Consider the following 101,468-nt stretch of genomic DNA (forward strand, 5'->3'; position numbering starts at 1 on the left):
GCCCTGTAAAAGAGTATGAAAGACCGCCTCTGAGGTGCGTTAAGTGCCAAAGATATGGGCATGTGGCAGCTGTGTGTAATAGAAAGAGAAGATGTAGACTATGTAGCAAGGATCACGACGGAAAAGAATGCAATGAACCTGTGAAATGTTGTAACTGTGGGGAGGAACTTCCTTTTTTCAGGGGCTGTCAAAGTTATATCAAAGCAGGAAATGTGGAGAGAATAAAAAAGGAAAGAAAAATATCTTATGCAGAGGCAGTAAAAAGGGTGGAGGATAACAGTGGGGTCAGTCAAGGTCAAAGTGAGGTCATTGCAAGAGATTTAGAGAAGGGGCATACTTTAAATGACGACTCAGTCGTGATTAGCAAGAAAGGTCTACTGGCATTCATGGTTGAAGCAATGTGGAGAGTTAAATTAGTGGCAAACAAAAAATCAGATGTGGCACGAGAAATTGCCTTTGCTGCAGAAAAGCTTCTAGGTTTTAAGAGCATTAACCCAAAGGAAATATGGGAATTTACTTACACTCAGGACAGTGCAGATCAAAGATCAAATGGAAGTAAACATATAGAGTTGGATGACAATGAAGAAGAAATGGACAGCAGAAAACAGAGACTATGAAGGTGATTAGTGTCTTTTGTATTATGTTTTACATAATGCAATGGAATGCTAGGAGTCTTACTGCGAATGGGCAAGAATTTAAACACTTAATAGATGGTCTTAGAGAAAAACCAGAAATAATTTGCTTTGAGGAAACTTGGTTGAAACCGAGACTAGATTTTATAATACCAGGGTACAATTGTGAAAGGAAAGATAGAGAGAATACATAAGGAGGGGGATTTGCAACCTTTATTAAAAATGGAATTCAGTATAGAAGAATAGAAGTATGAGTGTGTCATTACAGAAGTTAGGACTATTCGAGGGAAAATCTCTATTATAAATTTGTATAATCCATGCATCAAGCTAGAAGAAAGTTATTTTCAGGAAAGTGTAGATAAGGTTAGTGTACCGGTGATTTGGGTTGGGGATTTTAATGTGCATAATGAACTGTGGGGAAGTAAGAAGAAAGACAGAAATTGTCAAATTGTGGAGGATTTTATGGACAAAAACAATCTAGTTGTGTTAAACGATGGTTGTCCTGCTTGGTTTAGTACAAGTCGATCCAAGTCATCTTTTATAGATATTACAATTGTATCAGCAGATTTAGCATAAATCAGTAGGTGGGAGACAATGGACCTTTATACAGTGGGAAGTGATCATGTACCAATAATATGTAGATTTGGTAGGTGTCTAATTAAGGAGCCAGCTAATTGCCCTCTGAGGCTTAATTATAAAAGAGCTAATTGGATAAAGTTTGAGGATCAAGTAAATATAGGATGATAGTGATAGGGTAACAAGAATAGATAGTGAAAAAGGAGTAAATGAGTGGAATAGTTCTTTAAGCAAAGTAATGTGGTCAGCTGCAGTTAAGAGTATTCCAAGGAAAAAAATACCAGTAAGAGGAACAATGGTACCATGGTGGACTGAAGAATGTAATTCTGCAGTCCAAGCTAGGAATAGGGCTTATAAAAATTTAAAGCAACACCTATTAGAGAACTATACTTTGGAGTATAAGAGTCTTAGAGCTAAGGCTTGACGTGTAATTAAGGAAGCAAAGAAACAAAGTTGGAAGAATTTTTGTAGTAAATTAGGACCAGATACACCTTTAAAAAAGATTTGGAATCTAGTACATAGCATGACAGGAGTTTTTAGGCAGACAGCAATCACAGTCCTCCACTGTGATGGAGATGAAGCTGTAAATAATAAAGTAAAAGCAAATTTGTTTGTCAAGCAATTTCAAAAAGTTCATAGTTCCCACAATGTAGGCGAAGAAAACAGTAGAAGGATATGTCAAATAACAAGAAGTAATATGACTAAATTACAAATAAATTGTAACAATTATGATGATACTAATGTGTTTTTCTCAATAAAAGTTAAAAAAGGAGGAAAGATACCTCACCAGGCAGGGATGGACTGGGATATAAATTATTTAAAAATTCTGGAGAAATGATAGAAGAAGTTCTTGCCCTAATTAATCATATATGGGATAGTGGATGTCTTCCTAAAGATTGGAAACATGCTGTAATCATTCCAATTGTGTAACCTGGAAAACAGCCAGATAATCCTAGTTCTTATAGACCAATTGCATTAACCTCTGTTTTATGCAAAATTATGGAGCGCATGATAACAGATAGACTTGTGGATAAACTGGAGAAAAGCGGGTTTTTTGTGGAATGTCAGAGTGGATTTAGACAAGAACGATCAACAATGGATGCTGTTTTAGACTTGGATATTGACATTAAAAAAGCCATTACAAATAAAGAAGCAGTTGTAGAAGTGTTTCTGGATATTGAAAAAGCCTATGACATGCTTTGGAAGGAGGGGTTGCTAATTGCACTTTATGATGCTGGAATCAGAGGAAGAATGTTCAACTGGATTAAGAATTTTTTATGTAACAGAACAATTCAGGTAAGGGTAGGAAGTGAATTAACAGAGGAGCTTGAGGTAGAGAATGGAACTCCTCAAGGTAGTGTAGTAAGTCCAGTTATTTTTAATATACTAGTCAATGGTATGTTTAGAAGAGTGGGGAAAGAATTTAGGTTTTCATTGTTTGCAGATGATGGGGCCATCTGGAAGCGAGGGAGGAACCTCTCTTATATTTTTGGCCAAATACAAGCTGCATTGGAGAAAGTAACTGAATGGGCTATTGATTGAGGCTTTAAAATATCTACAGAAAAAACGAAATACATGATATTTGGACATAAGAAGAAAATGCCAACACAGATGTTACAAATATATAATAGGACTATTGAAAGAGTGAAAAACTAAAAATTTTTAGGAATGTGGTTAGATGAAAGGATGACATGGAAAAAGCATATTAAGATGGTTTCTTTGAAGTGTAATTAGGTGTGTGGCTGGGTCTGATTGGGGCGCTGATAGTGAATCTATGATGATGATATACAGAGCAATGATAAGATCAATTATTGATTATGGTTGTGTGGTATATGGGTCAGCAGCCCCTTCAGTGTCAACTTGAAAGAGTCCAAGCAAAAGCCCTTAGAGTATGTAGTGGGGCGTTTTGTACAACTCCAACACCAGCACTATTAATAGAAACAGGGGAGATGCCATTAGAAATAAGAAGACGTAAACTTGGTTTGAAGTGTTTAATGAAACTAAAAGGGCAGAATGGAAAACTACCAACAAAAAGCCTGTTGAGTCAGCATTGGGAGTTTATGGGAACAGCAAGAAGGGTCAAAACAAACTTTACAGAAAAACTCAAATCTATGGCAAAGGAAATTGGTATTATAAATTTGAATGTATGTCCACCAATATGTCGTTCGGATATACATTCATGGTTGATTCCAGATCCCATTGTTGACCTATATTTTATGAAAACAAGCTAAAGAAATATGTCAGAGGCTGTAGTGAAGGAGATAAAAGTCCGGATGTATCAATTATGGGGAGGCTACTTACAAATCTATACTGATGGGTCAATGGATCCTGAGAGCAGCAAAGTGGCTTTTGGTGTTAGCATACCAGAAATAGGTTATAAAAAAGGGTGTAGGATTCCAGACCACATGTCAGTCTTCACAGCAGAGATGGTCGCAGTTCTCTGAGCATTCAGTCATATGTAGTGTCTCAGCAGCAAATTAAGTTACAATTAAAGATACTAAAACGAAATCCAGACCTGATTTACTTGTGGAAATTATGCAGGAGTTATATAGAATTCACAAAGCAGGGTATGAGGTGGGGTTTCTGTGGGTTCTGGCACACATGGGTGTGGAGGGTAATGAGGAGGCAGATGAGGTGGCAAAGAAGGTGGTGCAGGAGAAAAGAGTTCAAATCAATTTACAGTATGGGTCACCAGATTACACAGAAATAATAAATAGGTCAGTAAAAGAAATGTGGCAAAAATCATGGGAAAATTAAAGGAAGGGGAGGGCATAATATTCGGTACAAAGAATTGTAGAGAAAGGAAAATGTGCATTTAGAAGTAAGAGAAGAGATGCAGTAGTCTTATCCAGATTGAGGTTTGGGCATTGTGGGCTGAGGAGTGGGCTGGCTCTGATTGGTAAACATCCTGATGGAACATGTGAATGTGGAGACAAGGAAACAGAGAAGCGTGTATTAGTTCATTATAGAAAGTTCTTTCGTCAAAGGAGAAAATTGTTCAGAGACCTGGGAGCAATTGGAGAAACTATATTTAGCCTACGCACTCTACTTAATTTGCATAGTTGGAACAAAATGAAGAAACTGATCGAGTAGCTACATGAAACTAGATTATACAAAAGGATATAGGCAATCACCATTAATATGTGAATAACGAACAGAGGAGGGCAGCAATACGCCATAGATGCGTCTAGTCTGCTGGAAACAAGAAGAGGAAGAAGAATGTCTTCTGTTCCTATGGTGACTGAATGTAGTCACAAGTGTAAAGTTGATGAGGATAGATTAGTAGTGAAGAAAGTGAAGTTTGTGGCCTTCATTTGTCACATCATTATTGTTACCTCACAAATTAAAAAGAAAAGTGGTAGAATAAAAGTCAGGTAGCAGGTGGCAGGTAGATTTCTTGACATGAGAGAAATTAAAGCAGATCATATACATGCATTGTTAACAGTAACTGAAGGTGGAGAAAATGCTCATGCTGAGGTTTGAGATTCTGATCATGGTTCTGCATTTACTTCAGTGGAACGTGAGAAACCTTATAGCTAATGGTCAAGAATTTAAAAAGTATATTTATGATTTGGTAGCAGTTCCAGAAATAGTATGTGTTCAAGAAACATTGTTAAAACCTCACCTGGATTTTAGAATTCCAGGATATAGTGCAATAAGACATGATAGAGGTAACAATCAAAGTGGTGGAAGGTGTAGATGTGAATAGGGGGTCAGTTTCATGTTTGGACGTTACTCTTGTATCAGTTAAGTTAGTTAATAAGTGTGAATGGTATGTCAAGAAAGACTCAACTGTAGGAAGTGATCATTTCCCAGTTTTCACTATAATAAATACAAATGTATCAATGCAAGTTAACAGATGCCTCCAGATAGCCTTATTGAAAACAACTTTTTGTTATGTCGAGATCACGAAAAAAATTAAGTCATGATCATGAGAAAACAACTTTTTGTTATGCCGAGATCACGAGAAAACAACCTTTGTTATGTCGAGATCACGAGAAAACGAGACAAAAAAATTAGGCCTCGTTGAGCTTCCGTACTACTGCGAAACATATCACAGTTCTATTGCAACCGAACTCAGACCACGTCCTACATGCAGTCTCAGATTTGGTACCAAGGTCCGCTCCCCAGTCTGCAAAAAAGCTTTTATATAACAAATTTTTCTCAAAGCCCAGTCAAAGTATTTTGTTCTAACTATTCCATAGTTGTGGATGAAAGTATATTCAGTGTCTCTGTGTGGTTCATATTCCAACTGTAAAAATGTAATGGGAGCTTTCAATTGCTCGTGTTTGGATAGATTCACTGCAACAAACTCAGACCAAAAATACTATTTAAACACAGCTGTTTATTGGTAAAAAGTCCTCTTTTTTCTGGTCTTGTGTGTTTAAAAATATTGAGGTTTTGCTTATGTTCTGTTGTCCATTTTTTATGTATGAATGTTGTGAGTTACCATATGTCTTTCATGTGTTTTGGTGTTTGCATTAATTAAAACTGTTTTTAATTGATCACTTTTTTATTGTCTATATAATTTTGTTTATTTTTCCATAGATGCAGATGAATGTATTTTCAGTACCTTTGTGTGTGGTCCAAATTCATACTGCACAAATGTAATTGGAAGTTACAATTGCTCATGTTTGAATGGATTCGCTGCAACAAACTCAGAACTCCCAATCAGCATCAATAGCACATGTAGAGTTACGGTACATACAATATTCATCTCTGTATATATTCTAATATATTTTTATTTTTAATTTGTACTTTTTTGCTCTCTGCAACACACAACACTTATGTTCCTATTTCTGATTTCTCTTTTTTCATAAAGATTTTATAGGCGCACAAAATTAACAGCCTTTTTTGCATTTCATATAAGTGGTTTTAAATCATTGTTTTATATGTGCGGTCTCAAATGGTGAAGTTGAGCAACTTTGTAAAATTTCAGTGTTTTATATTGTAGATATTATTTTGTAAATAAAAGATTGTATTGTAAAAATTGTAAGTAATATTTACAATAACTTCCATAACTTCCTTTATTGAAGATGTGGATGAATGTGTTGAGTGGCTATCTAGCACATCCTATTTGAGGTACAGTCACCAAACTTTGTACACATATAGATCTCATCAAGCCGGACAACTTTTGCGCTCACAGTCATAGGCTCTGCCCAAAAGGAAGTTGGCCATTTTGGATTGTTTGAAAAAGGCATGTTGAGGAATTTGAAATACTCCTCTCAGGGATTTAATGTTACAGGTACCATATGTGGGCGACATCATGCCAAGATATTGACGATGCTAAATTGCGGAGGGTTTTCTGATATATCGAACATTGTTGCCATGGCGAAGCGACAAAAACGTCAAAAAAATGGAAAAAGGAAAAGTCTCGTATCTTCTGTGTGCAGAAAATTAAAAACATCAATACTGAGCCAAATGTTTGACGAATTAATCCTTAGAAGAACAATAAGGCTCCACTCTTTCAGTGCTTGGGCCCTAACAATAATCCTTAGAAGAACAATACGGCTTTGCACTTTCAGTGCTTGGGCCCTAATAATAATAATCTTTAGAAGAACAATATGGCTTTGCACTTTCAGTGCTTGGGCCCTAATAAGAATAATCCTTAGAAGAACAATACGGCTTTTCACTTTCAGTGCTTGGGCCCTAACAATAATTATAATAATCCTTAGAAGAAAAATAGGGCTTTGCACTTTCAGTGCTTGGGCCCTAATAATAATAATAATCCTTAGAAGAACAATAGGACTTTGCACTTTCAGTGCTTGGGCCCTAATAATAATAATACTAATCCTTAGAAGAACAATAGGGCTTCACACTTTCTGTGCTTAGGCCCTAATAATAATTCTGTAGTACATGTTCAATGTGTATTATGAATATAGGGGAGTAAACACCTATTATGTCATTTGTGAGAAAGTCCTACTTAGTTAGTATACTTCTATATTTTTTTTTAATTGAACTTTTACTTGAGTACAGTTTTTGGCTACTCTACCCACCTTTGTTCATCACCAACTGACTGTAAATAACAGAAAGGATATTAAAAGAGACATGAAATTAAAATGGTGTATGTGAATCTATTCTTTGCACAAAATACATGAAACAATTAGTATTTGCAACATAAATGATAATATTTGACTTCAGAACTGTTCAATCTGTAGAAGAAGCAGGTGTTTAGAATAAAGTTTAAGACAAAAACCATCAGTGTTTCTCACTTCGTGCTCATAGTTTTAAATTAATACATCACATTAATTTGGGAGGCCACGTGTGCTTTAGTCGAACAAATATTTAAACCTATCCGAAGCTCAAATTGGTTCCGAAATTCTGCCTCTGCAGATGGAGATGCATAACTCCTCACAGCTGCTCTGCGACACTCAGAAATGATTAGCCTCTGGTCTGTTTGTTATCTGTCGTTTGTCAGATGCAGTGAAAAGTCAGCTTCAATCCAGTAAGATGAAAGAAAATTATCTGCAAAAATGTTATGTGTACTTTTCAAGTTTAAATAAAATAATGAGAAAAAAGTCAAACAAATTATTTGGAGATGTAATTAAGTTCAAGTATAAGTATTCAGTTTAAATTGCACTTGAGTATATTACTGTGGCGTGGGGACGTGGTCATGTATCGGTCTGCGGTAGAGAGAGACAGCGGTAATTAACCCTAACACCTGTGTCAAGTTATAGTGATGCGGAGCGAGACATAAGAGGAGCGCTGAGTGCCCAGAGAGAAAGAGAGAACCCTGAAGCCTTATGTTGTTTATGTGTCTTATTTTGAGTTATTGACGGTTACCGTCGTCTGTATGCGAATAAAAAGTACAACTGACCTCAATCCTGCTTCGCTGTCTCCTGACTCCTCCATTGCCCGAACGAAGGGTGTTACAAGTACAAATCAACCCCCCAAAAAATTTACTTATGTAAGTATAATACTGAAGTATTTTTACTAAATTACTTTACACTCCTGGTTACATTTACATTGCATTTAACGACATCAGTTCTAATTTTGCTTAAACTTTTCCACAGATTTTCTGTTTTCTCAACATTCTTTTTCGTTTTACAGCATGAATACAGACCAGTAATGCCCTGTTGGATGTCTGTTAGTAGGTAAAAGCATAGCATAACTAGAGAGCTTGTGGATTTGAATTTGAGAACTTGTACAATAAATACAGTGTGTACAAGCAAGTCAATATATATTATGCAAGTAAATGTTTCCTTTTGGCTTGTTCCAAGTATTATGTGTCAAAAGACTAGATCCACACACTCCATTTTCATTACATGTCTCTTTTAATATCCTTTCTATTATTTACAGTCAGTTGATGATGAAAAAGTCAAAAATAAACATTAATTCCAACCATATTGCACTGAAGAGGAAAAAACAACCGTGCAACTTCTTAATGTGCACTGCTTTCATTCAAATGTAAACATTTGCTTTTGGAGCTGCCTGTTCTCTTAAAAATACTTAGTGCTTGTTGTACATATCAATGTACACGCAATGTAAATCGTACAAGTGCATATAAACAAAATGTAACAAACTGTAGTAATGCAGTAAGTGTAATACATCTGTAAATATAAATATTTAAAGGGACGGTCATTCATTGTAAATATAGAAGAATTTGGCAAATAGGCTCTTGCTGGTGATTTTACAAAACCTAGTGTTTTACATGGTACTTTTGATAAAGTAGCACTTAAATTTGAATTTTTATAAATACAATTACTATTTATTTATTTTTTGGCAAAAATGTGTATGAAACAGCTTGTATCATTACTAGAAATGCAATTTCATTACATCATATAAATTGATAGAATCTGACATTCCCCGTCTGTCACTCACTTCGAAGTTGTGTCGAAGAAGCGACACTAGGGGTCTCTCTTGAGTACTGAATATGCCTCTGATCTATGAAAAAAGGCCAATGGGAATTAGGCAGACAGTATTTGCATACCCCGCCCCGGACATATGGGTATAAAAGCGTAGAAATATTATGAGTTCATTCAGAAATTTTAAAAGAGTTTTTATAAAAGAGTGATTTCTCTGGAGGCCAAAGCCTCCAGCGCCACCGGACACGCCGCTTCCACCCTGTATGCCATGGCCCTCCTGCAAGTCCACCAGGCCAAGGCACTCAAAGATCTGCACGGGGGTAGCCCTGATCCCAACGTGCTGCAGGAACTGCGCTCAGTGACCGACCTCGCCCTCAGAGCCACGAAGGTCACAGCGCAGTCACTCGGGCAGGCGATGGCCACACTCGTGGTCCAGGAATGTCATCTGTGGCTGAACTTGGTCGAGATGCATGAAACCGACAAAGTGTGCTTCCTCAACGCCCCTGTTTCCCAGTTCGGCCTCTTCGGCGACACCGTCGAGGACTTTGCCCAGCAGTTCTCCGCAGTGAAGAAACAGACGGAGGCCATCTCGCATATCCTGTCCCGCCACAAGCCTGTGCCGGGTATGTCAAAAATAATCGGCCCTTTTGTGCCCCTAGCACGGAGCTTGGATGCGTGGCTTTCTCTTCCCAACCCATCACGCTGGCTGGTCCGGACCATTCGACTCGGTTACGCAATTCAATTTGCCAGGCCCCCGCCCCCCCCTTCGCGGGCTTCCGCTTCTCTGCAGTACACGGCGAACATGCCAAATCCCTGCACGCGGAAATCTCTTTTACTCAAAGATGCGATAGAGCCTGTCCCTCCAACCGAGGTGAAGAAGGGTTTCTACAGCCCTTACTTCAGGGGGGCTGTATAAACCGCCATACCCAAGAAAGGCGGTGGCTTATGACCTTGGACTTGCAAGTTTTCAACCAGGCCTTGCACAAACTCCCGTTCAAAATGCTCATGCAAAAACACATCTTAACTTGCGTCCAGCATCTAGATTGGTTCGCAGCGGTAGACCTGAAGAACGCATGCTTTCATGTCTCAATTCTGCCTCGACACTGACCCTTCCTACGGTTCGCGTTCGCTGGCCAGGCGTATCAGTACAAAGTCCTCCCCTTCGGCATGTCTCTGTCCCCTCGCGTCTTCACGAAGGTCGCAGAGACAGCTCTTGCCCCGCTCCGAGAAGCCGCCATCCACATACTCAATTAACTCAACGACTGACTCACACTGGCCCACTCCCGAGAGTTACTATGCACTCACAGAGACCAGGTGCACAGGCATCTCAGCCGTTTGGGGCTTCAGGTCAACCGAGAAAAGAGCAAACTCAGCCCAGTTCAGAGTATATCTTTTCTCGGCATGGAGTTAGACTCAGTCTCAATGTTAGCACGTCTCTCCAACAAGCATGCGCAGTCATTGCTGGACTGCCTCGCCACCTTCAGGCCAGGCACAAAGGTCCCTTTAAACATTTTCCAGAGGCTCCTGGGGCATATGGCATCCTCCGCGGCTGTCGCGCCGCTGGGGTTGATGCATATGAGACCGCTTCAGCACTGGCTTCAGACTCGAGTTCCGAGATGAGCATGGCGCCACTGCACGCACCGGGTAACAATCACCCAAGCCTGCCACCAAACATTCAAACCCTGGACAGACCTCTGCTTTTTACGGGCAGGAGTGCCCCTGCAGCAGGTCTCCCGACGCGTCCTGGTCACGACTGAAGCCTCCAGATCGGGTTGGGGCACTGTGGGCAACGGGCATGCAGCCGCAGGCCATTGGAAAGGGGCACCGCTGCGCTTGCACATCAATTACCTAGAGTTGCTGACAGTTTTCTTTGCCCTGCGGAAGTTTCTCCCGTTATTTTGAGACAAACATGTCCTAGTCAGGTCAGACAGCACCACCGCGGTAGCGTACATAAATCGTCAAGGCACCATACGCTCCTTGAGGCTGAAGCTACCGCCGCGCCATGTTTCCACATGTGACCTGAATGGCCCATGTGATGTATTCGCCACTTTACCTCCCGTCCCTGGGCAGGTGTGTTCTCCGCAGGGTCTTTTCCACCTGAAAGAATAGGAAACTGGGTAAGACCCCTTTCCCATGATGCATGTAAGGGCCCCAGCCGTTTGGCTCTATGTGAGAAATATAGAGAGAAAAGAGGCTCAGCTAGGCTCGGCCCATTCCCAGGTTGGCAAGCGTCTCCTTGTTCCCCTGCTTAGGGTAACCAAAAGGATTCCAACGACTTTTTATGGGGCATTGGGGAAGGGTACATGCAGTCTGACACAACTGGTCGCCTTTGCACGTAAAATACCTGCCCGTTCTTGTATCAGCATTACACGTACACGGCTCAGCGCATGGCGTGATTTGAATTGGACACCTAGTGACGCTTCTTCGACACAATGTCGTAGTGAGCGACAGATGGGGAATGTCTAGGTTATGGATGTAACCTCCGTTCCCTGATGGAGGGAACGAGACGTTGTGTCCTCCCGGCCACGTCGCTGAGTCACTGTAGTGGCTGGACCATTTCCGGCTCCTCAGAATATTCCTGAATGAACTCGACGTATTTCTCCACTTTTATATGCGATTTATTATTAATGATACCTATAAAACTAATTATTGTGATTTATATTTTTTTATAAAATTGTGTTCATTACACACTAGGTTAGAACCCAACTGGTATGTTTATTTACAGAACCTTGCAAGGTTTAACACCAGCTTATCTTCAAGCTGTTACAATGTCATGTTACAATATATTCAACCAGATCATCCAACTGTATCCTTCTGAATTTCCCCCAAAAGAAAAAGTGTTTGTCCGTTTTGCTTTTAATTTTGCTGCTACAAGTGACTGAAACAACTTGAAGAAATTAATGCAAATGAATACCTTTATCTGTCTCAGTTTTTAAGCAATTATAACCAAGCATTTTGGATAATATTTTTACATTTGGATAGTCTTTCCTATAGATCAATTTTATGTTAGCAAGTGTCCCTTTTGGATATTTTAATGATATAATTTTGTGTCTTAGTGTGTATTTATGTATTGTATGTATGTTGAGTGTGTTCAAGAGTTCCCTATCGAGAGGTCTCTCCTATTGCGTACTCGTTCCCTCCTCTCAGGGAACCGAGGTTAAGTTAGGAACCGAGTTGATTTTTGTCCTCCTGCCAGGATTTGTGTACTTAAGAACCTTGTGTGGTTAAATAAAGGTAAAATAAAAAAGAAGCAAATATACAACTTAAAAATTGCTTCATCCAGCATCAAAAAAGTTCTGAAGGGGTTAATAAAATAATTAAGGAGTAGTTACAGGTACAATGAGAATTTTAGGTGAACTATTCCTTTAAAGGTTTTCCATGTCTACTTATTCAACAAGTTATTTATTGAAATGGTCCTATATTCAAGTATAAATGGTTTGGAAATAAAAGTTTAAAGAAAATGGAAGATATGGAAGATAAATGCATCGAAAATGTAAGCTGTTTAAGAATTTAATCATTACTGTTTAATACTTTTTAATGGCTTTATTTAGGTGGTTTATTTATTTATTTTTTTTGTAAGGCTTTTAGTTTTTATATTATTGGTAGAATGAACCCCTTTTATGTAAGCTGTTCACGTGTCAGATGTAACTAATTTGGGTCAGTTTCCATGATTTTATTGTGGAGATTTATTTTTTCATATTTATTTTAAAGGCATAAAAATGGCAAAAAATAATAATAAAAAAAAGCTGTGCTGCAAAAGGAAACAAGTATAAAAAAAAAAAACATTGTTAGACTGGAACAACTGGATTACCATGATTCCTCTGAATTATCTGTCTTCTTTTATCATCACACACCATACATGCGAAACACATGTCTGTGGCCTTGACTTTATCTTATATATGTGAAAGAATGTTGCTGTGGTGCTGCATATTTTTATGTAAATGCACTTAAAGTGGTTTACAGAGTAGCAGAAACACCATCACATAAATAGTGTACTCACTGTTCTCTGCCTATTAAACTGGGTTTAGGGAAATTTATCTCAAAATTAATTTGGGAAATATTGAAAGAATGAATGATTTGGACTGATCAAACTATCTGACTAGTGACAAGTAGAGTGCAACATATCTATTTATTCTAGAGGGGATATTACACTCGTTGGCAACTGACAATAATATATTTAATATAGTAAAAACACTATTTATTAGCAAAGTAGCAAGGATAAAGCAGTTTAATGTCATTAAATAATGAGCATGAATCACAATACATCACAATCTCTTTGAATTGAAAGGGTGGGTTCACCCCTGTCTCTTTGACCTGATGATGAATTGAATACATGCACTATCAATTGTTATAATCAAAAGGTAATCAAAGTGTTCTTACCACGTGCAGGTTCAGGCTATGTGTATAATTATGAATGTTACAGGTAATTTCTGCATTTTGTCTCTGATGGGTCTCTGATGACTGTGGGAATGTCCACTTTGAAAGTCCTTTATAGAGTAGCATAAACAGCGTCATATGAATAGCTTACTCATTGTAGTATCTGTATATTATACTTGAAAAGAAGAATTGTAGAAAATAACAAGGCAGAATCATGGATAAAAGATACAACGAAAGTGAAAGGTGACCAGGGCCATTTCTTGACTTATTGGGGCCCTCTGGCTACCGATTGCCAGGGCCGCTTGTTGGCCCTAGGGGGCTGCTTATACCGTTTCAAGTGAGAAATGGTCCTGTTAACTAAGGCTTTCGGTCCATAACATTCAGCTTAACATCTTTTTTTGTTCACAGACTTAGGAAAATTATATATTGTATTTTTGAAATTAGATCTGGGGTGCATTTCCCAAAAGCATCGTTAGCAAACTATGGACACAAGTTTCATCGTAACGACCATAGTTCAACGATTTCAAAGACTTCACCAAAGTTTGAAACGATCTTCCAGCATGACTGTCACAATTGTTCTCCCTTCAAATTGTCCTCCGAAGGCATTATATATGACATTTGAAACACAGGATTTGCTTAGTTTTTGAGTAGAAAAGGTGAGTTATTTTACAGGTTCAGGTGCCCCACTCGCTTCGAGTATGGCACAGTGGTTCCTCTAAAACAATTCTAGAGGCTCCCGGGGCATATGGCTTCCTCAGCTGCGGTCGCGCCGCTCGGGTTAATGCATATGAGACCGCTACAGCACTGGCTACAGACTTCAGTCCCGAGATGGGCATGGCGCCATGGCACACACCGTGTGACAATCACCCAAGCCTGCCATCAGACTTTCAACCCTTGGACAGACCTCTGCTTTCTACGGACCGGAGTCCCCCTGCAGCAGGTGTCTAGTCGTGTCGTGGTAACCACAGATGCCTCTCGACAGGGTTGGGGCGCCGTGTGCCCCAGCTGCCGCTGGCCCCTGGACAGGACCCCGGCAGAGTTGGCACATCAATTGCCTAGAGTTGATTGCAGTAATTCTTGCCCTACAGAAGTTTCTTCCACTAATCCGAGGCAAGCACATCTTGATCCATTCAGAGAGCACCGCGACGGTAGCGTACATAAATTGCCAGGGCGGCGTATGCTCTCGTCATATGTCACAACTCGCCCGCCATCTCCTCCTTTGGAGCCAGCTGCAACTCAAGTCGCTGCTCGCCACTCACATCCCTGGCAACCGCAACACGACGGCGGATGCCCTGTCATGACAGGTTTCGCCCAGCGGAGAGTGGAGACTCCACCCCCAGGTGATCCAGCTCATATGGGACCGATTCGGCAAGGCACAGATAGATCTCTTTGCCTCCCAAGACAACTCCCACTATCCGCTCTGGTACTCCCTGCCAGGAGCCCCACTTTGTACAGATGCGCTGGCACACAGCTGGCCCCGGGGGCTGCACAAGTACTCATTTCCCCCAGGAAGCCTTCTTGCTTCGGTGCTGTGCAAGATCAGGGAGGACGAGGAACAGGTCATTCTGGTGGCCCCTTACTGGCCCACCAGCACCTGGTTCACAGATCTCACGCTCCTCGCGACAGCCCCTCCCTGGAAAATTCCCCTGAGGAAGGACCTTCTTTCTCAGGGACGGGGCACCCTCTGGCATCCGCACCCAGACCTCTGGAACCTCCACGTCTGGCCCCTGGACGGGATGCGGAAGATCTAGTGTGTCTACCACCTGCTGTCGTAGACATGATCAACCAAGCCAGAGCTCCCTCCACCAGGCAACTCTACACCCTAAAGTGGCGCTTGTTTGTGAATTGATGTTCTTCCCGAGCCGAAGACCCGCAGAGATGCACAGTTCGGTCAGTGCTTGTATTCCTGCCTGAGAGGCTGGAGGGGAGGTTGTCCCCCTCCACCTTGAAGGTGTATGTAGCTGCTACCGCAGCCCACCATGACGCAGTAGATAGCAAGTCCCTTGGTATGCAAGACTTGATTATCAGGTTCCTGAAAGGCACCGGAGACTGAATCCTCCCTGGCCTAGCCTTTTCCCCTCTTGGGATCTCTCAGTGGTCCACTCGGGCCTTTAGAGACCCCCCTTCGAGCCGCTTTATTCAGTCGAGCTCAAGGCTCTCTCCTTGAAGACGGCCCTCCTAATCGCGTTAGCCTCCATCAAGAGGGTTGGAGACCTGCAAGTGTTCTCTGTCAGCGACACCTGCCTGTAGTTCGGTCCGGCACTTTCTCACGTTATCCTGAGACCCTGACCGTGCTACGTGCCCAAGGTTCCTACGACACCTTTCAGGGACCATTTCGTAAACCTGCAAGCGCTGCCTCAGAAGAAGGCAAACCCAGCCCTTTCTTTGCTGTGTCCAGTGCGTGCTTTGCATACCTATTTGGACCTTACGCAGAGCTTTGGATGTTCTGAGCAGCTCTTTGTCTGCTTTGGCGGACGGCGGAGTGGGAACGCCGTCTCCAAACAGAGGTTACCCCACTAAGTCGTTGATGCTATTGCCTTAGCCTATCACACCCAGGCCATGCCTGCAACCCCTTGCGGGTTCGAGCATACTCTACTAGAAGTGTGGCATCCTCGTGGGCTGGAATTAATATAACAGAGATGTGGTCTGAGTAGCTGAGATGGGGGCTGGGCTCCGCCCAGTACGCACCTAGGATGTTTGTGTAAACAAGATCAAGCACATTCGCCCCTCTCGTTGCAAAGTCCACATACTGATGGAATTTAGGGAGCACTGTCTCGAGATTCACATGGTTAAAATCTCTGGCGACAATAAACAGTCCGTCAGGTTGAGCATTCTGCAGTTTGCTCATAGCCCCATACAGTTCACAGAGCGCTTCCTTAGCGTTAGCGCCAGGGGAATGTAAACTCTGGTTATGATAACAGTAGTGAAATCCCATGGTAAATAAAAGGTCTGCATCTAACAGTCAAAAGCTCCACCAGCGATGAGCAGTAGCTAGAGACTAGCATAGAGTTCTTGCACCATTCCTTGTTGATGTAAACACACAAGCCACCACCGCGAATCTTACCGCACAGAGCTGCATTTCTGTCGGCACGAGGCGAGCCTGTCTAGCTGAATGGCGGGATCTGTAACTCTGTCGCTGATCCACGTCTCCATGAAAACAAAGATGCAGCAGTCTCTAAACTCACGTTGCGTAGCCTGCTTGAGTCGGATGTAGTCCAGTTTATTGTCCAGGGAGCAAACATTTGAGAGCAGGTTAGATGGGAGAGCCGACCGGCTAGGATTTGTTTTTAGCCTAGCATGGACCCCCGTCCTCTTGCTGCGCTTCCGCTTCATTGCACACCGCTTACGAAGTCCTCTCCCCCGGCCACCGGCATCAGGCGACGCCGAGGACTGGAGGCCTGGTCTCCGCAGCAAGCCGAGTTTGCGTAGCACCTCCTACAGGTCATCAAAAAATAGCACCATTTTGGATTCGGAGTGGCCGCTCTGTGCTACCGCTACGCCATCTTGGATCTTTGTGAAAAACGAAGATCCAAGATCCTATATTCAAGTAAAAATGGTGTGGAAACAAAAGTTTAAAGAAAATGGAAGATGTAGAAGATAAATGCATCGAAAATATAAGCTGTATAAGAATTTAATCATTACTGTTTAATACTTTTTAATGGTTTTATTTAGGTGGTTTATTTTTTCTAAGGATTTTAGTTTTTGTATTATTGGTAGAATGAACCCCTTTTATGTAAGCTGATCATGTGTCAGATGTAACTAATTTGGGTCAGTTTCCATGATTTTATTGTGGAGATTTATTTTTTCATATTTATTGTAAAGGCATAAAAATGGCAACCAAAAAAAACAATTTGAAAAATTATAATAATTTCTTGGTCATTTTGTTTTATAAACTAAGGGAATAAGCCAAATCTTCTGTGGTAATCAACAGTATGCTACAGATTCCGTCAATAAGGTTGAGGTTGTATTTTTAGAATGTTAATTTAATTATTGTAGAATGTATACAAAAACAATTAATAATAGGCTACTTAATTATTTTAAATTGTGTGGTCATTATAATTTTTTTACCCATTTGTACTGCTACAAGCTGTGCGGCAAAAGGAAACAAGTTGAGTATAAAAAAAAAACATTGTTAGACTGGAACAACTGGATTACCATGATTCCTCTGAATTATCTGTCTTCTTTTATCATCACATACCATAAATGGGCAACTCATGTCAGTAGCCTTGACTTTATCTTATATATGTGAAAGAATGTTGCTGTGGTGCTGCATATTTTTATGTAGATGCACTGAAAGTGGTTTACAGTGTAGCAGAAACACCATCACATAAATAGCGTACTTACTGGTCTCTGCCTATTAAACTGGGTTTAGGGAAATTTATCTCAAAGTTAATTTGGGAAATATTGAAAGAATGAATGTTTTGGACAGATCAAACTATCTGACTAGTGACAAGTAGAGTGCAACATATCTATTTATTCTAGAGGGGATATTACACTCGTTGGCAACTGACAATAATATATTTAATATAGTAAAAACACTATTTATTAGCAAAGTAGCAAGGATAAAGCAGTTTAATGTCATTAAATAATGAGCATGAATCACAATACATCACAATCTCTTTGAATTGAAAGGGTGGGTTCACCCCTGTCTCTTTGACCTGATGATGAATTGAATACATTCACTATCAATTGTTATAATCAAAAGGTAATCAAAGTGTTCTTACCACGTGTAGGTTCAGGCTATGTGTATAATTATGAATGTTAAAGGTAATTTCTGCATTCTGTCTCTGATGGGTGACTGTGGGAATGTCCACTTTGAAAGTCCTTTATAGAGTAGCATAAACAGCGTCATATGAATAGCTTACTCGTTGTAGTATCTGCATATTATACTTGAAAAGAAGAATTGTAGAAAATAACAAGGCAGAATGACACACTCAATCATGGAAAAAAGATACAATGAAAGTGAAAGGTGACCAGGGCCATTTCTTGACTTATTGGGGCCCTCTGGCTACCGATTGCCAGGGCCACTTGTTGGCCCTAGGGGGCTGCTTATACCGCTTTAAGTTAGAAATGGTCCTGTTAACTAAGGCTTTCGGTCCATAACATTCAGCTTAACATCTTTTTTGTTCACAGACTTAAGAAAATTATACTGTAGGTTTGAAATTAAATCTGGGGTGCATTTCCCAAAAGCATCATTAGCGAACTATGTTCACAAGTTTCATCGTAACAACCATAGATCAACGATTTGGCTTTTTCAAAGACTTCACCATCCAGTCTGAGAGCTTTGAAAGTCTTTAAGTTGTGGTGCTTAAAGTAATTTTTATTGGAAATTCAGTTTGAAACGATCTTCCAGCATGACTGTCACAATTGTTCTCCCTTCAAATTGTCTTCCGAAGGCATTATTTATGACATTTGGAACAAAGGATTTGCTTTATTTTACAACATTTTCCAAAGAGAAATTTCACATATGGCTATATATATATAAAACACAATATGTATGTTAATGGTTTTCACTGATATAAAAATGTATCCGTACTGTACATACAGTATTTGCAACATATCTGCAGTACTTTGAGTATAGTGTCAGAAAAGCGCTAAGTGTAAAATTCATTAATTAAAATTTCCCTTCTGTCACTCACTCGACGTTGTGTCGAATGAAGTGACACAAGGGGTCTTCCTTGGATGCCGAATCATACCTCTGAACCTGAGAAAAGGCCAATGTCAAGTTGGCAGACAGAATTTGCATGCCCCACCCCGGACATACAGGTATAAATGGAAGCGGGGCTGCGAATGCCAGTCAGAATATTTCTTCGGAGCCGAATGGTTGTGCAGCAAGCAGCTGAGTTCATTCATGTTCTATTCACCTCTACCAGCGAGAAGCATTGCTGTTGGATCCGCATGGCGCATTTCCAGCTGGCGTCTCTTTTTCTCTGCACGCTGTGCAGTTCACGCCCCTGTGCGATTCGACAGTGCTTTCTTTCTGGTTAACAGAGTGTCTCCTCCTAAAAGAGTATATTTTCTCTAAAAAAGTCTAAGTTTCAACTCACAAAAAGAGCAATACACAGCAGCGTTGAACGTCCTTCAACGACGGCCACAGACACTGCCTCGTGTGCCTGTGTACCGATCACACTGAGGCGGCGTTCATGGATGGTTCATGTTCTCACTGCGAGAACATGACCATGGCAACATTGCGGTCACGGATCTCCTTGTGAATGCCACTTCAGCCCCCCTACAATCTGAGGGTTGAGTCGGTCTCGTCCCGTGTTTTGTCAGGTCCGAGCCGGAAGAACTCGTTAACTCGCCACAACCGACCGGGTGTTCCACTTGCACCTTGCGCCCTTCACAAAGTTGATCCAAGCTGATTCAAGCTACATACACCTGGCACGCCAGTGCTGATGAGTCTGAAGACGCCCTCTTAGGACTCTTCCTCAGTCTCTAAATCCGCCCCCTACCGGGTGCGCATAGCAGGGTAAGGGCTTAGAGTCTTCTCTCAGCACCCTGGCCTCGGGACGTCCCCCTGCTCCCGACATGCTATCCCCCCCGGGAAAGACTGCCTTCCCCATATGTCCTATGTGAGAGACATAGTGAGAGAGAAGGCCGCGGCTGCTGGGCTTGCTCCCATGCTAGGCATGTAACACCTTTTTCCCCCCTCAGGGGTGCGGCAAACCTAAGGTTTGTATGCAAAAATAAAAGAAAGTGTTGGGGGCGTTGGAGAGGGCTTCGTGCAGTCGGCACAGGCGCCTCTAGCACGCAATAGCCTGCTATGCACCTGTTTCGACAGTCACGTAACACGGTCAGTGCGTGGTGCTTTTCTATGGACCCCTTGTGTCACTTCATTCGACACAACTTCGAGTGAGTGACAGAAGGGGAACATCATGGTTACTGTCGTAACCTCCGTTCCCCGAGGGGGGGCAGACCAATATAGGAAATTACACAAAATGTTTATTAACACAAGTTATGTCAGTTAGATGAAATAATAGAAATACAGTAACCAAATTGTATTTAAAATTTAAAAATGTTCCATGACTTTTGCTCCTGCAGGATTAATTCTGCCTTGATGTGGGTTCAGTGGATCATCATCATCAGTAGCAGCAGCAGAATAATTCAGCGCCAGCATGACCCCTTCCTCCTCCTCAGGAAATTGAACACATTTCCATAACTGCAATGCTGTGATTGGATTTTTTGAGGAGTTTTGGGGAAAGTCAGCATGGTGTTCATAAGCTGTATCAGCAAAGGTGTTACTTCTTTCACAGCCTTGCTGACCTAAGACTTGCTGAGCCACAGCCATCACCAACAATCTTATTTTGCTTGCCTTTGCATTTGGGTGGCATTTCTACAGATTATGTTACCAAATAAGTACTTTTGAAATTGTGGCACAAATATTTTTATCTTGACATTATCAAATAGTTTGATCATGCAAGTGGTTACTTAACTAGGACCGAGACACACGCTGATATTTAACATAACATTTATATTCCTATGTAAATACTCTTAAAGTGCTCTTCATAGATGCAGAAGCAGTATAACAGGTTATCCAGTAACTTTCCTTTTGAAAAAGATTTCAGTGTTAGATATAGCATCACAACAGTCCTTACCACACCTTAATTATGAACATAATGAATGTGCACCATCTTATGCTACAACTAATAGTCAAACCATACTATATCAGAACCGGCAAAAATCTTTACATAAAGGAATAGTTCACCCAAAAATGAAAATATGCTGATAATTTATTCACCATCAGGCCATCCAAGATGTATCTGAGTTTTTTCTTCAACAAAAGAGACTTTAAGATTTTTAGGATTTAATTTCAGGCCTCCTCCTTCAAACAAAGCTAGTGAATGGTCCAAAATGCATATTTACGGTGCATCAAAATAATCCACACAACTCCAGTCGACAAATTAAGTTCTTCTGAACCCAAACGATTGATTATTTTTAGAAACAAAGCAATACTTAAATAATTTTTAACTATAAATGTTTGCTTTCGTACATCTTTGATGCACGCTCATGAAAGAGATGATGTAAGTTTGTTTGTAAGGTCACGTGTCACGTGGAGGAGGAGTCAGGAAGCACGTCATTGTTTACAAGGGAAGGAGAGCTGTACAAAAGTTTAATTGTCTTTGCTGTAGATTTGTATTTGTATAAGTGTAGTTCAAAATGGTCATTTGGCATGTGTGTCCTGGATGCTCCAACCTTCAGAAACCCCAAAGAAAAGGGGGTACATTTTCCCTTTAAGATATTGCCATTCTATGGCAATGTTGTATAAGTATTATCAGTACAAGTCACAGAAACTATTTGCATGAGATATGGTTGTGTGGTGATTCATCACAGATTACATTACAATGAAGAAACCAAAAGATTGGAGGAAATGATAGAGAGTAAGGTTAATGTTTGTGATGTATTGTAAGATAAATTATCTCAGATTTTTTTCAGTGGTTCGTTTAACTAGAAAAAAAATATTGTTCCCTATGAAACTAGCTGCTAGATTACTAGTGTCACCACAATACAGTTTTTCAGGGACAAGGTAAGACTGACAAATCTATTTGTTCTTTCTCTGAATTGTGAAAATGCATATGTTGTAAACTGCTTTTGAAGCATTTTCAAATAAATATAGAAATGTACCATTACACTCAGTTGGTATGCAATGTACTGAATATTTTAATAACTTTGGCTAAAATAGTGATGCATATCCTGAAACTTCTAATGCTTCTAATGCTTGAACCTGTCCCAATATAGTGTGTTAATTATTTAATGAGAAAACACCCTCTACATGCTGTATTTCTTTTATTATGGCTGTCTTTTGTATGCATGACAACAATTGTATTTTGATTGATCATTTATGTTAGAATTTCATTTTTCGCAAACCTGGTGGCACATCATTGTCTCATGAGCTGAAGAAATCTGCTGAATTAGTTTTAACTTCATTCTTGAAAGAGAAACATGGCCAGAGGAGGTACGATAAATTGTAGATTATGTTTTATTTAATTTTTTGCTAGAATTGTTTTTATTACTTTTGTATGGTATTTAAAAGAAGGTTTTAAAGATATTTTATATTTATGTTATGTCACTTGCTTTAAGATACAGTGTATACTGTACATCCTAGTGCACTTTATCACAGTCAAAAGGAGCAAGATTCAGTATGCATGTTGTTTAGCATGCCTTGAATCATGTGAATTATATTTGTAAACCACTAAACAAGGTAATTTAGATATCTTAGAACATCAAATCAGTTTCTCAGATATGTTTAGTTTGTCTGAAAATTATATTTTCAAAAATGTCTTAAATCGTAATCTTCATTTTTCAGATGCACGGACATTATTAAAATACCTGTTGGGATTCCTTCTTATTTACGTAAGATTTAAATAATATAACTTTCATTATTAAGACACACTAATGATGTGCAAACAGAACCAATAAACAATGTCAACTCACATGCTAAACGTTTTTTGCAAAAACATAAAATTTAATTTTTTATTTTTGTTTCCCTTATTGCCAAAAAGACACAAGAAGCCTGTGTTGAAAGCCACTTAAACTTATTTGCATTTGTGTTTTATTCCAGTTTAACTGCAAAAATGGAGAACTGCAGCTTACAACACGTGCAGGTTTGATTCATTCTCTACCCATACACATTATCCCAGTTATAAAGTACTTCAAGGTTATTTAGATTAAAAGATGAATCCTTTCATTTAACAAAATGTTAACAATTATTCAAAATGATATTTGATTTGATTTTTAGAAAGCAATATTTATGCACATTTGCTCTTCCCTCCAGATGAACGTAGATGTACATTTTATTCAACAGACACTGACTAATTATCTGATTGAAATTTAGATCAAACCCACAAATAGTATCATCACTGATCAGATATGTAGACTTCTGATGTTTTTATTGTGTAATCAACATTGAAACCGGCATTGAGACTATGGCAAAATAGTGCATCAAGAACAAACAATCTTATTTTGCTTGCCTTGGCTTATGGGTGGCATTTCTACAGATCATGTTACCAAAGAACTACTTTTGAAATAGTGCCACAAATATTCTTACCTTGACATTATCAAACAGTTTGATTATACAAGGGGTTGCTAAACAGGGACTGAGATACACACTGATATTTAACATACATTTGCAAATAGTTTGCAAGGAACAATATAACATAAATGTGAAAACCCATCTGAAGCCTGGACTTTATCTTGTGAAAGAATGTTCATGTACTGCTAACATATTTCTATGTAAATGCTCTTAAAGTGCTCTTCATAGATGCAGAAGCAGTATAACAGGTTATAAAGTAACTTTGCTTTTGAAAAAGCTTTTAGTGTTAGATATAGCATCACAGCAGACCTTAATTATGAACATAATGAATGTGCACTACCTTAGTTAGCATTGGATCTCATGGTACAACAAATAGTGAAACCGTACTATGTCAAAACCGGCAAAAAAAAATTAATTAAAGACAAAGAATTACATATCAGTCAGCCAAACAAATAGAGCCTCACATTTACACTGATATTCTGTATTATTAAAAACAGAATGACAAATATACAAAGAGTCAAGTCAAGTCATTTTTATTTGTATAGCACTTTTAATAACACACATCATTTCAAAGCAGCTTTACAGGAAATCATGCATTAAAAAAAAAATAAAATGTCTTGGTTACTGTCGTAACCTCTGTTCTCTGATGGAGGGAATGAGATGTTGTGTTGATGTAGTTAGGGGTCGCTCTTGGGAGCCCCAAACACCTCAGATCTTTGAGAAAAGGCCAATGAGAATTGATGAGTGGAATTTGCATGCCACTCTTCTGGGTCGCTCTTGGGAGCCCCAAACACATCTCCCGGACATACTCTTACTCTTTTTATACCAGTATGTCCGGGGGATGTGTTTGGGGCTCCCAAGAGCGACCCCTAGTGTCACTACATCGACACAACGTCGAGTGAGTGACATATAGGGAACTGTATCTTTAAAGTCTTGATAATTGGTTAGTTTCATTAAATATGATTATAAATTGTGTATAAAAATAAATAATTAAATAATAATTGTATTTAGAACCCCTGTGAGCATGTTGAAGGTGACTGTGGCAAGGAACACAAAACTCCATAAGATGTTGATTAATGGAGAAAAATAGCCTTAGGAGAAACCAGGCTCACTGTTTGGGCCAGTTTCCCTATGGCTAAATAACATGAATAAAATGCCAATATTAGTTATTTGTGTGCAGTGCAATTCATCATTTAAAATTTGTAAATTAAGTAGGTCCAATGTTTAAAAAAAAATATTTATGAATTTTAAGATTAATGACTAATGTCTTTTAAATCCATCCTGGATTAATTTCAGAAGTTCACATGGATGCATTGTCCTTTGTTAGTTGGCTGATGAAAGCTTTTGTTGGCAATTCAAGTCTATGTATTCCATTTCAAGTTTGTAGTCTATCAATAGAAAAAGGTGATGTAGGCAGAGATCAATGAGGTGCATCACAGTTCAACCTGCAGGTAATTTCGGTGAGGTTGGGAGTCCATCCTAATTCCAAGGTTCAGGCAGTGGCATATGAAGTATCTTACAGATCGATGTTTTACAGTTGGAGTTGGCATCAGTTGATCCTCTGAAGTCAAACGACTGAAGTGATACTAGGCAAGGCAAGGCAAGGCAAGTTTATTTATATAGCACATTTCATACACAATGGTAATTCAAAGTGCTTTACATAGAAGAGATTAAAATAAAGAATAAAAAATAAGAATAATTGAAACAGTTTAGAATATAAAATAAAATAAAATCCAGTACAAACAGTCGGACACACAGTGGCACAGTGCTCATTCAGTAAATGCACAGCTAAACAGATGTGTTTTGAGTCTGGATTTGAATGTGACTACTGTAGGAGCACATCTGATCTCTTCTGGAAGCTGGTTCCAGCTGTGGCTGGCACTAGTTTGTCGTCATCATTCAGCGACATGTAGCAGTGGTGTCCGTAACAACCTATATGGTAACAAACTCCACTTATGCACCTGGTGGCTAACGCTCTTAAGAGTAGATATGTTTTACAAATCTGTTCTTTACTGTTCAAACAGGAAGAACTGGGCGAACATCTCTCATCTCATAAACTGGAGTGCTACGAAGTGGCTAATCCAGACAGATACAGTGTTGAGTTTTGACTAATTTGCAACTCTATAGCAGACAGCAGAGGCAGGGGAACCATAATTTCGAATAAGAGAGGTTATTAACAAAGTGGCCAATGCTTTGGATATCCCTGTATCTGATAAACTTAGCGATCCCCTCTTGAGATTTGAAGAGGACAAGGAGGCTTGCCCTACCCTGTTAGGGTACCCCTCCTCACAGACTTTGAGGCTGTGGTACAAAAGCAGTTTGCCGCTCCCACAACCTTTCACCAGTGGTCTGGTTCCAGCAGAAGGCTGACCAATATGTTGGGGGCAAGAAAAATTGTTGTGGGCCATTGCCCTGAGCACATCAACAATTGGTGGCCTTTGTGTCCCCCTCATCAAAATCAGTTCTGGGTGGTGCAGGCTGTCCCAGCAAGAATTGCAGAGTCATGGATGTTTGCTATCAAAAATACATAAAGCCAAGGCTGTTCAGACAAAAAGTTGGCAAACACAGGTGCCATTCTCTGATTATGCCTGCGTGAACTGTGCCAGAAGGCTCATGAGGACCAGGAGGCACTTAGTTTGCTGGATGATCTTAGAGAAGTTTCCTCCTTGCTTCCAACTATAATGAAGGAGCAAGGAGAGGCAGCAGGAAAGGCCATGGCATCCCTCTGGGTGGTGAGACATCACTTGTGGCAGGATGACCGTCTCTCTAGGCAGCCGGTTGAGCCTTCTGCTATGTTTGGGCCAGCTGTACACCATTTAGTACAGCAGGCCCAGGAGGCCCATCGGTATGCTGGTGAACTCTCAGGCATGCTTGGTCTGTGTAGAGGTAGCTATAGACCAAGACAGACTCTGCCTCAGGTTTTCCCAGGCCAGTTCCAGTGGGGTTCCGGAAACCTTATAACCCAGCTTGAGTCAGCCCGCAGGCATAAGGCTTAGTGGCAGGGTAAGAAGAATGGCAGGTAGGAGCCAAGGGCTCTTGCTCCCACTGTCTTGCTCCTGATGGTGCATGGGATTCAGGCTGCCTTCGCTCCACCTCAACATGTGTTGCAGCATGGACAGCGCTGAGACCAAACCTCAGGGTCCTTTCTACTATGACTTAGGGGTACTGGTTGCTGTTCTTTTGTGTACATCCTCTAACAACGGTTCCTCCACAGTCTACAGCAATAAATCCACAGCACAAGAAAATACTGAGGGCAGAGCTAATTTCACTCCTCGAAAAAGGGGCCATCAGAGAGATGGAGAAGGGTGACCAGCAGGCCAGATTCTTCTCTCACTACTTTATTCCCAAACTAGATGGTGGCCTACACCCAATATTGGACCTCAGGGGGTTAAACAAATAACTTCAGCCTCTGAAATGCAAGATGCTGTCAGTTCCAAGGTTACGGCGGGTGACTAGTTTACCACCATCCACCTAAAAGATGCCTATTTCCAGATACCTATATGGCAAGCCAAATGGTGATTTCTGAAGTTGGTTTTCAAGGGCAGGAAATTCAGAGTCCTCCCCTTTGGTATTGCCCTGGCTCCTCGGACATTCACAAGATGCATGGATGCATCTTGTGTCTGTGCTACTGGAGCATATCCAACATTTGGGTCTACATTTGAATATGAAAAAGAGCGGGTTGGAGCCTTCCCAAGTCACTAAATTTCTGGGCTTTATTCTAGATTCCAGGAAGGCTATGGTGATTTTGACATCAGTGAGATAGCAGGCAATCAAGCCATGCCTCTCTCACTTTCGAGTGGGGTCGAGAGTCAGCTGGGGGTTGTGTCTCTTCCTTATAGGTCTCAGGGCAGCCGCAGTGCAGGTTGTGCCACTAGCCCTTTTAGACATGTGACCAGTTCAGCGATGTCTCCTCTGTCTAGGGTTACATCCTCAGGCAGCTCTGTCAACTCAGGTGCTATTCACACTGAGACTTTGGATCATACTTTGTTGATGGGGAGAACCTTGCAAGAGGCAAGAGGCAGTGTGCTGGGCCCAGTATGCCTTCAACAATTGGTGTCAACACATGCTTCTCTGACCGGCTGGGGAGCAGTCCATGCAGGCTGGGGCATCAAAGGATGTTGGACAAGCCGATGGGCAGGTCAGCACATCAATGTGTTGAGTTGAGTTGAAAGCAGACAATCTTGCACTTCAACACTTCCTGTCACGGCTTCAGGGTTATCATGTGTTGGAAAAATGGACAGCACAGTATCCGCAGCTTATATCAACAGACATGGAGGCCTTTGTTCTATTTTTTTATGTCAGCTAGCAAACAAACTATTTACATTGGCTCAAGTGCAGTTCCTGTCCCTAAGGCAGAGATCTGGCACGGTTCAAGCCAGCAGTGGCAGATCTGTTTGCCTCCAGGGAGTCAACGCACTGTCCACTAGTCTTCTCCATAAAGAGGAACAACCCCCCTCTCGGGAAAGATGCCTTGCCACACCAGTGGCCTCGGGGACAGCTATATGCTTTCCCCCATTCAGCCTTCTTCAAGCTCTTCTTCAGAGAATGAATGTGGAAAAGGAGAGACTAATCTTGGTGGCCCCAAATTGGCCCCACATGGTCTGGTTCTCAGACATTCCGCTCTATTACAAAGGACACCCTGGGAACTCCCAGTCAGGAGGTACCTACTGTCTCAGCCACAAGGCCTGCTGTTTCATCCCTTGCCTTATGGCCTCAATCTATGGGCCTGGACCTTGAAAGTGCCGGGTTCACAGCTAAGGGAAGACCTGAATGGGTAGTTAAGACTCTGGAGGATGCGCAAGCACCTTTAACAAGAGCAGCATATTCTTTTAGATGGAGGGTTTTTCAGACCTGGTGTAAAACACATAAGATGAATGCCCTCATATCTATAGCTGTGGTATACTGTAATTTTTGCAGGAGCAATTGGATATAGGAAAATCTCCCAACACCCTCACAGGCATGGTGGCTGCAATTAAAGCTATTCAATTGGGGTCCATAGGCTGTCGGAGCACTGTTGTGGCCTGATTTCGCAATTCCTCAAGGGTGTGGAGTGATGACAAAGGAGAGACTAAAGGCTTTAGTGTTTGCAAAGGCAAACTTGCGTTAATATCGATACCTCCCAGCTGACAAACCAGGTTTTCTTTTAAATATATCTGGGCTATGTTTAATGGTCTAAGCTCATCCCTTGGAGCCGCATTAATATGTTGCCATTCCTTAAACAATTTGAAACTATTGACGACGGCTATGTCTATGAAGTGGAAAAAAACAGTCTTCCACCACTTCTGGGTTTTTTGTAGGACGTCGTAAGATTGTATCATTTGGTCTGACCTATCAACACCGGCCATTTTTTTGTTATAATCGCTGATTACAGTGAGCTGGAGGGCTACTTCTTTTGCCCAGTCGCCATAATTTTTTACAAATCTAATAATTTCGGTTGAGCCATTCGCATTGTGGAAATTGGAGAGGCATGTTACTGCTTGTGTGTCCTTCCACTGAATTACAAGTATATTCCCCTCAATACTACACCACCTCATATCCCCAAGGGCTGTCTTGCATTCCCATCTTTTGATGTCTTTAAATTCTGCAGGAAACTGTTTATGACTCACCATGCATGTCCCACAGGCATTAGTTCCCATTTCTAACCATAAGAGCTGGGGATGTGTAAAAGTTGTCAAACCAAACTGCTACAGTAATGAACTACTTTGGTGGTCAAGTCATTGACACGCCCATCATGACTACCAGTGTAAACATTAAAGTCGAGAGTATACCCCAAGTCTGATTTTGCAATTACCCATAATTTAAAACCCCACCGAATAGGCTTGCCCTTCATGTATTGTTTAAATCCTGACCGAGATTTAGACTTGACCATACGTTCATTTATGGCAAGATTTTGGTTAGGCTGAAAGAGCTGCTAGCATTTTTGTTTGAGGTGGTCCGAAAGATAATGCATCTTCCTAAGGCAATCCTGATTATCCTCTGTGGTAGTTTCTACAACATGTAGAGCTGCTAAAAGAGCCTTGTAGCGGTCACGTGACATAAATCCCCTCGCCCTCGAGACCTGAAGTGACTTGGTTCCCCAATGACAATGGGAATCAGGGAGAATTGAAAACCCCATGTAAATGAGCAACCCAAGATATTTGTTGGTAGCTGTTTCTCCTTGGTAGCTAGAAAATGACGGACGTTACCTAAGTCAATGCCGAATGGACGGCTAGGCTTAAATGGGAGAGGTTTTGGTGCCTGTGAATCGATGTCAGAGTACGAGGGATAAGAAACAGAGTCAGGGAAGCGTTTATGCTTTCTAGCTGAATTGGGACCTGTGTGAGAATGGCTAGCCATACCCAAAATAATAAGATTAACAGTGTTTGTGTTACTGTGAGAATCCGTCATATGAGAAATATAAACAAAAATACCCAGACCATCAACTGGGTATACATACACATTCATGCATACCCAGTTGATGGTCTTGGCTGGGGATCAGGTTCCATCTCATCCTCCATATCCTCATGGTCTGGATGTTCCTGCAGTAGTTCCTGGTCCAGCAGATCCTGTTTGCTCATGCCCTCATGAGCCTTGTCCTCCTCTGCTATGAACCTAAGCTCATCAGAAGTCAGCTGCCTCCTCCTCTTGAAGGTGCTGAGCAGGGAGCCATAGTCACTATCCATCTCTACAACAGAAAAAAGTAAAAAAATTGGTAGCCAGCAGTGTGTTCTTCATAAATCCATACACTGAATAGTCACCAAAGGCTTGCAGACTAACCAGAATGTCCAACTACAGACAGCCCTCTCACACTTTCCTTGTGAACAGGAAGCTACACATAATCGCTGCAGTCGCTGCAATGTGTGGAGTTCTTAATTCGGATATGTTTAAAACAGAGAGTGAAAGGTTTTTGCAGGCAATTCTGAATAAATCAAAGTCAAAGAAATCTACTAAACAAAAGGTATTTCTATGTAGAATGGGTGATTCTTACTAAACCTGTCAAAGATATGTCATATTTAACTCCAAATAAATACATACATTATATATATATATATATATATATATATATATATATATATATATATATATATATATATTGGATATAGAAAATAAAGCCTACTTTTAGGACAATTATTACCATTATTTTCTGGACACTGTAGCACATTTTACCCCCAAATTCTCAGTAGCATAACTTGGCAGCTGAAAGTTTATTTATTTACTTTCTTTATTTATTTTATACTGTGTGGTGGATGGGTAAGGCTATCTGCTACATTATAGAAAGATATCTACCATTTTTTATTACATGGGGAAATCAACAAGCTAGATAATTTATCTAACTAGCCGGCCAGTTAAAAAAAAAAAAATAATAAAGTCTGAACAGCGTTTGCTCTCTGCCTCACATTACTTCAGGTGGATTTTTCACAAGCGAAAATTATTGATATTTAGTTAAAAATGTGTTATTTTTTGCACACTGCTGATGTTTAGCTGTGAAAAACAATGTCATAAAATATCATATCCAGTGACCCTCACTATTATTGATTCTAGAAGTGTAAAAGAAAAAAAAAAACAATAATCAAACCTGAAAGACAATAGTTTAAAAAAACTATTCTTAACAGTTAATCTCTTTGAAACAACAAAAATATGAAGCACATACATTGTGCATCTCTCACTTCCTTCATCACAAAGTTTATTTAGCAAGTTTCACATAAACTGCCAAACTGTTGTTAACAAACTGCTATTAAAACTAGCGTTACTCCTACAAATGAATGCTTCGTAACTAAAACGTTTTGACTTTCAATAGACAATATTGACAAAACATGTGAAATAAATTGTCTTACCTTGAAATATCGCCTCAGTTTTCAATTTGAAGCAATAAATCCAACACTGGAGGTAATCACCCGTGACAAACTCTCAGGCTCCGCTCAGGCAAATGGAGGATGACGCTGATGACGATACATTTACTAATCAAGATATTGAGACAGGAACCATGGGAATAATTGTTCCCAAATTTGAACCCTCCTTACTATTCAAAAAAAATAAAAACTCCTCTGTCAACTTGGCAGTACACTTTTTTATAAAAAAAAAATTGCTTGCAGTGTTCCCCTTGTTGCTTTGGATCTTAAATGTAAATGTGGTTAATCTTGTGGTTACTCTTGTATACCATGGAATTTGTAGTAAAATCAAAATAACCACAAATGTATGTTTATATTAACATAGTTTATGTTTTCCTATATTAGTACTAAGGTTCTATTACAAATATCAAGGATGAAATATGGTTATTTTTATAAAACCATGATACGTTTATTGCGAAGGACTGCAAAACTATTGCGAGGGCACACAAAACATATTTTGAGGGAACACAAACATATTGCGAGGGCATGCATGACATCTCCCCTGTATAGATTAGTATGCACAGAAAAGCGCAGGTACGGCCTAAATGGGGCCCTTCTGTTTTTAAGCTAACACTGATGCATGTTGCTATTGTAGCATAATAAGGCAGATTTCTTTCTGTTAAAAAGGTCTTCATCGAGCTACAAATCCATTCTGGTAATAATGTTGGAAATGTCAGTAGGGCTGGGCTCAGGGAATGAAGTATGGAGGCATTCATCCAAGAAAGGTTCACAGCCACTGCTGTAGAGAAAGAGAAAAGGAAACATTCAGTAATTATGACTATGCCTTTAACCTGCAACCAAGGTCCTAAATTGACATACGTCAAGTGCCAACATTTTTGGCCAGTGAATTTCACAATGTCACAAACCATTCTGATGGTTGCATTAAATTTGACATTAAAAACATTTTAAGTTAATGCTTTTTATCAATTTTATTTAATGGTATAAAGGCAAAATACATTAAATCAGACTGAACATTTGAATTCTGTCAACTGTAATATTTTTATTTGATCAATTATTTTAATTCAGTTAACAACGAGTGTCTCAACTCATCGTTGGTGTGTGGGCCAAACGCTGACTGTTACAATAACAGTGGAAACTACACATGCTCTTGTTGGATTGGTTATAATGTGACAAATATGAATGAAACAATTAGTAGCAGTAACCCATGCACTGGTAAGCTTTGGATTCCTTGATTTTTTTACTGTTTAAAGAGACTGTTAATTGGACCATTAATGCCAAACATTTGCTGTTACCATAAAGGAAGCTACTCATGCTTAAAAAAATATTTAATCTTTAGGTTGTTGCAAAGTGTGTTAAATAATTTCTGTTCATACATTTTATTTAATATTTCTTTCTTTTTTCCAAGATGTGGATGAATGCCAGGTCAGTTCATCTTTATGTGGTCCAAATTCAATCTGCAGAAATATAATGGGAGGTTTCAGTTGCTCATGTTTGGATGGATTCACTGCAACAAACACAAATCTCACTATCAGCAACAATAACACATGTAGAGGTACAGAAACTGTTGTATTCTCAAATCTGATTTGTTCATTCATGCCAATCAATTTGATTGATCTTGCTTTAGAAACAACACTGCATAAGATATTTAGGTTTTTCAGAGAATGTATTTTTAACATTTCTGTTATGTCTTGCTGTACTGGCAGTTTTTATAGTCAAAACAAATGAAAAGAAAATCTGTCAGTGATGAAGTAATCCAAAGTATTTAGAATAAGTTACTGTGTTACAAATGACATTTTAGAGCATGTATTCTGTAATCTGTAGTGGAATACATTTCAAAAGTAACCCTCCCAACCCTGGCAATATGACAAAATGTCCTTAGATTTGAATGCTGATCAACAAAGAATTCAGTTTTCAGGATTCAGGCAGGGAGGTGTCCCCTTCAGGAAAACACATTTGTCTTTCATAGAAAGCAATTTTTAGCCAAATCTCCACTTTGATGACAAGTTTCAATGGGAAAAATTAGATATTCAATACATTAACATCTTTTATTACTTCAAAGAAAATACAAATGTTTAAGTTTGCAAGGCATAAAAAATAGGGCCGATGATTTTTTTCCAGCCCTAATTCTGCTTTGTTTTCCCAAATTCTGTTTTCCATTCAATTTTTTCTGAATTCAATGTTTAAAATATACAGAAGAATGTAATCAAAAATATGACTAATCAAATGAATTCATAAGGAGTTCATGGTCAGTTGGCCATACTTACAGTTGAACAATGTTAATAAATATATACTTAGGCATATATAGTTCTCACTTATATTAGGTTAAAATGCTCAGCTAGTCATTAATTAGTAAGTGCTTTATTATGACATTTATTAAGCATTCATTGATTTAATAGTAAGTGTTCCTAAAACATTAATATGCACATACAGTTGTCACGATTGAGGGTGGAGGCAGACACAGGATGAGGATCTAGTCGCAGCGGAGGTTTATTTAGACAATGAGGGTAATACAGAACATGAACAAAAGTAAACATCCACGATGGGAAAAAGATAAACAAAACACGAAAGGCAAACAAAGGGTTAACGGGAGGCATAAACGGGTATAACAACGGAGAAGTAACAATGATGGAAGCATGGGAAACAGGCATCAACTTACAACAAAGACCGACCAGGGAAAGGAGAAACAGACACGGTTAAATACACAAACACAATCAAGACTCAACGAGACACAGGTGGAAACACTGATGAGTGCAGGCAGTGACGTGGGCCGGGAATTGTGGGAAATGTAGTTTTACGCTCGGACAGTGAGACTACAGGCGGACAACAGGGAAAACGTGACATAGAGCAGGAGCAGTGACAGGTGAGACGGAAAACACGGAGCAGACCAGGAAACATGACATAAACGTGATGGGTGAAAACAGAGAACATAGGACAGACAACACCGGAACGTTACAACAGTACTTATGCAGAAATGTGTATCCAATTCATTACATATTTAAAATATTTATTAACTATGGATTTATACTTCCTTAGTGTTCTCATAAACACTTCTTTACTACTGTTTTGAATCAACTAAATTACATCAGTTGGGTATGACTGACAAGTTATTTACTAAGGATAAAAATTAATAATAATAATTAAAAAAAAACATTATCACCCTGCCTATATATGAAATTATTAAAATAAGTTATTTATAAAATAACATCCTATTTAATTGTGGCTTATTAATGTATTAATAATGTAGGAACAATCATTTATAAATGATCAATTAACTACAAACTAATGCTTTACAAATACTTTATACCGTGTAGTTATTATAAAGTGTTAGCAATCTATATTAGCCTATTTACAAACACAAATAATCAAACAATCAGTATTGGATTAACTATATACCACTGACAAGTGCAAAAAGCGGGTACATTAGCTATTTAGTTGGTGAATTTCACAGTGTTATAAAGCACTCTGGCTGTTGCATTAAATTTGTCAAATATTTTAGGTTATTGCTTTTTATTTTTTTTTTTTTAATTTTCATTAATGGTAAAAAGGCAAAACAAATGAACTGAACATTTGAATTCTGTCAACTGTAATATTTTTATTTGATCAATTATTTTAATTCAGTTAACAACGAGTGTCTCAACTCATCGTTGGTGTGTGGGCCAAACGCTGACTGTTACAATAACAGTGGAAACTACACATGCTCTTGTTGGATTGGTTATAATGTGACAAATATGAATGAAACAATTAGTAGCAGTAACCCATGTACTGGTAAGCTTTGGATTCATTGCTTTTTTTACTGTTTAAAGAGATTGTTAATTGGACCATTAATGCCAAACATTTGCTGTTACCATAAAGGAAGCTACTCATGCTTAAAAAAATATTTAATCTTTAGGTTGTTGCAAAGTGTGTTAAATAATTTCTGTTCATACATTTTATTTAATATTTCTTTCTTTTTTCCAAGATGTGGATGAATGCCAGGTCAGTTCATCTTTATGTGGTCCAAATTCAACCTGCAGAAATATAATGGGAGGTTTCAGTTGCTCATGTTTGGATGGATTCACTGCAACAAACACAAATCTCACTATCAGCAACAATAACACATGTAGAGGTACAGAAACTGTTGTATTCTCAAATCTGATTTGTTCATTCATGCCAATCAATTTGATTGATCTTGTTTTAGAAACAACACTGCATAAGATATTTAGGTTTTTCAGAGAATGTATTTTTAACATTTGTGTTTTGTCTTGCTGTACTGGCAGTTTTTATAGTCAAAACAAATGAAAAGAAAATCTGTCAGTGATGAAGTAATCCAAAGTATTTAGAATAAGTTACTGTGTTACAAATGACATTTTAGAGCATGTATTCTGTAATCTGTAGTGGAATACATTTCAAAAGTAACCCTTCCAACCCTGGCAATATGACAAAATGTCCTTAGATTTGAATGCTGATCAACAAAGAATTCAGTTTTCAGGATTCAGGCAGTGTCCCCTTCAGGAAAACACATTTGTCTTTCATAGAAAGCAATTTTTAGCCAAATCTCCACTTTGATGACAAGTTTCAATGGGAAAAATTAGATATTCAATACATTAACATCTTTTATTACTTCAAAGAAAATACAAATGTTTATGTTTGCAAGGCATAAAAAATAGGGCCAATGATTTTTTTCCAGCCCTAATTCTGCTTTGTTTTCCCAAATTCTGTTTTCCATTCATTTTTTCTGAATTCAATGTTTAAAATATACAGAAGAATGTAATCAAAAATATGACTAATCAAATGAATTCATAAAGAGTTCATGGTCAGTTGGCCATACTTACAGTTGAACAATGTTAATAAAGATATACTTAGGCATATATAGTTCTCACTTATATTAGGTTAAAATGCTTAGCTAGTCATTAATTAGTAAGTGCTTTATTATGACATTTATTAAGCATTCATTTATTTAATAATAAGTGTTCCTAAAACATTAATATGCACATACATTACTTATGCAGAAATGTGTATCCAATTCATTACATATTTAAAATATTTATTAACTATGAATTTATACTTCCTTAATGTTCTCATAAACACTTATTTACTACTGGTTTGAATCAACTAAATTACATCAGTTGGGTATGACTGACAAGTTATTTACTAAGGATAAAAAGTAATAATAATAATTAAAAATTTCACCCTGCCTATATATGAAATTATTAAACAAAAATTAATTTGCTAAAGTGAATAGAAATAAATAACATCCTATTTATTTGTGGCTTATTAATGTATTAATAATGTAGGAACAATCATTTATAAATGATCAATTAACTACAAACTAATGTTTTACAAATACTTTATACCGTGTAGTTATTATAAAGTGTTAGCAATCTATATTAGCCTATTTACAAACACAAATAATCAAACAATCAGTATTGGATTAACTATATACCACTGACAAGTGCAAAAAGCGGGTACATTAGCTATTTAGTTGGTGAATTTCGCAGTGTTATAAAGCACTCTGGCTGTTGCATTAAATTTGTCAAATATTTTAGGTTATTGTTTTTTATTTTTTTTTTAATTTTCATTAATGGTAAAAAGGCAAAACAAATGAAATGTACATTTGAATTCTGTCAACTGTAATATTTTTATTTGATCAATTATTTTAATTCAGTTAACAACGAGTGTCTCAACTCATCGTTGGTGTGTGGGCCAAACGCTGACTGTTACAATAACAGTGGAAACTACACATGCTCTTGTTGGATTGGTTATAATGTGACAAATATGAATGAAACAATTAGTAGCAGTAACCCATGTACTGGTAAGCTTTGGATTCATTGCATTTTTTACTGTTTAAAGAGATTGTTAATTGGACCATTAATGCCAAATGTTTGCTGTTACCATAAAGGAAGCTACTCATGCTTAAAAAAATATTTAATCTTTAGGTTGTTGCAAAGTGTGTTAAATAATTTCTGTTCATACATTTTATTTAATATTTCTTTCTTTTTTCCAAGATGTGGATGAATGCCAGGTCAGTTCATCTTTATGTGGTCCAAATTCAACCTGCAGAAATATAATGGGAGGTTTCAGTTGCTCATGTTTGGATGGATTCACTGCAACAAACACAAATCTCACTATCAGCAACAATAACACATGTAGAGGTACAGAAACTGTTGTATTCTCAACTCTGATTTGTTCATTCATGCCAATCAATTTGATTGATCTTGTTTTAGAAACAACACTGCATAAGATATTTAGGTTTTTCAGAGAATGTATTTTTAACATTTGTGTTTTGTCTTGCTGTACTGGCAGTTTTTATAGTCAAAACAAATGAAAAGAAAATCTGTCAGTGATGAAGTAATCCAAAGTATTTAGAATAAGTTACTGTGTTACAAATGACATTTTAGAGCATGTATTCTGTAATCTGTAGTGGAATACATTTCAAAAGTAACCCTCCCAACCCTGGCAATATGACAAAATGTCCTTAGATTTGAATGCTGATCAACAAAGAATTCAGTTTTCAGGATTCAGGCAGGAGGTGTCCCCTTCAGGAAAACACATTTGTCTTTCATAGAAAGCAATTTTTAGCCAAATCTCCACTTTGATGACAAGTTTCAATGGGAAAAATTAGATATTCAATACATTAACATCTTTTATTACTTCAAAGAATATACAAATGTTTATGTTTGCAAGGCATAAAAAATAGGGCCAATGATTTTTTTCCAGCCCTAATTCTGCTTTGTTTTCCCAAATTCTGTTTTCCATTCATTTTTTTCTGAATTCAATGTTTAAAATATACAGAAGAATGTAATCAAAAATATGACTAATCAAATGAATTCATAAAGAGTTCATGGTCAGTTGGCCATACTTACAGTTGAACAATGTTAATAAAGATATACTTAGGCATATATAGTTCTCACTTATATTAGGTTAAAATGCTTAGCTAGTCATTAATTAGTAAGTGCTTTATTATGACATTTATTAAGCATTCATTGATTTAATAGTAAGTGTTCCTAAAACATTAATATGCACATACATTACTTATGCAAAAATGTGTATCCAATTCATTACATGTTTAAAATATTTATTAACTATGAATTTATACTTCCTTAATGTTCTCATAAACACTTATTTACTACTGGTTTGAATCAACTAAATTACATCAGTTGGGTATGACTGACAAGTTATTTACTAAGGATAAAAAGTAATAATAATAATTAAAAATTTCACCCTGCCTATATATGAAATTATTAAACAAAAATTAATTTGCTAAAGTGAATAGAAATAAATAACATCCTATTTATTTGTGGCTTATTAATGTATTAATAATGTAGGAACAATAATTTATAAATGATCAATTAACTACAAACTAATGCTTTACAAATACTTTATACCGTGTAGTTATTATAAAGTGTTAGCAATCTATATTAGCCTATTTACAAACACAAATAATCAAACAATCAGTATTGGATTAACTATATACCACTGACAAGTGCAAAAAGCGGGTACATTAGCTATTTAGTTGGTGAATTTCGCAGTGTTATAAAGCACTCTGGCTGTTGCATTAAATTTGTCAAATATTTTAGGTTAATGCTTTTTAATTTTTTCAATTTTCATTAATGGTAAAAAGGCAAAACAAATGAAATGTACATTTGAATTCTGTCAACTGTAATATTTTTATTTGATCAATTATTTTAATTCAGTTAACAACGAGTGTCTCAACTCATCGTTGGTGTGTGGGCCAAACGCTGACTGTTACAATAACAGTGGAAACTACACATGCTCTTGTTGGATTGGTTATAATGTGACAAATATGAATGAAACAATTAGTAGCAGTAACCCATGTACTGGTAAGCTTTGGATTCATTGCATTTTTTACTGTTTAAAGAGATTGTTAATTGGACCATTAATGCCAAATGTTTGCTGTTACCATAAAGGAAGCTACTCATGCCTAAAAATATTTAGGTTGTTGCAAAGTGTGTTTACTTAATATTTTTTATTTTTTTCCAAGATGTGGATGAATGTCAGGTCAGTTCATCTTTATGTGGTCCAAATTCAATCTGCAGAAATATAATGGGAGGTTTCAGTTGCTCATGTTTGGATGGATTCACTGCAACAAACACAAATCTCACTATCAGCAACAATAACACATGTAGAGGTACAGCAACTGTTGTATTCTCAAATCTGATTTTTGAATTAATTTATGTTGATTTTATTGGTAGAAATAATTGACCAAATCCTTTGTTTTATACAAATGCATGTTTAAATCAAACTATTCTTTTATTTCTCTTTCTTTATCATAACACCCTTTAATGAATATTTTAAATGTAATTTAATCTACAAAATGTAATCTAATTTAATGTACTTGTAATCAGATTACAGAATTCATATTACGTGTAATCGGTTACTTCTGAGTACTAACTGTCACCTTCATTAACGGCAAACCATGCACTATTAAATGTGATTCATAAATAGAAACTGTTTACATTTTCAGATGTGGATGAATGTCAGGTCAATCCATCCCTTTGTGGTCCAAATTCTATTTGCACAAATACAGTTGGAGTTTACAATTGTACATGCTTGGCTGGATTTACTGCAACTACGGAAAATCTCCCCATCAGCAAGAATAACACATGCAAAGGTTGGTTCTAGCTTCACATCAGTGTGTAATCTCATCTTCAATGATTGTAACTGATTCACCAGTAAATATGTGATCAGAAGACATAAAACTCGTAATACTAAAACATAAATTTCACAGTGCACTACTCACCTCAATACTTACTTCTATTTTTATTCAAATGGAATGATTTTACTATACAACCTACATTATGGCCCTTCTCTTCAGTCTTTTCCAGAAAGACATGCAATCATTTGCTGATTTACATGTATATTGTTGTTCTCTGGAAACACATTTAACAAATACTTTTATAGGTAGTTAAAACAATTGTTCACCCAAAAATTCAGTAATAATTACTCGACCATATGTTATTCCAAGCCCATTTGATTTTGCTCCTCTGTGGAACACAAAAGGAGATGTTAGGCTGAAATTAAGTCCCAGTCACCATTTACTTTCATTCATGTTTTTTTCCATACAATAAAAGTGAATGGTGACTGAGACTAACATTTGCCTTACATCTTTTTGGTTCCACGGATGAAAGAAAGCCATATGGTTAGCAAAAACATGATGGTGAGTAAGGGATAGGAACCCCTGTAATAAGTCAATGCTCTCCAGTTGCATAAATGCATATTTGGATTTTAGAAATGTTTGCATGATTTTTCACTCTTCACCCCAATCTTGCCAAGCATATAAAACGGTTATAAAACGCTGGCCTACAAAATGTATTTTCAATTACAAGAATATCTTTTTGTGGTTTGACAGCTTTAATGAAACCTCTTCAAGGCACGCAGAGTAACTGCATAATAATTTCTAATCGTGCATTTTGCGCAGTTACACCAGCTTAATCAATGTGACTTTTTTCCTTCTTGATGAAGTACAAACACCTTTGTAATGTTTGTGTATGATGACGACTAGATCCACAACTTAATTTGGACTTTGCTTTGTCCTAATATCCACCATTAGCTTCAGTAAATATTATATCACCCTCTTATAGTCTCCCAATGTTATTACACCAGACCACATTAAACAGAAGGCTTTACAGTGAATTGGAAAACACACAAGTTGGGCTTCTGATTTAAATGTTGGCTAATTCTAATATATTGATGCCTCAAAAACCAATCGATAAAATAACGTGATAATCAATGATCGATATTTTATGACATGCCTAACAGTAACCCATGCATTATTAAGCATGTGATTCATTGATATGCATTATCTTTATTTATTTATTTTTTTCAGATATAAATGAATGTCAGATCAATCTATCCATATGTGGTCCAAATTCCACCTGCACAAATTATACTGGACACTATATTTACAGTTTTTTGAATGGATTAAGCAATGCAGGAATCCCACAACTCACCTTTACAATTAATGAGATATGCAATGGTTTGTTCTAGCTTCACATTTGCATATACTCTCAACTTTAATAATAGTAAACCATGCACTATTAAACATGTAATTTATTAATGGCTACTCTCTTTTTTGTTATTTAGGATTTTCAGATTTCCATGAATGTCAGGTCGATTTTTCTACACAAGCATGTGGTCCGGATTCTACCTGCACAAATAATATTGCAGGTTACATATACAATTTCTTAGCTGGATTTACGTCAACAATGTCAAACCTCACCATCGGAATTAATAGGACATGCAAAGGTTGGTTGTGGCGTCACATCTGCATATACTTCAACTTTAATAATAGTGGCTTGAGATTGATAAATTTTTACCCATCTATATTTAGAAAAGGTTCCAGATGATATATATATATATATATATATATATATATATATATATATATATATATATATATATATATATATATATATTGCATTTTTAAGACTTAAATAGGCCTGCATTTTGCACAATAGTATTTGACTCTTCTTATTTTTTAGCACAACTTTAGTAAAGTGTGAGCAACAAGGTCAATTGGCTAGTTGAATAAAATATCAGTGACTAAAAGTAAGAAAAGATAACCATAGAAATAAACATCAGAAACAACAGTGGCTCATCTAAGTTTCTGTGAGCATGAATAAATAATAATAATAATGTGTTAATTAGAAATAAATAATCCCATTCAAAGGGAACACTAAACACCATAATGGTGACTTAAAACGAAACACCATTTTCCCATATGCGGTGTGATATTCTAATTTCTTTTTTCACAGTAATTTGTTGTGTTGTGACAAAACAGCCTAGCCTGCACTGATTTAAGGTAAAATTCTGAAAACAGTATTTTATTGTAAGAAATTACTGTTAAATCTGGTAAATTCCTGGCAATTTTATACAGTGTAGCTTGGATACAAATTCAGTTTGAAATACAGTTTTAAGTTAGGGTTAGTTTATACAACTGCAAGGTAAATAATGTTATAGAAATCCTTTGCTGGACAACAACCAGTCTTATTAAATTTACATTTTTGCTAACGCCTTACTTCTGATTTCACATAAGCAACTTGCCAGTTTTTGAGAACACTTTACAATAAGGGCCAATTTGTAAACATTGGTTGATGCATTTTGTATAATGAACTAACAATGAAAAATATTTTACAGCATTAATCTAGGTTAATTTTATTGTAAATTATTGCTCATTCATTATATATTGCCTCATGTCATCATATTACTCTTCTAGCAATTCATTGGTTACTAGTTCATTTTAAGGTTGATTTTAAGATTGTATTAATTACATAATGCATTACATTGTTTGGTGCCAGATTATTTAGCAGAAATACTAAGACCTAACAAAACAGCTAGACTTCTTAGATCTTGTCATGAACTGTTGGCTGTTACAAGATCAAGAAGCAAAACCAAAGAGAGTCGCGTGGCACCATGCTAGGGTCGAATGTGTGAACGGCGAGCTCTGTGCACTTTCCTAGTTTTAATACTTTTTGTGTCATAAACCAGTGAGATTCGATACACTCTGTTTCATAACTGTTCTATGAAGACAATATGTCAAAGAATTCAAAATCCTCGGGCTCTGAAGACATTAAAAGACACTTAAGTGTTCAAGCTGAAGCCCCTGAAAAACAGGCTGAAAGTCTGGGACTCAATTTGGCCTGTTCGGTGAAAGAGATTCAGCGTCAAATGTTGAACATGTCTGTCGTTGCTGACTAGGAGTCGTCGTCTTCGAGGGAATTAGCTGACTTGGTGTGCTTTGGGAAAAGTTGGAAGAGCTTGAGAATCGTAATTGGCAAAATAATGTCAGAATTGTTGGAATTCCTGAGAACGAAGAAGGCAGAGATATGGTGAAATTCCTAGACGAGCTCTTCCCGAGTCTGCTCGATATAACAGACAATAAGCTGGAAGTTGAGCAAGCTCACAGACTTCCTGATCAGAGATTTTTAAAGGGAGACAGGCCCTGATCAATTCTGGCCACCTTTCTGAGATCATCTGATTAATATCTTTTGTCATGCGAGGCGAGGAGTAAAGGAAGGCTTTCTTGGAAGAACCACAGCATTTTCTTTTTCCCAGACTTTGCGAATTCGACAAGAGAGAAATGTGATCAATTCAAGCAATGCAAGAATCTCTTACATCAACGGAAGTTCGCTTTTGCACTGATGTTCCCAGCCAAATTGAGAATAGATACTAAGGATTATGCCTCCTATTGGATGGGGTTTGTTTTGTGGAATATTTCTTGCAAATCATTAGAGGGATTAGGGCATTTGTTTCACTCATGTAACAGCCGAATGGGCCAGCTCACCTAACATTCGTTTGAGTGCCCATGGAAACTGAACGGTCTTTTTTTTGTGCTGTTTCCGCTAGCGGCTAGAGTTTGTTTTGTGGAGGAACACACCTTCGGGACAGTGATGTAGATGAATCTACACATTCTTTGTGTTTGTTCTGCCTATTGGTTTGAGTTTGTTTTATAGATTATTTTCTGTTGAGTAATTCTGACTCACAACATTTTTATAAAAGCACCGGACTTGAGCAATCTGATGGCAAAGTTGACGCAGGGACTCTCGTAGGCGTAAATGGACTGTTTGAGTTTGGAGTGATGGACGCCGGTTGGCGCTCTCATGCATGGGGCTAATGCGCATGTTTTTTTTTTTACTGTTTTTTTTTTTTGTTCTGGGAGATGTTCGGGGGTTGATTGTTGCCCCAATGTTGGAATGTGGTCTTTATCATTTTATTTTTGACACACAATGTATTTTTTCTCATATGTCAAAAAGTCATATGTTATATGATATAGTGTTTCACCCATAAATGCATCCTCCCTTAAAAATTTGGGAAGATATGGGGTGGACATGTTTTCTTTAGTGCTGGCTCAAGTAAGAGCAGGAGAGTCATTACATTGATAAGTAAACATCTACAATTCAAATGTCTCAAACATTAAAGATGAATTAGGAAGAGTCGTTATTGTTTTAGCAGAAATTCAGGGGCAAAGGTTGATTTTGGCTGATATTTACGCACCTAATGCTGATGATCAGGGCTTTTTTATAGATATCGAAGGGATGTTGCAAGCCGCTAGCACCCCTCATGATATAATATTGGGAGGAGACTTTAGTCTTTTGATGGTCCTTGATAATAGTGATCAAAAGTGTGTAAGCCCCCTAGAGCAACATTGACACTCACAGGATGTGTACAAATCTTGGTCTCACAGATATTTGGACACTTTTGAACCCATTTGGTAGGGACTATATATTTTTTTCGTCAATCCATAAGATTTATTCTAGAATAGATATTTTTTATATATCTATGTCCCTCATTTCATCTGTTGTGGATTGCTCAATTGGAAAAATCTTAGTCTCAGATCACGCCCGGGTGAGTTTAGAGGTGTTGCCACATACAGAGAAAAATAAATCATATATTTGGAGCTTTAATGGATCCCTTTTGTAAAATCCTGAATTCCAACTAATGTTAAAGGCTGAAATCAATGTTTATGTGGAAATCAACAGTATCCTCTGTGGGTGTGGCTTGGGAGGCTCTTAAAGAGGTTTTTAGAGGTCAGGTCATACAGTATGCCTCTTTCATCATAAACTCCGAAGCAGAGAGGACTTGTGCAGTTGGAGAGAAATTGGATATTAAAATTGCAGAGGCAGAGCTGAAGCACCGAATGTAGTCTGATGGCCTCAGAGAACTGACCAGATTGAAATACAGATATAATACTATTTTGTGACGGAAGATGGAGTTTTGGCAATTTAGGGCAAGACAGTCATACTTTTAGTCGGGGGACAAAGCAGGGATACTTTTGGCTAGATATAAAAAGCAGAGTGTCTTTTTCAACAATTCCCTCAGTGAAATCTGCTGGTGGTAAAATATTTACCTCGGCCAATGATATTAATAATGCTTTTAAAGAATTCTATCTTGATCTTTATAGTTCCACATCTTTGTCTACTTAAGAGGATATAAGAAACTTTGTGGAACCATTAGAACTCCCCAAACTGACGACTGAGGAAAAAAATTATCTTGATTCTGAGATAGACTTGGAGGAGCTTGCCTCCGAGACCAGATGGCTTTGCCTGAATTTTTAGATATGCTTCAGAACCGGCTCCACTTTTGCAAGAAGTTTATATGGAATCATTAAAGAATGGAAAGCTCCTGCCAACCATGACACATGCCCGGATCAGTCTGATACTTAAAAAGGACAAAGATCCAAGTGAGTGTAAGAGTAACCATCCAACTTCCCTGATCCAGCTAGACGTTAAAATATTGTCAAAAATTTTGGCTAACCGATTAAGTAAAGTTATGACAACTCTTATACATTTAGATCAGGTGGGGTTTATTCAGGGCCGCAGCTTATGAGTTTCATCATTATTATGTGGTCAGTGGCGAATGATCAGACTCCGGTCGCTGCCATCTCACTTGATGCCAAAATGGCATTTGATATGGTAGAATGGGATTATCTTTTTAAGATTTTGAAAATATATAGATTTGGGAACACTTATATTGGTTTGATTGTTAATTTATAGACACACGGTAGCGGCGGTACAAACATATGGATTCATTTCATATTGTTTTACTCTACATAGGGGCATACGGCAGGGTTGCCCTCTTTCCCCATTATTGTTCTATCTAGCCCTGGAACCATTAGCAGCCACGATAAGAAAGGAAGATGACTTTCCAGGGGTGGTGGTGGGAGGTATGGTGCAAAAGCTTTATGCTGATGATATTTTATCATTTGTTTTTCGACCCTACTAGATCTATTCCTTGCCTCCACGGAATTATTCATTCCTTTTCTAAGTTCTCAGTGTACAGAGTCAATTGGTCTAAATCCAATGCTTTGTCTCTGACAGCATTCTGACCAATAATGGCTTTTCAGCCGGGCACCTTCCAGTGGCCCAAACAGGGCTTTTAGTATTTGGGCATTTTATTCCCAGCAAATCTGTCTGATTTTGTTAGTTAATTTTGACCCCTCAATAACCGGTGTGGGTAGGTAGACTTCATTACATTTATCTATGATCGGGAAGGTTACTGTTATTAAATGAATTAAATTCCAAAATGTAACTACCTGTTACAGTCTCTCACTGTAGATGTCCCCCTCTCTTCAAGTCAAGTCAATTTTATTTGTATAGCGCCTTTCACAACACACATCGTTTCAAAACAGCTTTACAGAATATCAGCATTAACAGACGATAAAACTGTAATGTCTATAAATTCGATTAATCATCATTGTGTAATTTAGATAAAATCCGATTTTTTAATAGTGTTTAAAAATAATTAAATGATAATTGTATTAATAATCCCAGTGAGCAAGCTGTAGGCGACTGTGGCAAGGAACACAAAACTCCATAAGATGTAGATTAATGGAGAAAAATAACCTTGGGAGAAACCAGACTCACTGTGTGGGCCAGTTCCCCTCTGGCTAACATTATGAATGTAATGTAAATATTAATTATGTATAGGTAAAATCATGGTTTAAAATTATTCAACTAAGTGTTAAGGGTCAGTGATTAAACATCGATTGTGTTTGAACTGTAAGATTAATGACCAAAGTCTTTGAAGTCCATCTTGATTAATTGCAGAAGTTCACATAGATGCAATTGTCCTTGTTAATTGGCTGATGAAGGCTTTTGTTGGCAATAGTTAGTCTAAGCATTTCATTTCAAGACCGTAGTCCATAAATAGACCGAGGTAATGCAGGTTGGAGTTGGCATCATTTCATCCTCTGAAGTCTGTCATAATAGACTGAAGTGATGTTTGGCTGGCACCGGCTGCATTTAGTCATCATCATTCTGCGACATGTAGCAGTGGAGTACAACATGAAGCAGGAATGGTGCTGGATCCAGCCGGTTCTGGTGACCTCAGGATAGGAGTCCCGAGGTTGAGACAGGGAAACAAATAAAAAGATGTAAGCGTAGATGCCATTTAATTTATTGCAGAGTTAGAGATCATGCTCAATGTTTCTGTTTTCTGGTTCCGGCAGACCCAACTAAAGCAGCCTAATTGTGGGTTGGAGGATAAATTAGGTGTATGCCTGGCTAAATAGATGAGTCTTTAGTCTAAAGCATCTCGAACAGTGTTTGGGAGACTATTCTCTTATTTCAAGCAATTTGATTGAAGTCCTTCATTTGGAATGGTAAGCGTCCCAGATTACATTTCAAAAAGTTACACGATTGACAAAGTTGGGCTAAGCCTACCCAAGGTTTTGTTATGTTATTAAATATTTGGTCTCAGATATTTGGCTCATTGGTCGTTTCCACCTGAGAGAGCCCCTCCCTGGTTTTGTATGAACAGGAACTTCTAGTCCCTATTTTGCCATTTCAAAGCCTTTCTATCAAACTGACCAGAGAAGTTACACCTTGTTATCTTGTATTTGCACTCAGTATGGACAAAAGTATCCAGAGAATTTAATTCAGACTAAATCTTTGTTTGTTTTTAAATCAAATGTATTTACTAATTTGCATATACTTGCTAAAAGGTGCTTGTGGCAGTGGGGGCGTGGTCAAGCGCCCGTCCGGGAGAGGAAAGCAGTAAGGGTGCTTACACCTGAGCTAAATTATGCCTAACACCTGTCTCTAATTCCAGTGAGCACGAGGAGAGCGGCATAAAAAGCAGACACAGAGCCTCCAGTCGAGAGAGAGAGAGCCCCACAAGCCAACCCAGTGCGCTTATATACTGTTTTGTATATAAGCAGCCGACGTGGTCTCCTGGCTGAGGAGGCTCCGGATGGCGTGCCGGTCCTCTGCCTGAGCCCGCATGATCTCGAAAAACCGGCGATCTTGGTCCTGCCTGAGCTCAAGCAGGGATTGCTGGTGGCTTTGATGTAACGTCGCGAGGGACTGGAGGACCTCCGCCAGCTGGGAGGACTCTATGGGGTGACCTTTCTCCATGCTTGGACGCGCTTGACCACGCCCCCGCTGCCACAGTGCTGTAAAACTAAAGTTATTATTAGTTATTATGTTAATGTGAACAAAGAAATGAATGTTTAATAAATGCTGTCAAATAATTGTTAGTTATTATTTCAATTTAGCTTTTGCGTTAACTAATGTTCCCTTTACAAAAAGCTTCACTATGATGCTGCGCGTTGCTAAACGCTTTGGGAACAATCCTGCATTGTGACCAGCTGTGAATATGTGTGTAACACGTCAATGAACATTGACCGGAATTTATTGCCTCAGCTGGTGAGATCATTAGATGCACCTGTGGCCAGGCTATAAATATAGGCGTCACCAGTGTGTCGTCAGATCCATTTTCTTCAGAGCATACTGTGTCTGTGTGTTTCACAAGCCTGTAAAAAACAAAAAACTTTCTTCCCTTTGTTAGGAGTTAGAAATTGTTTGGCAGTGCGCAGAACTTTCTTTCCTTTCTCTCTCTGCTCTAAGGAGATTTTATATATATATATATATATATATATATATATATATATATATATATATATATAAAATTAAAAGAGAGAAAATGTCGGAGAAACAGAGCAAACCGATGTTGTTTCCTTGTCAGCGTTACATAACTGACAAGGACACGCATGAGTTTTGTTTTGTTTGTTTGGGGGAAGAGCATGCTGCTCTCGCGTTGGGGCAGAGCGGGTGCGCACATTGTGACCTACTTTCGGTCAGAATGCTTCACGCTCGCCTTACTTACTTCCGAGAGCCGGCACCCACACTTCATTCATGGGGCTCTCGTATGGATCTGGCTGAGGAGTGAGAGACGGGTCCATCCCTTTCGCTCGCTCTCTCACCAGATCCGGCTGGTCCTTCACGTGATCTTGAAGTGTCCTCCGGCGCCTCTTCAGTTCATGAGGGGGACCTCGATTCTCTTGGATCTGCAGATTTTGAGTTACCCACATCCGAGCACACAAAGCATGACTCTAAATCTTCTGAAGAGTTACGCAATGTGATTACTCGTGCAGTGGCCAGACTTCAAATAGACTGGCCACGCGACCAAGAACCCCCCCAACGCTCCAAATTAGAGGACAGATTTCTGTCTGGTGGCCAAGGGATGGGAACGCCTCATCAGTCCCTTCCCATGTTTGATGACCTCCATGATGAGCTTGCTTGTTCGTGGAGGAAACCTTATACCTTGCGTGTTCACGTGCCCTCAACATCGCTATATTCGACTATCGTAGGGTGCTGAGGCGCGAGGGTATTCAATGATGCCGCCGGTCGAAGAGAAACTTGCGGGTTATCTCTTGCCGGGTTCGGCATCATCATTGAAAATGCAGAACTACCTCCATGGTAGTGGGGAGGGCTTATCAAGCGGCAGGTCAGGCTGGTGCTGCGCTGCACACCATGGCTGTGTTACAGGCATACCAGGCTGACCTACTGAAAGACCTGAGTGCGGGTGAAACTCTTGACGAAGAGGCTTTTTCAGAACTACGTCGGCCTACAGATTTATCTCTCCATGCGACCAAGCAGTCAGCCCGTGCCATTGGCCGGTCTATGTCCGCTTTGGTCAATACGGAGAGGCATTTATGGCTCACGCCGGTTTCACACTGCACGTGTTAGCAGAGCGTAAGCAGCGCAGGAGCAGTGCGTACGGTGAGCGGAAGCAGGACACGCGCGTTTTGCTTTCATACTGGCAGCGTTTGACGCGCGCGGCGTGTTTACAGATAAAGTAGGCTATGGGTAAGTTGGCATTGCTTTATTTCATTTTCAAATACATTTATATTATATTATTATAATAATATTAATATAATATTATATAACTTTTGGTTCATCTTTGTTTTTGTTGACCGTGTAGAGCGAGTTGTTGATAGAAGGAAGGCCATTGCGCTGTGTTTGCTATTACGAAGACTACGGAAAAGACGCAGACTTTGGGTTCACTCCATGAACCGACGAAGGAGAGAATATGGTGCATATTACCATCTTGTCGCCGAACTCCGACTCGACCATACCGGCTGTGACACCACGTGCTTTTGTTTATGATTGTCGGCATGATATCAGCATGGCATCCTTATGACTATATATATATATATATATATATATATATATATATATATATATATATATATATTAGTTATGTGTATATACATTTATACATTAAATTAATCTAACTTAAACTAAACTGGCAGTATAAATTATTTAAACTTGTTTTTGTAGTTTGGGCAACAAGTTTGTTTTTGGACATTTGTTTTCTTTTTAAATTGATGAAGGTCATTTGATTGACTGTTTAAAACACAATAGATATCATCAATGCGCTTTTGGTAACTGCTGTGTATTTTTGCCATGATCAATGCATTGTCACTTTAATTCAGCGTAAGCCAGCGGCAAAAATAGACAGGACGCCGAAACGATCGCGGCACTGCTGCTCCTGCTCTGCTCCTGCTACGCGCTGCCGCGCCGCCTCTGCGTGCGATGTGAATGCTCTAATCTGTTAACATGGGCGCCGAAAAAAATATGCGCTGCTTACGCGCTGCTAACGCGTGCAGTGTGAAACCGGCGTCAACCTTTCAGGCATCAGGGATGCCCCGGTTTTGCATTCTGGTCTCTTCGGCGATGCCATGAATACGGTTATTCGCCAGGAGGCGAAAAGCCACGAGGAAGCCTTTGGGCAGTTTCTTTCTCGCCGCACTCAGGGGGCGGGGCCATCGGCCACCCAGTCTCGCCCTGATTCTGCTAGGAGGGAGGCTCAAAAACAGAGAATGGCGAGCCGTGCTCCCCCTCGTAGGGACTGGGGACAGGTTTGTCGCCCTCAGAAGCCGTCCAAGCAAGACCTCAGGGCTGTGATTTCTAAAAGAAAGAAACCCTGATGGTCTTGTACCCAGCCTTGTGAGGGTAGTTCCCTTCGGGACGGAGCGCGTGTATAATCCACTTCGGCCCTCCCGATACCCTCACGAAACCTCTTCACTCCGCCGCCTTTGGTGTTTCGGGTGATAGAGGCTTCCAACAAAGAGTTGGGTGTACCGTTGCTTCCAGCCTTAATCCAGGACATGGAACACTCAACACCCCCTCAACAGGAAGTGTTGAAATTAGTACCCATCTCAGAGAACCTGGCAGCGTGGAAACTTCTGCCAGGTATTTCTATGTAGGTTCTAAAACAGTAGAAAGAGGCTACAGAATTCAATTCGCTCACTGCCCTCTGCGTTTCAACGGCGTGGTTCCCACTACCATAAAACCAGAGGAGGTAATAATACATAAGGAGGCAAAAGCATGTCCCGAGACTTGGGTGCTGAGAAAAGACTCAAAGCACTTACCTTGCCTTACATAGGTAGCGTTCCTGGACCACAAGGGTGGCCATTGCCTGCCCTAGTGCAGGCGCTGTGACCTTCGTGGCTCTGAGAGCGAGGTCGGTGGGCCGTGCCACCATCAAGGGTAGTGAGAGCGAATGAGCAAGGAGGTCGGATCTGGGTAACAAAATTTGCCCTCCACGACCTCGTCAGCTTGTCATGCACTTTCCAGGAAGAAAGAAACCGGGGCGTGTTGGCGTGGCTATGAGTGGTGCCCTGAATCTCAAGCTGGCCTGGGAAATCATATTAGACATCCGCACATCAGCCTCGAAGGTGGCAGCCCAGATGAGTCATCAGCACCAGATGCCGCTGTGATGCTCTCTGATGCAGGGCACAATCTTCATCCAGCTCGCAGGGTCCGAATGACACAACGGACTGTGATGAGGTGAGCTGGTCTTGCATTAGACCCGGATGGAAGCAAACAAGCTTGCTGGGGGGGGGCGTGTGGTTCATTGGCATCACGTAGGAAGAAGGTGCGGTGCAGGGGGCGGCTGAAGTGGCTTTCCTTTGGAAGGGAGAAAGCCACGATCGCAACATTGACATGGCTATGTTCTCGCAATGAGAGCATAAACCATTCATAAATGCTGTCTCCCAAATACTGTCAAAGCGCCCAGGGCCGTGAACTGCACAGCATGCAGAGAGGGAGAAAGCCAGTGGTAACACTCCATAGATCCAACAGCAACAGCAAAAAACCTCTGATAGAGTTGAGTGGAACAGTAGTGAGACTCAGCTTGCTGCTGCACAACCGCTCGGCTCCGAAGAAAAAATCTGACTGACAGACGCATGCCGGCTTCCCTTTTTACCTGTATGTCCGGGAGCAGGACATGCAAATTCTGTCTGCCAATTTCTCATTGGCCTTTTCTAAAGTCCAGTGATACGTGAGGCTCTCAAGAAAGACCCCTTGTGTCACTACATTCGACACAAAGTTGAGTGAGTAACAGAAGGGGAACTTATTTTTTTTTGTAAAAATAAAAACTTACATTTTCAAAATTGCATTTAAATCACAAAAAATCATGGTACTTGGTTTAATGGTATTTATATTTTTAGATTGCATTTAATAGAATACACTTTCATTAACAATATTTGCAGCTGGTTTGTAAAGCATGTCATCCTGTACATATTTGGGCTGTGTTCGTTGCATTTACACTGTTTTGACCAGCAGGTGTCACCAGCTTGCAGTATTTTAAGTTCTTCGAAACTGAATCATTTTGCGAAGCAATTAGTTCAATTGATTCAGAGTTTTGAAAAGCTTTGTTTTCTGCCATCACAAGCTGCTGGTAGATGTGCGCAAAAAGAAGAGGATGTTATCTCCTGTTGCTGATAGACCACTCACCTCTCTTTTTTTACTTGTAAATACTGTATGTTCATTCTTGTTTCTGCCAAGTCTCTAACAAGTCTCCTTTGGAAGTCTCTTCTCACAGAAACAATAAAGTCCCATTCACACCGCGATCACACCGTGTAATGTCACTCAGTTTCAATTATCACTCATATAATCGAGAATAAGCATCGAGTCTGGCGGACCACTCCGAAGTTTGCTCAAAATTCTTCAGCACCACAGATCTTAACCTGCTTAGTTTTTCCATTACTGTTAACAAGATCCAAATCATTATCAAAGAACAGGGCTGGACTGGGAAGAGAAACCGGCCCAGGATTGTACATTGTAACTGGCCCAAAAAGTTGTTGGGGGGACAGGGACGTGGACTTTTCTCTGTATTTTTCTGCATATTGCTGTGCCATTTTGTTGCCTATTCTGCATAACGCGGTGGTTCATTTTAGCTTATCTCGGCCCTTTCGACCCGTTTCGTGGCTGACCCACCGGCCTGCTCGGTTCTCCTGATGGCCAGTATGCCCCGATTGGCCCCTAAGTACTCTGGCCCACCAGGAAAATGCCCGGTATGCCAGATTACCAGTCCAGCCCTGTCAAAGAACATAGATTATTTTCTTTAGTCACCACTGGATGATATATTCATGGTATATGTATATACTGTATGTAGCCTACACAATGTATTTTCATTTACACATAGCCTATGTCTTTTTGTGGATTGACGCTTGAATAAAACCTTTTCAGGCACACAGAGAAATTGCATAATATTTTCTAATCATTCAGTTTGCACAGTTACACCAGTTTCATACACTAATCCGCCAACTCATCAACGTCACTTTGTTCCTAATTGAAGAAGTACAAAATCCTTTGTAATGGTTTGTGTATGGTGACGATTAGATCAACAACTTATTTTTTGCCTTGTCCTAGTACCAACCAATGGCTTAAGTAAATTATATATCACCCTATTTTGGTTACCTTATGCTATTATGCATTATAGGCTTCTAATTTATTTGTTGGATAATGTTTTTTTTCTTTTTTTTTTCAAATTGAAATGTCCAATTCCCAATATGCATTTTAAGTCCTTGTGGATGCGTAGTGATTCGCCTCAATCCAGGTGGCGGAGAACGAATCCCAGCTGCCTCCATGTCTGAGACCGTCAACCCACACATTCTATCACATGGATGGTTGAGCGAGTTTTTCAAATTGGAATGTCCAATTCCCAATGTGCATTTTAAGTCCTCGTGGATGCGTAGTGATTCGCCTCAATCCGGGTGGTGGAGAATGAATCCCAGCTGCCTCCACTTCTAAGACCGTCAACCCACACATTCTAACACATGGATTGTTGAGCGAGTTGCCATGGAGACATAGCGCGTACAGAGGCTTCACACCTGTTCCTCTACCTCTGAGTGATTACTGCTGTTGGATCTACGGCGCACTTCAGCGGCTTTCTCCTTCTCTGCACGGCAGTGCAGTTTGCCCCTGGGCGCTTCGAAAGCAGAATACTAAAAAGAGTGTTGTATAAAAGAGTGATTTTCTCTAAAAGAGTAATTTTCTCTAAAAGAGCAATACACAGCGGCGTTGAACGTCCTTTTCAGGATGCGTCTTTGTAAAGATGCCTTTCCGCCCCTGTGTAGTTCCTGGATGCGGTAGAGTGCTCTCTGCTTCAGATGGCCACAGGCGCTGTCTCATGTGTCTGGGCTGCGATCACATAGTGGCAGCGTTTGTGGATGGTTCATGTTATCATTGCGAGGACATGACCATGGCAACGTTGCAGTCACGGCTTTCCTGCACCCACAGGAACGTCACTCTAGCCACCCCCCGCGTCGCTCCTTCCCACGGGATTGATGCGCTGATGATCCGGGGATGGCAGCGGGCACGGTTTCACCGGGTACGTCCCTGCAAACCCCCCGCCCCCGGCACGCTTGTTGACTTCCGTCCGGGCTAGAGGCAACATCAGCTCGCCTCACAGCCAGCCTGACTGTCCTCTTGAGCCCCTCGAGCTGGATGTGCTCGCCGCTGCATCCGAGACTCATCTGGGCTGCCGCCTTCGGGCCACCACGCCCAGACTGAGGCTGACGCCCAGATGTCCGACTTGCTTGCCCGGGCCGCCGCCAGCGTGGGGTTGGACTGCAACCCTCCATCCTCCCCACAGCCGTCGCGGCTGACTGATTGGTTCCTGGGGTCTGCGCGCCGCTCACAGCCATGCCCCCCTCCCCCGGTCCCTTTCTTCCCGGAGATGCATGATGAGGAGTGTTATGTCCTCAATGGCACTGGCCAGAGGCATCTCCCTGGCAGACATATGCAGAGCAGCAGGTTGGGTAACACCTAATACCTTTGTGAGATTCTACAATCTCAGGGTAGAGCCAGTCTCGTCCCGTGTTTTCTCAAGTCCGAGCCGGTAGAACTCAGTAACACGCTGACGGATTGACCGGGTGAATCGCTTGCACCTAGCTCCTTTTCCCTCGGCTGAGGTAATACTGTGTGCTTTTTATCCCTGGAGCGCCCACTCACTTGGCTCCCTAGATGACTCCTCCCTAGCCTTGTGGGTCCGCAATTCGGCGGAGGAATTCGCCGACCCAATCCACTGCTGGTACTCAAATCTAACCTGTACTGGAATAGGTGCTTTGCAGGTTAGGGATCCTACGTGGACGTTCTGCCTGTGTGTATTTTCTGTGGTACGGTCTCCTTACGAGTGGACCCATGTCTCCCTTAGGCAGTTCCCACTGTCCCCCGGTCGCTGTGTCTGTAGCAACTCCTCCCTCTGAAGAGGCGGTATATACCACCGCGCCACTTCCCACATGTGACCTAAAAGCCCATGTTGTGTATTTTGCCACTTTTACCTCCCCCTCTCTGGGCGGGTGTGGTCTTTTCCCCCTGAAAGAATAGGAAACTGGGTAAGACCCCCTTTCCATGATGCGTGTAAGGGCAACCATTTTGCTCTATGCGAGAAAAATAGAGAGAAAAGAGGCCCGGCTAGGCTCGGCCCATTCCCACGTTGGCAACCTTCAGAAAAATCCTGAATGAAACAGATGCATTTCCCCACCTTTATGCCCTTATGTCCGGGGGTGGGACATGCAAATTCTTTTTCATAGATCAGAGGTATATTTGGTGCTCAAGAGAGACCCCTAGTGTCGCTTCTTCAACACAAGACGTTTCCGTTTGTCCTACGAAAGCCATCTTGTTTAAATGAGGCTTGTTGAAAAGAGGATACTCGGTATACTGCAGCCTTCAAAGGACACGTCCTATCTAGCATGCAGCCTTCCATACGAGACACAGCCCATGTAATCTCACTCAATTTCAATGATCGTTCATACAACCGGAAATAAGCATGCAGGCCACTGGCTTAAGTAAATTATATAGCACCCTATTGTGGTCACCTAATGCTATTATGCATTAGGATTCTGATTTCAATGTTGGCTAATGTTAATATATTGATTCTCAAAAAATTTATTGATAAAATAACATGTTGATCAATTATCAATATTTTATGGCATAGTTACACATGCTTCATTAAGTATGTGATTTATTAATGGCTAATATCTTTATTTTTTTCAGATGTGAATGAATGTCAGTTCAATCTATCCATTTGTGGTCCGGACTCAACCTGCACAAATAATATTACAGATTACATTTACAATTTCTTGGTTGGATTTACTACAACAATGTCAGAACTCACTATCGGAATTAATAAGACATGCAAAGGTTTGTTCTATATTCACATCTGAGTATAATCTAATATTGAATAATAGTAACCTGTGCACTGTTCAAAATGCAATTTACTGATGGTCACTATCTTTTTTTTCAGATGTGGATAAATGTCAGGTCAATTTATCTATACAGGAATGTGTTTCATATGCCAAATGCAAAAATAATATTGCAGTTTACATTTGGAATGTCTTGTCTGGATATATTGCAAGTATATCAGAACTCACCATCAGAATGGATAAGACATGCAAAGGTTTGTTTTAGCTTCACATCTGTTTATACTCTCAACTTAAATAATAGTAAACTGTGCACTATTAAACATATGATTTACTGATGGGCACTGTTTTTGTTGTTTCAGATGTGCATGAATGTCTGGTCAATTTATACATATCTACTGCACCAAAGTTCGATCTCACCATCGCAATTAATAAGACATGCAAAGGTTGGTTCTAGCTTCATATCTGTGTTTACTCTCAACTTTAATAATAGTTACAAGGCTTGGGATTGATCCCTTTTAAACACATCAATAATCAGAACATGTTCTCAGTGATTAGATTCTGTAAATCTGCATTTTTCAGATATACTGTAAATAAGGCTGGTTGTTGCACAACAATTTGTATCTCTTCATACATATTTCTCAACACAACTTTGATAAAATATGAGAGGCAGAATCACATATGTGATTTGGAGAATCACACTTGAAAGTTTTTAAAAGTTAACACAAAAGTGAAAGTGCATTCATTTACATTTTTGAAGCAGAGTACAAAATAATTTTGTGAAACGAACACTACATTCAATATTAATGTAAAGCAGTTCAATGGAAAGGAGGAGGCGAGAACCGGCTTGGCAATATATATAATATTTTAATGATAAACTTAAACAAAATACAAACACACACACACATGACGGACATGTCCGTAAACGATCTCTCTCTCATCGCACTACTGTCCGCAATCAGCCTTTATCCCTCTCGCAGGCTTAATTAGCCCGATAAGGGACCGGGGGTGTATAATCACGACCCGGCCCCGCCCTCCGGCCTGTCACATTCCTCCCTCGTTCTCTCAGGCAGGGGAGCCCCCGGCATGATGTACACCCCCCCACCCCTCTTTCCCTGGGGGAGGGCGTGCCCTAAGCCCTGTCTGTCGGCAGGTCATCCCCGTCTACCTGGATGAGGGAGGGGACAAGGCCCTGTCACAATTAACACTACCCTCAGACAAACATGTGAAACGGGCTATTCTCTTTGGATAATTTGTTGGTCTTAAATTATTTATATTAAGGGAATTGTAAAATTAGCACAATCCTCTGAATAGCAAGCTAGCAGATATAAGTTTGTTTACAAATAATGACTCCTCACATCTCATTAATTTGTGAATCATAGGTTTATGACCAATCACAGGTTGCTGCAACTCCCATAGTTCCTTTACACCCCCAAAAGTACCTACCCTGGAGTTGGAGCTAGAAATGTCCCTTAAAATGGCTATAGGCCCTTTCCCACTGGCGGTGGTAAAGCCCATTTTAAGTACTTTTCCATGGGACTAGTACATTGTCACTTTTGTACCAAAGGAACTATAGTTCCTTTAGAACTATTTTAGGGGGATATTTAGCTCCTACTCTGGAGTAGGTTTGGGGGTGTATAGGGACTGTAGGAAACTGTGGGAGGTGCTGCAGCCTGTGATTGTTCAAAAACCTATGACATTTGTAAACAACTAGCCGCTAACCTGCTACTCAGAGGATTGCACTAATTGCCTTAAAAGAAATAAAATAAATCCAAAAAAGTATTAAAAGTTGATCACCCGTTTCACATACAGAATATGTGTAACTTCATCGGGGGACATGCTTTGAGTTTTCATTGCATCTGTACTGTTTGCAGATTTGGAAGGGTTACTTTTAAATGTATTCCACTACAGATTACAGAAAATATGCTGTAAAATGTAATTTGTAATGTATTCCGTTAGAATACTCATGGTCATTAATATGTTCTAAATACATTGGATTACTTCTTCAGCACTGGTAGATTTTTTTTTACAAAACTCTGCCAGTACAGTAAACAAAAACACATAAAACATTTTAAATAAACATTTTTTAGTTGGTCCATATTCTCTAAAGTTAAGTCAAATGTAAAATGAGGGGGGAAAAAGCTTCAATGGAGAGTTGATTACACCTACCCCAGACTCAAGCTTCATAATAACAGTGAAATACCACATTGTTTTTTATTCAGTACAGTTGTATGTAGAGAAGCAATATTCACAGATAGCAGTGGTATTCAGCTGAACTCGGTGGTGATGCATTACATTTACATTTATGCATTTGGCAGACGCTTTTATCCAAAGCGACTTACAGTGCATTTATTACAGGGACAATCCCCACTGAGCAACCTGGAGTTAAGTGCCTTGCTCAAGGACACAACGGTGGTGGCTGTGGGGATCGAACCATCAATCTTTTGCTTACCAGTATAGTGCTTTAGCCCACTACACCACCACCAATACATGCAGCTCAGACTATGAGCCCAGGCTAGGGGCTGTTCAAACAGATGGAAAACAAAAGACTCGAGTTCTCGAGACAAATATTTCCAAGTTGAAAATCTTTCCCGACAAAGCATTTAAACAACTCATTGCTTAATCTGAGAAATACATATAAGAGAGCAAGGCGCAATGGCCAAAGACCTCCACCTACTGTAAGGGGCTGTTCACACTGAACACTTTTGCAACCATCCATTTGTTTTTCTATGTAAACATACGCTAGATGAAAGTCCTTGTGTCCCTTTGTTTTTGTTTATTCAGCGTCTCGTGCTGGAGCACTGTTTTTAGATGATGTTTCTAATTAAAAAGAACTTTAAAAGCATCTTGAGACAACTGTTGTCTGTTAAACTGTATTTTTTGTGCTGTGTCTAGCCTTTTTAGCACAAGAATGTGATCAATCTGAAGTCATTGTATTACAGTGAGGATAAAAAATTTAATTGAAATCCGATGCGTTTCTGATTTGTTTAAACATTTGATTGCATGAAGATATTAATACATTTATAAACTTGACCAACTGGATATAAACTAATGCAAATAAATAGTAATAGATGTTCCCTTTCTGTTACTCACTCAACGTTGTGTAGATGTAGTGACACTAGGGGCGCCCTTGAGAGCCCCGAACACCTCATGCCACTACCCCGGACATACGGGTATATAAGGAGCTGGAATATATCCAGCGGCCACACATTCAGATTCTTTCTTCAGAGCCGAACGGAGCCGAATCACACTGCTGTTCCATTCACCTTAGAAAGAATGTATGCTGATGGATATATGGCACATTCCAGCAGCTTTCTCTCCTTCTGCACACCTAGTGCAGATTACGCCCCTGGGTGCTGTAGTGTTCTGCATACATATCTTTTCGTTATTGATGTTTTAAATCTGTATATTAAGTGTTCCTCTCCATGCAGAGTATAGTCTCACATGTCAAAACAAACAGCACAAGGCATAATTGAAGTGCAGCTCCCATACTGTTTAACGGCAGTGGACCCTACCCAGATGCTCCAGCACCGGATGCAACGGGGGAAACTATCTGCTTTGATTTTTGCAGATAACCGATAGTTCCAGAAATCTTTTATGGGTACCGATTAATTGGCAAAACTGATATATCGGTTGACCTCTAATATATATATAATGAAGATAAATAGTTAGTGTTTCTTTTAACGGCACAAACCAGCACAAAATCGTGCACAAACGAAAGGCACCTGTTTGGAGTAATTTGGACCACATGGAGTGGAAAGTGAAGTCACAAAGCCAAAACTCAAACACCAAACCAGCACCAACGTTCGTTTTGTGGCACAAATCAGGACAAATGTAGCACAAACAAATGGAATAGTCTTGGTAATTATTTAATTATATGGGGTGCCAACGTCATGGAAGTCATAAAATCACATCTTGAAACCATGATTTCGTCTAGGGCCTCACAAACCAATGAGCCAGTCCTGCATTTCCCTAATAGTTTGGTTTTGATATGGCTTTGGGAAACTGATCGTAGACCAGAAATTATGGGCCACTTTATCACAGAGCAGAATGATTATTCAGCTACGAAATCTCTATGTGCAAGCTGAGATCTTAACCAATCAAATACTCATGTGTATGTTGGAGGCATGAAAGAAAAATGCTGCACCAGCAAATTAGGACACACTGATTAGCAAGATCATACATGTTTATTTTTAATGCAGGGATTGTGTGAGCATGTATTTATCACTTTGTGGGGACCAAATGTCCCCATATGTATAGTAAAACCCGAAATTTTTGACCTTGTGGGGACATTTTGTCAGTCCCCATGAGGAAAACAGCTTATAAATCATACTAAATTATGTTTTTTGAAAATCTAAAAATGCAGAAAGTTTTCTGTGATGGTTAGGTTTAGGGATAGGGTTACGATTAGGGGATAGAGTATAAAGTTTGTACAGTATAAAAACCATTATGTCTATGGAAAGTCCCCATATAACATGGAAACACTACGTGTGTGTGTGTGTGTGTGTGTGTGTGTGTGTGTGTGTGTGTGTGTGTGTGTGTGTGTGTGTGTGTGTGTGTGTGTGTGTGTGTGTATGTGTGAGCGTGTATTTATCACTTTGTGGGGACCAAATGTCCCCATAAGGATAGTAAAACCTGAAATTTTTGACCTTGTGGGGACATTTTGTCGGTCCCCATGAGGAAAACAGCTTATAAATCATACTAAATTATGTTCTTTGAAAATGTAAAAATGCAGAAAGTTTTCTGTGAGGGTTAGGTTTAGGGGTAGGGTTAGGTTTAGGGGATAGAATATAAAGTTTGTACAGTATAAAAACCATTATGTCTATGGAAAGTCCCCATAAAACATGGAAACCAAACATGTGTGTGTGTGTGTGTGTGTGTGTGTGTGTGTGTGTGTGTGTGTGTGTGTGTGTGTGTGTGTGTGTGTATGGCGTGATATCACTTTGTGGGTACCAAATGTCCCCATAAGGATAGTAAAACCCGAAATTTTTGACCTTGTGGGGACATTTTGTCGGTCCCCATAAGGAAAACAGCTTATAAATCATACTAAATTATGTTTTTTGAAAATGTAAAAATGCAGAATGTTTTCTGTGAGGGTTAGGTTTAGGGGTAGGGTTAGGTTTAGGGGATAGAATATAAAGTTTGTACAGTATAAAAACCATTATGTCTATGGAAAGTCCCCATAAATCATGGAAACAAAACATCCCTCTTGAGTGTCATCCACACAAACTGATAAGCCCAACACTAGCATATAATTGTTGCTTTATTTAGATAGGAAGAGAATGCTTTAACAAATTGTCTATAATTTTTTTTTTATTAATCTTGATTGACTGCGTTTCTCCTGCTCCAAATACAGTTGTGTCATTGTGTGTTCATTGACTATAAGTTGACAGAGACGCTTACCGTTGTCGTGATAACAATTTGCAATGACATCAGTTCAAAGTTGATGCAATTTCTGCACCACTATCGCAACCAAACGGAATTTCAATAATAAAAATAAACATTTGCTGCGTCTGAAACTGCATCTGTCAAAGTATGTACAGTATTTGATGAAGGGCGCATTTTTCCTCTGTCAATATAGTATGTTCTTTAGGTAGGCTATGCACATAAGAGCGGAGAACAAACTAACAGTTTTTGGCTTTCTTAAGTTTGTGTAAATGTAATTGGGGTTCGATGTATTTTTCTCATTAATTTCACACGTGTCCATTGCACATATGTGGTCTTGTTTATTGAATACAGCATATACTTTTTTCGCAGTCTACCTCGAAAAAAGAATGTGAAATGTTACAGCATGCCCCATAGGCGGCTATCTGAGAATTGATAATAATTAATAATTCCTTACATTTATATAGTACTTTTCTAGGCACTCAAGCACTTTACATAGTATAGGGGGAATCTCTTCAACCACCACCAGAGTGCAGCATCCACCTGGATGATGCGACGGCAGCCATAGTGCACCAGAATACCCACCACACACCAGCGGTTGGTGAAGAGGAGAGCTTAGAGTTATAGGGCCAATTAATCAATGGAGATTATTTGGAGTTCATGCTTGAGAAGGGCCAATGGGGCAAATTTAGCCAGGACAACGAGGTTACACCCCTACTCTTTACAAGAAGTGTGCTGGGATTTTTTTTATTTTTATTTTTTTGTAAGGCGATTTAACTCTTGTAAAACAATGCATATGAATATCTTCATTTTACATAAATTAGAACGACAACATTTAGACCATTGTCGTCATCCAGTAAATGAAATAAATAAAATATTCATAACAAATATTTATTGTATTGATTGATTGTTGTTTATGTTTTTCACAAATCTTCAGTGCCACCTGTAAATCCACCTGCACCTGCACCAACACCAACACCAACACCAAAAGGTATGTATATACTGTACAATTATGAGATAAGGCTAGTTCCCTTTCGAGAGGTCTCTCCTATTGCGTAAGTAGCTTACGCTATGGGAAAACTCCGTTTCTCGAGAAATATTGAAGTCTTTATGTAAAACGCATTGCAGCTGCACAGCAGACAGCAATGAGCGAGGCAGCTCGGTCATTGGCTGTGCTGTGGCAACTTGCTCGAACCAATGACGGGGCGACTCTGAGCACGCGACCAATGAGCGCTTCACGCTCAGCGCTCAGAGACCCGCCAAGATGGGCGTGGCTAAGGCTATATATTAGGCGCCCCGTCATGAGAGTTCTTTAGATTTAATCTCCTTCAGCAAAGACCTTCTCTTCGCTGGATCCTCTGGATTATTGTAGTCTTTTCGCCCGCCGTCGACAAGCCTACAGCAGGCCTACTATGAGGACGCCGGCGCCTTTAGCCGCCTTCAAAGCCTTCTGCTACGCCATCCGGCAGGCATCACCTTATATCCTTTACTAAACAATAACTTTTCAAGTGTTCGCCTCTGCGACGCTTTTTTGTCCTTAGTAAAGAGCAAATTCGAGGCGTTGTTTAAAATGCCTTCGACCTGCGCCTCGTGCAGAGGCCCTCTTCCTGACGGGGACCGTCACATTATCTCGCGCCGCTGCCTGGGACCTGACCACGCAGAAGCTGCTCTCACTCGAGGCGGATGCCCCGAATGTGACTCCCTGGGCCTCACCGAGCTGCGCGCTCGCTTTGCCGCCTTCGCCGCGAACGAGCCTGCTACCACCGTGCTGCCATCCGCTCTGTTCGAGCCCCGCAAGAAAAAGCGCCGCTCACGGAGGCCGCCAGAGCACGCGGACTTCAGTGACGTCACGCCGGGCCAGTCCCCGCGTGCTTCACCACCACCCGAGGACTCCCTGCCGCCAGTTCATTTCACGCAGGCAGACCAGCACCCCTCCGGAGCGCTGGGTCTCGTCTCGTTCGGCGCATCAGGGGACGACGGTGAAAAGGATGACAGCCTTTCCATTGACGCTGCATCCGACGACTGGCCGGGCTCGGCCTTCAACCCCGCGCCGTCGACACTAGCGGACACGAGCAGGGGCACCAGCATGGACTCCGCATAATCGTCCGCATACTGTCCAAAGCCGTGGAAGACCTCGGGCTCGACTGGTCTTCTCCGGAAGAACCTGCCCGGAGCCGGCTGGACGAGTGGTTCCTGCAAGGGTGCCGGCAGGCCCCTCGACAGAGACCCTCCCCTTTCTTCCCCGAAGTTCACGACGAACTCACAAAGTCGTGGAAAGCCCCGCACTCTGCTTGCCTGATGCCTTCTTTCTCTTCCTCGCTCATCTTCGTGGACGGCGCGAGAGAAAGAGGCTACTGAGGAACCCGCCCCTCGAGGAGGCTATGGCCAACCATCTGTGCCCACCCTCCACCACTGGATGGAAAGCCAAAGCTTCTCATCCCTCGAAGCCCTGCAGATCTACCTCAGCTCTCGCCGGTCACGCATATGCGCCGCCCGCCAAGCTGCGTCAGCTTCATTCTATGGCTGTTCTGCAGGTCTATCAGGCCAAACTTCTCCGCACCATGGACGAATCTGGACCTGAACCTGAGGCTTTCAAGGACCTGCGCAGCGCCACTGATGTAGCCCTGCGAGCCACAAAGGCCACCGCCCAATCCATCGGCCGGGCCATGGCTAACCTGACTGTCCTTGAGCGCCATCTGTGGCTGACGCTAACAGAAATGAAGGACGCGGATAAGGCACCTTTCCTCGACGCGCCTATCGCCCCAAGCGGCCTGTTCGGACCGGCGGTAAAAGAGTTCGCTGAACGCTTCACTGAAGCCCAGAAGAATTCGCAGGCTATGTGTCACTTCCTGCCTAAGCGCTCCAGCTCGTCACAGAGCCGCCAGAGACCGCCTCAGCTGCAGCAGCGAGCCAGGGCGGCGCCTCCCGTCTCCCAGCCCAGACCTGAAACGGACGCTCGACGCAGCTCGCGTTCCGCTAACCGAAAGCAGCCGCCTGAGCGACGGGGACCTCGGCCCAAGAACGTGCTGAACCCGGAGCCTCATAAGCCTTCCTAGCCATAGGAAGAAAGAGAGAGAGTGCGTGTCTCGCAAAAGCCGGACCACTCTCTCCAAAACGTGTAAACATTACCCAGTCCCTTTACAAGCGGCTGGAAATGTCTGTACAGCAGTCAATGGGCCAGTCACAGAACTCGCTCACCTGCAATCAAACGCTGTTTTAACGGCAACACACAGAAATCACAAAAAGAGTAATTTTCTGCCTGTGTCACTAAGGGGTCACATGTCCACACTAAAGTGCGCATTCCCACATATCAATACTGTCCAAACAGTGCCGAATACTTCCCCAGCTCAAGCTGGACGCCCCATAAATGTAGATCGTGTGCCTATTGTCATGTATGCACCACTACACACAAGCACTGTTCCCACAGTTATAAACACTTCCCCAGTAAAAGCGGGAAATACTATAAAGGTAACGCGCGTGCCTGCTGTCATGCATGCACCCCTACACACAAACACTGTATGCATGCCCAAAAACCCCCCGCCGCAAGCGGGAGGCTTTATGAAAATGGCGCGCGTGCCTACTACGGTATATGCACCCCCACCCATAAGCGCTGCCCATACAGTTTCAAACAGTTCTCTGGCCCATGCCGCGAGCATCAGAGATGCGGCGCGCGAGCCAAGAAACTCCCCGCTAAGAACGGGACGCTTTATGAAAGTGGCGCGCGTGCCTACCACAGTGTATGCACCCCCACCCGTAAACACTGTCCATACAGTTTCAAACATTTCTCCAGCTCATGCTGCGAGCAATACGGAGATAGCGTGCGTGCCTGTAATCTCACACGCACCCCTGCACTCGGCACTCAACAAAGCTGCTCAGCGCGCTCCCGCGCCTCTGAGAGCTGTAAGCTCAGTGTTAGCACAAGGCAATTCGCCGGCAGGGTCCATACGTCACTGCGACACACCCCCAGCCAGCATTCAGCCCATATCTGTGCGAGCAAAAGCCTGGGAAAAAATCCCCGACATGCCGAAATGGGTTTTGAACATAATAAAACATGGTTATCGCTTCAATTCGCTCGCAGACCACCCCGCTTTTCAGCGGTGGGCGAGACGAAAGTGAGGAAAGATGTTTCACATGTTCTACGCACCGAGGTGCTCAAACTGATAAAGAAGAGCGCTATAGAAACTGTTCCTCCCTCTATGAGCGAGGCGGGTTTTTACAGCCGCTACTTTCTCGTCCCGAAAAAGGACGGTGGCCTCCGCCCCATCCTAGATCTCAGACATCTGAACAAAGCTTTAATGATTCGCTCGTTCAGAATGTTAACGACCAAACATATCCTCGCGCAAGTTCGCCCCGAGGATTGGTTTCTATCAGTGGATTTGAAAGACGCTTACTTTCACATTCCAATAGCGCCTCATCACAGGCCATTTCTGAGATTCGCTTTCGAGGGACAGTCATACCAGTACACAGTACTACCAAGCCCTGTCTGCCGGCAGGTCATCCCCGTCTACCTGGATGAGGGAGGGGACAAGGCCCTGTCACAATTAACACTACCCTCAGACAAACATGTGAAACGGGCTATTCTCTTTGGATAATTTGTTGGTCTTAAATTATTTATATTAAGGGAATTGTAAAATTAGCACAATCCTCTGAATAGCAAGCTAGCAGATATAAGTTTGTTTACAAATAATGACTCCTCACATCTCATTACTTTGTGAGTCATAGGTTTATGACCAATCACAGGTTGCTGCAACTCCCATAGTTCCTTTACACCCCCAAAAGTACCTACCCTGGAGTTGGAGCTAGAAATGTCCCTTAAAATGGCTATAGGCCCTTTCCCACTGGCGGTGGTAAAGCCCATTTTAAGTACTTTTCCATGGGACTAGTACATTGTCACTTTTGTACCAAGGAACTATAGTTCCTTTAGAACTATTTTAGGGGGATATTTAGCTCCTACTCTGGAGTAGGTTTGGGGGTGTATAGGGACTGTAGGAAACTGTGGGAGGTGCTGCAGCCTGTGATTGTTCAAAAACCTATGACATTTGTAAACAACTAGCCGCTAACCTGCTACTCAGAGGATTGCACTAATTGCCTTAAAAGAAATAAAATAAATCCAAAAAAGTATTAAAAGTTGATCACCCGTTTCACATACAGAATGTGTGTAACTTCATCGGGGGACATGCTTTGAGTTTTCATTGCATCTGTACTGTTTGCAGATTTGGAAGGGTTACATTTTAAATGTATTCCACTACAGATTACAGAAAATATGCTGTAAAATGTAATTTGTAATGTATTCCGTTAGAATACTCATGGTCATTAATATGTTCTAAATACATTGGATTACTTCTTCAGCACTGGTAGATTTTTTTTTTACAAAACTCTGCCAGTACAGTAAACAAAAACACATAAAACATTTTAAATAAACATTTTTAGTTGGTCCATATTCTCAAAAGTTAAGTCAAATGTAAAATGAGGGGGGAAAAAGCTTCAATGGAGAGTTGATTACACCTACCCCAGACTCAAGCTTCATAATAACAGTGAAATACCACATTGTTTTTTATTCAGTACAGTTGTATGTAGAGAAGCAATATTCACAGATAGCAGTGGTATTCAGCTGAACTCGGTGGTGATGCATTACATTTACATTTATGCATTTGGCAGACGCTTTTATCCAAAGCTGACTTACAGTGCATTTATTACAGGGACAATCCCCACTGAGCAACCTGGAGTTAAGTGCCTTGCTCAAGGACACAACGGTGGTGGCTGTGGGGATCGAACCATCAATCTTTTGCTTACCAGTATAGTGCTTTAGCCAACTACACCACCACCAATACATGCAGCTCAGACTATGAGCCCAGGCTAGGGGCTGTTCAAACAGATGGAAAACAAAAGACTCGAGTTCTCGAGACAAATATTTCCAAGTTGAAAATCTTTCCCGACAAAGCATTTCAACAACTCATTGCTTAATCTGAGAAATACATATAAGAGAGCAAGGCGCAATGGCCAAAGACCTCCACCTACTGTAAGGGGCTGTTCACACTGAACACTTTTGCAACCATCCATTTGTTTTTCTATGTAAACATACGCTAGATGAAAGTCCTTGTGTCCCTTTGTTTTTGTTTATTCAGCGTCTCGTGCTGGAGCACTGTTTTTAGATGATGTTTCTAATTAAAAAGAACTTTAAAAAGCATCTTGAGACAACTGTTGTCTGTTAAACTGTATTTTTTGTGCTGTGTCTAGCCTTTTTTAGCACAAGAATGTGATCAATCTGAAGTCATTGTATTACAGTGAGGATAAAAAAATTTAATTGAAATCCGATGCGTTTCTGATTTGTTTAAACATTTGATTGCATGAAGATATTAATACATTTATAAACTTGACCAACTGGATATAAACTAATGCAAATAAATAGTAATAGATGTTCCCTTTCTGTTACTCACTCAACGTTGTGTAGATGTAGTGACACTAGGGGCCGCCCTTGAGAGCCCCGAACACCTCATGCCACTACCCCGGACATACGGGTATATAAGGAGCTGGAATATATCCAGCGGCCACACATTCAGATTCTTTCTTCAGAGCCGAACGGAGCGAATCACACTGCTGTTCCATTCACCTTAGAAAGAATGTATGCTGATGGATATATGGCACATTCCAGCAGCTTTCTCTCCTTCTGCACACCTAGTGCAGATTACGCCCCTGGGTGCTGTAGTGTTCTGCATACATATCTTTTCGTTATTGATGTTTTAAATCTGCATATTAAGTGTTCCTCTCCATGCAGAGTATAGTCTCACATGTCAAAACAAACAGCACAAGGCATAATTGAAGTGCAGCTCCCATACTGTTTAACGGCAGTGGACCCTACCCAGACGCTCCAGCACCGGATGCAACGGGGGAAACTATCTGCTTGGATTTTTGCAGATAACCGATAGTTCCAGAAATCTTTTATGGGTACCGATTAATTGGCAAAACCGATATATCGGTTGACCTCTAATATATATATAATGAAGATAAATAGTTAGTGTTTCTTTTAACGGCACAAACCAGCACAAAATCGTGCACAAACGAAAGGCACCTGTTTGGAGTAATTTGGACCACATGGAGTGGAAAGTGAAGTCACAAAGCCAAAACTCAAACACCAAACCAGCACCAACGTTCATTTTGTGGCACAAATCTGGACAAATGTAGCACAAACAAATGGAATAGTCTTGGTAATTATTTAATTATATGGGGTGCCAACGTCATGGAAGTCATAAAATCACATCTTGAAACCATGATTTCGTCTAGGGCCTCACAAACCAATGAGCCAGTCCTGCATTTCCCTAATAGTTTGGTTTTGATATGGCTTTGGGAAACTGATCGTAGACCAGAAATTATGGGCCACTTTATCACAGAGCAGAATGATTATTCAGCTACGAAATCTCTACGTGCAAGCATGAGGAAAACAGCTTATAAATCATACTAAATTATGTTTTTTGAAAATGTAAAAATGCAGAATGTTTTCTGTGAGGGTTAGGTTTAGGGGTAGGGTTAGGTTTAGGGGATAGAATATAAAGTTTGTACAGTATAAAAACCATTATGTCTATGGAAAGTCCCCATAAATCATGGAAACAAAACATGTGTGTGTGTGTGTGTGTGTGTGTGTGTGTGTGTGTGTGTGTGTGTGTGTGTGTGTGTGTGTGTGTGTTGGCAGGGATTCAATTAGAAGGTAAGTGAAAAGACAGTCAATTTATTAAGTGACAAGCTGTTTCCACAAAAGCGGTTTGTTTATTCAGCATACTTAAGAATCTATTTCTTTGACTTGCATTCAACCAAGCCCACCCACTTTTTTTAAGCATCTTAAAACACAAACATAATTTTCATAAATTTAATTTGACATATTCCCTCTTGAGTGTCATCCACACAAACTGATAAGCCCAACACTAGCATATAATTGTTGCTTTATTTAGATAGGAAGAGAATGCTTTAACAAATTGTCTATAATTTTTTTTTTATTATTAATCTTGATTGACTGCGTTTCTCCTGCTCCAAATACAGTTGTGTCATTGTGTGTTCATTGTCTATAAGTTGACAGAGACGCTTACCGTTGTCGTGATAACAATTTGCAATGACATCAGTTCAAAGTTGATGCAATTTCTGCACCACTATCGCAACCAAACGGAATTTCAATAATAAAAATAAACATTTGCTGCGTCTGAAACTGCATCTGTCAAAGTATGTACAGTATTTGATGAAGGGCGCATTTTTCCTCTGTCAATATAGTATGTTCTTTAGGTAGGCTATGCACAAAAGAGCGGAGAACAAACTAACAGTTTTTGGCTTTCTTAAGTTTGTGTAAATGTAATTGGGGTTCGATGTATTTTTCTCATTAATTTCACACGTGTCCATTGCACATATGTGGTCTTGTTTATTGAATACAGCATATACTTTTTTCGCAGTCTACCTCGAAAAAAGAATGTGAAATGTTACAGCATGCCCCATAGGCGGCTATCTGAGAATTGATAATAATTAATAATTCCTTACATTTATATAGTACTTTTCTAGGCACTCAAGCACTTTACATAGTATAGGGGGAATCTCTTCAACCACCACCAGAGTGCAGCATCCACCTGGATGATGCGACGGCAGCCATAGTGCACCAGAATACCCACCACACACCAGCGGTTGGTGAAGAGGAGAGCTTAGAGTTATAGAGCCAATTAATCAATGGAGATTATTTGGAGTTCATGCTTGAGAAGGGCCAATGGGGCAAATTTAGCCAGGACAACGAGGTTACACCCTACTCTTTACAAGAAGTGTGCTGGGATTTTTTTTATTTTTATTTTTTTGTAAGGCGATTTAACTCTTGTAAAACAATGCATATGAATATCTTCATTTTACATAAATTAGAACGACAACATTTAGACCATTGTCGTCATCCAGTAAATGAAATAAATAAAATATTCATAACAAATATTTATTGTATTGATTGATTGTTGTTTATGTTTTTCACAAATCTTCAGTGCCACCTGTAAATCCACCTGCACCTGCACCAACACCAACACCAAAAGGTATGTATATACTGTACAATTATGAGATAAGGCTAGTTCCATTTGGAGAGGTCTCTCCTATTGCGTAAGTAGCTTACGCTATGGGAAAATTCAGTTTCTCGAGAAATATTGTAGTCTTTATGTAAAAAGTCTTTATGTAAAACGCATTGCAGCTGCACAGCAGACAGCAATGAGCGAGGCAGCTCGGTCATTGGCTGTGCTGCGGCAACTTGCTCGAACCAATGACGGGGCGACTCTGAACACGCGACCAATGAGCGCGCTTCACGCCCGCGCGCTCAGAGCCCGCCAAGATGGGCGTGGCTAAGGCTATATATTAGGTGCCCGGAGTTCTTTAGATTTAATCTCCTTCAGCAAAGACCTTCTCTTCGCTGGATCCTCTGGATTATTGGAGTCTTTTCGCCTGCCGTCGACAAGCCTACAGGAGGCCTACTACGAGGACGGCGGCGCCTTTAGCCGCCTTCAAAGCCTTCTGCTACTCCATCCGGCAGGCATCACCTTATATCCTTTACTAAACAATAACTTTTCAAGTGTTCGCCTCTGCGACGCTTTTTTGTCCTTAGTAAAGAGCAAATTCGAGGCGTTGTTTAAAATGCCTTCAACCTGCGCCTCGTGCAGAGGCCCTCTTCCTGACGGGGACCGTCACATTATCTGCGCTCGCTGCCTGGGACCTGACCAGGCAGAAGCTGCTCTCACTCGAGGCGGATGCCCCGAATGTGACTCCCTGGGCCTCACCGAGCTGCGCCGCTTTGCCGCCTTCGCCGCCAGCTGACCAGCCGTGCTACCATCCGCTGCTGAGCAGAAAAAGCGCCGCCACGGAGGCCGCCAGAGCACGCGGACTTCGGTGACGTCACGCCGGGCCAGTCCCCGCGTGCTTCACCACCACCCGAGGACTCCCTGCCGCCAGTTCATTTCACGCAGGCAGACCAGCACCCCTCCGGAGCACTGGGTCTCGTCTCGTTCGGCGCATCAGGGGACGACGGTGAAAAGGAGGACAGCCTTCCCATTGACGCTGCATCCGACGACTGGCCGGGCTCGGCCTTCGACCCCGCGCCGTCGACACTAGCGGACATGAGCAGGGGCACCAGCATGGACTCCGCATAATCGTCCGCATACTGTCCAAAGCCGTGGAAGACCTCGGGCTCGACTGGTCTTCTCCTGAAGAACCTGCCCGCAGCTGGCTGGATGAGTGGTTCCTGCAAGGGTGCCGGCAGGCCCCTCGACAGAGACCCTCCCCTTTCTTCCCCGAAGTTCACGACGAACTCACAAAGTCGTGGAAAGCCCCGCACTCTGCTCGCCTGAAGCCTTCTTTCTCTTCCTCGCTCTCCTCGGTGGACGGCGCGAGAGAAAGAGGCTACGAGGGAACCCCACCCCTCGAGGAGGCTATGGCCAACCATCTGTGCCCACCCTCCACCGCTGGATGGAAAGCCAAAGCTTCTCATCCCTCGAAGCCCTGCAGATCTACCTCAGCTCTCGCCGGTCACGCATATGCCGCCGCCGGCCAAGCTGCGTCAGCGCTTTATTCCATGGCTGTTCTGCAGGTCTATCAGGTCAAACTTCTCCGCACCATGGACGAATCTGGACCTGAACCTGAGGCTTTCAAGGACCTGCGCAGCGCCACTGATGTAGCCCTGCGAGCCACAAAGGCCACCGCCAAATCCATCGGCCGGGCCATGGCTAACCTGACTGTCCTTGAGCGCCATCTGTGGCTGACGCTAACAGAAATGAAGGACGCGGATAAGGCGCCTTTCCTCAACGCGCCTATCGCCCCAAGCGGCCTGTTCGGACCGGCGGTAAAAGAGTTCGCTGAACGCTTCACTGAAGCCCAGAAGAATTCGCAGGCTATGTGTCACTTCCTGCCTAAGCGCTCCAGCTCGTCACAGAGCCGCCAGAGACCGCCTCAGCTGCAGCAGCGAGCCAGGGCGGCGCCTCCCGTCTCCCAGCCCAGACCTGAAACGGACGCTCGACGCTGCTCGCGTTCCGCTAACCGAAAGCAGCCGCCTGAGCGACGGGGACCTCGGCCCAAGATCGTGCTGAACCTGGAGCCTCGTAAGCCTTCCTAGCCATATGAAGAAAGAGAGAGAGTGCGTGTCTCGCAAAAGCCGGACCACTCTCTACAAAACGTGTAAAACATTACCCAGTCCCTTTACAAGCGGCTGGAAATGTCTGTACAGCAGTCAATGGGCCAGTCACAGAACTCGCTCACCTGCAATCAAACGCCGTTTTAACGGCAACACACAGAAATCACAAAAAGAGTCATTTTCTGCTTGTGTCACTAAGGGGTCACATGTCCACACTAAAGTGCGCATTCCCACATATCAATACTGTCCAAACAGTGCCGAATACTTCCCCAGCTCAAGCTGGATGCCCCATAAATGTAGATCGTGTGCCTATTGTCATGTATGCACCACTACACACAAGCACTGTTCCCACAGTTATAAACACTTCCCCAGTAAAAGCGGGAAATACTATAAAGGTAACGCGCGTGCCTGCTGTCATGCATGCACCCCTACACACAAACACTGTATGCATGCCCAAAACCCCCGCCATGGCCGGAGGCTTTATGAAAATGGCGCGCGTGCCTACTACGGTATATGCACCCCCACCCATAAGCGCTGCCCATACAGTTTCAAACAGTTCTCTGGCCCATGCCGCGAGCATCAGAGATGCGGCGCGCGAGCCAAGAAACTCCCCGCTAAGAACGGGAAGCTTTATGAAAGTGGTGCGCGTGCCTATCACAGTGTATGCACCCCCACCCGTAAACACTGTCCATACAGTTCCAAACATTTCTCCAGCTCATGCTGCAAGCAATACGGAGATAGCGTGCGTGCCTGTAATCTCACACGCACCCCTGCACTCGGCACTCAACAAAGCTGCTCAGCGCGCTCCCGCGCCTCTGAGAGCTGTAAGCTCAGTGTTAGCACAAGGCAATTCGCTGGCAGGGTCCATACGTCACTGCGACACGCCCCCAGCCAGCATTCAGCCCATATCTGTGCGAGCAAAAGCCTGGGAAAAAATCCCCGACATGCCGAAATGGGTTTTGAACATACTAAAACACGGTTACTCGCTTCAATTCGCTCGCAGACCACCCCGCTTTTCAGCAGTGGGCGAGACGAAAGTGAGGAAAGATGTTTCACATGTTCTACGCACCGAGGTGCTCAAACTGATAAAGAAGAGCGCTATAGAAACTGTTCCTCCCTCTATGAGCAAGGCGGGTTTTTACAGCCGCTACTTTCTCGTCGAAAAGGACGGTGGCCTCCGCCCCATCCTAGATCTCAGACATCTGAACAAAGCTTTAATGATTCGCTCGTTCAGAATGTTAACGACCAAACATATCCTCGCGCAAGTTCAGCCCGGGGATTGGTTTCTATCAGTGGATTTGAAAGACGCTTACTTTCATATTCCGATAGCGCCTCATCACAGGCCATTTCTGAGATTCAGCTTCGAGGGACAGTCATACCAGTACACAGTACTACCATTCGATCCTATCATTGGCCCCCGTACATTCACGAAATGTATGGACGCAGCACTTTCCCCCTGAGACAGCGGGGAGTGCGAATACTGAATTACCTCGACGATTGGCTAATCCTAGCACAATCAGAGAGTCAGTTAACGACGCACAGATCTTGGATTATCAGTCATCTAGACTGTCTGGGTCTGAAAATCAATTTTGCAAAGAGCGTGCTATCCCCCAGCCAGAATATCTCTTTTCTGGGAATAGTGCTAGACTCAGTGCAGATGACGGCGCGCCTCTCATCAGAGCACGCACTCGCTATTCGGCGCCTTGCAACATCATTCAGAGCGGGCACGCACGCCCCCGTCAAACGATTTCAAAGGATGCTCGGTCTCATGGCCTCGGCATCAGCTGTACTCCAGCTAGGATTGTTGCACATGCGTCCTCTCCAACGCTGGCTTAAGAGCCGTGTCCCCACTCACGCGTGGTGCTCGGGCCACTTTTTAATCAGAGCGAATCACGGCTGTATAAAAGCCCTGACGCCCTGGAAGGCCGTCGACTGGTATCAAACCGGCGTGAGTCTGGGCGTGAACAGGCTGAGAAAAATGATCACGACAGATGCCTCCAAAATAGGATGGGGGGCCCTTTACGAGGGCAGGCCTGTCTCCGGTTTTTGGTCAAACCCGGAAAAGCGCCTACATATAAACTGTCTGGAAATGAAAGCGGTCGCCTTGGCTCTCAGAGCCCTGTTTCCGTACCTGAAAAACGAACACGTCCTGGTCCGAACGGACAAAATGATGGTAGTATCGTATATAAATCGCCAGGGTGGACTCAGGTCGAGCTCCCTGCACTCTATGGCCAGGGAGCTCATCTTATGGTCACAGCACAACCTGCGCTCGCTGAGAGCGGCGCATGTGCCAGGCATCCTGAACCAGGGAGCGGACATGCTGTCCAGAGACAAGGTTCTCCCAGGAGAATGGTCTCTCCACCCCCTGACGGTCCAGTGGTTATGGCAAACCTTGGGCGAAGCAGAGGTCGACCTCTTCGCCTCCAGGGAAAATGCGCACTGCCCTCTTTTCTTCTCAAAGAGCACGGAAGCGCTCGCCCATGTCTGGCCGAGCAGCCCCTTGTATGCTTTTCCCCGATCGCGATGCTACCTCAGGTCATCAGTCGGATCAGGGAGGTGAAATGTGCAGTGCTCCTGGTAGCCCCACTCTGGAAGAACCAGGCGTGGTTTCCAGAACTGATGCAGATGATGCAATCTGCCCCATGGCCGATTCCGTTGAGGCTGGACCTCCTCAGGCAGGCCAACGGGATGATTCTTCATCCCGCCCGATCTGTGGGCCCTTCATGCATGGCCCCTCAACGGGTTCCAGAGAACCTCCCCAGCGGAGTGTTGAGAACCATCACTGAGGCGCGGCGCCCTCTACGGCGCTTATATGCCCAAAAGTGGAAAGTGTTCAGTGACTGGTGTGATACCAAGAGCTTGAACCCCAAATCGTGCGAGATACCAAGTGTACTCGCCTTTTTTGCAAGAGCTGCTGGAGGCGGGCCGCACACCCTCCACGCTCAAAGTCTATGTGGCTGCCATAGCTGAGTCACACGATCCTGATAAAGGATGCTCATTAGGGAAAAACGACCTAATCATTCATTTCCTAAGAGGCGCTAGGAGGATGAACCCTCCTCGCCCCCCCTCGGTACCGATCTGGGACCTGGCCACGGTCCTGGACGCACTCAAGAGTGCCCCATTCGAACCTCTCCGAACCATGCACCTTAAACAGCTCTCGCTCAAAACTGCGCTCTTGCTGGCACTCGCCTCAGTCAAGAGAGTGGGCGACCTGCACGCGCTGTCATCAAGCGCTGCTTGCCTGGAATTTGGACCTAACGACTGCAGAGTTGTCCTTAGGCCAAAGCACGGGTATATTCCTAAAGTGCTCTCCACACCCTTCAGAGTACAGGTGATATCTCTGGCAGCGCTATCGTCTTCAGCAGACGAAAGCGACGCTAATTTAATCTGCTCATAGTATACTTGGAACGTTCTGCCCTGTTCAGACAGACGGAACAATTATTCGTATGCTTTGGCGGCCGCACTAAAGGTCTCGCAGTTTCAAAGCAAAGAATATCGCGCTGGATAGTAGATGCTATAGCGCTGGCTTATGAAGCCAAGGGCCTTCAATGCCCCTTAGGCGTCAGAGCTCACTCTACGAGGAGCATGGCCTCCTCGTGGGCGTGGTCGAGTGGGATACCCATTGAGGATATTTGTGCGGCGGCAGGCTGGGCCTCGCCTTCGACATTTATCAGGTTTTATAACCTACAGGTCCCCTCATTGCATTCCAACATTCTATCAGCCTGACTGTAGTATGGACTGGAGTACATATATGCTGAGCATTATCTCCTCCCTTATAAGTTCCGTCTCTGACTGACTTAGGGAGTTTTTATGCATATCAGTAAATAGAAAAATCAGTACATAAGATATGTGCGTGTGTTTTTACAATGAGCCGCACCATGGGCCATCTTGGGGCAAAGGCGCTCTGTATTATCCCATTATATAGCTCGCCGTTGGCCGGCTCGTTGAATAATCACTTTGCTTTAAGGCTCAGGCATCTGTCTCTGGCTTTATAGAGCTGAAGTCAGCACGCACGGCGTTTTGCATGGTGTTCCCATAGCGTAAGCTACTTACGCAATAGGAGAGACCTCTCGAAGGGAACGACTCGGTTACTAACGTAACCTCGGTTCCCTGAGAGGAGGAGCGAGTATTGCGTAAGCTGCCGTGCTTGTGCTTGGTCAGTCGCTTCAGTCGATTGAACCTAAAGAACTCTCATGACGGGCGCCTAATATATAGCCTTAGCCATGCCCATCTTGGCGGGCTCTGAGCGCTGGCGTGAAGCGCTCATTGGTCGCGCGTTCAGAGTCGCCCGTCATTGGTTCGAGCAAGTTGCCGCAGCACAGCCAATGACCGAGCTGCCTCGCTCATTGCTTTCTGCTGTGCAGCTGCAATGCGTTTTACATAAAGACTTCAATATTTCTCGAGAAACTGAGTTTTCCCATAGCGTAAGCTACTTACGCAATACTCGTTCCCTCCTCTCAGGGAACCGAGGTTACGTTAGTAACCGAGTCATTCACTCTGCTCCAACAAATAGGAACAGGCAGCAACACTTCAAGCATTCTAAAGTTGGCTGTATTTAATATTATATTGTTATATATATATATATATATATATATATATATATATATATATATATATTCCTTTGGCTTGGACTTTGTAACTTTGCAGACATTTTACATGCACAAACAGCTATATTACACACTAAAGGAAGGGTAAAATCCCAAAAACCATAATAGAGTCTCTTTAACACTGAAAAAGTTACATATTTCAGCTGTTAGTCAGAGTTTTTCTTTTTTTTTTTATTGTAAGGCTGAAAGCACACTCTGCTATTTTGATCCTAAAATCAGAACATAAAACAGTTTTAGGATGACATGTTCTTAATTTTAAATATTTTTCTGATTCATTAAAATCAATCTGACTCCAATTAAAGTTGCTGTTAATATATAATTGTATTGGGAGGGGGGGGGGGGCAGTACTTCTGATGAGTAGATTGAAAACATAGGATTAAACTTGAATATTCAAGTAACATTAATATGAGAAAAAGAGAGGGAGAGGATGATCTGTCTTAATGGTTAAGAACTAAAAAAAACTTTAGAGAAAATGAAGTTAATAATTAAGTTGCTCGATAAATATTCAAACAGTAGAATGGAAAATGTTAGGAAATGTTACAACAAAGACCATCTGAGTGGAATGAAAATAACTAGACAACTAATAGAAAACAGAAAGGTAATTTAACCTAGAGGCATCTGATGGGGGATATCTTTATATACCCATGTTTTAGCAATAGTTGTTACTCTGGGAAACTTGACATCTCCATTGATTGCATTACACTTCTGTTTACCTTATAAGTAAAATGAGACCAATAATGGCACCATTATATTATAAAACATAGAAGTTATATTAGAAGTATAGAGACTGCCATTTTGCTCAGCCCTACATTATACATAACAAATGTACAGTATGAAATGTTAAATATTATATTGAGGATTGCTTTAACTTGTTTATGAATCAAAGCAAATTGTTTCAAAAAGTATGTTTTGGTTTAAAAACTTAAATTTGATTGTTGGAATCATCCTATTGAATAAATTATACTGATAAAAGGAATGTATGAAACTGATTTATTGCTTTTGTGTTGCATATAGATGATTTTAATTTGTTAGCATCACAGGTAATGTGTTTGTATTTTTGTTTTGGATTTTGCTCAAATATCATCATTCCCTGCCAAAACTGCCAGCAGGTATATACTGTAAAACAAAATGTGATATATGTATAGCTAAAAATGTGTATGTGTGTCGCTCTGCATGATGATGTTTAGTATATATTTTAGAGGAATATTGTGTATATGCACGAATAAATGCACACTTTCTATCTTTGTTTTTACAGTTATTACTATGTCAATGAAAATAAACGAAAATTTTGATACCAGTCTGACCAGCCCTACTGATGACAAGTACAAATTTTATGCAAATAATATCAAGTCAGCAGTGAGTATTTTCATATATTATAATTTAATATATTATACTGTATATTTTGATTGTGTGAAGAAATTTTTACGTTACTAACCTAGACCCCAAAATAATCAAATGTGCTGTGCAAAACAGGTAACCAAAAAACGTCTCGGGTTACATGTGTAACACTTGTTCCCTGAAAAAAGCGGTTGCGCTTTTGCTAAGCACTACGGGGAACAATCCTGCATTGTGAACAGCTGTGAATTTGTGTGAAACACGTCAATGAACACTGACCTGAATTTATAGCCTCGGCTGGTGATGATCATTAGATGCACCTGTGGCCAGGCTATAAAATAGAGGCGTCACCAGCGTGTCGACAGATACCTTTTTCTGAAGAGAAGTCCTGGGACGTCCCAGTGCGGCAAATAAGCGCAGCATCTCGTTTCCGCTTTTTTCAGGGAACAAGGGTTACACATGTAACCCGAGACGTTCCCTTTACAAAAAGCTTCACTATGATGCTGCGCTTTTGCTAAGCGCTACGGGGAACGCAATACCCACGCCGCCGCACTGGGGCTGTCCGGACCCCTACGGTTGTGAAGTGTGCTCACAAAAACGCGAGAGGTCCCAGACATGAGCTTGATGTCGACTCAAGGGCGTAAGAGCCCGGAGTAGCAGAAACATCTAGCCCATAGAGTTCGATGAACGTGTGCGGAAAGGACCAGCCTGCCGCATCACGAACGTGTTCAGGCATGAGCCTGCCATACAAAACTGAAGAGTGTGCGTGGAGAGGACCAGCCTGCCGCGTCACAAACTTGTTCAGGCATGAGTTTGGGATGTCGACTCAAGGACGTAAGAGCCCGGAGTAGCATGAACATCCAAACGATAAAATCTGATGAATGTGTGCGGAGAGGACCAGCCTGCCGCATCACAAACTTGTTCAGACGTGAGCTTGAGATGTCTACTCAAGGACGTAAGAATCCGGAGTAGCAGATATATCTAACCCATGAAGTTCGATGAACGTGTGCGGAAAGGACCAGCCTGCCGCATCACGAACGTGTTCAGGCATGAGCCTGCCATAAAAAACTGAAGAATGTGCGCAGAGAGGACCAGCCCGCCGCGTCACAAACCCGTTCAGGCATGAGCTTGGGATGTCGACTCAAGGACATAAGAGCCCGGAGTAGCATGAACATCCAAACTATAAAATCTGATGAATGTGTGCGGAGAGGACTAGCCTGCCGCATCACAAACCTGCTGCAGAGGGACCCATCTAGCCAAGGCTTTAGAGGCGGCGACCCCTCTGGTGGAGTGAGCCCTGACACCTACTGGTGAAGCTTGACCGCGCGCCTCATAGGCCAGGACAATAGCATCCCTCACCCAATGTGACATAGTCTGCTTGGTAGCGGCTGCCCCCCTGTTGCGGCCCCCAAAGCAGACAAATAATTGCCCAGACTTACGCCACTGGCTAGTGCGGTGGACATAAGTCTGAAGGGCACGGACTAGGCAGAGTACGTGAAGACTTTCCTGCTCCGGCGTTAAAAATGGCAGGGAGCAGAAGGCTTCCAGAGTGACAGGGGAAAGAAAGTTCTGCGCGCTGCCTAACAATTTCTAACTCCTAACAAAGAGGGAAGAAAGTTTTCTTAGCAGGGTGTGAGACACACAGCACAGTATACTCTGAATGAAAAATATCTGTCGACACGCTGGTGACGCCTCTATTTTATAGCCTGGCCACAGGTGCATCTAATGATCATCACCAGCCGAGGCTATAAATTCAGGTCAATGTTCATTGACGTGTTTCACACAAATTCACAGCTGTTCACAATGCAGGATTGTTCCCCGTAGCGCTTAGCAAAAGCGCAGCATCATAGTGAAGCTTTTTGTAAAGGGAACAATGATTCAGTGCAGAAACAATGTGGTTTATTTACAAATGTTGATAATACAGTATGAAGTGAAAGTGCAAATAATAAATGTGTGATATTTAGAATATTTACAATGTTTACAAGAACCGAATTGACGCAAAACAAAGGGGGCGGAGGGATGCAAGCGGAGCCAAATTAAAAATAAATAAACAAAAACAAAGCCTGACTCACATTTTAACTCTCGTCTATCCAAAATAATGAGAATGAAAAAAAGTCTTCAGTTTCAATTGAGTACATTTAAATGGGCTTTTATAACTGTTTTTTGCACAGTCGAGCTACAGTCTTAATTTCTCTGTTCAAGTATACTGTACATGGCACCATGCGTATGCGTAAACGAATAGCTGAAGGAGGACGTCTGCTGAGGAATTGCCGTAGATGTTTTCTGGTTTACCTTTTGCATCTTATTAGCGCATCGAAGAAGTCAACCAACTAGATTCTAGCTAAAATAGATGCCACAACGGGCACAACTGTCATATTCCCTGTTGTCTTCCGTTTTTGTACTATATATTGAAATTCTTGTTTTGTTTCCTATTTCCTGTGTTGGTTTTGTAGTCCTTTGTAGTTTTATTCCTTGATTGGTTCTCCCTGATTATTTTTAATTCCCTGATTGTTTCCCCAGGTGTTCCTCGTTCCCTTGTTTGTTCCCTTGGTTTTTGTCTATGCTTGGTGCCAGGTTTCCTGTGTTTTACTTCTCCTTTCTTTGGAGTTAACTTGATTATTTTTCAGTTTATTAAAGCTGCATTTAGATCCAAATTCCTTGCCTGCCTCGTCACAGAAGAACTGACCCAAAGATGGATCTAGCAACGTCTTTATCCGGTTGAGCCGAGCGAACCTCCCTATCATTGAGTACTCTTGTCTGTTCAGCACCATTGCCAGAGGCACTGGATTTGCTGATGGCCACTTGAAGTCCCTATACCAGATCGGCCTTCTTGCCAATGAATGAAGGGAATTGCTGGAGACCGGGGACTACACGTGAGAAGAGTAAGGAAATGTAATTTTAGAGATGTTCGCCTCTGAGAATCCTCTTAACGAGCCAACGCCCACGCCTGCCATGGCCAACGAGCCAATGGCCACGCCTGCCATGGCCAACAAGCTGGAAGCCTCATTCGTCCCAGAGCCAGCGTTGCCAACTTCGACCATCCAGAGGAGAAAGAAAAGAAGAAAGGCTTCTGCTCCCAGTTTCTGCCTGGACTCTCTTCCACGGCTCCGCCCTAAGGGCCTTCCACGGCACCGTCTCAAGGGCCTTACACGGCTCCGCCCCCAGAGCCTTACATGGCTCCGCCTTCCACGGCTCTGTCCCCAGAGCCTTCCACGGCTCCGCCCTCCACGGCTCCGCTCTCCGACTCTTCCACTGCTCTATCCTCCGACTCTACCATGGCTCAGCCCCCAGAGCATTCCATGGCTCTGCTCTCCGACTCTTCCACCTCTCCACCCCAAGAGCCTTCCATGGGTCCACCCCAAGAGCCTTCCACGGTGCCGCCCGCTTCCCCATCGACTATTCCTCCCACGGCTCCTCCGGCGGTAACACACTATAACTGCACGCTGTGCATAAAAGCGGAAACACAGTCCATGGTTTGCACTCCAAACTTTCGCAAATCAGCATCAGGGATATACAATTCTTTTCATCTTTTCATTAGCTACACAACCCATCAGTCAAAAATGATCTAGCTTTTCATGAGTGGTGGTGGCGTAGTGGCTAAAGCACAGGGCTGTTAAGCAGAAGGTCACAGGTTCTAACCCCACGGCCACCACCATTGTGTCCTTGAGTAAGGCACTTAACTCCAGGTTGCTCTGGGGGGGATTGTCCCTGTAATAAGTGCACTGTAAGTTGCTTTGGATAAAAGCGTCTGCCAAATGCATAAATGTAAATGTAGTCATTGGCTGGTTTTATCTAGAGACAAACATGGATGACTCAAATCTGTCTTGTTTAGCTATTTTGAATGACTACCCAATCACAACTGCACAGAAATTTTTTAAGGAGGGCTCATTTTTTTTTTCCGCAAGTCCCTCCCAAATATCACGTTTGGGGTTTTTGCTACTGAAACACTACACAGAGTGCAAGATTTCACAGAGAATGGACATGAATGATAACATATTGAATATGTAAAACCTGAACAAAGACAGATTAATCAATATTTCTTTATATTTGTAATTATTTGGACAACAATCTCTAATGGATTTTATTTATTGGACTCGTGCGATGAAAAGCATACCAACGTTTTGAGGATTGTGCTCATCTGTGGGAAGACAATAAAGGTTAGAACTTCCGGTTTAATTTTCCATGTTTTGATTTTCACTCTTGACACGTTTAATAAAATCGTATTATTGTAACTTTATGATCGTAAACATCGCTTTAATATATAAAATCCCGAGACCCAGATCTTTCAAATGATATATTGGATGTCAATATTAGTTTACAATTTCACAGTTTAAACATACATAAAACATTTCACATACATTAAACATAAACTAAATGTAAACAAGTATGCAAGTGAGTCATTTTTAACCACCTTGTCATTAAGAGGTTAACAAAAGGGTAACCTCCAACAATGGTACCAAAGATATCTGGGGCACAGAGGATCGCCAGGGCAACAGCAGCTCTGCTACTCTTCTTCTGGGAATAGGCACACAATAAAAGGGCTGCCAGGGAGGGTACCGACAAATAAACAGCCACTCTCACCTGCAATACGTCTTGTTTCATGTGTTGTCGCCGGGACCTGCAGCCAGTCACGCCTACACCCAGTGGCGCCTGCAGCTGTATGGCCGTACGCACTGTGTATACAATGAGTGCTCTGACTGACCTGAGAAATATTTACTCTCAGAATATTTCACCAATCATGAAGTGTGTCCTGTATTTCTGTTGGCTGTTTAAAAGAACTAGCAATGCCCAATTTGAAAATGAATAATTCTTCTGAGTCGGTTCTTTTCTGTGAATTGGCCAAATAGGCTTGCAAATTGGTCTGAATCGTGATTCTTGATGCAGTACAATTCGTTCAGAGCTCTCTCTGTATCATTTGGAGTGCTTTCTCACACTGTAAAACATGAAAACGATCTCCCTCTTGTCGCACCACCATCCGCAATCAGCCTTTATCCCTCTCGGAGGCTTAATTAGCCTGATAAGTGACCGGGTGTGTATAATCACGACCCGGCCCCGCCCTCCGCCCTGTTACATGGTTAAATCAATATCTTCAGAAGCGATATGATAGGTGTGGGTGAGAAGAAAATTAATATTAAGTGCTTTTTTGGCTATGGTAAATGGTCTGCACTTATATAGCTCCTTTTTAACCTTAGCAGTATTCAAAGCACTTTACACTGCATCTCATTCAGCCATTCACACACCAATGACAGCAGAGCTGCCATGCAAGGTGCAAGCCTGCCATTGGGAGCAACTTGGTGTTCAGTTTCTTACCCTTTGGCATTTGGAGTCATGTGGGCCAGAAATCGAACCGCCAACCCAGCGAATAGTGGACAACCCACTCTACCACCTGAGCCACAGCTGTAATTTAATTTGGTTTGCCTTGATTATTGTAATGACCTGTTTTCAATTTTAAATCAACACACTTGAGCATGGCTAGATTCAGTGCAAAATGCTGCAGCTAGATTTTTGACATGAACTAGGTCACTTAATCATATTACTCCAGATTTAGCTTCTATGCATTGACTCCCAATTCATTTTTGTTATTTTCAGGGTTGATTTTCATAGTATAAGGCATTACATGGCGCAAGAACATTTAGCAGAACTTTTAAGTCCATGTGAAACAGTTTGACCTCTTAGATCTTGTTGTGAACTGTTGGATGTTCCAAGCTCCATATGCAAAAATGGTGATAGAGCGTTTGTAGTGAAGGCCTAAAGATTATGGAACAGGCTTCCCTGGAATATTAGATCTGCTCATTTAAAAGCTAATTTTGCTCAGGACTTGTTTTATTACTTTGTGTGTGTGTTTTGTTTTACTGCTTGTGTTTTTATATGTTGTATTTTGTGTGTTTTGATTTTTCATTTTGTGAAGCACTTTGTGCTAAATCGCTAAAATGTGCTATGTACATGACCTGATGGAGGGAATGAGATGTTGTGTCGAAGAAGCGACACTAGGGGTCTCTCTTGAGAGCCTCGCGCATCTTTGAACTTGAGAAAAGGCCAATGAGAAATTGGCAGACAGAATTTGCATGTATCGTCCCATGTCATACGGGTATAAAGGGAGGAAAATGCATCTGTCCATTAAGGTTTTTGCCCTGAGGAGCCGAGAATGAGGTTTGTTTCAGCGTTGTGGCCGGGTCCTGACTTGTTCAATGTCTCGTTCCCTCCATCGGGGAACGGAGGTTACAATAGTAACCTAGACGTTCCCCGTCTGTTGCTCACTTCGATGTTGTGTCAAAGAAGTGACACTATATATAATAGTCCATATATAATAACGCCATGCGCTGAACCGTGCACGTGCGCTGCTGACGCAGGTGCGGGCATGCAGTTGTGTGCCAAAGCGACAGGCCGCATAAGACTGCAAGTACCCTTCCCCAACGCCCCAAAAAATCGTCATAAACTTTTGGTTACCGGCATCCCGAAGGGGGGGAACAAGGCGATGGGAGCAAACTGCGCCAGCTGTGCCTTTTCTCTCTATATGTTTCTAGCATTGAGTTAAAGAGGCTGGGGCCATCTTAAGGCTATCACATACATCGGGGAAGGTATTCTTTTCCAACTTCTATTCTTTCAGGGGGAAAAGACCCCACGGAGACCACACCTGCCCAGGCTAGGGGAGGTAAAGAGTGGTGAAATACATCAAATGGGTTTTCAAGCCACATGTGGAAAATGGCACGGTGGTAGATCCTACCTGCTGAGAGGGAGGAGTTGTTACAACACGGCGACCAGGGGGCAGCGAGGACTGCCCATGGGAGACGTGGGTCCGCTCGTACGGGGACCGTACCGTGGAAAATACAAACAGGGGGATTAATCCAAACAGGGGCCCAACCTGTGTAGCACCTATTCCAGTACAGAGTAGTTTCAGTACCCGTAGTGGGTCTGGTCGGGGAATTCATCCGCTGAATTTGCAGACCAGAGTGCGAGGGAGGAGTCATCCAGGGAGCCGAGTTAGTGGGGTCTCCTGGGATAAGAGCACATGTGATGACCTCAGTGGAGGTGAAAGGCGCTAGATGCAAGCTGTACAGCCGGTCAGTTGTTTCCGCGTTACCGAGTTCTACTGACTCGGACCCGAGAGAACACAGGATGAAACCGACTCAACCCTGAGATTGTAAAATCTCGTAAAGGTATTGGGTGTTGCCCAACCTGCTGCTCTGCATATGTCTGCTAGGGAGGTGTTGTTGACATTCTCGTCGATTGTGCTCGAACCCGCAAGGGCCTGGGTGTGATTGGCCAATGCTATGGCATCAACAACCCAGTGGGAAAGCCTCTGTTTGGAGAAAGTGTTCCCTTTCCGCTGTCCACCAAAGCAGACAAAGAGCTGCTCAGAACGTCTAAAGCTCTGCGTGCGGTCCACATAATTAGGCAGGGCACGTACTGGACACAGCAACGAAAGGGCTGGGTCTGCCTCCTCCCGGGTCAGCGCTTGCAGGTTCACTACTTGGTCCCTGAAAGGGGTCGTATGAACCTTGGTCACGTAGCTTGGTCACGGTCATAGGACGACATGAGTGTCTGCCGTACCGAACTTCCGGCAAGGGTCGCTGACCGAGAACGCTTGCAGGTCCCCACCCTCTTGATGGAAGCGAGCGCGATCAGGAGGGCCGTCTTCGGGGAAAGGGCCTTGAGCTCGACTGATTCTAGCGGCTTGAAGGAGGGTCTCTCGAGAGAACCACTGAGAGATCCCAGGAGGGGAACAGGCTTGGCCGGAGAGGGTTCAATCTCCAGGCGCATCTAAGGAACCTGATAATCAAGTCATGCTTACCCAAGGACTTACGGTCCACTGCGTCGTGGTGAGCCATGATAGGTGATGGGGGACAGCCTCCCCTCCATCCTCTCCTGCAGAAATGAGAGCACTAACCTGACTGTGCACCTCTGTGGGTCTACTCTTGCCATGGTAAGGTTCTTGCAATGAGAACACGAACCATCCACAAACGCTGCCTCGGTGTGATCGCGGCCCAGACACACGAGGCAGTATCTGTGACTGTCAGGAGCGGAGAGAACTCGACCACATCCAGGAACTACACAGGTGCTGAAGGGCATCTTTATAAAGACGCGTCCTGAAAAGGACTTTCAACGCCGCTGTGTATTGCTCTTTTAGAGAAATAAACACTTTTAGTGAAAATATTCTCTTTTTAAAAGTGCTGTCGAAGCGCCCAGGCCCAAGTGCTGTGCAGAGAAGGAGAAAGCCGCTGATATGCACGGCAGATCCAACACCATACGCTCTTGTAGAGATGAAGAGAACAGTCAGTAAAAACAGCTCGCTGATCACACAACCGCTTTTCAAAATGGATTTCCCTCCCTTTATACCCGTATGTCCGGGGGCGGGACATGCAAATTCTGTCTGCCAATTTCTCATTAGCCTTTTCTCAAGTTCAGAGATGCGCAAGGCTCTCAAGCCATTGGATGTTTTTGTTTTTTACAGATTGAAATTAGTTACTCAACTGTGCCTAACTACATTATAGGTTCAGCAAAAGTCACTGGCTTCAGGTATGATCTAGAATCTAATCTTTCTCCCCAAAAAATTTAAAGGTTTTCTCAAAAGTTCCCATTCCATTATTGTTTTAATGCTTGTGTTTTAATGCAGTGTCTTCTCATTGGTGTGTTTTTTGTTGTGCTCCACAGGGCTGGTAGCATTCTATCAGACTTCACAATTAATTTGACAACTAGCACCCTTGATTTTGGAACAGCAAACGTGCAGGTTTCCAACATTCTCAAGAATGCAGGAATAATGTTAGCTCAGAATGCTTTTGCTCAAATTGGTAAATATAGTCAATGTTTAATTCAAAAACATTTCAATTTCTTAAATCTGTTACACTTATTATGTAGCTGGTTGCTTTTGTGTGTCTTTCTTTCATTGTGGTTTATAATTCATGGATCACTCTGTTGCCTCACTGTGGAAGCATCAGTTGCTTGTTATTATAATTAAGCGTAACACTTGTAAAAATGTTGACAAACTCACCATTTGCTTGATAATGATAGAAAAGATGATTTGAGCTCAAAGTGACCTTTGTGGCTTTTAATTTCAGAACAAACAACCTTGTCATCCATCACTGGTAAAATATATCCTCTGCAAAATGTGGAGCTGAACTGTGCACCTCCAGAGTCTGTTCAGGGAGAAATAAAATGGACCGTGAATGAGAAAGATCCTGCAGACAGCACAAAATACACCATTAAAAATAGCACTCTCATTGTGAATTCTCCCAGTCAAAGTGAGAGTGGTGAGTCACATGTGATTTATCTTTTTGTCTATGATATTTTATTACATGACAAAGTGACTAAAAGCAGCTTAGAGTCCTGTGTCAAATAACAGGTAAAACCTTCCATAAATTTGTCCAACTGTCTAAGTCAGAAATCTGCATCCTTTTTTAAGAAGTTACATTATTGTTAATCACATTAAGTTATACATTTTTGTTAATCACTTATTTCAGCATTTTTGTTATTACATATCAACATTTTATTTGGGTTTTAAATAAATTATGGAACCAACAGTTTAATTATGAAACCATATAAAAATGAATTTAACACCATACACTCATTTACTAGGTTTTTTATATATATATATATATATATATATATATATATATATATATATATATATATATATATATATATATATATATACACTGTATATACTGTATATATATATATATATATATATATATATATATATATATACGTTGTTTAAGAATAAAATATTAAAGTAGAATCCAACAGAAAATGATGTTTGAGTTTTTTTTTTTTTTTAATTAGACAAATGTATTTATTTGTTTCACTTGCAGGTAGATACTCATGTATCATACAAAGGAATTCAATTCCTTACATCATGTGGCAAAACATTGCTATTGAACAACTCCCTACTATCAATGTGGGTGAGAATGTACGCTTTTTCCCATGTGATGATTTGACTGTGCATCTGAGCTGCTGTATTGATGCAGACTACAATATTGAGTGGGTCCTGAATGGCATAGTGCAAAATTCAGTGATAGGTGATACATTATTACAAAAGTTATTGAGCATTCATTATTTACTGTAAAAATTATAAGTATTTTTTTATCAATAATACATGTTTATCATTAAATATATTTCACCTTAAATGTATTTTCATTTTACCCAATTAGAGTCAGGCTGTATCACATTAAACCATGGAATACAGAAGGTAAATTGTAAGACTGAAACCTTTATCTGCCGTCTAAAGGATCTGCCACAACTACTTATCTACAGTTATAGCAGCAAGAGTGTCACAGTTAAGACGAGCACAGAAAGTGAGCTTTCAGTTTGTCATTCTTGCATGACACAGCAGCAAGTTTGTTTTGGATGATTCTACTGTAACTTGCAGTTCACTGAACTCAAATTTTAGAAAGTGTAATATCTGCAAGGCTGAACTATCAATTGATTTTCTTTTTTTTTCTGAATCTCAAACAAATATATGCCAACAACAGAATTTGATTGCAAAAATGAATCACTTGGATTTGGACAGCAAGGTGCAACTGTGAAAGGACCCTGTGGAAATAGGAAAGAAGGCAACATAACTTATGAATGTCAGTTGCCAGGTAACTGGATACAGATTCAGGAGAACTGTGTGCTTCGAGTTTTCAAAGAACTTGAAAGATTATCTAAGGTAATCTATTTATCATGGATTGTTTTTAAAAAAGAGAAAGTATCAATGGTACATTTTGAATGCTTCTTATATTTGTATTTCTTTGTACTTTGAAATTCAGGTATTGGTTGTGGAGGACATTCCAGTGATTTTGGCTGACCTTAGTAATGCTACAGTGCACAATATTGAAGACATAACAAAGTCTACAGAGACTGTCAAAACAATCGTTGGCATTCTCTCTAATATTGCTGATATTTCACAAAGCATTACAATCAATAAGCCTGTGATGGAGGTATGTAAATTTTTAATTTTTTTTTGTCTACATTTAACTTAGGTTCCCCTTCTGTCACTCACTTCGACGTTGTGTCGAATAGTGACACTAGGGTTCGCTCTTGGTTGCCCGATCACCTTCAGATTTGCATGCCACTCCCCCCGACATACGGGTATAAAAGGGAGAACAGGAGGCACATTCAGTCAGAATGTTTCTTCGGAGCCGAGCAATTGTATTACAGCCAGCTGAATTCTTCTGCCGTTTCCCACCCCGACACTTCAAGAGCATTCTGTTGTTGGATATAAGGCGCATTCCAGTGGTTCTCTTTCCACTCTGCACTCCGCTGCATATTACACCTCTGGGTGCTTCGACAGCGCTTTTAAAGAGCAATTTCCTCTAAAAGAGTGTGTTTTCTCTATTAGAGCAAGGCACAGTGACATTGAACGTCTTTTTAAAGATGCGTCATTTTAAAGATGCCTTTCCATCTCTGTGCAGTTCCTGGATGTGGTCGTTACCTCTCCACCTCTGATGGTCACAATCACTACCTCATGTGCCTGGACACACAGCATGTTGAGGAAGCGTTCTTGGATGTTCATGTTCTCACTGCGAGAACATTAACATGGCAATGTTGCGATCGAGGCTTTCCTTCTTTTGAGGGAAAGCCACTTCGGCATGCAGCTTGCTGCTTCTCCTACCTATGGGTACGAGACCACCTCGGCTGACACCGGAGTTAATTTGGCGCTTCAGTGAGTACCGTTATCCAATACGCTCATTTTCTTCCGTCCAGCACTGGAATGATGCAGGCATGCATCACTGCCAGCCTTGCTCTTCCGGTGCTTGCGAGCCGGATTATGTTTGATGCATATATTTACTACATTTACATTTATGCATTTCGCAGACGCTTTTATCCAAAGTGACTAACAGTGCTCTTATTACAGGGACAATCCCCCTGTAATGGAGTTAAGTGCCTTGCTCAAGGACACAATGGTGGTGGCTGTGGGTATCAAACCAGCGACCTTCTGATTAACAGTTATGTGCTTTAGCCAACTACGCCACCACCACTCCGATCGCTGCACCTTCGGGTGTAGCAGCCCAGTCTGAGGCTGATGCTGAGATGACTGGCATGCTTTCCCGAGCTGCCATGAGTGTTGGGCTGGATTGGAATATTCCACCTGTCCCCAACAATCGTGGCTGGATAACTGGTTCCTGGGTTCAGCACGCCATTTGCTGCCATGCCCTCCCCATTCCCATTCTTTCGAGTGCAGTGAAGTGCATAACGAGCTGATGTGATCTTTGAGGGCACCTTTTACTGCCATCTGCCCTCACTACCCTCGATGGGGGGGACAGCCGAGGGTTATGCCACGATACCCCAGGAGGACAAAGTGATCGCTGCAAACCTATGCCCACTGAGTGCTACCACCTGGCGGAGTCGACCGGCACTACCCTCCCGAGCCTGTAGAGCGACGTCGTCACTGACGACAAAAGCCTACAGTGCTGCTGAGAAGGCCGCTTCTGCCCTTCATGCCATGGCCCTTCTCCAAGTCCATCAGGCCAAGGCTCTGAAAGAGCTAGATGAGGGTAGTTATCTGATCCCGGGGTGCTACAAGAACTGCGCTCGGCCACTGACCTCACCCTCCGTGTGACTAAGGTCACCGTGCACTCACTCGGGCAGATGATGTCCACGCTTCTGGTCCAGGAGCACCACCAGTGGCTTAACCTGGTAGAGATGAGGGACATAGACAAGGCACACTTCCTAAACACCCCCTCTTCGGTGACACTGTTGAGGTGCCCCTTGCCCAGAGCTTGGCGTATGGTTATCGCTTTCCAACCCGTCGCGGGGTTGGCAAAAATCATCTGACTCGGCTACGTGCTTCAATTCGCCAGGCGTCTGCCCCGATTCTGCAGCATTTTCTTCACATCAGTGAAGGACGAGAGCGCCGCCATCCTACAGGCACCCGGCACACATTGCGTGGCTCTAACGCCCACTACTCGCCGCTTTTTCAGCCCGGTTGCTGTGTTTGTAGAAACTCCTCCCCCACAATGCGTCGGACCTACCACTGCACATTTCCCATGTGTGGCCCCTTTGGGCCCATATGACGTATCTGCCACTTTCATACCCTCCCCCCCAAGAAGGGCAGGTTGTGGCTTCTGCAGGGTCTTTTCCCCCTGAAAGAATAGGAACTGAATAGAACGCCTTACTCTGCGCATTTTATGAGAATTAAGGGCCCCAGCCGAATTGAATTCCTAAGTGGAGAGAAAAACTTAGAGAGAAAAGACAGTGGCTCGCGCGGCCTGCTCTCATGTTGGACACGTCTCCTTCCCCCACCGCAGGGTTATGGGAAAGCACATTTTGGGGCATCTGGGGAGGCTCCATGCAGCCCGATTGCATCTGTTCTTACGCTCGTAGTAGCTTGCCTACACCTGCACCGGCAGTTCACGTGACCATTCAGACTTTGTGCAGTTTCCTATAGGGCCCCTTAGTGTCACTACTCGACACAACGTTGTATCCCTCTTGCCACAGGCTGAACTGTACCGCTGTAATGTCCGGGACCTTGTCTCGGCTCCTCAGTGCAAAACCTGACTGAATCCACATCCCGAGCTCCCTTTTACACCCGTATGTCAGGGGGAGGAGCATGCAAATTCAACTCGCCAATTCGCCAACTTCTCATTGGACTTTTCTCAAAGTTCTGAAGGTGGATCGGGCTCCCAAGAGCGACCCCTAGTGTCACTATTCGACACAACGTCTTGTTCCCTCCTTTAGGGAACAGATGTTATGACAGTAACCGAGATGCTTTGATATGCTTGTGCATGTTGTATCCATTTACTTTAATACATATAGTCTAACATATTGTGTACAGTGTTTTCTTAGTAAATACTGTAGTAAAAAATTAGGCTAATCTTTTCAGTTTTTACAAAATTCATCAGATATTGATTTATTATACAAAAATCTGTCATAAAAAGCCACTTTCTCGATTTGCCTGACTAATATCTTTTAAAAAAATACATTTTGTGTAGGTACTATAAATATTAGATTTATTGTAATGGTAAATTTTAATCACATTATAATAATTGTACATCCACTGTCCCTTCTGAATAAATAATCTTTTTTACTAACCATATTTTTCTTTTTAATTTCCAGAATTTTCTAAAGACAGATGACATCATTATATCAGATAATGTCAAAAATGCATGGCAAAATTTGACTCGTGTCAACACGACAGAAAACACCAACATTAAACTCCTGCAAGCTATTGAGACTATAAGTGGTCGTCTCTCAAATGAACAATTTACAATTAATGAAACATCCATTCAGTTGACTAGAACTAAAATTAACAATACGTTCAGTAGCTCATCTCAACTACCAAACTCAACAACTCTAATTGAGATACCAGATGTTCCTCAACCGAACCACATAACCATTATAGTCTTCAAATCCCTTGACAATATCCTTCCAACTCGTAATACTAACAATGACACTGGCAAATCTGGTGTCCAGATCAATGGAGATGTGGTTGTGATTAAGGTTAACGAAAAAATTAAAAATATTTCTTTTACGTTTGACATTACGAATGAGTCTTTGGGAAATCCTCAGTGTGTCTTTTGGAACTTTATTCTCAATGGATGGGATTCCACTGGATGTGAAGTAAGACCTTTGAATGAATCGGGCAAAGTTAAATGTGAATGCAACCACACAACCTCTTTTTCAATCCTGATGTCACCGTTTGCCATTAAAAATGATCCCTTGGCCTATATAACTTACATTGGTGTAGCTATTTCAATGGCCAGTTTGATATTGTGTCTCATTATTGAGATTATTGTATGGAAATCAATGACAAGAAATGACACCTCCTACATGCGGCATGTCTCCATAGTCAACATCGCTGTGTCTCTGCTGATTGCAGACATCTGTTTTATCATTGGAGCTGCAGTTGCAGATCAAGAGCAGCCTACCTCAGTGGGTCGCTGCAGTCCAGCAGTTTTCTTCATGCACTTTTTTTATCTGGCTCTTTTCTTTTGGATGTTACTTTCAGCACTTTTGCTCTTTTACCGTACTGTCATGGTCCTGTCTCAAATGTCAAGGCGGAAAATGATGGCCATCGCCTTCATAGTTGGTTATGGCACACCTTTGCTCATAGCAGTCATTACTGTTGCATCAACAGCTGGAGCTCAAAAATATATTACAAAGACAAATGCATGTTGGCTGAACTGGTTTGAATCTAAGGCCCTGCTGGCATTTGTGATTCCAGCTCTGACAATTGTAGCCATCAATCTTCTTGTTTTAATCGTGGTTCTATTTAAGATGTTGAGTAAAGGAGTTGGTGCCGCAACTCATCCAGATGAAAAACATGCTTTAGTGGTCATTGCCAGATGTGTAGCCATTCTGACTCCTCTCTTTGGTCTTACTTGGGGATTTGGCATTGGAACCATGGTGTCATCAGCCTTTGGCATTCATGTTGTGTTTACAATCCTCAATTCACTGCAGGTACAGTACTACCTTTTGTCTCTGTATTTTAACTTTATAGTAATATAATTTTTTTCTTATTTTAAATGTGTAATTTAATACAGTAATTATTTAATAATAATACTAAATAACAATTCATTATAAAGCCTTACAATCTCCAGTGTGTTAAATTAAACTAAACAGTATTGCAAATAGTATTTTAAGTAAAATGTTCCTTATCTATTTGTTACACTTCTACAGGGATTCTTTATTTTGGTGTTTGGAACACTTTTAGACAGCAAGGTATGAATTGTTTTTTGTGTTTTGTAATGTTGAAAACTGCTCTTGTTTTCACGCACTTAGAACACTATAGAATATACACTCCAAGTATTAGTCACACACAAACACTCCTTTGCCTCTGCTAACACCCCCTATTCATTAAAAGTCATAGGTAATAGGTAAAACAAACTGCATTTCACAGTTTGAAATATGATTTTTGTGACAATAAAAATTGCTTGGTTTCTGACTGTCATCTGGTTGCAGATTCTTGAATTACTAGCAGGAAAGCTGTCACTAAAGATCATTAGCTCTAACCGCACCAAGGTAAATGTAACAAAACAATGCACCTCACACTTGAGCTCAATATTAGTGCTTTGTGCTTTTACTCTGAGAAATTTCAGATGTTAACTAAGCACTTTTATAATCTGGCAACATCAGAGCACTACTGCAGGACCATCATCAAGCGGACTAGGTTTATTTCGGATACGGAAAAGACGTAAGTAAATTTATATATTTTGTAAAAATACATTCAGTATGCCACCTTTAATGACACTAGACTAGAGTACTTTGAGTAACATGCAAAAAAATATATATATATATTTTCAGATGGGTACAATGTACCTGATGCCAGCGCTTCCTCGGCAGCAGCTACATCATCAGACACCTACAGAGCCTCAGATACTTTGAGCTCTTAATCAACAATATTAACTACAGACAAAATCCTTTTCTAAAAGTTTTTCCTTTTGTGCAAATATGTGTAAACTGCAGTTTTTGTCACTAATTTCTGAGAAATGTTTCTACAATCTATATAATTCCAAAAGAAATAGGGTTATAATCTGCATATGTTATATTTCTTTGATAATTGTTTTAATAATGCCAGGATAGTACACACTTTATATCAGAAAAATTATATCAGTATGGTCTAATGCAATTGCACAGCTTTCTAGTAGCTATTTTAAATGCATAAGGATTTGTTGTTCATTTGGTATCATTACATCTATCCTCTTGTTCAAATCTACACTTTCTGGATTATGAAATAAAAAAAAAATCAATAAATTTTGAAATATTACTGTTTCACCAATAATGGAATGCCTCTTTATTCAGAATTTACTTGGTAGTCGTTTTCTTAATTATGACATTGTAGACTTGCTTGTAGTTTAATCATTTGTATGGTTGCAGAATTTCTGAGGTCTGACAGTAATGATAAACTAAATCATATATCTTTTATATTAAATCATCTCAGTATGAATGATAAGCTACGATACAGTTCATAATATTTTTATTATGAACTGTATCGTTTGCACATCTCGCATGTAAACCTGGTAACGTTCATATTATATTCATAAAAGATTTCCAGAAAAGGATGTGAGGTAACAATTCATAAAGCACTGTTTACATGGAGCAGATTTCACCCACAATAAATCTGTAATGGATAACCAGACGTTCATCCACTCAGAAATGTGGGGCCACAAAGGACGATTTAGTACTTCTATTTAGGACTATTTTTACTTCATAGATCAAATAATAAACATTTTCATATTAATTATCAATAATTAATCTAAAAAATATGAGCTTCGCATTTCTGCTTTAATCCCTCCATCACACTACTTTATACATGTATGTCCTTTTGTTTTTATAAACTGAGCAAACGTATGCAACAAATACCATCAATAAGGCTGAAGTTTTATTTTAGAATGTTCATTGAATTATTGTAGAATGTATACCAAAACACTTCATAGCAGGCTACTCTCAATTAAAATTACTTTAAATTGTGTAGTCATCTATAAAGGAAACAATTTGAGTATAAAAAAACATTTTTAAGATGAAGCAACTGGATTACCATGATTGTTCTTTATTATCTGTCTTCTTTTAGCATCACAAACCATGAATGGAAAACGTTTGGTTACGTATGTAACCTCCGTTCCCCGAGGGAGGGAACGACACGTTGTGTCGGAGAAGCGACACTAGGGGTCTCTCTTGAGCGCCGATATTCACCTCTGACCTATTGAAAAGGGCCAGTGAGAGTTGGCAGTCAGTATTTGCATACCCCGCCCCCGCATACGGGTATTTAAGCGGGGCAAATACGGAAGTTTAGTCAGGATTTTTCTGAGGAGCCGGAAATGGTCCAGCCACAATAGTGGCTCGGTTCAGCGACACGGCGGAGGAAAGACACAACGTGTCATTCCCTCCCTCGGGGAACGGCGGTTACATACGTAACCAAACGTTCCCCTTCTGTCACTCTCCACGTTGTGTCGGAGAAGCGACACTAGGGGACCCATTCCAATCTTGCCATGTGCTGAACCGTGTACGTGAACTGCCGATACAGAGGCGGGCAGGGATTCATCCAGTGCCGCGCATCATCTGTACCTGGTTGCACGTACCCTTCCCCAATGCCCCATACAAACATCGGGATCCTTCTAGTTACCCTGAGAGGGGAACAAGGCGATGTTTGACAACATGGGAACGGGCCAGCCTGGCTGGGCCTCTTTTCTCTCTATGTTTCTCGCATAGAGCAATCACGGCCGGGGCCCTTACACGCATATAGGGAAGGGGGTCTTACCCAGACCCTGCGGAGACCACACCTGCCCTTTTTCTTGGGGAGGAAAAGTGGTAGACACGTCACACGGCTGTCTTAGGGCTCGTGTGGAAAGTATGGTGTGATGGTAGATCCAGCCTCGAAAGGGGGGAGTTGCTACAGCACGGCGACCGGGGCAGCTGTAACTGCCTAAGGGAGACACGGGGTCCGCTCGTAAGGGGACAGAACCGTGGAATTACACACAGGGGAGTCCGAGCAGGAGGCCTTACCTGTGGAGCACCTATACCAGTACAGGGTAGCCATCAGGGTACCCGCAGTGGCTTGGGTCGGCGAGTTCCTCCGCTGAACCGCGGACCCGGAGGGCTGGGGAGGAATTGACCAGGGTCCCGACTCGGAGTGGGGCGCCCTGGGAAAAGAGGCGCACTACTTAACCTTGACGTCAGGAAAAGGGCGCTGGGCGCAAGCGATCCACCCGGCCGGTCAGTCTACGTGTTACCGAAGTTCTCACGGGCTCGGACCTGACAAAACACGAGACGCTAACCAACTCAACGCGGAGGTTGTAAAACCTCGCGAAGGTGTTGGGTGTTGCCCAACCCGCGGCTCTACAGATGTCTGCTAGGGAGGTGCCCTTGGCCAGTGCCCACGAGGACGCAACACCCCTTGTTGAGTGAGCTCGGACCCGCAAGGGTAGGGGCACGGCCTGGGTGTGATAAGCCAGTGTGATGGCGTCAACAACCCAGTGGGCGAGCCTCTGTTTGGAGACGGCATTCCCTTTCTGCCGTCCCCCAAAGCAGACAAAGAGCTGCTCAGAGCGTCTGGTGCTCTGTGTGCGGTCCAGGTAAATGTGCAGGGCCCGCACTGGACATAGCAACGAAAGGGCTGGGTCTGCCTCCTCCCGGGGCAGCGCTTGCAGGTTCACTACCTGATCTCGGAATGGTGTGGTAGGAACCTTGGGCACATAGCCCGGTCGCGGTCTTAGGATCACAGATGTATCCGCCGGACCGAACTCCAGGCAAGTGTCGCTGACAGAGAACGCTTGCAGGTCCCCGACCCTCTTGATAGAGGCGAGCGCGATCAGCAGGGCTGTCTTAAGAGAGAGGGCCCTGAGTCCAATTGATTCAAGCGGCTCGAAGGGAGGTCTCTGGAGTCCTGCCAAGACTACCGAGAGATCCCAGGAGGGAACTAGGCCTGGCTACAGGATCGTGGTGGGCGGCAATGGCGGCAACATACACCTTGAGGGTGGACGGGGACAGCCTCCTGTCCAGCCTCTCCTGTAGGAACAGGAGCACTGACTTGATTAGCGATCTCTGTGGTCTTCAGTTCGGGAAGAACACCAATCTGCGAACAAGCGCCACTTTAGGGCGTAAAGGTGCCTGGTAGAGGGGCTCTGGCTTGGTTGATTGTATTCACAACGGTCGCCGGTAAGCCGGCTAGCTCTTCCGCATCCCGTCCAGGGACCAGACGTGGAGGTTCCAGAGGTCTGGGCGTGGGTGCCAGAGTGTGCCCCGTCCCTGAGAGAGGAGGTCCTTTCTCAGGGGAATTCGCCAGGGAGGAGCTGTCGCGAGAAGCCTGAGTTCCGAGAACCAAGTCCGAGTGGGTCAGTAGGGGGCCACTAGCGTGACTTGCTCCTCGTCCTCCCTGACCTTACACAGCACCGGTGCAAGAAGGCTCACTGGGGGAAATGCGTACTTGCGCAGCCCCGAGGGCCAGCTGTGTGCCAGCGCGTCTGTCCCGAGGGGAGCCTCTGTTAGGGCGTACCAGAGCGGGCAGTGGGAGGTTTCCTGGGAGGCGAACAGGTCTACCTGGGCCTTGCCAAACCGTTCCCAAATCAGCTGGACCGACTGGGGGTGAAGCCTCCACTCCCCGCCGGGCAGGCGTTGTCGTGATAGCGCGTCCGCTACGACATTGAGCTTGCCGGGGATGTGAGTGGCACGCAGCGACCTGAGTTGCTGCTGGCTCCATAGGAGGAGACGGCGGGCGAGTTGTGACATGTGGCTGGAGCGTATGCCACCTTGGCGATTTATGTACGCCACCACCGTGGTGCTGTCCGATCTCACGAGGATGTGTTTGTCCCAAACTAACGGGAGGAACTTCCTGAGAGCAAGAAGGACGGTCAGCAACTCCAGGCTGTTGATGTGCCAACGCAGCGGGGCCCCTTTCCAACAGCCTGCTGAGTGCCCGCTGCACCCGGACCGGGAGGCGTCGGTTGTGACCAGAACGCGTCGGGACACCTGCCTCAGGGGCACTCCTGCCCGTAAAAAGCAGAGGTCTGTCCAGGGTCGGAGTGTTTTGAGGCAGGCGGGGGTGATCCTTACCCAATGTGTGCCGTGGTGCCATGCTTGTCTCGGGACTCGAGTCTGGAGCCAGTGCTGGAGTGGTCTCATATGCATCAACCCCAGCTGCGCGACCGCCGCGGAGGACGCCATATGCCCCAGGAGCCTCTGGAAAAGTTTTAGAGGGACCACTGTGCCTGGCTTGAAGGAAGCGAGGCAATCCGACTGAGCATGCTCGCTCGTGAGACGTGCTGTCATTGAGACTGAGTCTAACTCCAACCCGAGAAAAGAGATGCTTTGAACCGGAGTGAGCTTGCTCTTTTCCCAGTTGACCTGAAGCCCCAAGCGGCTGAGGTGCCGGAGCACCTGGTATCTGTGTGTGCATAGTAACTCTCGAGAGTGTGCTAAGATAAGCCAGTCGTCGAGGTAGTTGAGAATGCGGATGCCGGATACTCGTAGCGGGGCAAGAAGGTCTTCAACCTTCGTGAAGACGCGAGGGGACAGAGACAGGCCGAAGGGGAGGACTTTGTACTGAAACGCCTGGCCGTCGAACGCGAACCGTAAGAAGGGTCGGTGTCGTGGCAGAATTGAGACGTGGAAGTACGCGTCATTCAGGTCTACCGCTGCGAACCAATCTAGATACTGAACGCCAGCCAGAATATTTCTCTGCGTGAGCATTTTGAACGGGAGTTTTAACAAGGCCCAATTGAAAACTCGCAGGTCCAGGACTGGTCGTAAGCCGCCGCCTTTCTTGGGTATAATGAAGTAAGGGCTGTAGAAACCCTTCCTCATTTCGGTTGGAGGGACGGGCTCTACCGCGCCCTTGGCTAAGAGGGTCGCGATTTCCGTGCGCAGGGAACTGGCATGCTCGGCGTGTTCTGCGGAAAAGCGGACGCCCCTGAAGGGGGCGGGAGCCGGGCAAACTGAATTGCGTAACCGAGTCGAATGGTCCGGTGCAGCCAGCGTGATGCGTTGGGAAGCGAAAACCACGTTCGAAATCTGCGTGGTGGGCGGGGGGACTTCCGGTTTAGGTTACTACCGGTATTTCCGATGTAGATGTTGTGGAAGAGTGAGTGGCAAGCTATCAGTGAGTACCGTATGTAAAATGTTAACAGTAAATAAGAAACGTCTTACATATCAGTATCAAACTGGCAACTCTAAATTACATTGTAGTGTTCCTCGATGTGCTGTTTCATCGAGGTATAATTCTGAAGTTTTCATCGTTTTCCGCATCAGCCTGAGGTACGAGCTCAGTGGCTAGTCAAGATAAGACACGAGAACTTCACTCCTACCGATAACACCCGGGTATGCAGTCGACATTTTAAGCTAGAAGATTTCATCATAACCACAGGACGCCGAAAACTTTTTCAAGGAGCTGTGCCATGTCTTTTTGAGTGGAACAATTTTTGTTTACCAGCGCCAAGGACTGTATTTTTCTCTATGAGCTTCCATGTACTGCTTATATATTTTGTAATTTACTATGCTGTTTGTTTTTTGTATCTTGTGATATACCTTTCAGAAAATTGTCTGAAATATTGACAATGTTTACATTTGTCATTTATTGTCTTTACACTGCCAGGAGGAACACAAATACATGAGTTAATTCAGACATTTATTATACAAAGACACAAGCTGTCATACTACACTCAACAATAACATGGCTCCTATAATTGTAACATTGTGATGCAACGTTTGACATTTTGTATGAGTTATGAGTTTGTAGATAACTAGTCCACATAACTGCACATAATACAGTACTCAACAGTACTTTAATGCTTCTTTGCACTTTTGGTTGGATGTCAACTGCATTTCATTGGCTCTGTACCTGTACTCTGCTAAATGACAATAAAATTTAATGTAATCTAATAACTACTAACACTGAATTCATAATAACAAAAGGTACCTTGTATAGGTTTGTTGTTTATGTACATACATGTGCATTTCTTAAAGAGAACTATTTACATTGATTTTCACACAAACACATGTTTTGTACAGTCTGATACAGTAATGCAACATTATGATTAAGGCTCTGCCAGCCACACAGGAGCACTCGACCTCATAGAGCTGAACAGGAGTGGAGTCTTCTAGGACAATCTTTTAAAAAACAAAAAAGTGTGTTATAATCAGCAG

The 101,468-nt window shown here is 41.9% G+C and overlaps 1 protein-coding gene across 24 annotated transcripts; it reads left to right on the forward strand.

Annotated features, from left to right (window-relative positions):
- The first annotated feature begins 21,842 nt into the window (after positions 1-21,842).
- On the forward strand, positions 21,843-95,603 carry LOC127622028 (adhesion G protein-coupled receptor F5-like). Of its 24 annotated transcripts, XM_052095893.1 has the most exons (34): positions 21,843-21,914; positions 22,237-22,343; positions 22,695-22,741; positions 22,950-22,992; positions 32,315-32,461; positions 32,655-32,801; positions 34,868-35,014; positions 35,208-35,354; positions 36,894-37,040; positions 37,234-37,380; positions 38,923-39,069; positions 39,231-39,377; positions 39,714-39,860; positions 41,076-41,225; positions 41,333-41,494; positions 56,317-56,463; positions 56,567-56,719; positions 56,825-56,908; positions 62,785-62,838; positions 69,535-69,549; positions 70,844-70,891; positions 78,832-78,932; positions 87,364-87,428; positions 87,564-87,700; positions 87,968-88,159; positions 88,721-88,927; positions 89,060-89,203; positions 89,381-89,559; positions 89,660-89,830; positions 92,949-94,292; positions 94,512-94,553; positions 94,794-94,853; positions 94,968-95,025; positions 95,136-95,603. In XM_052095893.1, the coding sequence occupies exons 2-34, from the start codon at positions 22,331-22,333 to the stop codon at positions 95,222-95,224; spliced, it is 5,028 nt and encodes a 1,675-aa protein (XP_051951853.1). In that variant the 5' UTR covers positions 21,843-21,914; positions 22,237-22,330; the 3' UTR covers positions 95,225-95,603. The 24 variants fall into 24 exon arrangements, with proteins under 24 accessions (XP_051951853.1, XP_051951854.1, XP_051951865.1 ...); XM_052095894.1 differs by lacking the exon at positions 69,535-69,549; XM_052095905.1 differs by lacking the exon at positions 38,923-39,069 and having other exon boundaries at positions 37,234-37,250; positions 39,248-39,377.
- The last annotated feature ends 5,865 nt before the right edge of the window (positions 95,604-101,468 follow it).

This window comes from Xyrauchen texanus, chromosome 28, assembly GCF_025860055.1.
Source record: "Xyrauchen texanus isolate HMW12.3.18 chromosome 28, RBS_HiC_50CHRs, whole genome shotgun sequence".
In the NCBI taxonomy this organism is placed as follows: domain Eukaryota; kingdom Metazoa; phylum Chordata; class Actinopteri; order Cypriniformes; family Catostomidae; genus Xyrauchen; species Xyrauchen texanus.

Bases quoted from the DNA above. Each gene is read 5' to 3' on its own strand.
- LOC127622028 (XM_052095893.1), top strand. The intron at 39,861-41,075 runs GTTGGTTCTAGC...TATTTTTTTCAG, and splicing joins CAAGAATAACACATGCAAAG to ATATAAATGAATGTCAGATC. The intron at 88,928-89,059 runs GTGATACATTAT...TTACCCAATTAG, and splicing joins AGTGCAAAATTCAGTGATAG to AGTCAGGCTGTATCACATTA.